General features: G+C 42.2%; 8 protein-coding genes and 2 pseudogenes across 8 annotated transcripts in view; 3 read left to right on the forward strand and 7 right to left on the reverse strand.

The window, feature by feature from the left end:
• LOC139111178 (uncharacterized) overlaps positions 1-1,360 on the forward strand; it is a 5,368-nt gene extending 4,008 nt beyond the window's left edge. Inside the window, exon 1 of the mRNA XM_070671300.1 lies at positions 1-1,360. This exon is cut by the window's left edge and continues 4,008 nt beyond it. Coding sequence (XP_070527401.1) covers positions 1-1,352 — 1,352 coding nt within the window. The 3' untranslated portion in view covers positions 1,353-1,360.
• A 22,115-nt stretch (positions 1,361-23,475) lies between these two features.
• On the reverse strand, positions 23,476-26,048 carry LOC139111179 (uncharacterized). Its single transcript, XM_070671301.1, has 8 exons — positions 25,844-26,048; positions 25,487-25,738; positions 25,347-25,412; positions 25,163-25,276; positions 24,910-25,047; positions 24,582-24,808; positions 24,343-24,502; positions 23,476-24,257 (listed from the first exon to the last, which is right to left on the reverse strand). Exons 1-8 carry the CDS (start codon positions 26,046-26,048, stop codon positions 24,151-24,153), a joined length of 1,269 nt encoding a protein of 422 aa, XP_070527402.1. The 3' UTR covers positions 23,476-24,150.
• A 33-nt stretch (positions 26,049-26,081) lies between these two features.
• Positions 26,082-29,307, reverse strand: LOC139111177 (uncharacterized; annotated as a pseudogene).
• Positions 29,308-39,454: 10,147 nt separating this feature from the next.
• LOC139111183 (odorant receptor 67c-like) lies at positions 39,455-40,098 on the forward strand. Its single transcript, XM_070671303.1, has 3 exons — positions 39,455-39,544; positions 39,671-39,778; positions 39,900-40,098. The coding sequence occupies exons 1-3, from the start codon at positions 39,455-39,457 to the stop codon at positions 40,095-40,097; spliced, it is 396 nt and encodes a 131-aa protein (XP_070527404.1). The 3' UTR covers position 40,098.
• A 642-nt stretch (positions 40,099-40,740) lies between these two features.
• LOC139111180 (uncharacterized) lies at positions 40,741-43,307 on the reverse strand (annotated as a pseudogene).
• Positions 43,308-54,045: 10,738 nt separating this feature from the next.
• LOC139111232 (acidic leucine-rich nuclear phosphoprotein 32 family member E-like) lies at positions 54,046-64,384 on the reverse strand. The gene is made up of 2 exons (XM_070671365.1): positions 62,889-64,384; positions 54,046-55,293 (listed from the first exon to the last, which is right to left on the reverse strand). Exon 2 carries the CDS (start codon positions 55,017-55,019, stop codon positions 54,588-54,590), a length of 432 nt encoding a protein of 143 aa, XP_070527466.1. The 5' UTR covers positions 55,020-55,293; positions 62,889-64,384; the 3' UTR covers positions 54,046-54,587.
• Positions 56,172-63,262, reverse strand: LOC139111365 (uncharacterized). Its single transcript, XM_070671620.1, has 4 exons — positions 63,025-63,262; positions 62,889-62,957; positions 60,160-61,501; positions 56,172-60,048 (listed from the first exon to the last, which is right to left on the reverse strand). Exons 1-4 carry the CDS (start codon positions 63,260-63,262, stop codon positions 56,172-56,174), a joined length of 5,526 nt encoding a protein of 1,841 aa, XP_070527721.1.
• A 2,144-nt stretch (positions 64,385-66,528) lies between the features above and the next one.
• Positions 66,529-71,772, reverse strand: LOC139111366 (uncharacterized). Its single transcript, XM_070671621.1, has one exon. The coding sequence runs from the start codon at positions 71,770-71,772 to the stop codon at positions 66,529-66,531; it is 5,244 nt and encodes a 1,747-aa protein (XP_070527722.1).
• Positions 71,773-77,622: 5,850 nt separating this feature from the next.
• LOC139111367 (uncharacterized) lies at positions 77,623-78,838 on the reverse strand. The gene is made up of 3 exons (XM_070671623.1): positions 78,427-78,838; positions 78,151-78,353; positions 77,623-78,075 (listed from the first exon to the last, which is right to left on the reverse strand). The coding sequence occupies exons 1-3, from the start codon at positions 78,836-78,838 to the stop codon at positions 77,623-77,625; spliced, it is 1,068 nt and encodes a 355-aa protein (XP_070527724.1).
• An 11,243-nt stretch (positions 78,839-90,081) lies between these two features.
• LOC139111368 (uncharacterized) lies at positions 90,082-91,206 on the forward strand. The gene has a single exon (XM_070671624.1). The coding sequence runs from the start codon at positions 90,082-90,084 to the stop codon at positions 91,204-91,206; it is 1,125 nt and encodes a 374-aa protein (XP_070527725.1).
• The last annotated feature ends 22,036 nt before the right edge of the window (positions 91,207-113,242 follow it).

A 113,242-nucleotide genomic window follows, 5' to 3' on the forward strand; every position in this document is an offset into this window, starting at 1 on the left:
ACCAACATCATAAGGTTTTTAGCATAGGGTATTATGTATGCTGTTCATACAATAAGTCGCTATCAATGTATCGGTTTCATCGCGGTAATAACTGTGTTGCATGGTTCGCCGAGGAACTTAAAAATTTAGCGCATAATGTAAAAACAATTTTATCAGCTAATGTACCCATGGCTGATTTTACACGAGACGAGTTGGAAAATTTTAACAAAGCTACACATTGTCACATATGTGAAAAACCATTTGTATCAGATGACATACGAGTCCGCGATCACTGTCACTTAACCGGTCGATATAGAGGACCAGCACATTTAAATTGTAATATAAATTATATGGATTCGAATTGTATTCCCATAGTTTTTCATAATTTATCGGGTTACGATGCACATTTTATTATCAAAGAAATTGCAACTGCCTATGAAGGAACTATAGAACTGCTTCCCATAACGAAAGAGAAATATATATCATTTACAAAAAATGTTAAAAGCACCACCGATAATAGAAATAATTGTATAAAATTAAGGTTTATTGATTCATTTAAATTTCTAAATACAAGTCTTGAGAAGTTAGCATCATTTCTAAGTAAAGATAAATTGCAAGTGTCGCGATATGAATTTTCTAATTTAACTAATGAAAATTTTGATTTATTAACACGTAAAGAAGTCTTTCCATATGAATATGTTGACAGTATTGAAAAATTGGAAGATGTATGTTTGCCTCCACGTGAATCATTTTACAGCTCATTGACTGATGATACAGTATCCGAAAATGATTATGCACACGCTATAGATATCTGGCAACGATTCTCAATTCAAACGCTCGGAGAATACAGTGATCTGTATTTAAAAACTGATGTTTTGTTATTAGCTGACATATTTGAAAACTTTAGAGACAGCTGTATAGCGAGTTACAAACTTGATCCCGCGTATTATTACACTTTACCAGGTTTTACGTGGGACGCGATGTTAAAACACACGGGTGTAAAATTTGAACTTCTTACTGACATTAATATAGTTATGTTTATTGAACGTGGTATACGCGGCGGTTTAAGTCAATGCTCAAGTAGATATGCATGTGCCAATAATAATTATATGCAGTCATACGATTCATCAAAATCATCAACATATTTAATGTATTTTGATGTTAATAATTTGTATGGATGGGCGATGTGTCAACCGCTACCATATGCTAATTTTCAATGGGTTGACAATGTTTTTAATTTCGATGTGATGAGTGTGCCACTAGACTCACCCAATGGTTATATTTTCGAAGTTGATTTAGAGTATTCACAACGTTTACACGATGCACATGCCGACCTACTATTCGACGCTTTCATTACAGTGTATGTAGAATAATGGTTAATATTATGTTTTTTCAAGAGTTTTTGTACGTTTGCGTTGTAAAATTCTTTTCCTTTATCAGTTTGAAGATTATTCGGATATCTTTTATTATTGCGAAAGATCTTTGCAATCGCTGTTGCAACTTCGATACCGCTTTTTGTCTTTAATGGTACAGCCCATGCATGCTTGCTCAGCACATCGATAACAGTGAATATGTAGTGGTAACCTTGGTTGACACGTGTGTATGGGCGCATCTCGACTACATCAGCTTGCCACAAGTCATCATACCCGCGCACTATGACACGCCTTCGAGAAAAATTTCTTCTCGCCGGTGTATGCAATTCGTTTACCAATTGTAGTTTTTCTGAGCTTATTTTCTTTGACATTTTTTAAAGCTATGAGATTTACTGCACTATTAAAAAATTTTTTTTCATAAATATGAACAATAGCAACACCGAAAACGATAACAAAAACGGTATTAACAATAGAAACGGCAATAGAAACGGCAACGGCAACGGCAACGGGAACAGCAAACGGTAACGGCAGCTGTTTAATTCTGTTCACCGCGAATAAATTTATTGCGAAGCGTGTTTACCACAACCTGTAGACTACTCTGTAGTATTTCTATTTTCTTATTCAGTTCATTTAGTTGATCTTTTAAATTCTGCACATTCTGTTGAACATTATTATTATTAAGTTCCACAATTTCATTCTTTAAAATCTGTAAATTTTGTTGAACATATTGTTTATTGACAGCATCATCATCGTCCAAAGGTTCAGCTACATGCTTAATTTTGCGTGATCGCGCGTCGTAATCGGTGGATGTTACACAAAGAGCGTTATCGCGCACGTAATTTCTAACTAACGCATTATATCAATAATGTTGATTAGTATTACTTCCTCCACCATCTTTAAGCAATGTTCCAAACTTGTTAATCGGCATTTCGATATCAAATGATTAAATTGTGTATGCATACTTCAATTTATAATAAGCCCCATTTCGCGAAGTTCCTCAATAATTGATAAAATCTCATTGTCGTGAGCGTTATGACCCGCGTAAAGTGAGGCTTCGAGCAATCGAAGACGATCTACAAGCTCGTTTGGATCATCCCAATGAACATAATCGATTTTATTATTGTTTAATGTTACAGCGTATGGTATACCTTGTCCAATTTTTTTACTCAGCACAGGAGCGATTATATTCTTATATTTGTGACCCTTGTTACTCTTTATTTGATTTTGAGAATTGTAGTCACGTTTATGTGCATTCGTTGCCATGAGTATACTTTTATAATTTTCTTTATCGGTATCAGTATAACTGCTCTCATCGGGAAATCTCATAAAAATCAATTCGTAAAGTTCCACTGTTCCAGGATACTTTTTACCATCTATCAATATATTATCATTTTTATCTAAATCAACACGCTTGTTGCCAATCATCGTTCCATTGTCGTTGAAATAAACTCCGTAAACGCTATCGATGTTAATAGATTTTTTTCCGCTCAAAACAGCGCCTAGATACTTTTGCCCCAACAGTCCATAATGAGTTTGAAGAGTCTTCCAATCTTCTGATGTTTGCAACTTTTGTCGAATAGATGTTACCAGCGGTTCGTCTGCGGTATCGAAAACGTCTTCAATGGAATGAGAGTGTGAACGTTCCCTTGATAAAAAATTTCGCTGTTGCGCGAACTTAGGCGTCTCGTTTAATGTAGACGGTATGGTGTGCGATCGTTTTAGCGCCGATTTAATTGGAGTCGATGCTGTTATCGATGACTTTGCACTTGATCGTTTCCGTTTTGGTGTTAATCTACTTTCATCTTTTTCTTCTCCCAATAAAGATATCAACGATGTATTTATTAATCGATTCTGTTTTGGTGTTGATTTATTTTCTTCTTTTTCTTCAGGTAATGATATTAGAGACGCTGTAATTAATCGTTTTTGTTTTGGTGTTAACACATCTTTTTTTCCTGGAAAATATGATTCGTTCTTTGATATAGTTGATTCAACTTCGCTGTTTCCAACGGTGTTTTCTACAATCTGTTTAAGAGACTCAACGATGGGTTTAAAATGTCGCTCCAACGCAATATCTTCTTCCATTTTTCCCGTCTTCATAGCATGATACTTTTGGCGAATCGAATCACTCGTTTGAGCAATTTTCTTCACAATTATCTCTCGATTTTTAAGTTTACTGCTGTTATTCATATCGAGCTTGACTGTTATCAATCAGTGTATCGACAACGACTGATCACATTAGAATACCACGAAGTCGTTAAATCCCTTTCTATAGCAACCGTTTGAAATAACGCTGTCCTTATCAATTACCACAAATCCATACTTTTGTTGCCAACATATTCGGCACAATTAACCAAAATTTTCGAATGACATATCAGTGTTAACATGATCATTATATAGATGTTTCATATTTGTACCATCCTGTTTATATAGAATTAATAAATTCGTATTCTCACGTATAAGATGCTTTGGTATTTTTGTATACGTTTGACAAAGATAAAAACTGTCAACGTTCGCGTGTCGCCCCATTGCAAAGTATTCTCTTACCACGTCCTGCTTATTACATGCTATGTCATCGAAAATAAATATAGAATTCGGAAGAGCTTCGCTCGGTGGAACAACATCAATATTATTTGAAAATGTGAAATAATTAATTTCTTCTATTGGTGCCAATATCTCTTTCAAATACTGATATTTTGGTTGTTGCAACGATTTCGAGTATACATAAACGTTTTCAAATCGTACGCCATGCGGACTTTCCAACAGACTTATTAATACATTAGTTTTGCCACAATTTGATGGACCACAAATGATAGCGCGAATAGAACTCGGTAACATATTTCCATGTCTACGTAACACACAGTCAGATAATAACTTGTCATCGAAATTCACCATCTTGATTGGTGGCGCTTGCTGTATGAACCGCATTCTACCTTCTAAATGAGATCAATATCATCCATGCTGATATATTTATAGTTGTGTGCACAAAAATTAAACGATCAGTATTCAATATGTTTTTGCTGCTGTCGGACGATTGTAATATTTGCGATTTAACCGCTGAACAACTACAGCATATTCCGAAAATATTCTTATTGCAACGATTTTTGCAACATATTGACTATTTGTGGAATAAGCTTCCTGAACACTTAAAGGCTGATTTAGATGTTCGGCAATACCGTCGATGTTTAAAACATTATAATTTATTGAGTTATGAAACGCATGTTGACGGTTCTGCGCCATTAATAAAAAACTGTGTCGAATGTCTAAGAAAATTGGGCGAGGCTTGTTAAACAGAACGATTAACAAACTTCTGTTTGAATTGCACATACCTGGGTACCAGTTTTGTGGCCCTGGAACTCGATTAAACGAGCGATTTGCCAGAGGAGATCGTGGAATTAATCCGTTGGATGCAGCTTGTTGCGAACACGATATAGCCTACTTACGTAGCAACAATCTCGCAGAGCGCCACGTGGCTGACAATATTCTTGCTAATAAAGCGCTGCAACGTATTAACGCAAAAGATTCAAGTTTTGGTGAAAAAGCCGCAGCCACGACCGTATGGGCAGCTATGTAAGCAAAAACGAAACTTGGTATGGGCTTATGTGTAGCGAGAAAGAATACGCTGAAGAAAACGGTGAAGAAAACGGCGAAGAAACGAACACTTCCGATAGCGAAACGTGGTGGCGTTATACCGCTTCTGCCCTTACTGGGTGCTATCGGTTCGCTAGCCGGTGGAGCCGCAGGAATCGCAAAAGCTGTAAATGATAAAAAAGCCTTACAACGCCAACTTGAAGGAATGAAACGTCACAATTACGCCATGGAAGGTCGCGGTGTTTATCTCGCTCCATACAAACGTGGTGGCAGAGTTCAAAAAAATAATAAAAATAAAAAAGGAAAAAAAAAACGCCGATGAGACGTTAAAACTTCCCAAAGATGCTACTACCGATATACAGTTGCGACAATTAGCGAACACATGCGCATTCCATATTTTAGAGGCGTTTTTATGCGTGATACTTTACCAATTGGGGGAATACATCAAAACGAGAGCGGTATTGTGAATTTAGATAAAGTTGAAGGATTAGGTACCCACTGGGTGGCATATGCGAAAAGAGGAAATCGCGCTATGTATTTTGATAGTTTCGGTAATCTTCGACCGCTACAAGAACTTGCTCGATATCTGGGGAATGACGCAACACGAATTGAATATAATCGCTTACCATATCAACGATATAATCAAAACAACTGTGGGCAATTGTGTCTACAGTTTCTACAGACGATTGATACACAATTTAAGAACAAACATTATGCGCTGTAAACTCAGTATCAAACATGTCGCTGACGCTCACGTTATCAGGCAAAAGTAGTATCCTCGCGGTGAGCTACTTTCCTGCTATAGATTTAAGCGATGGAGAATATGAACTCGAGCTGGCTGATTTTGAAACGTATTTTACAATTCCTAATGTAAACTCATCAAATAATACATTATATTTCGATAATGCTGATGATAATGATGATGGAGAAAGTATTACCATTCCCGACGGCTCGTATGAACTGTGCGATATTGCCGAATATCTAAAACGTACACTCGATGAGCTTCATATCAATGATGTTACAAAGAACATGATTTCACATGGTAATGATGAAGAAGATTATTCTTTAACAATTAGAATTAATAACAATACGATGAAAAGCGAGATTAAGTGTTGTATAAAAATTAAAACTTATAATATGAGTTTTACAAATGAGAATTACAATTAACGCCGCGGAGATGTTACGCGGTCGTGGCCGGTTTAATTAACGCGAAAAGGCGGGTGTAAGTCCTTCGTATTCGAGCACGCGGCGGCACGCGGTGAGCACGTGTTCGCCTTGTAAGATCCGCACTGAATTTAGAATGAGTTTCTGGTGAGTTTTACTATAGGGTGAGGTTTGTCCTTTTGATAGTTATATAGAGTTCGCAATGAGTCTAAACTGCAAGCACAATTATATTAATTATGAGACCAAAACGCTGCGAAGTCTGACGAGTTACTGAGCACGAGGTTCAACACGCCTCGTGCTGCAGGATGATGTATCTTCCAGAAGATTCTTGGCGTGTTGCACACTGAGAAGATGATCTGGATGAGTTGTACTTGAGACAAGGCGATGAGTTGAACAATGAGTAGCACGATGAGTAGCACGATGAGTAAGAATTCTGAGAGAAGCACACTACACGTTGTTGCACACGAGGTGATGCTTGGCACGGCTGAGTGAACACTGATAAGCTTCGAGCCGGCAACGCCTTCGAGAATCGGAGGCAATTATCGAACGACGGATCGATATCGATCCGTCGCCGGCGATCGGCCACGAGGTGCTGCCTCCGCGGCGGTGACATGATTAATTACTAAATTGAAATCTTTTAACAAGTGTATTTATCAAATAAATTTCACCAACCATGCAACATCGGATCGTTGTTAGGATTTTCTTCAGATCGCATACTCGAGCCGTTACGTTGGCATGAATCGGACGCACCGATACAAATTATCAATGTAAATGTTATTCGGATTGAATGCAGTGTAACGGGGGGTGCATACAGTAATGAAAAACGCGTACATACAATACATGAATTTTCACCTAAGGTTCCACCTGTATATAAAATATCTGAAACTCCAACACAGATCATTTACCTTTCAGTCGTTGTGTAACGGTGCACCCAGGAAATGCACCGTCCCGGCCAGAACAACGGCCGGCCGTCGGCAAAACTCCGCTGGCGGGGACCCGGGGCGCGGTGCGCCCCAAACTTATATTATCTATACGTTGAATAGGCGATAGCACGCGCTAAGCTATCGTCTCGCGGCTAAGTCCCCGCACGGGCTTAGCCGAATTCCGCCAAACGCCACCGAACGCGCCAACGACGGCGAGGACCACCGTTTCGCGATCACGCCGTAACAAGATCCTCGGCGCCACGGCAGGATCATCCGTAACCCCGCTGAGCCCCGCAAGCCCGGCGCCCTCGTTTTTTGTATAAAACCGCGATGCCGGAGCTCAGCGGGACCGTCTTCGATCCGCTCGCTTGCGAGCAGCATCTCCGACATCTTAGAGTTGATCCGGGGGTAGAGCGCTCTCTGTCTCCACCAGGTGGTCCTGGGGCTCGTTCCTAACCTTGTGCTCACGACTTCCAACGCACCGGCACGGTCAGCTCGAGGGGTAGAGCGAACTCTGCCTCCTCCGAGTCATCTCGGACCTCGACCACCGGGCGCGTGGAATCGCCGAACACGAATTAACAGTTCCTATCGCACCGTCGCCGACCACGGGGTAGAGAGATCTCTGTCTCGCTCGAGTGCTCTCGAGTACGCGACACCAAGCCGGTGCTTCACCTCCTGTCTCCGCGATACCGCCAAGCGATACCGCGAAAGACCTAAGGGTTTCGGCGAAAATACGCATACATCCGCGATCTATTCCCGCGTCAGCGATACCGCGAAATAGCAAGAGATTTCGGCGAAACACGCGAACACCTGCGATCTATTCCCGCGCCGGCATACCGCATTCGCACGTGCCGCCGAACGGCACGTGGCCGTAGGAACCTTCACGCGTCGCGGACACGCCGACACCGCGTGCTTCGCTCGCTATTGTCGAACCTCGATCACCGCTCGCGCGGCCGTTTCACGCTTCGTGTATATATTGTAAATACGCGTTATGTTCTTATTCAGTTAATAAACCTTTGTTATACATTTAAAATACCAGTCTCGCTGCATTTACGGACCCTATCTATTCGAATCCCGGAATACCGACGAGCGCACGGGCGCGTCCCGCATCGAGCCGACGATTCGGTATACGCGAAAGCAGGGTCGTTACATGGCGCCCGAACAGGGACCTAAGGGTCACTAGACCGAGCCCGATCATGCCGCGAGCCTGGATATATAAGTTATCTAAAGCAGAGTTAATTAGCGAACTGGAGGAATTGCAAATCGACGCGGACGGGAATATAGACGACTTACGACAACGTCTTAGTATCTATGTAAGAGATCATCCGGACACATATTTCTCCCCGCGGCCGAATACACCGACCGAGCCAATGCCTAACCCACTGATCGAGATAACGGCCGCACAGGCCACCTCGCCCGTGACATTAAGCCTCCCGGGTACGTCGCGCACGACCACCGTGTATCCGCTCGAATCCGCGCCGACCGAGGATATTGCGAAAACGATGAATCAAATTCGCAAGTGGGGGTGTCATTTTGACGGGCGAGATCCGGCCGGTTTCCTAGAACGGATCGACGAACTTACCGAGGTTTACGGATTTAGGGCCGAGCACATGTTGCGTGGGCTACCGGAATTGTTACGGGGCGAGGCCTTAGAATGGTTTAGAAATCAACGCGCCGGCTGGGACTCGTGGTCCGATTTCCAGCGAGAATTTCGCGAGCAATTCTTGCCATACCGATATCGTGCGAAATTGAAGCGAGAAATCGACGCGCGAGTTCAAAAGCCGGGCGAACCATACCAGAAATTTGCCACCGAAATTACTACGCTTATGCGCCGGGCAGGGGGCTACACGGAAGAAGAAAAAACCGAGATTCTATTAGAAAATATGGATCCGCGCCTCCGTCCTTTCATAAACGGCGAGAAAATACGTACTCCAGCAGAGCTAGCGCGAAGGGCCGCAGAAATAGAAAAAAGTTTGGACCGCCAACCGCGAATTGTTCCCTCCCGCCCCGCCTCTACCATTGCCGCAGCCTACGATCGGAACGAGTGCTGCTGGCGATGTAAACAGCGCGGCCACACGCGTTTTGATTGCAAACGTATCCCGAGAAAATTCTGTTCGCAATGCGGCCAGGATGGCGTTCTTACACGCGAATGCCATTCCACGGGAAACGCCGCCAGGGCCGGGGAAACAGCGGCCGCGCCCCGGTCCCCAGAATAAAATACCTTCCGCGACCGCACCTGACCGCTAAAATTCACGGATTGGAATTTGAGGCTCTCCTAGACACCGGGTCGGAGGCCTCTTACGTTAACGCGGACACCGCAACACGCCTGAAAACCGCCGGACTCACGAGCCGAGTAACAGCGGGACAGGTGCGACTTGCGGACGGGTCCACCACCGGAGTCACGGAGGAAATAGAAATTTCACTCGAAATTGCGGGACGTTCATTGTCTCATACAGTCCAAGTATTACCGACCATGGAAAGCGCCGTACTTATCGGGGTCGATTTATGGACGCGTGCACGATTCTCCATCCCGCCCCCCGCCGTCACCCCAACAGAAACCGGAACGCGCGCGGCATATACCGGGGCAACCGAAAACACCGATTAACCGGACCATACCACCGCTACCGAAGACGAACGGCTAACCGCGTTTCTAAAACAGGAATTAGAAAAATTTCAAAATATCCAGGGACCGACCGGAAAACTCGAGCATCGGCTTAAACTCACGTCCAACGAACCGATTAAACAATGATACCGACCACGTAATCCCGCGATGCAGGGAATCATTGATAAAGAGGTAGAAAAAATGCTCGCGGACGGAATTATCGAGCCCTCCGACAGCGGGTGGAGTTCGCCGATCGTTTTGGTAAAGAAGAAGGACGGCAAACAGAGGTTCTGCATAGACTTCCGCAGAGTTAACGAAGTCACCGTGCGCGACGCGTATCCCCTGCCGCAGATTAACGCGACACTCGACAAACTGCGGGGCGCTAAATTTCTCTCAACGCTGGACCTTAAAAACGGATACTGGCAGGTGCCCCTGGCCATCGAGAGCCGACCAATTACCGCGTTCACCGTGCCCGGAAGGGGGTTAATGCAATTCAAGGTTATGCCGTTCGGCTTGCATTCCGCGCCGGCAACGTTTCAAAGATTGCTAGACACCGTATTAGGACCCGCGCTCGAACCTAACGTATTCGTGTACTTAGACGATATTATCGTAAGCAACGCGACTTTGGACGAACACTTGAATACGCTCAGCGAAGTTTTTCGGCGATTACGCGAGGCTAAGTTACAACTAAATATCGAGAAATGCAAGTTTTGCGTCAATACGATCAAATACCTGGGCCATATTATAGATCGAGAGGGAATTCGAACGGACCCGGAAAAAACGGCCGCAGTCACAAAATGGCCCGCACCACGAACGGTCCGACAGATTCGGCAATTTCTGGGAATGGCCTCGTGGTACAGGCGTTTCATACAAAATTTCGCGACCGTAGCCGCACCGCTTACCGCTCTAACACGGAAAAACGCAAAGTGGCAGTGGGGAAACGAGGAGCAAGTCTCGTTTGACAAACTTAAAGAAACTCTCACCACCGCGCCGGTTCTGGCCCGCCCCGACTTTTCGTGGAAATTTATTTTACAAACCGACGCTAGTAACACCGGTCTCGGGGCCGTGCTAACACAGCATTTCGAAGAAGGGGAACGGGTGGTAGCGTATGCAAGCCGAACACTTAACCATGCCGAGAGAAATTACAGCGCGACCGAACTCGAATGTTTAGCGGTGGTATGGGGAATCCGGAAAATGCGCGGGTACCTTGAAGGGTATAATTTTCTCGTTATCACGGACCACCAATCCCTTCGCTGGCTTCAAAAGCTTGAATCACCCGCCGGGCGACTAGAACGCTGGGCGTTCGAACTCCAGCAATATTCGTTCGAAATACAATATCGCAAGGGCTCATTAAATCGAGTCGCGGACGCCCTTTCGAGACAGGCACACGTTAATAGTATGACCCGCCCGAAATGCGCATGGCACCGAAAGATGTGGCAAAAAACGCGGGAGGAACCGAAAGAAGTACCGGATTTCCGTATCGAAAACGGGAAGCTATACCGACATGTGCTCCATAAACTCGATTTTAAAGATACACCGGCCGATAGTCAGTGGAAAGAATGCGTACCCACCGACGAACGACTCGCGTTATTAAAACAATACCATGACGAGCCAACCGCCGGGCACCTCGGGATTGCTAAAACGATAACTCGAATCGCACAGCATTTTTATTGGCCGGGAATGTTCAGAGACGTCGCGAATTACGTCCGGAAGTGCGAAAATTGTCTAGCGCATAAAGTGGAACAAGGCAAGCCACCGGGTATACTTCATAGCACCGCGATAGACCGCCCCGGGCAACAAATCGCGATAGATTTAATAGGGCCACTGCCACGCTCGCGGCAAGGGCACGTCTGGTTACTAACCATGCAAGATCGATTTACCAAGTGGATCGAACTGCGGGCATTACGTCGAGCCACCGCGGAAGAAATTAAGCGAGGATTGCGGGAAACGATTATTTTGAGGCACGGATTCCCGGAAGAAATCCTGTCAGACAATGGCACTCAATTTAGAGCCGAAAAAGTAACCGCAATGCTCAAAGAATTAGGCATCAGACACCGACTTACGCCCGCGTATACACCACAGTGTAACCCGGTAGAACGGGCAAATCGTACCGTGAAAACGATGATCTCACAATACGTCGATAAAAAACATCGTACCTGGGACGCGTTCCTACCCGAACTCCAGTTCGCATTTAACACCGCAAGCAGCGAAGCAACCGGGTACACGCCGGCATTTTTAGAACACGGTCGCGAGCTCCGACGTCCAGAAGAACCACCGGGAAAAGCCATACCTCCGAGCGAGCGGAAAAAACAATTAGAGGAGGCTTTCGATTTCGTACGCGTGCAATTAGCGCGAGCGTTCCAGAGACAAGAACGCCACTATAATCTCCGACGCAGGGCATGGAAACCGAAGTTAGGCGACATCGTCTGGAAGCGCGACCACCCGTTATCGAGTAAGGCGACCGCGTTCAATGCAAAACTCGCGCCGAAATTCATCGGACCGCTTGAAGTTCGTCGGATCATCTCGCCAGTAATCGTGGACTTACGAAGCGAACGCGGGAAATGGCATCGGCATATACACGTGAAAGATTTAAAACTCAGCCCAACCGAACCGTTCCCCAGCCTCGACCTCCGGGAGGAATAACAAACGAAACAGAGCAATAATAACCGAACCTCGCAGCTTCACGACGACGACGTTCGTATCAGTCAATCGTAAACCAGCCATGGAGCGAGACATATTAGCCGAAATAAACTTGTTATTAAGCGAAAGTTACGATCCCGCGGAGCCGGCTATCGGGACAGAGTGGCGGACCGTTTATCGAGGAACGGCAGACGGGACCACGGACGCACCGGCCACCCCAGCGGTAGTCCAGGCTGCCACCAGCACCGCAATAAAGCCGCAAGTACTACGCGTGGGAACGCTGATACAAAGATCCGACGCAACCAACGCACGGAAAAGGGCCTGGATGCTGGAGCCGCCGCCGCCGCCGCCGCCGCCGAAACGGGCCATCGTCACGCCAAGCATCGCGCGACCAACACTCGAGCCACTTCGGGTAATGGGTCCAATACCGCCGCCCCCCATCCCGGTCGAGGTGGAGCCGGGCATCGTGGTGGACGTGCCGCATTTTGCCGTCCATGTTTCGCGGCAGTACAAACCGCAACTGGGGAATCGGCGATGGCACCTACGGTTCGACAACGCGGGCCGATTACGGTCGTGTAAAGAAAAGTCACAGCAGAATTAGTGCCTCGAAATTCAGGCACTTCGAGGGGAGGGGGTGATGTAACGGTGCACCCAGGAAATGCACCGTCCCGGCCAGAACAACGGCCGGCCGTCGGCAAAACTCCGCTGGCGGGGACCCGGGGCGCGGTGCGCCCCAAACTTATATTATCTATACGTTGAATAGGCGATAGCACGCGCTAAGCTATCGTCTCGCGGCTAAGTCCCCGCACGGGCCGAATTCCGCCAAACGCCACCGAACGCGCCAACGACGGCGAGGACCACCGTTTCGCGATCACGCCGTAACAAGATCCTCGGCGCCACGGCAGGATCATCCGTAACCCCGCTGAGCCCCGCAAGCCCGGCGCCCTCGTTTTTTGTATAAAACCGCGATGCCGGAGCTCAGCGGGACCGTCTTCGATCCGCTCGCTTGCGAGCAGCATCTCCGACATCTTAGAGTTGATCCGGGGGTAGAGCGCTCTCTGTCTCCACCAGGTGGTCCTGGGGCTCGTTCCTAACCTTGTGCTCACGACTTCCAACGCACCGGCACGGTCAGCTCGAGGGGTAGAGCGAACTCTGCCTCCTCCGAGTCATCTCGGACCTCGACCACCGGGCGCGTGGAATCGCCGAACACGAATTAACAGTTCCTATCGCACCGTCGCCGACCACGGGGTAGAGAGATCTCTGTCTCGCTCGAGTGCTCTCGAGTACGCGACACCAAGCCGGTGCTTCACCTCCTGTCTCCGCGATACCGCCAAGCGATACCGCGAAAGACCTAAGGGTTTCGGCGAAAATACGCATACATCCGCGATCTATTCCCGCGTCAGCGATACCGCGAAATAGCAAGAGATTTCGGCGAAACACGCGAACACCTGCGATCTATTCCCGCGCCGGCATACCGCATTCGCACGTGCCGCCGAACGGCACGTGGCCGTAGGAACCTTCACGCGTCGCGGACACGCCGACACCGCGTGCTTCGCTCGCTATTGTCGAACCTCGATCACCGCTCGCGCGGCCGTTTCACGCTTCGTGTATATATTGTAAATACGCGTTATGTTCTTATTCAGTTAATAAACCTTTGTTATACATTTAAAATACCAGTCTCGCTGCATTTACGGACCCTATCTATTCGAATCCCGGAATACCGACGAGCGCACGGGCGCGTCCCGCATCGAGCCGACGATTCGGTATACGCGAAAGCAGGGTCGTTACAGTTGTACGAAGCGTTACTGATTTGACGGTTCGCATTGTAGATCAGAACGGACGATTGCTTGATTTTCGTGGCAAAGAAATTACCGTGAGACTGCATGTGCGGAGACGACTTTAGTGTGAGATGCTCGTTTTGAATGAAACGTCGAACGTGAGACAAACTAAATACACAGCTTCTAGCAAAGGGGTTCAATTATTGAAGAAAAGACTTACTACGTCAAACGTAGAATTTTTTAAATCGCTGGGTTTTATTGTGTGTACCATCTAAAAATGGCTGATATATTGATTATTGATTGTTACGCCCGGTATGGAGAACGGCGCGAAGCTCGCTGTTTTGGAGCGGCACAAAGCCCGAGCTCGACGACGTTCGGCATGAAGAGTTTCAACATGAACTTTCTGCGAGTTTCAAGTTAGCTGTCACCCGTTGCTAGAGGACAGCTTGTTGTTTAAAAAGAGAATTGTCAGTATTTCCCGTGACGTTGACGGGCGATATATGACGAGAGGTTAATTAATTAAATCCGTTCCTTTTTATAAAGTCTGAGTTTTCTTTACGGTGGGTGTGACGCGGAGTGAGAGAGAGAGAGCGCTGCAGCGGAGAACGAATGTGAGTGAGTGAGAGGCCGCCGCCTGAGTTTCGCCGTCGTGCGTAACAATTTTGGAAGCTCGTCCGGGATATGTCGCAATCGACGAAGAGGAGGCAGTCGCATCAGGGAGGTCCGGTTTCCGCGGAGGAGTGCACGATGAAAACTCTCCTCGGGGAGGTGCGACAGCTGCGGTCAGAGCAGCAGCAGCGGGAAGACGGGCTGCGTGCGGAGATCCGGCTGCGGGACGACGTCATCCACCGGATGCAGCAGCAGTTATCGGAGCTAAGTCCCTCTGTTTTACAAATTCCTCCCGCGGTAGTCAACGCGGAAGCAGGGCCGTGCAGCGTGCCGTCTGTGGGGGTAAAGGAGCCCGCGCGTTCCGGGGCGGGCTTCTCTAGCGTTCCGAACGAGCAGGGGGGCGGGAATATCTTTAGGCGAGGAAATTTTTCTGTAGGGTTCGAGCTGAGATTGAAGCCCGATAATTATGATGGGACAGCTCCGTTGGAAGAATTCCTTGCTCAATTCGAGCTGGTTGCGCGTGCGAATGGCTGGAAAGTGCAGGAACAATTTTTGGCGCTCGCGTCTTGTCTTCGAGGGAAGGCTCGAGCCGTTCTTGAATCGCTCTCGGATTTGACGAACTTTACGTTTGAGGATTTAAAATTTAAATTAGAACTGCGTTTCGGGGAAAGTCGGTTTTCTTTAAATTTTGACTCGGTATTTACGAACCGGAAACAGAAATTCGGGGAGGATTTCGCTTCGTTCGGTTTGGAATTGGAAAAATTGGCGCGGTACGCGTATTCCGAGTGCTCGGAGACGGTTCGAAATAAAATCGCTTGTGCGCAGTTTGTTTCGGCAATTTCGGATGCGCGGATTAAAAGATCGCTTTAAATGGAGGCGGTTAAAGGGTTGAAGGAAGCTATAAGGACAGCAAAGACTCTGAAGGCGATTTTCGATGAAACCTCCGGGGAAAAAGGAGGAAACTTTAATTTTAGGGAATGTTCTTCTCGTAGAGGGTCGTGGGAATCTTTTCCTAAAGAGCGTTTTCCGCGAAGGGAGAACGGTGGTGCGTTTTCCGGGCAGGGAAATTTTTCCAAAAAGAAGGAACAGAATTGGAACGGAATAGAGAAAGGAAAAGGAAATTCTGAAAAAAAAGAGGGAGTGTTGGACGTGCGAAAAGTCCGGGCACTTCTGGAATGAGTGTCCAGCGAAGGGGGGAAACTCGAAGTAGCTGGCCTTAGCGGGAGAAGGCTGGCTGGGTGAAGTTGGACCCCGGGGGCTCGCATTTTGAGGAGAATTGGGCGTCCCTCTCGGAATTTTACTTTTGTGGGGAAACTTAATGGAAAGAAATGTAATTTCAGGTTGGACACGGAGTCTGATGTGTCCATTTTCAATAGGAAATTTTTGGAAAAAGAGGCGGAATTATTTTCGGAAGGGGAAGATCTTTTGAGGTATCCCACCGGGGAAAAAGTAGCTGTCGCAGGGAAAACAAATGCTCGGATAGAATTAGGAACGTTTTCTTTGGAATTTCCGATGTATTCTGCGGTAATTTCGGATGAATGTCTTTTCGGAATAGATTTCCTAGAGAAGGTGAATTTGCTTAGGGTTTTTGATTCGGCATTTGAGGAAAAGGCAATATCTAAGGAAGTAGCTAGGATAGGACGCATTTTTGGAGGAGAATCTTCTTCTTTTGCTCAACAGCTGTTCGAGGAAAGTAGTAGGAACTTAAATGACACTCAAAAAGGGAAGGCTTATCAATTCTTCTCGGAGTTTAGGGAAATATTTTCAGAAGAAGTCGTTGCAGGAAATTGTGAGGCAATTAAACATAAAATTAATGTTTCCAGTGCTACTCCAATTAAGCAGGGGTCTCGTCGTATCTCTTTTCAAATGAGGGAAGAGATAGTTCAAATTTTAGAGGAAATGAAGGAACAGGGAGTGATTGAGGAATCACAAAGTCCCTGGGTTTTGCCTGCGGTTCTGGTCAGAAAAAAAGATGGCTCGATTTGGTTCTGCGTGGATTATAGAAAGCTTAATGCAGTGACGGTAAAAGATTCTTTTCCATTGCCGAGAATTGATGACATTTTGGATCAATTGGCTGGAAATTCTTGGTTCGCGACTTTAGATCTGAAGAGCGGTTACTGGCAGGTGGGAATGGATCCCAAGGATAGAGAGAAAACAGCATTTTCTGTAGGAAGGGGACTATGGCAATTTACTGTCATGCCCTTTGGCTTGATAAATGCTCCCGCCACATTCGAAAGGTTGATGGAGAGAATTTTGAAAGGGTTGTTGTCCAAGATTTGTTTAGTGTATTTTGACGACGTGATTGTCTTTGGAAATAATTTCGAAGAATTAATTGATAATCTGAGGGAGGTGTTTCTTTGATTTCAGCTTTATAATTTGAAAGCGAATCCCAAGAAGTGTGTTTTGTTTGGTAGGGAAGTGAAGTATTTAGGATACGTTATTTCTTCAGAGGGAGTTGCCACCGATCCAGAAAAGATCGTTGCTGTAAGGGATTGGCCGGTTCCTCATACCAAGAAGCAATTAAGAAGTTTTCTTGGTTTTTGTTCTTATTATAGAAGATTAGTAAGAGGATTTTCTTCGATTGCGAAGCCGTTTCATTCTCTGACTGAGAATTCTGTTAAATTTATTTGGTGCGAAAAATGCCAAGAGGCATTTTAAATTTTGAAACGGGTTTTAACTTCTTCTTCTGTTCTCGCTTTTCCTAAGGGGAAAGGACGATTTGTTTTAGATACCGATGCTTCTGGAATCGGCATCGGAGCCGTTTTATCTCAGGAACAGGATGGAAAGGAAAGGGTAATAGTTTATTTTAATAAAGTTTTAACTAAAGCGGAGAGGAATTATTGTGTGACGCGGCGAGAGCTTCTTGCAATTGTAGAGTCGGCAAAGGCATTTCGTCACTTTTTATTAGGAAGGAAGTTTTTAATCCGAACTGGTACATTCAGATAGGTTAGCTCCTTTTATTGAAAGAAGGGATTGAGTAGAGAGGAACGCGAGCCCAAAGGAAATTAGGCAATAAGGAAATTTATTTATTACGGGTTTTTCTGCGTTTAATTTTATCATTTTAAGGAGGATCTGCTGGTCAGGGAAAGAAAGTGAAGAGGAACGACGATCCGGTTCCATCTGAAAACACTTCTGCAGCTCTTCAAATTAACTTAAGACATTACGGATAGAAAGGAAAACTATCTCGCTTGCGGTTTTTGATGAGTGGTTTTCTATGAGACGATGGGCAAATGCCGAGACAGAAACTTGGGGAGTCTTTGAGACAAAAGGGTCCACGCAAGAAATTAGAACAACAATTTCCCCCATGTTTGAAGAATATGAAAAACGTCTCACGGAGCTGCGGATGGAGAAGTTCTCCGGAAGAAAGGGCGAAGAGGAGAGGATAAAGAGAGGTAGATCAGCGAGGAAGAGGGACTTTGTCGTCAAATCTTGAGGAAGGTTCGGCCGGCCTTTTTTTCCGGGAGGAGTAGGGGAAGAGTTCGACCTCGCGAAAAAAAAAGGATACAAGAGGGTGGAGTTCGGTGCTCTAAGCAGCAGCTCGGATTAGAACAGGAACCACCGCAAGAGGAAAGCATTGGCTGTACCCCCATGATTGTCGGGACGACAATCTGAAGTACGAGGGGGGCAGTGTTATGCCCGGTATGGAGAACGGCGCGAAGCTCGCTGTTTTGGAACGGCGCGAAGCCCGAGCTCGGCGACGTTCGGCATGAAAAGTTTCAACATGAACTTTCCGCGAGTTTCAAGTTAGCTGTCACCCGTTGCTAGGAGACAGCTTGTTGTTTAAAAAAAGAATTGTCAGTCTTTCCCGTGACGTTGACTGGCGATGTATGACGAGAGGTTAATTAATTAAATCCGTTCCTTTTTATAAAGTCTGAGTTTTCTTTACGGCGGGAGTGACGCGGAGTGAGAGAGAGAGTGAGAGCGCTGCAGCGGGAAACGAATGTGAGTGAGTGAGAGGCCGCCGCCTGAGTTTCGCCGTCGTGCGTAACATGATGATAAGTCGATCTTTGACAATAGTATTGTCAAAATTGAAACTCATACGTACAACCCATATGCTAACACAACGTTTGGACATAGTGATGAAATACGGATATCAATACAACAACAGGATTTGTATACATTGTTATGTGATAGCTTTCTCTATATTGATGGAAAACTGTCGAAAAAAAACCTGATGATAAGTTGACAGCTGCGCTCGAAATTAATTGCGTAGCGTTTATGTTTGATGAAATCCGTTATGAACTCAATGGTGTGAAAATTGATCGCAGCAGAAACGTTGGAATAACTAGCACTCTCAAAAATTATATATCACTAACGTCTGATAATGCTGCGATGCTGCAAAATGCATAAAATGTATAAATTGTATAAATTGTAAAATGTATAAGCATAAGAGCAACAAGGAAGCTTACACGTGAGTGAGCGCGATAGGCGAATGGCTAGGAATGGCGCCGTCGCTTGTCACGCTCACTCACGTGTAGCTTCCTTGTCGCTCTTACGCCTATACAATTTATACATTTTAATTTTTTTCTTAATAACAGTTGAGAATTTTGCAAAATGGTACAGGACTTTTCTACTTGTCTCAATTAGTTTTATTTATCCTCCCAGTATCCTTCGTTATGTCTAGAACACCCTGTATATGTCAAGGGGTATGAGAAACGTGCGTGGTTGGTTGATATGCTGAACGATGATGTTAGAGAAGATCGCATCATTGAAACCTTAGACGCTGATTATGAAAATGTTCAGTCTTTAAATGTTTTAGACGCTATTAACACTATGCGATGTAACAATCATGTTAAATATTGCGCGTTACAAAATGTTTTAAAAATATATAATTGGTCGATGTTGTATCAAAAAAAAAATTATTAAGATTTTTTTAATAAAAACTATAATCTTTATTAACCATGTTTATTATATAAAAAATATATGTAATTATACAAAAACATATGTATATGTAATTATATAAAAAAAAAATGTGTAATTATATTTTTCTTAATAATTTAATCCCAGATTTTGGGCGCAAATGCTGCGTCGTATTCCAAGCCAAATAGTTCCCTCAACCCGAAGTCGTTGCCGTCGTTGGGTGGGCCCATCCATATATATTTATTATACGCCTGATCTTTTTGGTGCTCTCGCCGTATTGTCCGTCGCTTCCTAACGTTTATAAACCCTTTGATTTTTATTTCTTCAGGGTCTATCAAACTCTGAAAAAATAAAGTGTTATATTTTTTTATTTTATTCAATAAAAAAATTATTATTTTATATATGGGTAACTTACAGGCTGCATGTGAGGTATCTGCAACACTCAACATGTTTTTAATTACCACCTCATATGTGGGCTCACCATCAACAAATATGCGCTGTAAAAAATAACATTTTTTAATTTTTACATTTTTCATTAAATTAGTTTAATTTAATATATTTTATAATTGTACTTACCCCAATAGCTGGGTATGTCACGTTATTATAATTTTTTAAAAAAAGGTTCAAAAAAAGCGCCAAGTATAGGCGAGCGAAAAAAGCGTCCTCGAAAAAGTTTTTAAGCAAAACCAAGACTCCCCCAAAAAAAGACTCCCTTAAAATTATACTCCCCAAAAATAGACCATAAAATGTGTACTTTAATAACAAATACTCTTCATAAAATTAATGAGATCAAATAAATGCGCCAAGAACCTGAAGAAAATAGAAATTACATTTAAACAATATCAAAATTCCCCCCAAAAAAGACTCTCCCAAAATAGAACATAAAATATATACTTTAATAATAAATACTCTTTATAAAACTAATGAGATAATGTAAAGAAAAAAAAAAACTTGGCGCTGCGAAACCAAATCTTTAAAATCTTAAATTATAATTTTGCTTTTTACGATGTGCTTTGCATCAGATTTTTGTAACCACACTGGATGTATATTAAAGAGTATTTTTAAAATATATCTAACAGTCCGCAATCTGTAAAAGTGGGACGGCAAAAATTTTGTTGCATTGCCCATTTTCAATATTTTTGTTATATTATACATATTTTTTAAGTCATCAACATTTTTGTTTTGTCTTCTTAGAATTAGGTTTCTTTTCTTATTTTTTCTTTTATTTTTTTTATTCAATATTTTAATTTTATTTTTTTTATCTTTTATTGTAATTTTAATTTTTTTCTTGTTTTTTTTTTTCGATTTTAAAGATTTGGTTTCGCAGCGCCAAGTTTTTTTTTCTTTGCATTATCTCATTAGTTTTATAAAGAGTATTTATTATTAAAGTATACATTTTATGTTCTATTTTGGGGAAGTCTTTTTTGGGGGAAATTTTGATTTTGTTTAAATATAATTTCTATTTTCTTCAGGTTCTTGGCGCATTTATTTGATCTTATTAATTTTATGAAGAGTATTTGTTATTAAAGTACACATTTTATGGTCTATTTTTGGGGAGTATAATTTTAAGGGAGTCTTTTTTGGGGGAGTCTTGGTTTTGCTTAAAAACTTTTTCGAGGACGCTTTTCTCGCTCGCCTATACTTTGCGCTTTTTTTGAACCTTTTTTTTAAAAAAAGTCAGTTTTTGGGGGGATATCATTCAATTTGTAGTTAAAATCTTTTTGGGGGAAGTCTTGGTTTTGCTTAAAAACTTTTTTAAGAAAGCTTTTCTCGCGCACTTATACTTGGCGCTTTTTTTAAACCTTTTTTTTTAAAAAAAGGTAAGTTTTTGGGGGGAATATCATTTATTGTAGTTATAATATAATCTAGAGACACGTTATTGTTCTGCGTTACGTGCACAAGCAGCGTGATCGAGCGTATCATTACGTGAGATCTTTTATTCTGAGTTATTGAGATGTTTGGATCTCAACAACGGTCTAACCGATCGCTTTCTAAACGTGTTCCTTTATATATAAGTTTGTACATAAAATACACGTTTTTTGTTTTATCTACATATTTTTGATGTACGATTGATACTTTTTAGAAAAATGTTTGATAAAATTGATGCTATAAAAAGTTCGAAGTAAACTTGTGTCACACTTGTACGGTTTGACATGTGTTTGTAATATTATAGAAAATAGAATGGGCCCCATCCGACGCCCAAATTCGTGAGACGCACCAAATTAACTTTTTTCGTCTCTCCGTTGTAGTATTACATTTGACGCCTCATTGACGCTTCATACGTTTTTATATAGGCTTGCAATATTTAGTTTTGTTTATCACTACTCGAGTTTCTCGAGAAAAATCTTTGGCTTCGTTCAGCAGAAAAAACTGCTTTGCAACTATTATAAAAATATTAAAATTGATTAGCGCATTTTTTAATAAAAATTGTAAAGTCTATTTTAAATTTAGATCGTATTAATATTTTTGTAGAGAAGATTTTATTCAAAAAATTATTCGAAGTATCAAGACAAACCTAGGTTCATGCCTGTACGGTTTTACATAAATTTGTAATATTTAATAGATATTTATAACGCGATCATCACTCATCAATAAACACAGTCGATAAATGAAACAGAGTCGATTGTGGGAGCTCAGGGTTTCTAGTTATGACCCAGAGTCCACTTAAGTCAAGGAAAAGTACACTGACTCTATTTAACAATTCAATAAAGTAATTACAACTGAACTGAACAGAAATAATATCAAGTAATGCTGTTGTGTATCTCGTTGCCGTTACCGGCTCTCTGTACCCATATATACAGGGTGTTTGAAATAAGGTTTCCTTCTCGGTAACTGTAGATAAATATCGGGAATACAAATCGAAAAGTCAGATATCATTTAGTGAAATTCGTAACCGTTACCGAGTAAGAAATTACTGAATTTTGACGAATTAGCGCGCAGCACATAATAAGTCGGGCGCGGCAGGTGAGAGCGGGTGGGCCTTAGGGAGAGAACGGGGGTGAAACGCCGCGCGACAATTGTGGGGTGGGGGTGGGAGGAGTCAACGTGTGGTGTGATAGACAATTGTCGCGCGGCGTTTCACCCCCGTTCTCTCCCTAAGGCCCACCCGCTCTTACCTGCCGCGCCCGACTTATTATGTGCTGCGCGCTAATTCGTCAAAATTCAGTAATTTCTTACTCGGTAACGGTTACGAATTTCACTAAATGATATCTGACTTTTCGATTTGTATTCCCGATATCTATCTACAGTTACCGGGAAGAAAACCTTATTTCAAACACCCTGTATATCTGTACGAGCCCGCTGGCCGTAACTCAGCCACGCCGCTATTGGCTGGGAGAAATATCGCAGCGAGGTAGACTCGCAACAATCGATTGCAAACGGGTGAGGATATCGACAGTCCCCACACGATAAATCAATCCATGCCATCTAGCGGCGCGAAAACAAAAAGGACATTTTTGTCGTCGACGACGACGTTAAAATGTGATTTTACTCTTGCAAGCAAACTTTACATCGCGATATCTTCGTTTGTAGAGAACGTAGCAAAAAAATATAAGCACTTTTATGATATAAATCGACCCTAATCTACAAAATAAACCTATGTAGAAAGCGATCGGTTCAGCCATTGTCGAGATCCAAACATGTCCCTAATAGCACATTTGCATACTCAGAATGTTCGAAGAATATCACATAAGTATATTGCGTATATTCTCAGAACATTCGAAATACGTATTTTGATATTCTGAGTACATTATAAGAATGCTTCTATGTCCGCCTATTTTGATTAAAAGAATATACTCAAAATATCCATCAGTATCTTTGTTAAATGTTAATAGATTGTCTATAGTAAATTACGTAGTATATCATGTACGCACACACACATATGCATAACATGGTATATTTATTAAGTTAGGTTTAATTTATTACTAGGTTAGGTTAAATTAAATAAAATTAAATTGAAATTTAATGAATATATTACTTTATTATAAATTTTATATTGCATTTATATTGTTTCTTTTATGTATTAAAATTATAAATAACGAAAAATCCTATTACAATTCTTATGTTACATTTTCATTACAAAATCCTCAAAGAAGAACAAAACAGTCGTTCGTTTTACATTAATACCACCGGTGCGGACTCTGACACTCGAAAGTGACAGTCCCAGCACCCACCGGAGATATTAGTGTAAATCGAAAAACTAATTTATTCCATTTTCAAAACAATGTTTCCAAAACCAATAAAACAGTCGTTCGTTTTACATCAACATTTCTGGTGCGGACTCTGACACTCGAAAGTGACAGTCCCAGCACCCACCGGAGATATTAGTGTGAATCGAAAGACTAATTTATTCCATTTTCAAGATAATGTTTCCAAAACCAACAAAACAGTCGTTCGTTTTACATCAACATTTCTGGTGCGGACTCTGACACTCGAAAGTGACAGTCCCAGCACCCACCGGAGATATTAGTGTGAATCGAAAGACTAATTTATTCCATTTTCAAGATAATGTTTCCAAAACCAACAAAACAGTCGTTTGTTTTACACTAATATCACCGGTGCGGACTCTGCCACTCGAAAGTGACAGTCCCAGCACCCACCGGAGATATTAGTGTAAATCGAAAGACTAATTTATTTCATTTTCTTTCTTTCTCCAGACGTTCTTTGGCATGGGCCAACCATATTTTGATGGGACTTGAAATATCTTCGTCCGTGGCATTATCATGTAGTCTTCTTATTGCACCTACAAAAACACATAATGTTTATTTAAATTCTTATAAATAAATGTTAATCAAAGTACATTGTCAAAGTAAATTAATTTTACTCACACATAATTACTTTACAGATTTGTAATTGCGAGAATTTTTCTTTCTTTTTGGCTCCATACCAGCTGTAATTTGCTGCTAAATAATTTGAAAATACTTTTCTCATCAAATGGATACATGATGTTTTTATGTCGCGACATGTTACGCGAGACAATTGTTTAATCTGTAATATTAAATAATATTAGTACAAAATTTTAACTTTAGATTAAATTGATATTATTAGATAATCGTAATGGACTTACCAGTTGTTTTCTGTAGACTTCATTGTCTTGTAATTTATTTTCCATATCTTGGAGATCGTTTTCATTTTTTAACGGAAAATCGTGTGATACGTCAATATTTTCTTTGTCTTCGTTGTTATTAAATGGAAGTTTTTCCAGAATAAGCTTTTGATGCCTTTCAATAGCATTTATTTTTAATTCAATGGCCACCAATTTTTTTATTACAAATCGTTGAAAATTATCCGTTTCTGGAACACATAAAAGAGAAAAATAATCATAAATAAATCATTTTTAAATTAATATTCACTGAATTTTAAATTAATAAAAAATGTTTAGTTACATTAATTACCTTTGTTGTTAACAGAGACATTTGAAGGCTGCGAAAGAAGAGATTTGCTATTTTGTATTAATACGTTTGGAGTATTTTGTTCATTTACAACAAATGATGCAACACATGTATCCAGGTTTTGTTCATTCAAATACAAATCTGAAAATTAATATTTCAATAAATACAAAGTTAAAGCGTTCTGTTGAATAATCTTTACAATTGTTAATGTATAACAAAATATTCAAATTATTAACTACAATTACGTGTTTTTTACCTTCTTCATTAATTACCAATACATTTGATGTCTCTGTTTCTGAACATATTGGCATATTTAAATAAGAATCGGATGTAGTAGATGTATGTGGCACATTTTCATTTTTGAGTATATCTGTAAATATAAATTTTAGTATTATACTATTTCTAACGCAATAACGTTGTTGAATAAAAATGTGACTTACTAGGCTCATGTATTTGTTTTTCAGGAATTTTTTTGTTTTGTTTTACTCCTTCTGAGAAATGGTGATCTGTAATTCATAAATTAACATTTAATTTTAACAATATTATTACATATGTATAATCTATTATCAATACTTTTTACCTATTTGCAAATTCTTGTTATTTTTGAACGGTGTAAGTCTATTTTCGGCAGTTTTGAAACGTTTGGTAGGAAATTGTGGAATGTCTGTCAATACCAGGTCGTCTGATAATTCGTCGTTACTTGAGTCGTTAAATGTTTTAGCAGCTCTGATTTTTCTTGACTTTTTCAAATTTTCTTGGACCTCACTTCCAGAATTAATATCAGATAATAATTCGGCATCTTTTAACTTTCTTCTTGCCAATTCGTAATTATCTAAAAAACACAATTTATTATATTAATAAAATAAGTAGGTACAATGCAAACAGTAAAAAATAATAAATAAAAAATAATTTTATACTATAGCTGTGTGCTACTTACTGTATGTTCCATAAATTTTTACAATGGGATGTTGCACCCACGTACATTTTGGATCTTCCATCAATTTAACAGCTTTATCGTAACGCTTGTTGTTTAAGGTTGTAAATGTTGGCCAGTAAGCTCCACTTAAGTCTGCATTAAACCATTTACTTGGTATAACTTGTAATCCATCTTCGAATTCTACGATTGCATATTTTTCACCCATTCTGCGTAGATAAATATCAATGTTTATTTGTCATTAAAAGTGTAGTAATGGAAAAACTGCATATGTTGAATTTTCGAGAGAAAACTTGACATATTTTTCAATAACATTTGTTAATGGCCAGCATTTCAAATCAGAGTAAGATTTCACAGAATAAATTCCAAGCAACGAAGATTAGCAAGGAGTAATAAACAAATCTTTTTTATCCAAAAATTGGTATCCGATAATGACAGGAATATTTTGTTTTGTACATTGAGCCACATTTTCAATACATACTATAGCACCACAACTCAAACCACAGCAACTATCAGCAAGTGTTTTAGCTTTAAATGTTAATCCTTTGAATTTAACAACTTTATATTGTGGATTATTGCAATAATGTAAAAGAGGACCATCGGTATGTGATGACAATAAATTGTGTTCTGAATCCAATGAATCAATCGGTGCAGTATTTAAATTAATTTCTTCTTCCATGTATCTTTGTACAATTTGCTCTAAAGGTTTATCCGCTTTTCTCAGATAGTTTTTCAACACTTGCATGTAGTTTTCAAATTTAAAGGCACTAAAGTTGTCAAGAGATCCAAATTGTCTGACATCGTTCACAATATGTATGAGACTGTGAACATTGTGTGACACGTTGTACTTGTTATACAGTTTGACAAATGTTTTAATAAAAAACCGTATCAAATCTTGAACGTAATCTAGATATTCATAACGTATATTGTTTGAACATAAGATTCTTATAATGACGTGTAAAGTCATGAAATGAGTGCACAAGTTTTTTTTTAATATGCCTTTAAAAGCTATTGGTCCTGTATACAACAGTATTAACCTGAATTCTGTGGCTTTCCATAGTTTTACATCTTCTATTCTTCGTGGTTTTCTGGCAAACTCTGTAGGTATCGATGATTTTATTTCAGTTGTTAAACGTGTCGATATTTCTTCAATTGCTCTATGTTGTAATCCACAATATAAATCTCCATCTAACCACATGTATATTAATTTGCGCATTATTCCCAAGCACACTAAGTGCATATAATCAAGCGGAACATTTGAAACAGGCTTGAAATAAGGTATTTGCAGTAAGCTGCATGTTAAGTTAGCTTTGTGAAAGCTATCATCTACTTTTTGAATAAAATCTTCATCCGCTCTTAGTGGCGCATCAATTTCTGGGAAACATAAACGATTTTGTACATATTCTCCTTCTGTACTGCACTTCGTGCAGCTTGAATATCCAGTATGTCCTTTAATACATAAAACAAAAGCTTTTGCTGGTGTATCACAAATTAAAGCTTTTATTCTGCATTGTATATTACGACCTTTAATATCAATTCCATTTGTGCATATTTCAGTTGTCTCTTTTACAAAATCTTTTAAAAAATCATTTACGTCTGCAGGTTTTTCATGACCATAATAAATTCCAATTGCAAATACATCACTGTACGAAAGAATTGAACCAAGTATGGGCCAGAATTGTTGTTTGGATGATTTTGAAATTGGTAATCCATCAATATTTACAGCTATGTTGATACTTCCAACATTTTCCTTGATACCGGTTAATATATTTAATATTCCTTTTTTTAATCCAAAATGACAGTAAGTTCCTGGTGGAACCAAGCGTACTTTTTGATTTCTCAGAGTTTTCAATAGCGAACGTGCATCCGAAGGTAATAATAAAAAACATGAATAATTTTTTATTTTCTGAAGCAATGCTGTTAGAGCCTTATGCGAAATTTGATATTGTACTGCCCAGGTAGCAAGAATTTTTTTTATACCATCTTCTATTACATTTTCATTATCTGATTTTGTGTTAGTTTCTGAATGACAGAAATCGATAACGTTTTCCATCTCGTGAAATAAATCATTTTCTTTTTGTTTTATACTTGAATCTGTACAATTTTCCAGATGTGTTTCCATGTGTAAATCTTCTGTAGATTTACATTGAACATTATTATATAATGTTACACTTGAACTAAATAATGCATTTGAAACATTTTGTGATTCTTGTAGAATTAGTCTGTTCATATGTCGTTTAGACATAAATGCAATGTCTTTTCTTTTCCGTTTTTTATCCATTTTAAATTATCTTATTTCTGTTAACATAATAAACGTAAAAAAAAAAAAAAATATTCATTTACATATGCGCTGTATGTATGAGTATGTATACATTAATAGCCCACAAAAGTATTTAAACATCAACTATAAAACACTTTATTAATTATAATAAAAGTAGGAAAAGCGCCAAAAAAAACAGATTATATGACGAAGTATGGAAGTATATGCCAAAAAAATAGAACAGGTATTATAAAAGATACTAAATGTAAAAAACAAAAGAGGATGTTCAAAAAAGTAAAGAAAAGGAATCATATATTCGATTTGTAACAAAAGCAAAAAGAGCAACGCCAAAAATTTTAAAGAAATAACCCTATTGAATTCGGCATATAAAATATATGCAAGCATCTTTAACGAAAAAAAAGAAGTTATGAAAAAAGTTACACAAAACGTAATTCAGATTCAGAAAAGAGAGAGGAACGATTAATGCAGTATATGTAAGGACACAGTTAACAAAGAAGAAAAAAAAGTTTTTGCATTCGTTGTACATATTAAGGCAGCTTTTGATAGGAAATATAGAAGCAAATTTAATACTATATTGAGAGAAATAAAAATAAGAAATATTTGAAGTAAAAAAGTTATGAAAGTATACAAAGAGACAAGAAATTTAATTAAAATAAGAAAAAAAATCAGAGAAACTTTGGACGAATTTCGGAGTGAGATAAAAATGCCCAAGAACCTGACGCTTTTTAATGTTTACTTCAAGAATCTCAAAAAGAAAATAAAGAGAATACAAACGGGGAAAATAGTAATAAAAAAAGATAAAATATACACAATAACATATGCAAATAATACGATTTAAATAAAGAAAAAAGTAAGAACAAAAACAAAAATAAAAGTACTAAAGTGTCAAAACGTAAAAATGTATATAAAAATGTAAAAAATGTAATCTCTCATGCAAATAAATATCGTACAAATCTGTATTTCGGTTGACAATGTCCGTGGTGCGTGGCAATAAATACAAAATCCAGCTCCAGCTCACGCTGCTCGTGCAGCACGTATGTGTGCTTATTACATGCTCGTTTAACCTGCAACATAAAAAACAAGAATTATTAAGAATTATTGTCACCGTACAAGGCAATGTGTAATCTCTCATGCAAATAAATATCTTACGAACCTGTATTTCTAGCGACAATGTGCGTGGATTGTACTGCAATACCCCCCAGAACCTTACTTAACCTTAGTTTTAGCCGCACGAGCATAACTGCATAACAGAAAAATATCGATATGTGTATAAAAATATAGTATAATATTTATGGTAGAATCAGTGGTTCTCCAAATATTTTTCAACATAAATTTTTATTAATATTAATTTACAACTTTTTAACAATTATTTAGTTTGCAATATTTTAGGCGGCACCCTTTGAGTTGGGCGCCTTTCAAAATGCCGAGGACTTTCTATTTGTCCTGTCGGCGTTCGCGGTAGCTTATGTGAGGTTCAGTTAGTGTGACCAGGATTGACCCCCACTTGTCGTCGCCAGGATATTTCAGTGGGAAGATCTCTGTTTCCTCCGTCTGCGTCGCTTCGTCTATTTTGAAGAACTCTGCCTGGATTCCAGTCTCAGCTGTAGATGGTTCTGCCTGGATTCCGGTCTCAGCTGAAGATGGCTCTGCCTGGATTCCGGTCTCAGCTGTAGATGGCTCTGCCTTGATTCCGGTCTCCTGTTGAGTTCTCTGTTGAGGATCGTCTATCGGGATGAGTTTCCAGGGCAGGAGTTGGATTCCCTCGTCAAGTTTTCTTCTCGGTAGGATTTTTACTCGTCCTTTGAAGTTCTCGATGCTAAGTATCCTCGGAAGATTCTCCTTGTCGCTCTCCGGTGAAGAAGGCAGGAAGGCTGGAGTAATGATCTTCTTGACTCGCTTCCCTCTTCTTACTCTTTTACAAGAGAACTCGTTTATTTGGGGTTAAGACACTTTGCCTCGGGTGCTTCTGTATGTCAGCGCACACCTCAGCGGGTTAAGATACTTTTAGCTTCTGATTACTTTATTAGAGCAGATCATTAGCGACTTTGACTTGACCGACCAACTGGTCCAGTATATGACCAGTTGGCTGACCATTTTTACTACCGAGAATTGAATTTGCCTCCAATCCACCTAGCGGAGTGGAAGCAAACTCCTCTTAATGACAGCTCAAGCTGTCATGGTTGATAGTTTACTAGGTTAACTTACGCTGTAGCAGACGACGCATTATGCTGCGTTTACAAAATGCGTCGACCGCTACAATATTATACAAGATACACTTTAATTTTAATAAAATAAATATTAAAATGTGTTTAAATACAAAGATGTAAAGGATGTTTTAGATTATTACCTGTGAGGTTATGCTCGTAAAGCTCCGATCGGGCCGGCGGAACGGAAGGAAAGACTGTAGAAACAGTAATTCAAAATGGCGTACCAATGAGTATGTTCAGAAGATATAATTAGATGCAACTTATCACGAGCGTTCTTTGAACGTTTTCTAAACATACTTAATATGGCGGTATGTTCTTAGTATATTTTGAGAACATACGAAAAAATACTTTTCAGATGTTATTCGAATATTCTCAGTATATTACTTACATTTAGTGTAGATATTGTGAGTTTATTCTGAGAATATACAACAAAATAACATACTATTAAGATGTTGTACGAATATTCTTTGTATATTACTTACGTTACGTATATTTATAGTAAAAATGTAGAATATTCGAATGATATCATGTGCTATTAGGGGTACGAATTTCTTAAAATGTGTCTCGCGTATAATAGGCACGGTAGTACGCTGCGCCTATACTTGGCGCGAGGCACTATCGTGCCTCGTGATTTTCAACGCGATCTTCGTATAAATTTTGTCTTGACATCTTGGTACGAACGTTCTACAATTTTATATATTATGTATCCTTACAGCCTTGCTGCTTTTATACTCACATCTTTTGCATAATTTGCGTTTTTTAACACGTGTCAATCAAACACTTGTATTCTTTTTTAAGACAATCTTGTTCATGATATCTCTAACTTTGTGATATACATTTAATCTCGTGGCTGGTGATTTTTGTATAATTAGTGTTTTTTGACACGTGTTAATTATACACTTGAGTTGTTTTTATAAATGATGCAATAATCTTGTTATTGATATCTCTAACTTTCATGATATGTATACATTTCAACGCGTAACTGGTGATCACATTGCAAAAATTTTGCATCTTTTTGAATTTTATATGGTTACTTGATAGAAGTTTAAAAAAACATACGGCGAGATGACCATATCACAAGTTCGCATCTTTAATTTTTTAATAATAAAGTATCTCATGACAAAAGATATGTATAACTTTCATAAAAATGCTTGATATACATTTCTACACATGTTTTGTCGATTTAGTCATATTCGCAAGTAATGCATCATTGTGTTAAAAATGCATTCGTTTTCGCATAAACATTTTTATGCATCGTGATTATGCGACGAGCTCGTAGCTGCTAGTTGTGAACAAAACAAGTCGCGCGATGGATAAGTGCAATTCGGTTATCCGTCATATCTTTAATTGTAAAATAGGCGCGAAAAGCGCATTTAGTACGAGTGGTTTTTGGTGCAACGCGCATAAAAAGAACAATATTGCACTGCTAAACGTTCACCAGGGTGACCGTTTGCACGATTACGTGCGAAAAAATATAGACGAGGTGGTGATTGATAGGACCCCGATAGTTGGCGACGACGGGGCCTACATCGTCGACAAACGCCTACATCTGTGCGGTCACACAAGACGTTTCACATTTATTGACGACAACCTGCCATCCGTTAAAAGAAAGCGGCCGAATTAATTGGTAAATAAATTTTTATATGAATTGTAAGTATTAATACAATCATTTATTATTATTTTTTTTTTTTTCCAGCGCATTTTGACAAACCATGAGACGTATGAGATGAATACATCTTACCAAGTTCGGGTTCGAATTTCGAGACATGGAATAGAAGTACGTACTTTTTTATATTTTTAATATTTGCATAACAAAAAAATTTTCTTATAATACCATTTTTTTCTTTTTTAGAGCGCAATCGTATTTGTAATTCCGCATGATGGTTGGGCTGCATACGTGCGGCAAACGAAAAGCAGCCTGGATACACTGATAGTTGCGGCAGCCGTGGATATTGCTGCTATACGCAAGGAAGACGATGGAAGTTTGTAATTTAGTGGTGTGCGTGCGTGCGTGTGTGTGGATTAAATGTTTTTTTTTTTTTTTTAATTTTTGTATGTATGTATGACTTTTATTTTAAGTTTTTAGATTAAAAAAAATTTTTTATTCTAATTTTTTTTTATAAAAACTGTATTATGTATTTTTTTTATTTTAAGTTTTTCTGTTTTTTAATTATACACATATAATTTTTTTTTTTATTTCAATAATGTATGTTCTTTTATTTCAATATGTATGTTTTTTTATTTTAAGTTATGTATGCGTGATTTTCCGTATTAAAAAAATTCTATTAAATAAATTTATTTTTTTTTTCTTTCCGTCTTTACCTCAGAAGAATTCCCTTTCTCACGCTCCTCTCATTATAAGTTAGTGACGATGGTATCGATACCATCAATAAAAACTATATTTTTGCACACCTGCGAGCAATAGTAGGTATATATGTATATAATGTGTAAAAAATGGTTGATATACACGATGCGTAAAGATGGTAGGTATGAGAAATTTTTTGCTGACACGTGAGTTCTAATTCTTGGGGGCAATGAACGAGGTGCAAGGACGGAGGAAGGATCCACGGTGAGAAAACTGCATGGAGAGGGAACTCATTGGCGGGCGACATAAAAGAGAAAAAAGGAGAGGAGTGAATTAATCATATTCGCAATCCCTCGTCTCTACGCTATTGAAATTCCCCCTTCCCGAACTTCTCTCGTCGTAGATTCTTCCCCCGTCCCCGCGCCCCGCTCAATAATCCATGAATTAAAACCCGTGATTATACCCTACTCGCGAGATCTTCAGCGCAAGTGTACAGGTCGGGCTGTCCAGGCCGTGTCGGTCGTAACAATTCATCCGCGGTTGCGAGTCTTCGGCGCAGTGTACAGGAGAGCCGTCCAGGCCGCGTCGGGCGTAACAATGCTTTGCGGCTACGAGTCTTCGGCGAAAGTGTACAGATTGGTCGCGGTGTCCGGAGCCAGGTAAACCCGGTAAAACGAAGGATGCTCGGCAGCGCCCGAGTGTCGGAAGTATTGATATCGAAGGCCGGGTGAGCCCGGTTCAAAAAAAGGCTTGGGAGCGCCCGAGTCTCGGAGGTATCGATGTAGAAGGCCGGGTGCGCTCGGTCGAGGAAAGGCTTGGGAGCGCCCGAGTCTCGGAGATATCGGTGTCGAAGGCCGAGTGAGAAATGTCGAGGAAGGCTTGGGAGCCTCCAAGTCGTGGTGGAACTGCTTCTGGAGTGCTCTCCAGAGCGGAATAAGGTACCGACTCGCGTTCGAGCCGGTTTATATACCCGAGAGCTCGAGAGAGGGGAAACCCTCTCCCAAGCGAACTGTAGCGGTGCGCGGCACGGGCGGCTGGTCGGTCCGTGTTACCGGCTGCGGGCGGTTGATCGGTCCGCGCTACTCGTCACGAAATGGAAACTCGGAACCGCGCACTATTCTAGGCCGTTGGAGCCTAGATCGCAGCGCGGAATTGGTTCTTAATTAAACTTGTTCGTGACCTAAAGCCATACGTTGAAAAAACGAAAAGGATTTGTTGTTCGCATTAAGCGAGCGGATCAATCGGTGCTGATGTGCTCCAACATCGTTTTTTTGTACGGCTAAAAAGGCAATGCCGAAGGTAACTCGGTTAATGGGGCCGTCACCGTAAATTTTTGGCGACGTTAAAACGTTTGGTGTGACACGGGTCGGAAACATGGGGCCTCGGCGATGTCGACGCGTTTGGCAGCGTTCGGCTTCGCTTGGTTAAATCCACGCGTTAGGCCTAGCTGCAGAACGCGGTCGGTGTACCACCGTTCTTTTACCATTGACAGAAGCGTTTAAAAAAGGTTTGGAACGCATTGCACCTCAAGTTCCCGCCGAATGTTTGTTTGTTTCGGTCTGACTGGTGTTCGGCTGGAACAATCCTGGGATGCATCGTTACACGCAGATCAAACGTTAATACTTTTTGTCTTATGGCACGCGTTTTCACACACGCACGCACACATTCACTCATTTTTAGTATTATCATTTTATAATGTCTTTGTCCTTCTTTTCCTCCTCGTCCTGTTCCGATTTCTCCTTTTTTTTTGCCAGGCACTAATGAAAATATAAATTTAAATGGGTGTGAAGAGATGTCAATGTTTGACATTTTATCACACGCATTGATACACGCGCACTCACACTTAATTTGTTTGCCGGAGAATTTTTATTCTTCAACGGCGGTGAAACTACGCATGTAGTTCCCACACACTCATTGCATATATGTAATTTAATGATTGTAATGCGCAATGCGCCAAGCACAGTATTTTTTTGGTTAAATACGTACGTATGCGCGCTAATATAGTGTTACGGCCGGGTTTTTTTTCTAGATATATTAATTATTTATTTATTTCTTTCTTTCTGAGCGGTCTTTAATAAGGTTTTTAAATAAGAGAACATTTAATTTAAATAAACTAATGAAATAATGAATATTTATTTATCTACAGAGAATTATAAAGTTAATAGCCATTGTGACTTTTTATTATAATATATGTGTGACCTTTGCTTAACAACACCTTTTAAATTTTTCTTAGGGGATGGTGGTGATATAATAACAGGTCTGTGAATAGGTGGAGATGTTTTTTTGACAGATTTCTTTGGAAGTGGCTTTATAGTAGTCTTCTTTGGAAGCGTCGGTGTTGGATTTGTTTTCTTTTCCTTGAGTATGATTTTTAACGGAAGAAGCTCGATGCAGAGGATCTTAAGAGTTGGTCTTGCTTTAAAAAGGTTCTCTAAGCCAGCCACCTTTGGGTCGAATGTCCCGGTTGCTTCGAATTGTCTATGTAATTTTCTAAATCCTGCCTCCCTCCCCTTTTACTTCTTCGTGTTCTTTTTTTTTATTTCGCAGCTAGGATTTTTGCTATGCAGGAGTGTTAGTTAATGGAACAAGATTAATATATACAGGGTGTTCCATACCTTATGACCCACCCGGGAGACATGGGTAGTTTTAATTATTTTGAACAAAAAAGTCCCATACCATTTTTTAATTTGTAACGATGCACCCCGACGGTGCATCATTCCCGGCCGACGACCCGCCGATGCCGCCGAACCGACCAGCCGTCCGGCAAAGATTATAGAACGCGGCGCGCCCTAATTGTGTTCAATTGTAACGAACGAGCTGTTCCGCGACTAAGTTCCGCGCGCGGAAAGAATCGAACAAACCCGAGTGAGCCGACGGTACCGCGGCTTCTCGTTCCGAACCACGCCGCGACAAAAAACCTAGCGCCGCGAGCGATAAGCATCCTACCGCGAACCCCCGGCGCCTACCTTTTTTACGTATAAAAAGGCGACGCCGGAGCGGTAGAACACCGTTCCTGTCCGTTCGCTTCCGAGCGAATATCGACTCCGACTCCGAGCAGAAACCGTCACGGGGTAGAGAGCGCTCTGCCTCGACCAGGCACTCCTGGTGCTCACTCCAGTCCGCACCATAGCAACGTATTCTCCGGCTCAAGGGGTAGAGTTCACTCCACCTCCACCGAGTACTCTCGGTCCCAGGAGAAGTCGTACTATCGTGCGGCATCCTCACGATACTTTCGCGCCGTCGAGAACACCGGGGTTGAGATCTCTCTGCCTCGACCGAGCTATCTCGGTGAATCGACGCCTTACAGGCGCTACCCTCCTATCTATCTCTCATTATCTCGCGTGCACGTCCGTCGAAATCTTCCGCGTTCATCACATAATTATTCCGCGACGCCGTTTCAAATTTCGGTTAACGCTCCGCGTATAAACACCGCGCTCCATCTCACTCCCGCCGCTCGCGCCGACGACGCACTCACTCGGCGGGGTGAGCGACCGACCGCGTATTGCCGTGTAAATAAGAAATGTAAACGCGTAGCCGTCAAACGCGTCAGCGATCTTTTGTTAATTATACTCGATCATCGTCACGTAACAATTCTCAACTTGTACATATTTTTATACTTATAATAAACTTAGTTCATTATTCAATTCAATCTCGAGTGTATCTAACGACCCTCTCAACCGAATCCTGCAATCCCGACGAGCGCTCCGGGACCGGCTCGCTAGAGCGATATTCGGTGTCCGCGACCAAAAAAAAAACGGGTCGTTTCAAATTTAAGCGTTTATTTGCGAGAAATCAACGTTTTAAAATTTATTATATTCGACCGAGAGCGAGACGATGCGACAACGCGCGAGCAAGCAATGCGGCGATACGCGAGGCGTGGTTAATGACATCACGCAAGCGAGATGATGTGACGACGTGCGAGCGAGCGGTGCGGCGACGCGCGAGTGACACGATGCGACCAAAACGATACAACGACGTCGCATTGCCTCAGACGCACGTCGTCGTATTGTTTCGTATGGAAACTTCGATGTGTTCTTCCCAATGACGTCTCGTTACTCCGTTCAAATTCTTCTCGATTAAGTGAATAATCAAAGCTCCCCAGGAATCCGTCGGAAGCCCCATGCCTTTCCGTACGCGCAAATGCTTCTGTACGTGGTCGATCAAATCTTGAACCGCGCCGGCCGACTCGCGCTTTACTGATGGCAGCTCAAACACATTGTACGTGTTTCTTTTTTATACCTTGATCGTTATCGTATCGCTTCTTCAGCTGCTCCTACGCAATGTCATAGTTCTCGTCCGAAATCTTAATCGCCTCTATCGTTTTAGCGGCTTGGTTTGTTAATGATCCCATCAAATATTGAAATTTTTGTACTCTTGTTAATTCGTTCTCGTAGATCAGCGTTTTAACCGTGTCGTGGTACCGCTTCCACTTTTCGCTTTGACTGTCGAAGGATGGTAAATTTATAGTCGGTAATTTTACTTGAGCTTCGCGCACAGATAAATTTAACCGCGCTTATTCGTTCAAATAATTGCATCTGTTGCTCTAACACTCGTTCCAACGCACTGCTCTGTTCCTCCGACAGGGCGTTCCATCAATTGCCGTATCATTAAATTTTGTTGATCCAAAACTTGTTTTAAAGTTGCATCGCTGCTCGTACTAGCGGTCGGAGAATCTTGCACTGCCGGTGGTGCGACTTTCTCCGCAAGCTTCATTAAATCTACCTTTATCGCGTAATATCGTTCGTCAAAATCTAATTCTTCTGCCGCGTCTGTCTGCTCGTATTCCTCGTCCGTTGTCACGGCCAACAACTCGCGACAAGTTGCTTGAAATTTTTCATGGATTTTGTCTGCTGCCTTTAATCTCGTTGAAATGTCCGCATGCGAGAGGTGTTCTATGTTCTGTTCGGCTTGTGTAATAAAATTTCAAAGCTTTCCCTTGAATGTGCGATTCGATCTCCGGTGATAATCAGCACTCATTTTCGTAATTGAATTATAACGGGTTTTTTTTTTGTTTTGTTTGACAGCGTCAATTGTCGGCTACTTTATTTAAGAAATGCGTCACGCAGTTACAAAGAATTAATAAATCTGAATTCGCGAAATATATACGACTGTGATGCAAACTCGTTGCGGTATCACAAACGACTCTCTTTTTTACATTTTTTCGCAAGGCACGCTATCGGTTCAGGTAGATCCCGCTCGATCTCCTTATTTGTTTTCACAAGTGTGCTCGTCTATTTCGCTTGTATTTATCAACACGTTTGTACCGTTAATTTTGAACCTATTAGTTCTATATATAAAGCTTAGATTCATGCCGCAATTGCAATCTTAAAAGTTATTTCCTTTCAGAACCTACTGCCAGACATTCGATATTTATTTGAAACATTGCCGGACCCTGAAAGTTTAATGATTTTTTATATCTTGAAAAGTTTCTACGGTTTAGTTTTTCGTTGGACCCTCTACTTATTATTTGTTGCAAGTTTCTCTTTTTTTATGTATACATCTGGCAATACAGGATGTTTCTGGCTGTAAAATTATTTTTCTAGAAGGTTAGAAGTGCTCTCTTTCAATCCCAAATAGATATAGTATACTTCCTCGTATCTATTTTATCAAACATGTGTCGAAAAAAGGAAATGTGAAGTTTAAGAACGTAACAAAGGTGAAGGAGAAAGATTGCTAGAGAAATTGAAGAAGGAAAAAAAAATAAAAGGTAAACGAAGAGTGAGAAAAAAGAAAAGAAAAAGAAGGATATGGAATAAAAACGAAAGAGAAAGAATAGAAAAGTAAAGAAAAAATGTGAATGAAAGATGTTCTATATTAGACCGAGAAGCCGCAGCAAATTTCAACGAGACGGAAAAGAAAATGAGACATTGAGGCTTAATTACGGGAACATTCAAACGTTTAATACAAAGTCAGAAATTATACAAACGAAATGAGAATTAACGCAACTCAGCACGAAGCAACATTTAAAGAAAAAAAATGAGCGCAAAAATAGTACTTAGACCGACACACGTATACGACAGTGTGTACAAGCTCGGTCGTCGACCCATTCAAATTCGCTATGCACAGCGAGTGACAGATAAGTCGCAACTGCCCGCCTTACAAAATTGGGGCTTTTTTATACTCGAGGAACGTTTCCAGAACTGCCGAGAAGAGTCGAGGACCGGAAAGACGTCATACAAGAATATTCTATTGCCTTCTAGAATATTCTTTATACAATAAATAAAATAAGTTGTAACAAGCCGAGATCGTACGCAAAACCCATTATTTTTGAGAGGCGTTGATGTAAACATGACATGAAAACACAGAGAATGAACAGCTGTTCGAAAAATATATAGATTCAGAAACGCGCTATCCTGACCGATACAAGACTTTAATGACACGTTTAATTAGCGTCGGCAATACGCGGTGCATGCGCGTACTTCAAACAAAAGCAAATAAACAATAAGAGTGGAGATAAAGAAATGTTGCATTGCAAAGGCAAGAGGAAGTTCAATAGGGGGAGAGGCAGCTGGGCATGTATGTGGGGTGCGTCAACGCAGGAACCCAGGAGGCGATCCGCGAACACGCACATCCAGTTAGGTTATAAAATAAATATAACATAAATTAAACTAAATTAAGTACGGTAAGAAATTAGAATAAAAGACAGAGAAGCAAAAAGAGCGGTATACAAAAATAAGAAGTTTTGGCAAATGGCATGTAGGTTAAACTAAAGTAAAAAAAATTTATAATTTAAAAGAAAATCAATAAAATATTTCTAATATTATTATTTAATGTAACATACTTTTATTATAACTAATATTTTTTATTTCAGCATAATGATAATGTTGAGGCAACTGTTATCTTTCAATATCAGTTTTACATATATAATAAGCGTTTTTCGATTCTGCTGTATTGCTATCATGATAATTTCAGTGAGTAACAATTTTTAATTAATCTAAAAATATTATACTTATCAAATCTAAAGAAAGCGTAAAGCTACTGCACTTTACCAGTCAGTAATATATTATCAATAAGATCTGTTTCTCGAGAAACTTTAGATACCATCGGTAACTTTGTGGGAGGGATTTCTGCATATTATGTATGCAGTCGGTGGAGTTGTGCAGCTGTATATATTATGTTACTCTGTGCAACAATTATTAAATGCGGTAAACTTTGATTGCAATACGTACCTTTATATGTTCATAATACAAACTCAAAAGGATTAAACTATGAAATATTTATAATTAAGTTAAATAAAACATTCATTACTTTCTATTTTTAATTTAGAGTATTGAAATAACGGATTATGCATTCCATGAGCAATGGTACCAATACAGAGCGTCTATAAAACGTATATTTATGTTTATGATAATGGCGAATAATTTAGAAATTAAGCTTTTCACGTTCGAGAAATATAATTTATCTTTAGCTTCATTTATGGCGGTGAGTTTAACGTACATCCTAAACATTTTATTAATACGTTAAATATCACATTACGTCATTACAAATTTTACGTAACATTTTAGATTTTAAATCAGTCATATTCAATTGCGCTTTTGTTATTAAAAATTAATTAAAATAGGCGTTATTGCACAGAATTTATATAGTAAGTATATTTTTAATTATATATAATTCTGTTGTGTCGTGGGATAACTTGATATACACATTATTATATCAAATGGTTATTATATTTTTATACTACATATTTACTACATTGCTTTCTCTTTCGAGGTTTGCTTACTACCGACTGGCTCCGCCGACAATAACTCTAAATCAGTATCAGTTCTGTACTATCTGAATAAAATAATAAAGACACTCGGGTACTAACTTAAAATACATTGTACAAACAAAATACACAACATAAAATACATAAAAATTAAAATACATTGATATATACCTGTAGAGTTGGATGAATAAATTGGAGCAAAAAAGGGATAATTGTTTGATTTAATATAAAGAATAATTAACAAAGGAGATGCACTGTACTTATACGATGTTCACTGAGTGGCTTTTCCAATGCATCTGAGATGCCCCGATTCATTTAGTGGCCCGCTGGCTCTATCGTTTCTTTGTCTCTAATCTAGGGATACAATTTCTTTCACGCACGTACTTATGATTCATCTGAATTTCTTTCTTTTGTTCTTAAGGTTCATCACACTCTTCTTGGTTATAAAGCACGTTCTATTTACTTAATATTAGATTACCATATAGCACACTCAGTTTGAATAATAATATTTTATAATTAATAAAAAATAATATAAAATTATTTCTCAACAATACCAACTAATTAAAATACATTCATATACAGGGTGTCCCAAAGTCATGTAGACAAACTTTGGAACTAGGTAGATCTCGTTATTTTAAGACGAAAAGTCCTTTACCATTTTTTATTCCGAGTAATATTAAGCGAGATAAAAATTATTGAAAATAGTTAAGAAGGGTAGAAAATGGCGGAGATCGAATTTGGAAGTCTGTTTTTGCTGTGACTGCGTCAGGTAGAGACCCCCCCTGGGGTAAAGCGGTTGCTTTTTTATAAGTAGCGCGAAGAAAGAGTAAGAAATTGGGCGTTGGCGTAAGGTTAAAATTGCTCTTGGGAAAAACAAAGATATAAATATTGAAATAAATATTTATTTTAACATGATATAATTTGGAGCTACAACAATAAGGAAAAATAAAACTACAAGTATTTTAGCCTATTTACAATATTTCTTATTTTAAAGCGGAAAACTCGCAACGTTGTTTTAAATATAAGATTTAGCTATTTGGTCACGTAATCGTAGGAAAGAGAAAAATGTTTATTGATAAATCTACGTTTTAGTAATACGGGGGCGCAGGCTTTCGTTTCGGTTCGAGTCACGACGTCGTAAAATGCTGTGCGACGGATAGCGTTAAAGCGTAGATTTATCGCAGTCGGATTTTCTTCCTCGCTTCGCTTGTTTTCCCTTTGTAATATTAAAGATTTAATAGATTTGAAATTAACTATTAAAGAATTGCTGTAATTTAGCGTGATTCCTACTATCTTGCAGACTTTATGCGTGCGCCCATCCGGTGTACGAACGACATACGCGTAAAATTTTGGACCCCCGGAGACAAACGACGTGATATAGCTCCCGCAACCGTAGCTTTCGAGCTCGTCGGTCATATCGCCTAGAAAATTTCCCGTAGTTGGTTCGTACTCGTTTGGAGCGCCGATACTTAGATATATACAGGAATCGGTGTCGTAATATAATACACGCTGGTCGAGTAGTTCGAGATACTCGTATAATTTGAGTCTCGCTTGGGCTGTTGTGTACGCGGCAATCACCACGTTTGTCATTGGGGAGGCGGCGATTGCCTCTTCCCGTAGCTGCCACGAGACGTAAAGCACTTCATCGTTGACGGGTAGCAACGATGTTACTTCGTGTTCGTTGCTTGCGAGTAAAGACGCGAACTGTTGATAGGTATTTATAATCTCGGTTTTCGGAAGATTGCTTTGCTGCCCGAATTTTCCCCAAAACGAGTTTATGTATAATTTCGCAACCGACCGTAAGCCTGGGTTTCGCGCGATATTATTTTTATCGAGGGTGATACCTTCGGTATTTTCGTACTCGCGTAGATAACGCTCTTTAGACTCGTCATCTACGCATTCGCTTGGCCATCCGCTGGCTTCTTGTTTGAGCTGAAGGAAGCAGTTTATGTAATCGGTGAATAAACCGCCTTGGCGCGTGGTACACAAGGAGGAAATCGAAATGACTCGACAGCAGAACAGTACAATTGGTTAATTCCAATTGTACTGGTGCCTGGAACATTGTACTGCCAAATTTCGCTTACAGCTCTTACAAGATAGCCTTTCTCCCCATGTAGGAAACGCCGATGCTCGAGAAATGGCCCAGCATCGGCCCGAGCGTCGGCTTGCCAGAGTTGGACGCCCGAGACTGGCCCAATATTGGCACAAGCGTCGGCTTGCCAGGACTGGACGCCCAAGACTTGGCACAATGCTGGCTGAGCATCGGCGTGCCAAGGTTGGACGCCCAAGACTGGCCCAATATCGGCACGAGCGTCGGCTTGCCAGGGCTGGACGCTCAAGACAGTGCAATTCTGGCTGAGCATATCGGCTTGATAAAAAGTCTTGTAATAAAGAGTCTCTAACAATAAAAAAAATATATATATAATATAATTAATAAAAAGAGTAAAATTAATATAACGTAATATAATAATCTATAATATAATAATATAATATAATAATATAATAAATAATAACAAAACTGGGCCAATTTTGGCTGAGAAACGGCAACCAAGACTGGCCGTAACTTGGGTGCCCAGGCTTGGGCCGACGCTGGCATTAGTATCGGCCCGATTTTATTCCGTCGTACAAACAAGACTGGGCCAATTTTGGCTGAGAAACGGCAACCAAGACTGGCCGTAACTTGGGTGCCCAGGCTTGGGCCGACGCTGGCATTAGTATCGGCCCGGCGTTATCATTCCGTCGTTCAGCCAAGCCTAGGCCAGTCCTGGCTAACAATCCCCGGCCAAGCTTGGCAGCTTGGGTGACCGGGCTTGGGCCGACGTTGGCCCATTTCACATTTCCTACATGGGTCAATGGCTTTGCGCAATTCACAAGCAACCCAGGTACCCTCGAACTCACGACGCACTACGCTCGTGCGTGTACTCTGTTTCAGCGAATGTTTCGCAACAGCTACGACATAAGGCAAACATGAGTTTACCGTGCACTCGATACGGAAGCACAGAGTGAAAAAGGTCGCGTGGGGGGAGTACTCGGCAGCGAACGAGTTCTTCCACAGCGTCAAAATTATATCGATTGGGTGAGCCAATTAGCTCGATGCATTCCTCGCTGATATATATATCCGGATGACCGATCGGGAAAGCGCCGGTTTTTAATATAAAAGGATAAAGTGAGCATACGTCCACGTAACGAATTTTCTCGTTATTTTTAATTTTACACAGCGTCGATATATTACCCGTACGGCCACCGAAGAATGCATCGCGAGGTTCGAGAGGTGGATGTTTTAACATCGGGTGATTTTTGAAAAATTCCTGCATTTCAGGATTTTCTCGCATCTCGTTGTTAAAAACACATTCCCATTTTTCCTCGACAAAATAACCTAATTTTCGAAGACGGTTTGACCGGGCAATGGTGTGATTGTAGCGGGTTTCGAGAGTACAACCGCTATCGCGGTTTACCAATTTTCGATCCCGATTTTCGCGGTAGCACATCGGGCATCCGTGCCAGAAGCAACCGTGAAATTGCAACACGTGTCGCTTTGTTGTGTTACTCGATTGCGTCTCGTAATACCCGTCAACGAGTACGCCTTCGATCCTATACTCGCGATCGCGACCCGCGTGGATTATGCGTCGACCGAGTTCGCGTTCCCTCCACACCAGCCATTGAAGCGCTTTACGCGAATCAGGGTTTCTGTAGCCCCCGGCCGGTATGATTCCTATTTGGTTTTTGCGTAAGAAATTTTTGTGAAAAACTCGCATGCAAGTGGAGGCGATAGTTGTACACTCCTCGAAGGGACACACGTTACCACGTTCTAAAAATATACGTCTAAACGCCATACATGCGCGTCGGAGGATGTCGACGTCGTTGCGACAATATTTGATTATTTCCTGTTGGAAATTAAATACGGTATTTTTTTCCAGCATTTCAGCGTGCCATGTTAAAAATCGTTTGCGCTCTTCGTCCTTCATTTGATCTGGAGAATAATAGTGCACAGCAGGTAGCGGACCGACGTAGTTTTGGTTTTCTTTCTTGTTAAATAAATGCGGAAAAGTACTTTTGACTACGACCCCCTGCAGTCCGAAAGCTTTAGGCAACTCGGCTAAAGCCATAGGCATGTAATTGACGCTATCAACAAATTTTGTTCGTCCGAGGGTCATTACTATTATTTTCGAACCGTTCAAATTAAATCCGGCTTTTGCCGAGTATCCTGCGTTTCTACAAGGTGTTTCAAAATGAACTGTGCATCGAATGCTTTAGCATTGTGAGCGATGCAGATAAATTTTTTAAAATATTTTGTTTCACGTGTGGCAAAATCGACAAGCTGCTTTACGAGAACTGGCTGTGGCGGTTAAATTTAGTATGGGATTGTAGTGATGCGAATCTTCGTAATACATTATATTTAATTGATGAGCGGGTTTGTGCGCTAAAGAGAGGTGTAACGCGGCACCGTCGTACAGTGGTTTTTTGCCGAGAGCAAACGTGCTAAAATTATATATTCTTATTAGGATATTTTCTTCAAGCAGAACTCGTTGAAGACGCTCAATCTCGCGAATTCCACATTCTTCTGCGGGTATGGCGATACCGGCTTTCCTTGTTAGCTCAAGCGCTAACTCGCGTTGTAGCGAGGAGGTACGGTATCTTACGGAATTCCATCTTTTATGGAGCTCTCCCTCGCGCAGATTTCCTCGCTCGGAATAGATTCGCGCCACTACGAGTGAACGCGGAAGACACAAATTATCTGTATTCGCGAGTTGTAAAATCGAGCGTTTAGCAACCCCCGCGTGTGTTAATTTATTTGACATGCCTCCGCGGCCGACGGGAAGCGCCGCGTTAAAAACTTGAACGTTAAATTTTTCCGCGACATCAATCCCACCGGCGCTTTGTGCTACTGAACTTACGAGATTCCATATATCCTCGTGAGTTAAGTCCTGTACAGGACGGAACGACAGCCCCGCTGAGCCGTGGGTTAGATTCGCGGAGTTAAACGCTAAGCCTACATAATTTTCTGACTCTCTCGAACGCACCGCGTACGCGTGGATTTCGCGGAACGCACTTTCCAGCCAACGGGAAATATCGTGACCATCGGGTGGCTGACGTATTTTAAATGTGGCCTCTCGCCCGAGTAATTTAAAATTTTTTAATTGTCGTGAGTTTTCCGCGTGTAATTCTACATAATTAAATCTATCGCCAACCTCGTTTCGGTGTTCAAACTGGTCACCTTGCTGTTGCTGCTGGTGTTGTGATAGCTGGTGTTCGAGTTGTTCGCTCTCGGCACCGTCGTCGTCGTCGCTGACGATATCGTTAAAAATGCTGTCTTCTTCGGAGTACCAGTTTATTGGCACCGTCGCATCTGAGGAGTTGCGGGAAGTAGACGTCGACGACACGCTATCCCGTCGGATTTCGCCACCACCATGCTGTATTTCTGAAAACGAAAAACTTATTAATCTCGCCTAATTGTTAGATTTGTTATATCCCGAGCCCTTAGCAACAGAGGCTCGGGAATAACGCCGGAATGTCGCACGCGCGCGACCGTTTAGCTTGATCGGCAGAATACCGCCAATCAAGGTAACCCGGCATTTCCGGTCGGGACGCGACGTCCGAGGACAGTCGCGGTTGCCACCCGCGATTCTGCTGATTGCTATGAATTTTGACATAGCAACAGCAGAAGATATATAAGGGCAGCCGCGGCCCGGACGAGCAGTCGCAATTAAGAATTTGTATTACACACGCGTGGCTTTGAAAGCTGTAATTTATCAAAGGGAAAATAAAAGACTACTATAACTTGAACGAGAGATATTTATTCGGCAACTTCCCGTTACACTATCCGGAGAACGGACCCCACAGCACCTTCCCGGTGCAACATCTGGTGGCAACGGTGAGATCCGCCCTCCGGAATCAGGTCGCTGCAAGCTAATCCGCCTTAGTCGGCTTGTAGTGCGGGATCTCTAAAACAAACAAGTGAACAGACGTGAGAACTCATTCATAAAAAGGAAAACAGAAGAATATAAGAAGCAGAGAAGGCCGGACGCGAAACCCGAGCAACCACTGACCAGCGTAACTACGGAGCAGCAGCCACGCAGATAAGCAGCCCAAGCAGACAAACTACGGGACGGAGAAGCGTGTGAGCAGCCAAGCTGAAAACATCGCGACTCATCAGCAACCAAGCAGCATGCTGTTACTGACGCTAATGTAAGTTAGATATATATATGCATGCAAAGCGAAAAAGCGAATAAGAATATATGTACCGCGGCGAATTCCTCTTGCATTGTCACACGTCGCGGCTATCTTGGTTGAACAACATTACCGAGCCCGAAAACCTACAACCGATCTTTAAAAGAATCCCGTATAGATCGACTAATTAAACGCGAAGTTTTATCCGCGAAACAACAGTAGACGACGAAATCTTGGACCGCGATAGCGCAATATACGAATTTACGAACGGAATCTCCCTCCCTGTACCCATGTATTCTGGCAACGCGAGTTTTGTGAATTACCGAGAAGTTAAGGAACCCGGCAATCAAAGTCGCCGATCGTCATTAGGATCGATAGTGAGCGAAATATTTGCGCCCGAAGACCAGCGATTTGTATTCATGATGACCGATAACGGCGAAAGGAACGAGCCCTCGCTTACAGGCAGGGAAGGCGCGAGAGCGCGAACCTCACACGGCGAAAACTCTATCGGCAACACGGAACCCAGCGCAAACACAAATACAACACAGCCGCAGTACCGACACTCCTCACCGATCTCGCGACAAGGCGGCACGACGCGCGACGACGCGATGCTGACAATACTTGACGCGATATCGCTTACCGCAACATGAGTAGAGAAGTTGGAAAACGAATACCTCGCGCAAAGATACGGCAGCAGGCTCAACAAAACGGCGGACTCATTGCAGCATCCCGTGCCACCCCCGCGACGGCCCCAAAGAGATGTCCGACATTCTCTTAATAACCCGCGGCAATATTTAACGTTGCAAAACGCAATTGGTTTTATACCCACGTTTGACGGGAGCGAAAGCAACGTGAAAAAGTTTGTCAAGGCATGCGAGTATGCAGCGCGAAAAGTAGACACGGAAGACGTAGACGAACTACTGGCGGCCATACTTTATACGAAACTCACGGGACGAGCACTCTCGCGATTCGAATCGAAACAAATTTTAAATTTCGCGCAATTTATACGTGAAATCGAAGAAGGCTACGTACAGCGACGAGGTAAAGCACACCTCCAGCTAGAATTTAACCAGTTGCGCTAGCGCACGGGGGAAAGCGCGCAAACGTATGGAACCCGAGCCGACACGTTAGTAACCGAGCTATACGACGCGTTGAGCGAAGACTCCAACTACTCTGCGGACGAAAAACGCGGGATATGGAACTCGCTTCAGAAGCAAGTATTAAACAATTATCAGACGGGTCTGTTGCCGCATTTACAAACAATCGTCCGGTCGCGAAATTACAGGACATTACAAGAAGCGATAGCTGGAGCGGCAGCAGAAGAGAGACAGCGTAGCGCACCCATACGCACATATAACGAGCGAGCGTACATCGAGCGAAACTTTCCGCGCACCCCGGCAAACCGCCCCCCCCCCATGCCAACATGCAATAGATGCGGTAGACATGAGCACCCGGGATTTCTGTGCCGAACCGGCAGATACGCGCCCAGGTACGGCTTGCCCAGGGCCGAAAATACACCGCGAGTTAGCACAACGGATATGTTCTGCAACTATTGCAATAAGCCGTATCATACGCGCGAAGAATGTCGTAGATTAAAAAGAGACAACGAGTCACCGCAAGGAGCACGACACGATAACCGAGTTCCCCCGCGAACACCTCGACGCACGACCACGGTGCATTCAACCGTACCGGAAGAAAGAGCGAGAGCGCCAACGAGACAAACGACACACGACGATACGCGCGGAGATAACGAAACACGCCGTTACGAGACACGGCCCGCGCGGGATTATCAGGTGTCACACATCTCGGACGACAACAAGAATCGTCATTTGGACTTAGTCACCCTGCCCGTATTGCAAGCCACGGGCGGGAAAATGACGTTCTTACTGGACACCGGTGCTGCTATCACCCTCGTCAAGGTGGGGAAGCTGAAGGGCGATACACCGATCTATACCGAATCGATGGCCCTAACTGGCGTGACCGGACATAAGGCGTAAACGATAGGAACGACGCGTGTATTAATTTACTTGCGAGACAGCACGTTCTCGCACACTATGCACGTAGTGCTCGACGAATTTCCCATTGCGTACGACGGGATACTCGGGATGGATTTCTTCAAAGCGCAACGTACCGTATATGACGTTGAAAACGGACTCTTGATAATTAATCGCGCCGCGATCCCCTTACAACCATACGTTCGCACGACGCTACCACCGAGAAGCGAAACGATAGTACAGGCCGTGACCGATAGCAACCAAATCGGAATAATCTATGCCGATGAACTCAAACCCGGTGTGTTCATAGGCAATTGTCTGGTTGCTCCTGAAAATAATACCTGTGCAATAAGCGTACTAAACACACGAGACACAGCCGTGCCATTTCTTACACCCGCCGAACACGTAGAAGCGGAGCCACAATTATGCACAGTCAGCGCGCTCGCGTTACAAGATAAGCCAAATACAGCCGCAGTACAGCAACGAAGAGAACGCGTTAAGAAGCAACTTAGAGTCAACCACTTAAATAAAGAAGAAAAAAGCGAATTAATAAAGATCTGCGAAAGCTTCTGCGATATTTTCCAATTGCAAGGCGATCCACTCTCCTTTACTGAATCCGTCGCGCATGAAATTGTTACGGAAAAGGAAAGTAGGCCAATTAGCTGCCGCCCTTACCGACTGCCCGAGAAACACAAAGCAGAAGTAAAGGAGCAGGTAAAGAAGATGCTCGACGAAGGAATTATAAGAACCAGCGCAAGCCAATGGAACGCACCAATACTAGTTGTCCCCAAAAAAGCCGACGCATCCAGAAAACCGAAACTGAGAATAGTCGTCGATTTCAGGAAATTAAACGATATCACGATAGGCGACTCCTTCCCTATTCCGAACATGAACGATATACTCGATCAGCTCGGACACGCGAAATATTTCACGACCCTGGATTTGGCATCGGGATATCATCAAATCCAGATGAAGGAGGAACATAAGCAAAAAACCGCGTTTTCTACACCCGAGGGACATTATGAATTCAACAGGATGCTTTTCGGTCTTAAAAATGCACCGGCTACATTTCAGCGCATGATAAACTCGGTCTTATCGGGCCTACACGGTATCAAGTGTCTCGTGTATCTAGACGATATAGTCATCTACGGATCGACGCTAAGGGAACATAATAAGAGACTCGAAGCCGTCTTTAAACGTTTGCGAGAATATTACTTAAAACTGCAACCGGACAAATGCGAATTTTTACGAAAGGAAGTATTATATCTCGGACATCTAATAACAGAAAATGGAATTCGACCCGATCCTTCCAAAATTTCCGCGGTAAAAAATTTTCCGGTACCGAAGAAGTTAAAGGACATACAATCGTTTATCGGACTAGCCGAATATTACCGAAAATTTATACAAGATTTTTCAAAAATCGCGAAACCTTTAACAATGCTCACGAAAAAGGACGAAAAATTTCGATGAGAAATAGACCAACAAAACGCGTTCGAAATATTAAAAGAAAACTTAACTACCGCGCCGATACTCAAATACCCCGATCTCTTACGCCCGTTTATTGTTACCACGGACTCCTCGGATCATGCAATCGGAGCCATCTTCTCCCAAGGGGAGATAGGAAGGGATCATCGGATTGCATATGCAAGCCGTATACTAAACAAGGCCGAAAGAAACTATAGCATGACAGAGAAGGAGCTACTCGCGATAGTATGGGCGGTGAAACATTTCCGACCCTATATCTATGGGACAACATTTACAACTGTAACAGACCACAAACCATTGATCTGGCTGTTCAATGTAAATGATCCCGGGTCCCGCCTGATAAGGTAGGGATTAAAACTCGAAGAATATAACTACAAAATAGTTCATAAAAACGGTAAGAAAAACACGAACGCGGACGCGCTTAGCAGAAACCCCCCGCAGCAAGAAGAAAAGCTTCCAGTACACGTACTAAAAGAAGAGAATACATACTCAGCAGAAGAAAAAGCGAAGCTCATACACTAATACCACAACACACCGATAGGCGGACACCAAGGCATCACACGTACACTACATCGCATCAGATTACAGCATGAGTGGCCAGGCATGAGAAGAGACATAGAAGAATACATAAAGAAATGCGAACAGTGCCAGAAAAATAAATTATCAAAGAAGACGAAAATGCCGCTAGTAATTACAGACACGCCGACTAGACCGTTTGAAAAATGCGCCCTAGATATAGTAGGACCGCTACCGATAACGAACAGTAACAATAAATACATTTTAACGTTTCAAGATAATCTCACGAAATTTAGCAAAGCGATTCCTATCCCGAACCAAGAAGCCGCGACCGTAGCAAAAGCGTTTGTGACTCAAATAATTTTCAAACACGGAATACCGGAATACGTCCTTTCCGATCAAAGAACAAATTTCACGAGCAGTATTTTTAAAAATACCTGCAAACTATTACGAATCGAAAAAATTCAAACTACTGCTTATCATTCGCAAACCAACGGCGCACTCGAACGATCGCATAGAACACTGGCCGAGTATCTACGGCACTACATTAACGAAGATCAATCCGATTGGGATGAATGGTTGCCATACGCAATGTTCACATATAATACAACCCCACATACGGCAACTGGGTTAACCCCCTTCGAACTCGTTTACGGACACCGTGCTACATTACCGACAGCACTCAAAACCGCGCCGAAAGAAATATACTCGTACGACGATTACGCGAATGAATTACGCGAACGACTACGAGCCTCCAACTCCCTCGCACACGATTACGCAAAAACCGAGAAAGAAAAAGCAAAAGAAAACTATGATAAAGATTCCCGAAAACGCGAGTTCAAAGTCGGAGATTCCGTTCTACTTTACGACGAAACGGTTCGACGCGGCCGGTCCAAGAAATTAGACGCGCTATGGATAGGACCGTACACAATAATATATAAGCACAGTAATGTTAATTATAGCATAAGAAAAGGTAGAAAGATAATGAGAGTACATACGAATAGATTGAAAGCATTTATAGAACACTAGCAATAAGAATAAGCGTAAGTAAAACAAATTAGACAATAAGCAAAAAAAAAAACTATATTTCTCTCTCTCTCTGTACTCACCTATAAAATTTTCCGGCACCAGCCTAACCTCCCTATATTTGAGGTCCCGGGTAATTCGCATCACAAGCTGTGGCTCCAGCTTGTGCCATAACAATTTTAACTGGTGCCGCGACACCCGCACGGCACACGAGGGGCATATCCCTGGTTTAAACGCCAGGTAGCACTCCCGGCAGACGCTAAAATATTCTTGAGGCTTCACTACACACGAAACAAAAAAGAAAAAAAAACGATAATGAAAAAATCACACAAAATATGTATACGTATAAGAAAAAATACTACGCACTAGTAATGTTTCGGTAATTTAGGTAACAAGGTAACACGCTGGACGACAGACGATTACTGACGGGACGCACAGGAGACTCCAACGCTGAAACCAAGAACAAAAATCTTGATTAATCAAAACTCCGAGAAAGTTATGATAATCCATGCACTGAACATTATACCAAAGATAAAAAACGTACCTTCAGCCAACGTAGCACCTTCATTCCCACGATGAAGACGATCCGCAACACACACATTGCTTACCCTCAAGATAGCAACATATATATACACGCGCATATACTTAACTAATAAACATTTCAGATTAACTTTTGCCATCGCGAAGGGCGCTATCGAAACTTCACCTTACACAATTACACAATTCACTCATGAACCCAAACTATATTATGAGGACCACGGACTTCTTCACATATCCGACACGACGTGGAAGTTAGTTTTAATAATAAACATTGCGGAATTCGAAATTAGATTTAAAAAATTACAACACGAAGTCGATGATGCAGAAAATGTCTGTAATAACTTACATGAAACGTACAATGGCGAATTATTAAAAGACAAGTGTAACTATTTAGCAATGTTGGTTACCATGCAAAACAATAAATTAATTACAGCACTAGATAGATTAACTTTAACCTACGACAGCCGTCACGCGAAAAGAGGACTTATAGATTTAGTAGGAACAGTAGGGAAAACTCTGTTCGGTATAATGGACGCTAACGATGAAAAAATTATACAAGAACAATTACAATTACTAAACGCAAACCAGCAAACGATCCAGCACGTGGCAAAGAACCAGCTAAAAATAATAAACGGCACGCTAAGTTACATACAGGAGTTAGAGATAAAGCTAAAGCAACACGACCGCGTCTTGACGAACGCAACTATCCTCCTAAGTCAGCAGATAGATAGAGTAACGCGGCAAATGGAGTTGACGCAACATCTTAACACATTAAGAATACTCGTGACCGACCTACTGACTGACATACAAGACACCATCGACTTTATCTCTTGGATTAAAAAAGGTATCATTAACACACGACTATTACCAATCGACAAGATCATAACACAACTACTACATGCAACTATTCAACTACCCGAAGGGTCACAATTCCCGTTCGATACCAATCCTAAGAACTGGAATCAAATCGAAAAATATATATCAATTACCGCGCATTATCGCGATCACAATGCTCTCATGATCATTATTAAATTTCCAATCGTCACCGATACGACATACGAATTAAAAGTGGTCATACCGTTTCCCGTGTATGACCACGCTAACATTTTTAAAACAATCAAAACCGCGCACGAATATATCGCGCTAGATAAAGAAAACAACAAATATATAAGCCTAACCCGTGATGAAATTAATAATTGTATCCGCGGAAATAAAAAACTTATATGCGAAAACAATTTTGCGACATCCCATGTATCGGATAACGCACCTTGCGAAGTCGTAGCACTCATCGAACCGGGACATCAACCCGAGAAATGCGAAACCCGCCATATCATATCTAACGTTAGTATATGGACGGCACTAAACGAGCCCCAAGCATGGCTATACTCGACCGCGTCACAGACCATTGAACTGCGATGTAAACATAAGCCAAGTAAAAAAATAAACATAATCAGGTCAGGAAAAATAATACTAAGAGACGCGTGCCAATTAAGTACGAACGACCTCACAATACAATCGAAAACCCTGCTAGGAGAAAGCGACATCAATATGTACATACCAACATATAATATTACTATGATACCAATTAAAGATAGAACCAACATTGCTAAAATTACGTCACAGTTAAAAAACATACAGAGAGAACCAATTGTACGAAACAAAAATGAACTATTGCAACTAAGCCTAGATTTAAACAAATTGCGTTCCGAACTAGATAATAATAATATTGCGTTCAGAACAAAAACGATAATAGTATATTCCGAAGGATTAAGTACAACATTAACCGTACTTACGGTCAGTATTATAACTATTACTGTAATAAGAAAGAAATATTGTAATAAAAATAGACTATAATTAACAGCAAAAAAAAAAAAAGAAAAACGTATCATACACTCAACGTTTTTCTTTTTCTCCCCGAGGGAAAGGGAACCTGTAAAAGAAAAAGGCTTGAACAAATTAAAACACTCAACCCTTTTTCTTTTCCCTAGGGGGGAGGGATGTTATATCCCGAACCCTTAGCAACAGAGGCTCGGGAATAACGCCGGAATGTCGCACGCGCGCGACCGTTTAGCTTGATCGGCAGAATACCGCCGATCAAGGTAACCCGGCATTTCCGGTCGGGACGCGACGTCCGAGGACAGTCGCGGTTGCCACCCGCGATTCTGCTGATTGCTATGAATTTTGACATAGCAACAGCAGAAGATATATAAGGGCAGCCGCGGCCCGGACGAGCAGTCGCAATTAAGAATTTGTATTAGACACACGCGTGGCTTCGAAAGCTGTAATTTATCAAAGGGAAAATAAAAGACTACTATAACTTGAACGAGAGATATTTATTCGGCAACTTCCCGCTACACTATCCGGAGAACGGACCCCACAGCACCTTGACGGTGCAACAGATTAAAATTAATATTTTTCGCGGCGCGTCGACTATATCACACTATATTAAAGCAACTCACCTCCAGTTGCTTTATACACACGCGCGGTAAAATGATCCCCGACTCGCTTTCTTCTTAATATTCAGGCAAGTAAGAAATAGTATCTGACAAAAAAAAATAACGGCGCGGTATTATAACGGAACAAGCACGGTAATAAAAATGTAGGTAAAAAACTATAATTACCTTGAGGATAAGAGTGTACAGCTTCATCGCTCTCCGCTAGCACTATCACGCTTTCCATCGGTTCTTCCTCTTCTTCTTCTCCTTCATCCTCCTCCTCATTCTCTTCCTCGCCTTCTTCCACATTCTCTAGCGTGTTTTCTTCCTCATCTTCTTCTTCACTGACCAAATCATCATCATCATCCGATGACATTTCGCGCATTGTCACGGCCCGTGGTTTTCCCGCGCTGTTATCCTCCTCCTCTTCCTCCTCTTCCTCCTCCTTCTCCTTCTCCTCTTCCATCGTCTCCTCTTCTTCCTCCTCTTCGTTTTCTTCATTGGAATCTAATTCCATTGTTGTCTCACTTTCCACACCTGAAAAAGAAAATATTCTATTAGTAGATATTCAAAATTTTAATACGATTTTTAAATCAATAAACTAACTCTGAGTGAAAATAACCGATTCGACCGAGCTCGGAATCCTCTCACTGGCGAATACCACGGAGTCATCGTCGTCGTTGTCGGAATTTCCCACGGGGACTTTTGTTGATTAAAGCGTATTTTTAATTTATCACGCTGCTTTAGATATCACACGTTTATTGTTAAAAACGATTTAAATTAATATTAACCTGCTGTATTTAAATTAATCGAATTGAACTGTAAAAACTTAAACCAGGTGGCTGAAAATTCTTACAGAAGAAAAATTAGTTTAGAAAAATAAACTAACACAAATAAAAAACTCAAGTTTTGAAAATTAGAAAAAGGAGGATTTAATTGGCATAAAAAACCCTCCCCCAGCATGGGAGGAGGGAAAAAGCCGTAAATGAGAAATACATTTGATACACAAACTCTTAACAAATGCATGCATGCTTACAACCGGAATTAATAAAGAAAATGTTAAATGAGTTACTCACAGATCTGGAGAGAATAATTAAATCTGGATCTTAGAAACGAAATCAAAACCTCTTTGTTTATAACAGAATAAATTATAAATCTGTTCCTTCTTTGTGGGAATATAAATCGGCAGGAGCAGCCTGCTTTTTCAAATGGGATCAGCCCAATTCCTTTTCGGGAGCAGCCCGAGCAAATTACAGGAGCAGCCTGTTTCACAAATGGGAGCAGCCCAAACAATTTACAGGAGCAGCCTGTTTTTATTGTTAAAACTGATAGATAACTTTCTGGGAGCAGCCCGTAATAACACTTAACTTCCCGGGAACAGCCCGTAATACATTGACAACTTTAACATTTATTTCTCTGCTTTATTAACAAATTCTTTAAATTCACAATCATGTGTCTCCGTCAACATCTGTTGTTAGACTGACAAACGAATCCGAACATGTAAATAAAAAACCGAGAAAATCAATATATTTATCGTTGCTAGGGAAAGAATCGAAACGAGTTAATAACATAAACTGAATAAATTCAATATGTGAAAAAAGGCGCGAACATACCGCCCGCCTCGTCATAGACGAAAGTGGCTTCCTTCTAAAAACCTTTTAGCATTTTCCTATTTATCTCTTCTCTGTTCGTTAGAAGATCTTTCTTCCTTATCCTTTTCTTCTTCCTGAAGAATTGGTATTATTCTTGTGATTGATCTTTTTAAAACAGTGGTTGACGTCTTTAAAGTAACCACTCTGACCAATCCATCTGCCCCAGGATGAATCTTTAAAATTCTTCCCATTGACCACTTTGCAGGAGGTAAACCTTCTTCCCTGAGAATCACTAGTTGACCTTCCCTTAAATTTTCTGATTCCCTAAACCATTTGGTTCGCTCCTGCAAATTGGTCAAATATTCTTGTGACCAGCGCTTCCAATAATGCGACCTTATTTTTTGCAGAAGCTGATATCGATTCAATCGATTTTCTGGAATGTCAATTAACTCAGCTTCTGGAATCAAAGTGGAAACTTCTCCTGTGAGGAAATGTGCGGGAGTTAACACATTTAAATCTTCTGGATCATTTGACAAAGGACATAACGGCCTTGAATTCATGCAAGCTTCTATTTGCACTAAAACTGTGCTTAATTCTTCAAAAGTTAACTTGTGATCCCCCATCACTTTTATTAAATGCCGTTTCATAGATTTAATTCCGGCCTCCCATATTCCGCCAAAATGTGGTGTCCTTGGAGGAATAAATTTCCATTCCGTTCCTCGAGAAGCTAATTTCTCCGCTGTATTTCCAAAAAACTCGGAAGATTCTTCAAACATCTTCCTAAGCTCGACATCCGCTCCCTTGAAATTTGTACCGTTGTCTGAATATAGAATACGACATACTCCTCGTCGACCTACAAAACGTCGATATGCTCCAAGAAAAGCTTCTGTACTTAAATCTCCCACCGCTTCTAAATGAACCGCTTTGGTTGCGAGACAAATGAATAAGGCTATGTATCCTTTATTAGCAGAATGTCCACGTCCAGGATTCCGTCGTATCTGCAAAGGTCCCGCATAATCTACCCCCGAAATTGAGAAAGGACGTTCAAAATTTACCCTGTGAAAAGGTAAATCTCCCATCTGTTGCGTTAAAGATGTTGTTTGAAATCTTTTACATTTTGTGCAATTCCGCAAAATTTTCTTGACGAGACTGGAGGCTCCTAAAATCCAAACATGAGTACGGAGAGTGCTTAAAGTTAATGTAACTCCTCCATGCCAGCATTCTTGATGTGCAAAATACACATACATCAAAGATAAATTTGAATGTTTTGGTAAAATGGGTGGAAATTTTGTATTAAATTGCAAAATACTATGACGGAGTCTGCCTTTTACTCTCAAAATCTCTTCTTTATCTAAATAAGGATTTAATTTTTTAAGCTGTGACCTCTTCGACACATTATTTTTGACACGTAAAGTCTCAATATCCTGAAAAAAGACTGATCTCTGAGTGCATTTGATTAAAGCTTTCCGTGACCTTACTAACTCAGAGACACTGAGAAAATTTGGAAAATTTTTCCTTTTATTTCGATAACATTTATCGAAAAATCTAAAACAATAAGCAATAACGCGAGTTGCTCTAAGTAACGATGAAAATCGTGTTATAATTTCATCTTCTTCCTGCCCTTGTTCCGTGACAATAGCAAAAGAAGAAAGTATTTGAGCATCGGCATCCGTTAAAACTTGTCCTTCATCTTGTTTTGACGAAGAATCTTGAAATCGTGATAAACAGGGAGGGCCATGCCACCACAAACTTGAATCTCGCAAATCAGAAGCACTCAAACCTCTTGAAGCCATATCAGCTGGATTCTGTTTGGTAGGAATGTATTTCCAGGATGCTTCCGGTAATTGAGTTTGTATAAAAGAAACTCTATTTGCTATAAATGTTTTCCATTGACTTGGATGCTTCTTTATCCAAGCTAAAGTTACTTGACTGTCCGACCAGGCAATTACATCAAGATCTTTCAAAAAATTTAATTTCCTCACATGGTTAAATAACCGAACTAATAAAGCTGCCCCACACAATTCTAATTTTGGGATACTCACTGTTTTTACAGGAGACACTTTTGCCTTAGAAGCGACCAAAGAAACGTTAATTTTCCCCTCTTCGGAAACTGTGCGAATATAAATTGCCGCCGCATAAGCTCGAGTTGAAGCATCGCAAAATCCATGCAATTCCATCTTTGATTTTGGAGAAGTTTCGAACCAACGGTTAATTTTTAAATTATTCAAATCCTGTAAGGAATTTTGAAACCCCTTCCAAAATTGCTGTTTATTAAAATCAAGTTTCTCATCCCATCCCACTCCTGCAATCCAAAGATCCTGAATAAAAATCTTTCCCGCGATTATCACTGGTGATATCCATCCCAACGGATCATAAAGTTTTGAAAGACAGGAGAGAATATTTCGTTTAGTAAATATATTGATTGAAATTCCTTGAATTTTTACCGAAAATTCAAAAGCATCTAAAAAAGGATCCCATTGTATTCCCAAAGTTTTCACTGTTTCAAAAGTTTCCTTAGGAATTTCTGTATTCGAAATTTCTTGTCTCTTCAAATTCTCTGGCAAAAGTGAATTATGATTTGCCGCCCATTTATCTAACTCTATACCGGCCGTTTTTAAAAGTGAAATTAATTCTTTCCGTTCTCTTTGTGCCTCGTAAAGACAATCTGCTCCCCCGAAAATATCGTCGACATACGTCTGTGATCGAAGACATTGTGCCCCCTGAGGAAAACGATGTCCTTCATCAATAACCAATTGTTGAAGAGTTTTAATCGCAAGATATGGAGCACAAGCGGTTCCATAAGTTACCGTCGTATGACGATATTCCATGGGAGCTTCACTTTCATTTGGTGACCATAAAATACGCAAAAAATCTCTGTCATCTTGATGAATTTTAATCTGTCTAAACATTTTTATAATATCTGCGGTGAAAACAAAACGAAATCTTCGCCAATTTAACAAAACAAGAGTCAAATCATTTTGTAAAGGAGGACCAATCATTAATGCTTTATTGAGACTCTGTTGGTGTGCTGTCTGTCTTGAAGCATCAAAAACCACTCTAATTTTCCATCGAGGTACCTCCGTAATTACCGCATGATGAGGTAAATACCATACTCTAGTACTCTTGATTTCATCGTGAGGAACCCGCTCCATATGTTTCAATTCTTCATATTCTTTTAGAAATTCCTGATATTTTAAATTTAATTTTGCATCCCGAGAAAGTCTCCTTCTCAAAGCTATTAACGAATGTTGAGCAATACGACGAATTTCTTCTACGGCGTCTGGTGGATCTAACTTGAAAGGGAGTCGCACCACATATCGGCCGTCCGTGTCTCGATAATGTGTTGTTTTAAAAAATTCCTCACATTTTTCTTCCTCTGGATTTAATAAATGCGAATTTTCCTTGAACTCTTCTGATTCCCAAAGCCGTTGCAAAGAATTTCGGAGTTCCTCTTCTGCAGCGCATACCATAGAAATTGCCGAATCTTCAATCAAATTCTCCGCCCGCCGTGCAGAATTAAATGGAGGGACTCCAGAAATTATCCATCCAAAAACCGTGTCTTGAGCTATAAGATCCGTTTCCGGCCAACGATATAAGCCTTCCTTAATCAAAACGCTGTATTCTGAAGCTCCTAAAAGAATATCCACCTTTGCCGGCTTGAAAAAATAAGGATCTGCAAGAGGCTTCTTAAAATTTTCCAGAATATCCTTTGCCTTTATTTCCTTTGACGGTAACAAACCTGTCAATTTTGGCAAAATCAAAACCTCTATTTCCAAAGAAAATTCCGAATTTTGAAAAGATCTTAATACTATCGTGGATTTTGAACGAACCGTTCCCGCTTTTAAAGCACCGATGCCTGACAACGAAACATGTACGCGTGAACGAGTTAAACAAAGCGTCTGTGCTAAAGCTTCCGTAATAAAAGATATCTGAGATCCTTGATCTAAAAATGCCCTTGATTTCAAACTAATTTCCTTATTAGAAATTAAAATCTGCGCAGTTGGAAGTAATACTCCTCCTTTATTTGAATCAATATTTGCGGATAAAATGCTGTCATTTAGTCACAAAGAAACTTCTTCCGTAGTTTCTTTAACAATCTCTGGATGCAAAAGTGTGTGGTGTTGTTTCTTGCAAATATTGCAACGTCGTGGCGATTTACAAAATTGCATACGATGATGTCCTAAACAATTAAAACAAAGTCTTAAACGTCGTACATCATCGCGTCGTTCCTTCAAACTTTTCTTCCCGAAATCAGGGCATGAGCTCACAAAATGTTTCTGTGAACATAATGGACATTTCCTTTCTAAATTGTATGGATGTGGCTTATTTTCAGCATGATAAGCCTTCACAAATTTCTCCTTCTGAAATACTTTCTTCGGTTCCTTCTCAAATTTCCTTGTTGCTTTCACAGAATTTAATCCGTCCCTTCGACAATTAAGCCAACGGACTAAATCTGCCATTTTAGGAAAAACCGTTGATTTATCTAATGAATTTCTTGAACCGAAATTATTTTCATCGAGAGAATTATCACGGAAAGCCAAATGTTCCTCCCAAAGCCTATGAGTTTCGGAATCTAAAATTTGAAGAAGTCGATGACACATCATTGCCTCTAAAAGATCCGTATCTGATTTTGTTATCTTTTTCATTGCCAAAAACGTTAAATTCATCGCTTTGACTCGACTATTAATTTCCTCTGCCGACAATGTTTTTATTGGTTGCAAATTTGCTAATTTATCCATTAGCATGTTAAGCTGATGACGTGGTTTGTCAAAAGTATCTTTGAGTTCTTTCCATGCTATATTATAATTATCTCCCTTAAGAGGAAGATGGGCAATCGACTTCTTAACATCATCCGTCAAACTCGCAAGTAAATACCGAAATTTTTCTAAATCCGACAAATTTTCCCTTTCATGAATCGTCGAAATAAAATATGAGCTAAACGTATCCCAATCCTCCGTTTTCCCGGAAAATTTCACCACCGATAATTTTGGCAATTTACTCGTTTCTCCCCTTCCCCCATTTGCCACATTTGTAGCAACCGATTCTACCGAAGATGTTGACGGTTGCGCGACATTTTCTATTTCGGCTAACAAACTATATAATTCGTCTCTAATATTACGATAAGATATTTCTATTTCTTGAATAAAATTTTCCACGATATACGGGTCCTCTTCAGCCCGTTCACTGACGCTAATTTCAAGATCCGTATTATAAATATCCGTCCAATAACCCTTAAGATCATCCAAAGCGTTTTTAACTTGTATCGTTGACAAAGAAGTACGCGGTGTTTGAAGTAACGAAGGGAGAATACGACGCAAAGCGTCCGCTCTCCTCTTCTGCTGTCCTACTAGACGCTTGATCGATATCGGAGCCATTTCGAAGAATTTTAAAATCAATAATTTATTTTCTGAAATGTTTTCCAAAAAAGAATCATTTGAATAATAATTTAAACTTTAATTTATTTAATTTTAGTTTAACTTCCCTTTTTTTTTAAAAGAAAAACGTGCAAATTTATTTAAATTTAAATCTCAAATCAAATTATTTATTGTATTTTAATTTTAATTTTTCTTTTTACCTATTATTTACTTTGAAACTGTATTAGAAATTAATTTTAATTTATTTTATATTCAATTTTAAAGTTTTGTTTTTTTTTTTTTTTGAAAGATTTCTTCGTTCTCAATATAAATCTCAATCAATGTGAATTCATTATTTCACAACAATTCAAATTATTATTCAAAACAAAATCAACACAATGAAATCCCTAAAAGGAAAAATGTAATTTGTGTAACAAATATCCAAGAAAATGCACATAACAACTCTGTTAAAACAATATGTAATAACTCAAATGATTTCAATAAAAGAATTCAATAAACTGAAATAAACTTTCCAAAACTCCTTCGCAAATATTACTCATTATTATTATTTTTTAAAAGAAAACAAACGTCGCCACCTGGTATCCGGCTCGAAGGACCAAAAAATGTATTTAAATTAATCGAATTGAACTGTAAAAACTTAAACCAGGTGGCTGAAAATTCTTACAGAAGAAAAATTAGTTTAGAAAAATAAACTAACACAAATAAAAAACTCAAGTTTTGAAAATTAGAAAAAGGAGGATTTAATTGGCATAAAAAACCCTCCCCCAGCATGGGAGGAGGGAAAAAGCCGTAAATGAGAAATACATTTGATACACAAACTCTTAACAAATGCATGCATGCTTACAACCGGAATTAATAAAGAAAATGTTAAATGAGTTACTCACAGATCTGGAGAGAATAATTAAATCTGGATCTTAGAAACGAAATCAAAACCTCTTTGTTTATAACAGAATAAATTATAAATCTGTTCCTTCTTTGTGGGAATATAAATCGGCAGGAGCAGCCTGCTTTTTCAAATGGGATCAGCCCAATTCCTTTTCGGGAGCAGCCCGAGCAAATTACAGGAGCAGCCTGTTTCACAAATGGGAGCAGCCCAAACAATTTACAGGAGCAGCCTGTTTTTATTGTTAAAACTGATAGATAACTTTCTGGGAGCAGCCCGTAATAACACTTAACTTCCCGGGAACAGCCCGTAATACATTGACAACTTTAACATTTATTTCTCTGCTTTATTAACAAATTCTTTAAATTCACAATCATGTGTCTCCGTCAACATCTGTTGTTAGACTGACAAACGAATCCGAACATGTAAATAAAAAACCGAGAAAATCAATATATTTATCGTTGCTAGGGAAAGAATCGAAACGAGTTAATAACATAAACTGAATAAATTCAATATGTGAAAAAAGGCGCGAACACCTGCAGTTCCAAGAACATCATGAGCGTTCTGTTCATGTTGTGCAACGTCAGGATCGATACGTCTTCTCCCTGTCAAAAATCAATAATTTTAACGTCAATTTAATAAATAAATAATTAAAATAGTGTTCAAACTTACGAAAAGACAGACGTGGTCGCTCTCCATCGTCAACGGGACGTTTGCGTGGTTGTGGCCTTACAAGAGCCACGGGTCTGCCTTCTGCTTCTTCCGAAGTAGTGCTAAATCCGCGTAGAAAATCGGCGATGTATCCGCTCACATCTTTTTCCTCGTGCTCGAAACATACACGCACCTCCACTATTTCGTGTATAATGTTTAACAGATTTTCACACCCCGAGCAATGACCAAGTCCAGCCATTACACATAGCAGCGTGCTTCCATACGCGCTCGCGAAATTCCAAAAAATTTCGTATTTTTTTCATCGTCGTCTGACAAAGCGGATAAATATACGTCCGCTTTTAACTTTGCGTTTAAGTTGCATCCGACAATGAAAAAATTTCTCAAAATTTCACGAAATGACACGACGAAAACGTACGCGTGAAAACGTACGTAGAAGTGATTTTACAAAATCGTCAAAAATGTGATGTTATGTTAATGTGCGAGACTCTGTGCTGTTCGATTGAAGCACTGAAGAAGAACTGAATTTTGTTTACGCTTGTGACGTAACTTATACTTTAAAATATTATTTTCCCTTTCCCAATAATGTAACGTTTAGAACGTGTTACTTGTATTGGCGGTAAAACAGTGAAAACTAGGTTATGAACGTACGTCTTTATTCGTTACTCTCTCGTTTCGACTGACTAGTCCCGCATCGCCACGTTCGCTACTTTATGCCGTCGTTCGGCGGTAGCTCGTCACGTGGGCTACGCATGCGCGCTACAGTTCGGGCATTCTGACATACGTTTGGTCCCTCAAACTTGCGGACTTAATTTCTTGTTTACTAACGCTACAGTTCGGTTATTCGGTGTAACAATCTAAATTAAACAAATGTTTACACTTGATTTTATACAGTAAAATGTAACTTAAAATTAAACATTACTTATTAATTTGCGCATTTAGAAAATAATATGCTAAAGTAAATTATAATAATATGGTAACTATAATATTGATTAACAATAAACTATAATATTTTAAACGCTGTTATATAATTAATCGCTATAAGACTAGATACTCAGATATATTTTGAGTCCTTTACATTTATCCAAGGACGAAGATTAGCTGCGCTCCAAACGCCTGAATAAGGACGTTGGGTGTTCTGTAGGCCCTGTGGGTCTGATACAACATATCGGTCATTTTCTAATACCTTTGAAATTTCATACGTTCCTTTGAATTGAGGGATTATTTTCCGGCTAACCCCAGGAGTACTGTTGTCGAGGCCGTTCTCACTCGTTCGGTTGAACGAGTCTTCCTTCCCTTCCTTGGAGATCTCGTGCGGAATGGTAAAGAATCGGACTCTCGTAAATACAGTCGGTCACAAAATGATTCGGACACTAATAAATTATGACTTTTGATATCTATATCATAAATATATGTACAAGGCACAACAAAAATATATTACATAATGTTATGTTGCGCTACAGAGAAAGTAATAGCACAAACAACTTTTTGTTATTATTTATTGTTTTTACGAAATAAAATAAATACCAAAGAATGACGAAATTTTATGTCACAAAATGATTTGGACACCAGGTATTCCACGACGAATTTTACTTAGTACGTCAAGTACAAATACTGTTTACAAACATTGTTTCTATGCTGAGGTTTATGTGTTGATTTTACGCCAGTCTTGAGTATATACTTGAGCAAAATGGGTCGCAAAAAAAAAGTTCAAGTTTCGAAATACGGCAATTAGTCGTATTTCATTGTGAAAAGAGAAAATCTATACGTGAAATAGCTAAATTATTAAACGTAGCAAAGAGTACGGTTGGAGACATTGTTAAACGCTTTAAATACAAAGATCGAATCGATTTAAAAACCTCCAGTGGCCGCCCACAAAAGCTCAACGATCGTGAAAGACGACATATTGTTCGAATAATTAAAAAGGACCCACAAACAAATGCCCCAAAAATTACCACAATGTTAAAAGAAGAGCGAGATATTAGCGTACATCCAGAAAATGTTCGAAGAGTTTTGAGAACGGAAGGATATCATGGACGAGTAGCCCGAAAAAAACCTTTCATTAGTGCAAAAAATAGAAAGAAAAGACTTGAATTTGCAAAAGCATATCGTTCAAAAGACAGTGAATGGTGGAACGATGTAATTTTTGTAGATGAAAGTAAGTTTAATGTTTTTGGAAGTGACGGAAGAATAAAAATGTGGCGAAAAATAAACGAACATTTAAATCCAAAAAATTTACAAAGAACTGTAAAACATAAAGAAGGTTCCGTGATGGTTTGGGGATGTATTTCCGCTTTTGGTGTAGGAGAATTAGTTTTTATAGAAGGAATTCTTGATAAAAATTAATACTTAGATATTTTAAAAACAATTTAAAAAAGTGCTTTAATTATGGGGATGGCAAATAATTTTAAATTTTACCAGGATAATGATCCAAAGCACAAATCCAGGATAGTACATGAGTATTTGCTATACAACTGTAAAAATGTTTTACTACCACCTCCGCAGTCACCAGATCTAAATTCCATTGAAAATGTTTGGGACACATTGGATCGCAATATTCGAAAAACAAGTATAACATCAACAGAAGAACTAAAAAGACGATTGAAAGAAAAATGGCAAAATATTAGTTCAGATTATTTAAAAAATTTGATTTCTACGGTACCAAAGCGATTACAGCATGTAATTAAACAAAATGGATACCCAACTAAATATTAAATATTTGTTTATTTTAGTTTTTATATTATTATTGTAAGTGTCCGAATCATTTTGTGACATAAAATTTCGTCATTTTTTGGTATTTATTTTATTTCGTAAAAACAATAAATAATAACAAAAAGTTGTTTGTGCTATTACTTTCTCTGTAGCGCAACATAACATTATGTAATATATTTTTGTTGTGCCTTGTACATATATTTATGATATAGATATTAAAAGTCATAATTTATTAGTGTCCGAATCATTTTGTGACCGACTGTATATTTTTGCGATATAATTATATTTACTCCTCTCAAAAAAACGAGAGATTGGTACGAGTCCAGTGTCGGGCAGACAGTCCGAGCCAGACGAGGTTAACAATTTTTTATTTCGTTATAGTTTTTTGTGACGACTGACTTGCGCGTGTTTATGCTCGTCTATTTATTGGCCCCGAAAACAAAGGGCCTTGTCGTCGGTTCGCGTCGAATTACCTTGGGGCGGTCGATAACCCCTCGGTGTGGTATACATCTTCTCGGCCGTTTTTCTATGATCTATATATCGGTCGGTCGTTGGCCTCACGCTGCCTTAACTTATTTATTGTTTTCGTTTTATTATTTTCGCGTCGGTGTTATATACCGGTTTCTACAGCCTTCTTTTCGTTGTCTCGAAATTTTAAATTAATTACAAAAATTGTCGCGATAACATCCCGCCCCCCTTGAAGGGCTGTCCTTCAACGAATATAATTTAGCTTGCAATGCATTTTGTCCTTTGATTATAAGTTGCAGTCAGTTTCGTCAAAGGTTACAATATTCATTACGCTACCGTCTTTACATTTTCGTCCGGATCTAACGGCAATACGGCCAATTTCGTGGACGGCCGGGTGACTTCACCCTTTTTTGTGCGAATCGTCGCCGTCCGCACCACTCCGTCGGGCCCCGGGTGCACCGTCTCGACTCGTCCCAGCAACCACTGCAGAGGGCCCAGTCCCGGCTGTTGCACCACCACCAACTGTCCCACGCCGATGGGTGTCCCCCTGTCCGTCCGCCACTTCGTGCGCTGGATCAGAGTGTGGAGGTATTCTGCACTCCACCGCTTCCAAAAATGCTGGCGCATCTGCTCCACTCGTTGCCATCTAAGCAGCCGACTTTCTGGTACATGTGTAAAATCTGGAAACGATAGGCTACACAGCGCCGCACCAATCAAAAAATGACCCGGCGTGAGGCATTCTAGATCGTTTGGATCCGCACTAATCGGCGCGAGTGGTCTCGAATTTAAAATCGCTTCAATTTCGCATAAAGACGTATACATTTCTTCATATGTTAAATGTGCTTGTCCTACTACTCGATTTAAATGCGTTTTTGTGGACTTTACCGCCGCTTCCCACAATCCGCCGAAGTGAGGCGCGTAGGGTGGCATAAACTTCCAACTTATGCCCCTCTCGCTTAGGAATTCGCGCAACGCGGTGCTCGTCGCCTCGCTACGCACGCAGTCTAACATTTCTCTCAGCTGTTTTTCGGCACCCACAAAAGTCGTGCCGTTGTCCGAATACATGCATTCGGGCCTGCCGCGCCGCGATATGAAACGCTTAAACGCGGCTATAAACGCGCCGGATGTTAGATCGCTCACTATTTCTATGTGCACCGCACGCACGGTGAAACAAACGAAAATCGCGAGATACGCCTTCGTTAATTTTGCGTTTCTCCGTTTATGCTCTTTTAACAGTATCGGGCCCGCGTAATCTACGCCCGTGTGCGTGAACGGTCGCGCCACGTTAACCCGCTTGCCCGGCAGATCTGCCATTTTCGCTTGCGAAAATTTCGGTTTACATTTAAAACATGTTACGCAGTTACGCACTATCTTTCGCACCACGGCACGAGCCGCGATCGGCCAAAATCTTTGCCGAACCATCGCCAAGGTGGTCTGCGCCCCGGCGTGTAACGCATTTACATGCTCCGCCCGTACAATCAAGGTTGTGAGCTCGCTATGTTTCGGCAGCAGCATGGGATGTTTTGCATCGACATTCATTGTTGCGTTCTTTAATCGTCCGCCCACGCGTATTATTCCCGATTCGTCCAAAAACGGAGTCAGCCCGAGGAGGTGACTTCGACTATTCAACTCGCGCCTCTCTTGTAACAATTTATATTCGTGCGGGAAGGCCTCGCGCTGCACTTCCCTCACAACAACCCGTAAGGCCTCGTCGAATTCACGCGGCGAAATTGTGATCCCCGTCGGCCTCTCGTAGCTCGCACATTTAACTCGTCGGCAATAAGCGATTATTCGCACGATTCGGTTAAGGCTAGACTTTCGTATCAAAAGGTCCCGAATAATGCCTCGGCTCTCAACGGCAGCCACCGCGGCGACCGCACGTCGCTGTTCCGGCAATTCGTCTGGTATTTTTATTAAGTTGTTCGGCCACTCGGTTTCCTCTGATCGCAAGAAGGACGGACCGTTCCACCACAGGGACGAGTCTTTTAATTCCCTCCCGCTCACGCCGCGCGATAACATGTCCGCGGGATTGTCCGTGGACGGCACATGCCGCCAGTCGCTCGCTCGCGTAAGACGCTGTATTTCGCCCACTCGATTGGCCACGAAGGCCTTCCATTTTCGGGACGGCGACGCTATCCATTGCAACGTGATGGTCGAGTCCGACCAAAGTATTAATTTTCGTTTTTCGACCTGCCACGATTCGCGAAGCTTTTCTATCAGCCTTGCTAACAGTACCGCCGCGCTGAGTTCCAACCGCGGCAACGACACCGCCCGAACGGGTGCAACGCGTGATTTAGCCGTCAGCAGCGCTGCGTGGTGTTGGCCGAACGCTCCAGTTGTTCGCAGATATATGCAAGCGCCGTATGCGCGCTCGCTCGCGTCACAAAAACCGTGAATTTGCACCTGTTTGCTCGCTTCCGAGCCCACCCAGCGCGGCACCCGAGCACCCTTCAGAATCTGCAATTGCTCGCGAAAACTCGACCATCGATGGTGCAGATCGGGAGACAGCGTCTCGTCCCACTCTACCTGGGCTTGCCAAGTTTCTTGCATGATTAACTTGGCAACTATTATCAGCGGTCCCATTATACCGAGGGGGTCAAATATGCTCGCGATCTCGGTCAAAATTGCACGCTTGGTGATTCGCTCTCCCTGCGGATTTCGGCTTGCTTCGATTATTATTTCGTCCCTGCGCGAATCCCATTGGATCCCTAAAATCTTTTTATCGTTTTCCTCGGCCAGTAGCGCTAACTGGCTCTCGCCTTGTTCGTCGTGTGGTATTAACTCCGCATGATTCGAGAGCCATTTGCTTAACTCGAATTTGCCGCGTCGTAATATTGAAATGATTTGCTCGCGCGCTGTTATTGCATCTGTCACCGTGTCTGCTCCGGTGAGCAGGTCGTCAATATAAAAATCGCGTGCAATACGCTTCGCTCCTATCGGGTACGCCAATTCATTTTTTTTCGCTAAATCTAGTAAGCAACGCGTGGCAAGAAACGGTGCCGCCGTCATGCCATACGTTACCGTGCGCAGCTCGTATGTCCGAACTGCCTCGTTCTCATTTTCGCGCCATAAAATGCGCTGCAACTTCGTCTGAGATTCGTCTATAAGAATCTGCCTGTACATCTTAACGATGTCGGCCGCGAAAACGCAACGCCACGTGCGAAATCTGGTTAGAATAGCCACCAGATCCTGTTGGATCGTGGGGCCCGTCATCAACGCGTCGTTCAACGCGCACCCCCGGCTCGTCTTGCAGGACGCGTCGAACACGACCCTCAGTTTTCCGCTTGCATCGCCTCTCTTAAACACACCGTGGTGCGGCAAGTACAACGCCCCGGGCTCGTCACGCTCCCGAGGCGCAATCAGTCGCATGTGTCCCAACTGCGCGTACTCTCTCATGAAGCGGATATATGCGCCCTTAAATCGCGGATCGCGCCGAAATTTCCCCTCCACGCCGTGTAATCGTTTCAGGGCCACATCCCGCGACTCTCCCAACAGTGCGAGTGCATTCGGCTTCACCGGAAGTTTTACGATGTATCGACCCTCCCGGTTGACGCGTACATTCTCGAGAAAGTGCTCCTCGCACGCGCGCTCGCTCGCGGTCTCACGCGAGGCCCCGGCGATCTTTTCGAGCTCCCAAAATCTGTTCACGCTTTCGTGCAGCTCCGCGTCCGAAATTACCGCATGCAAGGCGCAGGCTCCCGTCGGAGCTCCGCGCGCATCAACCGATCGTCCGGCCAGGACCCATCCCAGGCGCGTCTTCTGAAGCATGGGGTGGTCGCGCGTGGCGCGTATCTGCCCAACGCACACCAGCTCCCAGAACAACTCGGCGCCGATGAGCATATCAACCGCGTCCGCCCGGTAGAACCGGGGGTCCGCCAGTTGAATGCCTGCGGGAATTTTGATCATGCCGCGCCGCAGAGAGACGGCCGGGATCCGGCCCGTGATCCGATCGGCCACCACGCACTCGATCTCGGTCTCGAAAGAACTCGTACGCGAGCGTATCCAAACCCGTGCCACCCGTGTGGAGCGTGACGTCAATCTCCCAACGCCCGAAATTGTGAGATCCACCGAGCGCGAACGCAAATTTAACAATTTCGCGGCCTCCGTCGTTATCATGTTTATTTGCGAGCCGGAATCCAACAATACGCGAATCGCTCGGCGCGAATTTCCTTCATTCCCCGCGTAAAGAATCGCCGTTGACAAAAGCACGCCCGAGTCCTCCCCCCGCGTAACCTCGCGAGCGACCAGAGCCGCGGTCTCCCCGACCGCCGCACCCGAAGCTCTCTCCGCGGATGTCGGCTCCCCCTCGCGACCCCTCGATCCCTCGCTTGCCCCACGGCTTATATGAAGCAAGGAGTTGTGCTTGCTCTTGCACAACCTGCAACTGCCCGATGGGCACTGGGCAGCCCGGTGCGCCGTGGAACGAAGGCAGTTCAAGCATAGGCCCCTTTTTCTTATCTCGGAGATACGCCGCTCGATCGACAGCCCGGCGAACTCGCGGCACGCATACACCGCGTGCTCGCCCTGGCAATACGCACAGCTGATCGCTCCCGCTGCCGCGTGTAACGCCTGTCGTTTGCTGCCGGACCGCGTGATCACGCGCGAATCATCGCGCTTCTGCACCGCGGGTGCTTTTCCCGGAATCGCCTCCAGCACGCGACTGCGGTGCGTCAGAAAATCTTTGAAAGTTTTAAATGTGGGTAATTCCGGTCCCGCGAGCGACGCGTGCCACTCTCTCAAGGTGGTCGGATCGAGCTTGGTACTCAACCAATATACCAGGATGTCGTCCCACCTGTCCGCGTCTCGTTTCAGCGCCTTTAAAGCTAACAAATGTCGCGACACGCTGTCGCACAATCGCCGAATCTCGCCTGCGTCTTCCCTGACTATTGGCGGAAAAAACATTATCGCCTTCAAATGCGCGTACGCAATCGCTCGCTCGTTATTATAACGCTCCCCGATTAAGGCCCACGCCGCGTCGTAATTTGCGTCGGAAATTTCGAGAGCATCTATAATGCCCAGCGCTTCGCCCGATAACGCTCCCTTCAAGTACTGTAGTTTTTGTACTTTAGCGAGCGAAACGTTATTATGTACGACGGTAAGAAACATATCGCGGAACGGAAGCCATTCCTCATACCCCCCGGCGAATACCGGTAGGTTTAGTTTAGGCAGCCTGACATGACCGGCCGTGCCCGCGGCCTCCTGACCATTCGATCCGCCCGCACTCAGCGTCGGTGACGCGCGTATCGGCGTCGCGTCGAGGGCCGCAATTGTCGTACATAATTTATAATACGCCTCCTCAAAGGTTTCGCGGTCTCTACCTTCGGTTTCGTCTATGTCCTCAATTCGGATTTGAATCGCGTTATATTCATCCCAATAGCAATCCAACTTTTTCCGTCGTTCCCGCAATTGAACTAGGACCGCGTCGTTTACCACTGACACGCTGTTTGCATAATTTTCTATGCGTGTGCACGCTGCTTTAATCGTGGCTCGACGTCGCCTTAGCTGCACTAACGCGTTCGCGACCGCCGCCGCCGATGCCGCCTCGCTCGACGACCCGCTAGTCGTCGCCATGTCGCAATATTATCCGCGCTCGTCAATTAAGAAATTTTAACTTTCGCGATGCCTCACGCTTACAAAGCCGAAATATCGAAACAATAAGACTGGTGCAGACTCTGTGCAGCTCACCGCTTTACGGCTCTCCGATTCCGCTCCTCGGCAGCTCTCGTCAAGTCTGTCGTCCACAGTCCGCGCGGTCGTCTCCGGTTGACCCTCCAACGGACTCCTGGATCACCGTTCTCGATCAGGCTCCAACCGTTCTCCCCGTTCGTCCACTGGTCGCCTTGCCGGGCTGGAATCCGGCTCGAAGGACCATGAAACTTGTCGAGGCCGTTCTCACTCGTTCGGTTGAACGAGTCTTCCTTCCCTTCCTTGGAGATCTCGTGCGGAATGGTAAAGAATCGGACTCTCGTAATTATATTTTTGCGATATAATTATATTTACTCCTCTCAAAAAAACGAGAGATTGGTACGAGTCCAGTGTCGGGCAGACAGTCCGAGCCAGACGAGGTTAACAATTTTTTATTTCGTTATAGTTTTTTGTGACGACTGACTTGCGCGTGTTTATGCTCGTCTATTTATTGGCCCCGAAAACAAAGGGCCTTGTCGTCGGTTCGCGTCGAATTACCTTGGGGCGGTCGATAACCCCTCGGTGTGGTATACATCTTCTCGGCCGTTTTTCTATGATCTATATATCGGTCGGTCGTTGGCCTCACGCTGCCTTAACTTATTTATTGTTTTCGTTTTATTATTTTCGCGTCGGTGTTATATACCGGTTTCTACAGCCTTCTTTTCGTTGTCTCGAAATTTTAAATTAATTACAAAAATTGTCGCGATAACAACTGTCGAAATTGCGAATCATGACCAAGTCACCTTGTTTGTATTGTTTAGATGTCTTATGTCGTTTATCATAATAGCTTTTTTGACGCTGCTGATTCTGATCAATTCGCTCGGCAGCCTGTTTCCGTATGTCATACAAGTCTCTGGTTTGTGATTCGCGCAAAGCTTTCAATGTTTCTCTAACATAATCGGTGTGGAAACCTCGCTGGTCTATTCCGAAAACTAATTGACTTGAGGTCTTTCCTGTTGATTGATTAATTGTGTTGTTAATTGAATACTCAATATCTGGTAGAATTTTATACCATTGACGGCCTTCGTTATTGTCTCTTAATTTAGCTAAACATGGTGCTATTACTCTATTTATTCGCTCCGCTTGGCCGTTTGATTGAGGTGATCCTACTGCAACTTTTACATGGTTAATACCTTGTTCCCTTAGAAAGTCTCCAAATTCTTGCGATGTAAACGCAGATCTTTGATCTGATATTATTATATTCGGTTTATTATAACTGTAGAAAAATTGTTGTAAGTGGATAATTGTTTCTTTTGCATTCGTAGTTTTCGTGGCATATAGTCTAATAAACTTAAAAAATCCATCTATCACTAACAAAATATATTTTTTAAACGCAATCTGTTTATCCACTGGCCCAAAATGGTCAATATGAATGGTTTTAAATGGAGTATTTTCTTTGGGAACTGGGTATAATTGTCCCTCTGTTTTACCACTGTTCGGTGAAAATGTTATACATTTTAAACAGTTCTGCACGTGTTTTTCACATTTCTCACGAATATGCGGAAACCAATAGACTCGTCTAATTGAACTCATCATTTTACCCGGCCCGAGATGACCCATTTCATTGCGGTATCTGAACAATACATTTGTTTCCATCTGCTGAGATGCTAAAAATAACAGTTGCTTATTATGTTTCTTATATATTATACCGTTACGTAATTCATAACTAGAGCTATTTGTTTTCTCTAATTTCGCTGCGATTTCTTGAATTAACGGGTCTTTTCTTTGCAAAACAATAAGATTCCATTCAAACGGATTATCTTCCACTATTAATATGCCAAAATTCCTACTCAGTGCATCTACATGAGTCATCTTTGAACCCGGTCTATGTATAATTTTAAAATCAAAATGCTGGAGTTCTAAACTCCATCTCGCTATCCGCATATTTATGTCTCGTTTTTCTATTGTCTGCGTTACTGCATTGCAATCCGATACAATATGGAATGGTATATCTTGTAAATAAATTTGGAATCTTCGTAACGCGTATACTATTGCCAAAGTTTCGAGTTCGAAACTATGGTACTTGGCTTCAGCTTCCGTGGTACGTCGACTAAAATAGAATATCGGATGCATCTTCTCATTGGATTGCTTTTGCATTAACACAGCTCCAAATCCATGCGTGCTTGCATCGCAGTGCAGCTCAGTATGGACTTTTGGGTTGAAAACGGCTAATACAGGTGCTTCTGTTAATTTTCTTTTAAGTGTTATAAATGCTTCTTTCTCGTTATCTCCAAATACAAAAGTAGTTCCCTTTCTTTGTAAACAATACAATGGTCTAGCAATAATGGAAAAGTTTTTTATGAATTTTCTGAAATATGAAACGAGTCCTACAAACGACTGCACCTCCTTAACTGTTTTTGGTTCGGAAAAATTCTGTACTGCCTCAATGCCTCTGTCTGTTGGCTGCATTCCTTTTTGAGATACTTTATAACCTAAATATTCAACCTCCTCATACAGAAATGCACACTTCTCTATTTTTATCTCAAGTTTATTCTCTGCTAACGTCATAAAAACTTCTCTTAAAACGTCCAAGTGCTTTTTAATTGTTTTTGTAGCCACTAATATATCATCCATATAAATTATGACATTACCTGTTCTTATTAATTTAATCATGATTTCATTTAAGAATCTTTGGAACAGCTGAGGTCCAATTTTCAAACCAAATGGTAATTTTAAAAATTCAAACTGACCTAATTGAGTCACAATTGCTGTATACTTCACTGCGTCAGGCGCCATTGGGATGTGATAGAATCCATCTTCTAAATCTAGTAAACTATAAAATCTTTTATCTCGTAACATGTCTAATTGATCGTCAATTATGGGTAATGGGTAATTATCCCGTGCTAAAACTTTATTCAACGCTCGATAGTCAATACACATCCGAATGTCGCCTGTTTTTTTTCGTGTTAATACAATTGGTGATGCATATTCAGATGTACTTCTACGTATAATACCTCTTTCCAGTAAGATATTCAAAATAACTCTAACTTTCTCTTTTTTCACTAAACTTAACCTTCGCGGACGAAATTGTATTAATTTAGGCTCTTTTAACGTTAATGTAGCTTGTATCTGTACTTTAGGCGAGTCTGAGCATTTGTGATTCATATAGCAGTTACTAAAAATGTCTTTTAATAATTCTCGAGTCTCCCGTGGCATTTCAGTATTTACATTAATCTTTTTATCATTTGCTTCGTCGGTAATATGTAAAATCTCGCTTACTATCTTATCAAATTCTACATTCTTAGTTAATCTATATCTAAACAATTTTAACGCATCTCTTCCTATCAATAATGGAATCGACATCGTGGCCTTGGACACTACACCTAAACTTACTGTTTTACAATCATTATGCATAGTAATTTCAATCTCAATAATTCCTTTTACCTCAAGTTTTGAATTATTTATTCCACGATAACGTTTCCATATATTCTTAGGAACTCGCATTTCAAGATCGCCTATTTCATCTTCTCTGATCAATGTCACTGGACACCCAGTGTCAATCCTGGCCATGCAAGACCACGGTTCGCCTCTTTCAGCTTGCAGCTTGACAGTCGTCTGGAATTCGTCTCTAAATTCTTCCTGAGCATCCACCAAATGGACTTCCTCTTCTTTCCCTGACGAATCTTCCTCCTCCGACTCGCTGCTGGCGGGCTTGTCTGCCTGATCCACCAAGCCGACCTGTCGTCGTCTCTTTTCTTCTTTAAGCGTTGTCTTGGACTCAGTTTCCGGCTTCTTCGGTTTCTTTTCCTTTGTCGCCTCCTTACTTGGGCAATTCCTGGCATAGTGTCCTTCCTCATTACATTGATAGCATTTTACCACCGCTTTAACTTGTAGCTTCAAGTTGTCTTTTTGTTCAGTTTTGTAAGAAGTCGTTGTCTTAAAACTCCGTGGTGTTATGTTTTCCCTACGGTCCGTCGACTGGCTTGCCTGATTTATATCGATTCTCCTGAAGGCCTTCGATAATTCCATCACTGTGTTAAAAGTGTGCATCCTAGTCTGATTTCTGAGCATTATTGACGGTATTCCATCTATTATATATTCTATGATCTCTTCATCGTCGATGGGAACCTTGTTTCCCAAGATTACTTTGTCATGACAATAGCCATCAAATGTTTCGCCTTTCCTTCACATCCGTCCCTCAAACAACCGTTTCCTTTTCAGCCGGCTCAGCGATTGGTTGAACATGGCATCCATCCGTTCCATCAGCGTATCCACGTTCATCGATAGATGCTCGACCAATGACGAGTACCACTCGGCCGCTTTTCCCCGTAGCCTTGAACCGACCAATATTTTCGACGCATTTTCGTCGAGTTCATACATGTTTCTTAACAGCGTCACCTGTGCTTTCCACCTTTCGAAATCTTCTCCGTTACCATTGAACTCGGCAAGGAGATCACATACATTTCGAATGCTCAATGTCGTGCGCGACATTGTCGACAAACTACTTCGCGGCGACGTCCTCAGCGCTTCGTTTTCCCTTCGCAGCAGCTCAAGCTCACGTCTCATAAGAGCGTTCTCTCTCTCGTCTAACTTTCTCTGCTGATGGGCAAAACGATCATTATCTCTTCGTAACGTACCGACACGTTCTAACCTCGTAGGCGCCTCCTCCCACCTCTCCGGCTCCTCGGAGTTATCCTCCTGCTGAATACCCTGTGCCGCGTCTGCTGGTGAGATATTCCGGGCCTCTTCTTCCTGAGAATCGTATCGTGCAGCTTCCTTTATCCATGCGCCCGATGGATCGGCCTTTTGCATCCTCGCTATCAACTACTGCCTTCCGTCCAGACAAAGACAATTGTCGGTCCTTTAGTATACTTTTCAATTGTTGTACATTCAATATACTTGGATCCATCGCCTCGACCAATATATTTATATACGTCTATATGGCTCGTGGTGGATCTTACTTCTGAATTGTAATGTTTAGAACGTGTTACTTGTATTGGCGGTAAAACAGTGAAAACTAGGTTATGAACGTACGTCTTTATTCGTTACTCTCTCGTTTCGACTGACTAGTCCCGCATCGCCACGTTCGCTACTCTATGCCGTCGTTCGGCGGTAGCTCGTCACGTGGGCTACGCATGCGCGCTACAATAAGAAAAAAAAATATATACAGGGTGTCTCACCCCATGTGTCGAATATTACGCGAGTAGGTAGGTCTTGGGAAAAGAAATCGAAAAGTCCTATACGGTTTTGCTTAATTTTTATTCGTAAGCGAAATAAAAATTTATGAAATATTCCGCGAGTGGGAGCGTACCTTTAAGGAGGAGTTAACGTTGCGAGTATAAGCCCGACCCAGGCTGTTTGAAAGACAAGAAGAAACGCGCGAGCAACACGAGGCGACGACGCGTAAGGCGGTGACAAGAACGACGCGCGAGCGATACGAGGCGACAATGCGCGCGTGAGGCGAGCCGACAATGTGCGACGAAGCGAGGCGAACGACGACGCGCGAGCAAAACGAGGCGACAACGCGTAAGGCGGCAGCAAGAACGACGCGCGAGCGAGACGAGGCGACAATGCGCGCGTGAGGCGAGCCGACGATGTGTGACGAAGCGAGGCGAACGACGACGCGCGAGCGAGAGAAGATACCAATTTTAACGATATTTATAACGTTACAAATTTAAAATTAAATAATTACACGGAGTAAATATAACTATCTTTTCCTCACCACCTATCGAGGTAGATAGTACGGCGCGTTTTTTTTAGAGTGGTTTCCCGGTAGGCCTAATCCACTGCAACAACTCAATGCAACAATTGTTCGAAGTGCCTTCCTTGTACCTGTAGGCAAAGTTCGGCTCTCCGAACAATTTGTTGCGTTGCACGTTGTGCCATATCGGGCGTCACTGTATCGAAGGCCGCTATAATTGCAGCACGAACCTCCTCCACAGTACCTTCACGCACGGGTTCTACTTGAGCTTTTATATGGCCCCAAACAAAATAATCCAGCACGTTCAGATCCGGTGAACGTGCTGGCCAGGTAATGGGACCACCGCGACCCATCCAACGCCCCGCGAAACGATTATTCAATACCTGTTGTGCGTTGCGCAAAAAATGCGGCGGAGCACCGTCCTGCTGGTAAATTAATCTTAGCCGAACGTTAAGCGGCAGGTTCTCCAAAAGCGGCGGAAGGTCGTTTTCTAAAAAATATGCATACCGCTCTCCATTTAAACGAGGAGGTAAAAAATACGGCCCAATCTAAAAGTAACAAATAACAATATTATAAGATTTAATTGCATATAAATAAATTAAATTTTTTTAAAAACTATTTACAATTTGATTTCCAATTACACCCGCCCACACATGTAGCTGCCACCGATACTGGAAAGCAGTGCGCCTAATTGCATGCGGATTTTCTTCACTCCAAAGGACGAAATTTTTGGAATTAAAAATTCCATTTGGAGTAAATAACGCTTCGTCCGTCCATAATATGAAATTCGGAAATGACTCATTTCGTCTGCATTGAGCCAAAAATCCTACACGTATTTTTAATTATTATTTTACATTATTTGCGTACTTCGAAAATATACGTAACGGAAAAAATAATACCTTGGCAGAATATAGCGCGCTGTTCTTCATCCCGAGGAAGAAGCTGTTGCACCCGTTGGTAATGATACGGGTGCAACCCTTCTTCTCGGACAACGCGGTGTACCAAAGCGTTTGGTAAACCGAGCGCTCGCGCTACACGACGAATACTGCTTCTGGGATCGTCTTCAAATCTGCGAAGTATTTCTTCTTCGTCTTCAACGTTTCGAAGTACGGCACGTTCAACGCTACGTTGTCGAGGAACCACGGATCCCGTGTCTCTTGTTCGTTGCACGCACCTAATAATTGTGCGATACGATGGATGTTCGCGATCCGGATATTTTTCCGCGTAAAGTTCCGCTGCGGCTAATGCACTTTCACCCGCCGCACCATAGCAAATTATCATATCCGTGTATTCACTCGCTGTGTAACTCATGTTGGCACGGTAGATACACAATAAGTATTAACGTTATCGAGGCACATGGCAATCGAGAAAAACAAGTAAAAATTGAAAACATCTTCGGCGTTGCTCTAACAAATTGCCCGACCGATATTTAAATAATAATAAAAATACCGTATATTTTCGAAGTACGCAAATAATGTAAAATAATAATTAAAAATACGTGTAGGATTTTTGGCTCAATGCAGACGAAATGAGTCATTTCCGAATTTCATATTATGGACGGACGAAGCGTTATTTACTCCAAATGGAATTTTTAATTCCAAAAATTTCGTCCTTTGGAGTGAAGAAAATCCGCATGCAATTAGGCGCACTGCTTTCCAGTATCGGTGGCAGCTACATGTGTGGGCGGGTGTAATTGGAAATCAAATTGTAAATAGTTTTAAAAAAAATTTAATTTATTTATATGCAATTAAATCTTATAATATTGTTATTTGTTACTTTTAGATTGGGCCGTATTTTTTACCTCCTCGTTTAAATGGAGAGCGGTATGCATATTTTTTAGAAAACGACCTTCCGCCGCTTTTGGAGAACCTGCCGCTTAACGTTCGGCTAAGATTAATTTACCAGCAGGACGGTGCTCCGCCGCATTTTTTGCGCAACGCACAACAGGTATTGAATAATCGTTTCGCGGGGCGTTGGATGGGTCGCGGTGGTCCCATTACCTGGCCAGCACGTTCACCGGATCTGAACGTGCTGGATTATTTTGTTTGGGGCCATATAAAAGCTCAAGTAGAACCCGTGCGTGAAGGTACTGTGGAGGAGGTTCGTGCTGCAATTATAGCGGCCTTCGATACAGTGACGCCCGATATGGCACAACGTGCAACGCAACAAATTGTTCGGAGAGCCGAACTTTGCCTACAGGTACAAGGAAGGCACTTCGAACAATTGTTGCATTGAGTTGTTGCAGTGGATTAGGCCTACCGGGAAACCACTCTAAAACGCGCCGTACTATCTACCTCGATAGGTGGTGAGGAAAAGATAGTTATATTTACTCCGTGTAATTATTTAATTTTAAATTTGTAACGTTATAAATATCGTTAAAATTGGTATCTTCTCTCGCTCGCGCGTCGTCGTTCGCCTCGCTTCGTCACACATCGTCGGCTCGCCTCACGCGCGCATTGTCGCCTCGTCTCGCTCGCGCGTCGTTCTTGCTGCCGCCTTACGCGTTGTCGCCTCGTTTTGCTCGCGCGTCGTCGTTCGCCTCGCTTCGTCGCACATTGTCGGCTCGCCTCACGCGCGCATTGTCGCCTCGTATCGCTCGCGCGTCGTTCTTGTCACCGCCTTACGCGTCGTCGCCTCGTGTTGCTCGCGCGTTTCTTCTTGTCTTTCAAACAGCCTGGGTCGGGCTTATACTCGCAACGTTAACTCCTCCTTAAAGGTACGCTCCCACTCGCGGAATATTTCATAAATTTTTATTTCGCTTACGAATAAAAATTAAGCAAAACCGTATAGGACTTTTCGATTTCTTTTCCCAAGACCTACCTACTCGCGTAATATTCGACACATGGGGTGAGACACCCTGTATATAGAGAGATATATTGCAGTTTAAATGAAGAATCTTTTGAAGGTTCTTTTCATTACAGTGAGTACGACACGGGTTTGATGTTTATGTGAGTTTTTAAAAAATGGCTTAACTCAGGCCGTAAAAATTTTACATTGTTTAGCTGCTCTCACAAAAGCTTATCGGCGAGATAAGGAAGGTGTTTAAACGCGAGTAGAAAAGTCAGGTTGTAATTGTCCAAGGACTTACTTTTTGTCTGATTTTCACGGTAACAATTGTCAGACTGACGAAACATTTGATTTTTCAACAAGACTAGCCCTTTATTTTATTATAGCAATTTGTCAGTTTACATAATGGAACAAAGCCAAGTCTTAGACGTTCTTATCTTGAAAAATATTACACTCTAAGAATTTTTTTTGTCAGCGTTTTACATTCAGGTAAACTTAGCATTTTTTTAAATATTCTAGAAATATTCTAAAAATATTGTAGAAAAGTTTAGAAATATTTCTCAAAAATATTTATGACACTTTATATTTATGACGCTTTTATATTTTATCTACAACGAAAATGTTTAAACAATATATTTTTTTTTGTTCGATTCTTTCTTTTTTATTGACAAGATTGTTCAATGCGATAAATTAGCTTTGAAATCAGATTTATGACTAAATTTTCCCGTTTTCAACGAAGAGTCATATAACAATAAGTTTAAAACGATATTGTTTAAATTTTCCACTCCCAGATGCATTTTGTGCTAGCACAAAACAATCTTATGCTGGTGGGGGTTGTAAACTAACTATATAAGCATGGTGTTTTGTGGGTGCGAGCTCACAATCTGCAATTTTTACACTTGAGACAGTGGTTTTCTTCCACGCGAATACGACGAGTACGCTGAATATTTCCGTTAAATATTTTTAAAAATACGTTAAATATTACATAGTGCCGGAAAAATGGCAAGTGGCAACGGTGAAAATAATTCTACGAAACGCGTGGGCGAACGAGGTGACTTCGATAAGCGTTTCGGTGGGCACGAGGTGAAAAAATACGATCAATTACATATGCTGCTAGCAACAACGTATGCAATCAACATTTCGCATACAAAAATGATTTACGTGGGCCTGCAAACAACGGATGAAGGAATTTTTACTCCCATGGTGAAATTAACCGGCAATCATTCAGCTGGAATTTATTTTAACGAGGAAACATGGGGGAAATTTCAAGCAAACTTCAAGATTATGAGCGAGTATTTAAATACGAATAAAGGGTTCAAGCCTGATTCTATCGCTTTCGACAATATACTTATCAATTTCACCACCGCATACGGAGCGCGATCGATATTGGTGGCTTATAAGGAAACCGAAGAAGAGCAGATCGGTGATAATTTGGTCGAAAATCCAGGGAAAAAAAGCGTGGATGAAGAAGATACGAGATCACATCAACCGAAGAAACGAAAAAACTACACAGTCGGAGTGGTAATGCAAAAAACCACATACGTGGGACTGGAAAATATTGCAAAATGTGTCGACGCGCGCTTAGAACTTTTACGCTCGCAGGCGACGAGTGTCAACGAGTGCGCTCGTAATTTGACTAAGGAAATAGAATTAAATCTTTCAAAGTCGCAATTGGATTACGAATTTGTAAAATTAACATTAAGAGCGAATTATGACAATATCGCGCGCAATGTACGCAGTCAGTTACGAGATTCGACTTTTCTCGAACTGTACTTCGATATTGTATATTTAGAATTAACTTCGCTGCGCTTAACTGAAATTTTTTATATAATTTCAAAAAATCGTACTATGTAACACAGTAAAATTACACATGTTATATTTTTTGTCAAAAAGAAAATTTTAATAAACTCGTATCTCTAATAACGCTTACATTATTTGGACGAGCCTACAAACCCTTCTCCTATTCTATTTCCCACAACTATTCTATTTCCAACCAGGTAGCCAATCAAAATGCGTAGACTCCTCCCAAAAACGCTCAAAAGTGCTCTTAGTGAGATTTCGTGGTGACTCTCGACAGTAAACCAAGCACATTTTGCATCTGCCACGAGAGAAGCAACTCCCTAAGAAGAAAAATAAGAAAGCAAAAATGGAAAACGTGGTAATAAACATCACGCACCCGGTCAGAGGAGTAAGTATATTTTACACGATTATAAACTCTTAATTATTTTTTTTAAGCATAGATAAAATTAAAACGTTTTATTTTGTTACAGAAAATCGTGGTCGGCGGAATAGAGATGGAGGAAGTGCAGCTTCAGCGCGAGGTGCGGGTCGTCATCCCACCGCAGATAGGTAGTATATGTGTAATATTCACTTTCTCAAACAAAATTTGTAATTAAATATTTATCTTTTTCAGTCTTTCGACATTCGTGAGGCTATCTTCCGAGGAAAAATAATTAACGGATACCGCATGGATCACATGCGGTACGAGAGAAAAATCTTGCGGAGGAATACAGGCGAATTGTGGGAGATGAACGTATTTGACACGTTCGGCCCACGGACTCGAGCCGATGTGGGACGCCTCTGAAGATGATTTTAAGGCTGCGGTCGGGAAAATTATACCAAATTTCGCGCAGGAAGAAGAAGAAGAAGAAGACGATGATAATGAGGGCGAAAAGGAGAACAACGTAAATTAATTAAATGTAAAAATATTAAAGTAATTGTGTGTATGTGTGAGTGTGTGAAAGCGTGTTTGCAAGCGTATGAGAAAAGAAATAATTAAAAATATTATTTTTGTAAAATGTGTAAATAAATTTCTTAATTTAAATTTATAACATTTATATTTCTTATTTCTTTCACCCTTTACGCACATTTTCTTTTTCTAACTTAAAGCTCTACCGTTTATAAGAAAAATTCAAAATAAAAGAAACATTAAAGTAAATAGTAAAAGTAAAAAAGTAAAAAAGTAAAAAAGTAAAAAGTAATAAGTAAAAAGTAAAAAGCAAAAAATAAAAAGTAAAAAGTAATAAGTAAAATGTAAAAAGTAAAAAGTAAAATGTAAAAAATAAGTAATACAATAAAAAATTGAAAATAAAAAAGAAGAAAAGATTTAAAATAAAAAGCTAAAGCAGTAAAATAAAAAGTATTTGGGAAGAAAAGAAAAATATCGAAAGAGGGTACATCTTTGTGTAAAGTTACGCTTCTTTTAACGCGTGAGAGAGGGAGGGGGAGAAAAAAGTTCAGAGAAAGAAACAATACTCTACATGTAAAAAGTCAGCCAATAAAAACAGCGTTAAAATTTACCTGGCTTTTTCGACTCGAGTAATTTCTAGCTCTTACGCAGTATAAAAGGCTGCTGGTCCTGTGTAAAAATATCAGAAAAAACCAAGGAGCGAAAAGTGACGAAATGGATCCCTACAAAAGAGTGGAAATAACTTATCCGTTCGAATTTGTAAGTATAACGTTATATAGTCTAATGTATATAGTGTTTAAATTATTTAGAAATTTCTAATTGTTTACACATTCTGTTTTGCTCCCTAGGAAATTCACTATGAGGACGAAGTATACATAGTCCGACTAGAGCGCAGGGCGCGACTAAATCGTCCTCGTCGCCAAGTGAGTATATAAACACACGAGTAGCTATAGGATAAAATATTACTTATTTCTCGTTACTTTTGTTAATAATAATATTTTCTTTTTAGCGAATCAAAAGAAGGCGGATGCGAGGCGCGTCGAGAAGAGCAAACAGGCCCCAGCCTTCCGACGGAGGGGAAAACGCTCCTAGACAATCGTCGTCGTCGTCGTTGGTGTCGTCGTTGGTGTCGTCGTTGGTGTCGTCGTCGTCGTCGTCGTCGTCGTCATCGTCGTCGTCGTTGACCATACCGTCGTCCTCATCCTCGGCGATGGCGGTGACGTTCGAGAACTTTAAATGGGGGCCTGCATTGCTCGAAGCGGCCGAGGAATTGACGGAGATTTTGCTTGCGGAAGATAATGAGGAGTGAGAGCCGCAAGAAATTTTATGTACATATATATTAATAAGATTTTTGTAAATAGATAAAAATATAAAACGTTAAAATATAATTTTCTTAAAAATTATTTTTATTACGCGAAAAAATCCTTATTCCCTCTCAACACACGTGGAAATAAAAACATCGATTAAAGTAAAATTTAAATATAGAAATTCGATATTACGTGTAAAAATAATTAGAAAATTGAAATAAATTTTTTGTTTATTAAAATACTTTGTATTTGAAAATTGGATACGGCCCGTCGTAGAGCATAAAGGTTATAGTCACGTAATCACGCGGCGTCTCGGCGCAGTGCACGCCAGCTTCTTAGTCGGCGGCACTGTGAATCTCTATGTTTTCTAGCGTTTGTAAAATTAGCTTACTCACGTCGCATCGCAGCGTAGATAAGCTCAACGACACGTGCAATGCTCTCGATTGGCTAGCGTGTGCGGTAGTGCGCTGGTGCGAGCGTGACACCGCTTCCGCCGCCGCCGCCGCCGCCGCCGCCGCCGCCGCCGTCGGTAACGCGCTAGGCCCACCGCTAGGCGACGTGCTTGCTGTAGCGCGGAGAGGGGAGAGCGGGAAATTAAAATGCTATTTTTCTTTTTGAAACCGGAACCGGCATAGGTCCTAATCATTTCACGAAATAGACGTGCGCTGGAAACACCCCTGGACGTCGATCGTATGCGGACCTACCGGTTGCGGAAAAACGGTCTTTGTAAAGACTTTTCTTCGCGGTTTGTCGTGAATGTCCGACGTGCGTTTCGAAAGAGTTTTGTTCTATTACGCGGAGTGGCAAGACGCCTATCGTCAATTGCAATACGACGTAGAGAACGAAGAAGAAGGGGGTCAAAAGGAAGAAAAAAAGCGGGAAAAAACGCTGAACAAAGCGATTGAATTTCGCGAAAGTTTGCCGCAACCGGAGGATTATTTAAACGATCCACACACTCCAAAATTAGTGATAATCGATGATCTTATGAGAGAATCGTCGTTGAGCGATGTAATCGTGGATCTCTTTACGAAAGGCAGTCATCACAAAAATCTCAGTGTAATTCTTATTTTGCAAAATCTTTTTCACCAAGGACGTGGTCAACGCGATATATCTCTCAACGCGAATTACATCGTTGTTTTTAAAAATCCTCGAGATCGCGCACAAATCTGCCATCTGGCGCGTCAAGTCTACCTTGACGATTCAAAATTTCTAGAGGAAGCCTACTACGACGCCACCTCTAAGCCTCACGGCTATTTACTACTCGATTTGAAACAATCGACTCCGGACGAATATCGATTTCGCACCTGCATCCTCCCCAACGATACGGCTCATTACGTCTACGTGCCGCGTAAATTACTTACTAGCGGGTCCTACGTATAAAAACCAAATACTCACGCTCGTCGCGTCAGTCACGGAAAGCAACTTCTCGCGATGAGAAGAACAAAAGATAAGGCAATAACGGATAGAGCGACGAAAATTGCCAGACGCTCGATCGGAGAGAAAAATTTGTGTTTTCTCAAGGCATTGGGTCATCTGAACAAGAACCAGCGAGCGGCATTTCTGCAAAACACCGACGCCGATTTTATTCGTTGTATTCGAGAGTGTGTTTTTAATACACTTCGCGGTAACGTCCCGCTCAGAGCGAGTGAAAAGAAACGCTTGAGCGGTTACAAAACGCTGCTGCGTCGCATCGCCGAAAAATCGGAATGCTGGGAGACTAAAAGAAAATTGCTGGTGCAGAAAGGTGGATTCATATCCTACATTATTGGTCCTATATTATCGTTTCTGCTGTCGCGAATAATCGACGGAGGAAGTTAATTGGAAACTCCTATGCACCTTCCGCTGAGTTATGGAAAGAGCGCGAAAAATGGTCTTGATCTCAACGGACAATCTCCAGAGAATGCAGCAGCAATTACATCACCATCCGACGACATTGTCCTCGACGGCGACGACAAACACTGTCAATTCCGCATCGACTCAAAACTTTGAAAATTCTGAAAACTCTAATACCGTACGTACACCTAACACGACGCTGTCTCGACTCGACGAGGAGATAAGTCAAATTCTTAATTCTCACTATCCTCGTCCCGCAGGGGAATGTTGGAAGCTGTACCGAGAGGTGCTTCAGCGTTATTTTCATTTTATCCGTGTAGCACGAAAACGTAAACACAGCACACAGGCGCGAGACGAAGATACACGACACGAGGAGCAGGACGAAGACGAGGTAGGATATGAGGATGAGGAGGAGACAGAGTCAGCGGCGAAGGAAGACCTCGCGGAAGAAGAAAATGATCCCGATTTTCTTAGCACAACTGCCTCCATTCGCGGAAGCCTCGAGGGGCTCGACACCGAAGAAGAGACACTGAGAGCGGTCGAATCTCAGTTCAAAGCGGGTTGTTCAAGCAGCAGTGGCGGTCGTGGTGTTACGACGAGAAGCGGTTCCGCGAAGATCGTTGGTTTACATCTAAAAAATGTCGAAAAAATACTGCTAAGTGTACCGAAAACCTATCGCCCCAATGCACGCAGCTTGATAATGCAACTGAGTAAAACGAAACGAATCGGGTGGGATGAGGAAGGAGTGGTGACTATAGACGGACGCGTCATTCCCGATTCGAATATCTCTGATCTGATAAACGGTGCGACACGTGAGAGAAAAACTGTGAAAGCCAAGGGTAGAGTTCAGTTTGCGCAATTTCTTAGAGTTTCGAACATCCCCTCCTCAGTGGTGGGAAATAAAGAATTGTTATCTCTAGGCTCTACTAAAAGTCCGCCGAATTTTGATCCTTTGGTTAGTTCAACACCTCATCCAACGGCGACTGCTCCGAAGCAGAGGCGCTTGCTCAATTGGACTTTGCTGAATTAATGGAGCTTGAAAAATTGTACTACGATCCGGGCCACTACGCTGGCTATTCGGCAGTAGATAATCTGTCTCACGCAACTAAACCGTTCAATTTTTCACGCGGTGTTGTCGCGAGATGGCTCGAATCGCAGGACCCGTACACCCTACATCGCCCTATTCGACGAAAATTTCCGCGTCTGTATTACAACGTAACGAACATCGACGATCTATGGGAGGCTGACTTAATCGAACTCTGTAATGTCAAAAGTCACAATGACGGGTATTCATATCTGCTGGTGGTTATCGACGTGCTTAGCAAATACGCGTGGGTCGAACCAATGCGCAACAAGACGAGCGAGAGTGTCGTGGAGGCTTTTTAAAGGGTGTTAACGAAAAGTGCGGAGCGCGTATCCGTGTTTCTACAAACAGACAAGGGTAAAGAATTTATTGCACAAGGAATGCAAAAATCTCTAAAAGAAAACGGCATTCGCTTTCGCGTAGCTCGTAATCCTGATATCAAAGCCGCCATTGTCGAACGCTTCAACAGAACACTGAAAGAGCGTATGTGGCGCTACTTCACGCATAAAAATACACGTCGCTACGTCGACGTTTTGCAAGATATCGTACGAGCCTACAATCTCACTCGGCATTCATCCACTAAAATGCAACCGGCGATCGTCACACGTGAAAATGCTCGTATCGCGCGCGAAAACATATCACGCCGATGGAAACGAGACGAGAGGGAGATACGCGGGGTCCGAAAAAGAGCTAAATATCACGTCGGCGATCTCGTTCGGATTAGTCATGCGAAAGCAGCCTTCGAAAAAGGATACGAATCGCGGTGAAACGTGGAGATTTTTCGAATTCGTCGAGTTCTCGACTGGCGCAAACCACTCGTGTACGAATTGAGTGATTTAGAAGACGAAGTCATCGACGGTATCTTTTACGAACAGAAGCTTACACGAGTCGAGAAAAACCTGCAGAACGAAGAGTTTATTGTCGATCGCGTGCTAAAGAGCAAGGGTCGCGGTAATAATAAACAGCTACTTGTTAGCTGGCGCGGATACCCCGCCAAATTCAATAGTTGGATCGCTGCGTCAGATTTAACCGCTCTTCATCATGAGGGAGGACCAATTTCACGTAGTTCTTCCGAGCAATAGCAGCATGCGACATTACCCGGATAATAAAACTTCAAGCTTCATCACGGAATTACCGCAAACTATAAACCTGCACGGTGAATGGAAAGTAGCGCTTACAGAGATACAATTTCCCTCTACTTTTGTACATTTGAAAAAAGGGGACAATATACTCCACTTCATTGATTTCGTGCCCACTAAGTTCCTACACAGGGGCGAGGCGCTTCCTAAAACAAAAGAATATGAAATACCTTGAGCATGTACAAAGATATCCACGAACTCTGCGACGAGCTGAACAAAGCGTCTAAAGAGGTTAAATCTCATTTTTATTTTGAGGTTGAACCTCGTAACGCTTCGCGCGTTTGTTTCAGTTTAACTTGTCATGAAAACGATACAGAGAAATGTAGACTTTCTCACGGGATAAATATGAGCGATAATCTATATCGAATTCTCGGTATCCCTAGTGCAGCTGGAATACAAAAAGACAGTTCACTTGTCGAACAAATCACACTAATTCATCATAATAAATTACGTCTTTATAAAGAGTATTTTCTCAAATTCGGTCTTCGCGACGAAGAGGGAAAGCGTGCGGTTTCGAGCCTCTGTGCTAACGAGCCTTTCAGCCTAGCGCGTGGAATTCCAAATAAAATGTTTGTTTACTGTGACATTTGTGAGCCTTACGTCGTCGGAGATGTGAGGGCTCCTCTTCTTCGAGTAGTTCCTATCGAGTGCCATGGCAGTGATTACATCTATGGTGCGTCTCAAGTAAAATATTTTTCTCCTCTGCAGTATATTCCGCTGCAACAAACGAATTTTCGCCGAATTGAAATAGATATAAAAGATGAACTCGGAGAAAGAATACCATTTCTTTCCAGGACGCTGATCGTGACGCTGCATTTTAGACGTTACCAGTAAAACTACGATTACTTTGGCAAAGCAATGACGATGAGAGAATACAATTATCACGATACACACTTTAGCCGCGGAGGAGGTATTCCACGTGTTTACGTCGGTGCGACTTATCAGCGTGGGCACGGAATCGGTAGTTTTTTCGGAGGCCTATTCAGAAAGGTTCTTCCTTATCTACATAAAGGCGCACGCGCTGTGAGTAAATAAGCTTTGGGCGCTGGATTAAACGTTATAGACGATGTTGAAAATGATATTCCATTCAAAGAAGCACTCTAGACGAGATTCTGCGAATCGCGTACGAATCTTAAAAGAAAAGCTAAAGAAAAAATAAGCAATCTGATGAGGGGATCGGGGTATAAAGAGGGCCCAAAAATTCCGGCGCTTCAGTTTTCCTTCGACACGCTCAATAGTCACCTCGTGACAAAGAATCAACGGTTGCGTAGACGACGACGACGTCGACGCACGAGTAAAAAGTCTGCAACAAAAAGTTCTACGCGAAGAAAGAAATCGAAGTCAACGATGACGAGGAAAACTAAGAAGAAGAAGAAGACTCGCACAAAGGGTGGAAACAGTAAAAAGTCAAAAATCGCGAGACGAAAACACACTAGTGTCGGAAAGAAACGCAGTGTGTCCGATATATTTTCTTAAGTTTCTAGAACGAACGAAAAATTTATAGAGTGGTGTAAGCAGTATGTCCTTTCTTCACACGCACTCGAACGAGTGTTTAAAACGCAAGCTTGATTTTTTTCTCTTTACCACCCACTCAAACTAGTATCGAAAGCTCACAATGGATTTATTACAAACCGGTAACGTCGCTAGCCGACGACTCACCCATAGACATCGTCATACCCGGACACGGAGAAAACTACCTAGATCTCACACATACCATGTTGAGTCTATGTATAAAGGTAGAAACCACTGCTCTATCAGGTGCCGCAGGAACATCAACAGGCTCTACAGGAGGAAGTACCGTGTACAAAGTAGGCCCCGTAAATCATTTGCTCCATTCCATGTTCAATCAAATCGACGTATATTTCAATCAAAAACTTGTGTCACCGCCAAACAACGCCTACGCTTACCGCGCCTACATTGAGGCGCTATTAAATTATTCTTCAGCCGCAAAAACCTCCCATCTGACATCATGTCTGTGGAACACAGACACCCCTGGTATGATGAACGAGCATACGACTTCGGCTACTCCGAATCCCGCTCTAGTAAGACGCGCAAAGTACATCCTCGATGGGCGCGAGCTAGACCTTCTAGGTCATCTTCACTACGACGTTTTCAACCAAGACAAGTTTTTAATCAACAGAGTAGAGGTCAGATTGGGACTTGTTCGCTCGAAAGACACGTTTTGTCTCATGGAAAACACCACGGAATCGAAAATACGTATTCTCGATGGTAGTCTCCTTGTCAGAAGAGCGAAAATAAGCCTCGCGATGCTACTCTCTCATGCACGAATGCTGAGTAAAGCAACCGCTAAATATCCGCTTACCAAAGTCGAGGTTAAAACGTTCACCATTCACTCTGGCCTCGTGGGCGAGTCGATAGATAATGTGATACTCGGACAACTCCCAAAACGCATCATAGTAGGCTTCGTCGACAACAAGGCGTTTAACGGCGACAGAAAATTAAATCCGTTTAATTTCAAAAATTACAATATAAATTTTTTCTTGCTATACGCAGACGGCATACAAATTCCTAGCAAACCGCTACAGCCGAGCTGTGACAAAGGCAAGACACTTTTCGTCGAGGCTTATCACACTCTCTTCTCTGGCACCGAAATTCACTTTCTGAACGAGGGTAATTCTATAAGCAGAGAAGATTATTCGCAAGGATTCACTCTTTTTGCTTTTGATCTCACACCTGACTTATCCGCCAATTGTGCTGGACATTGGAATCTCGTGAAACATGGGAGTTTACGTCTTGAAGTGCGTTTTGAAAAAGCACTCACTACCACCGTTAACTGCATTGTTAACGCGGAGTTCGAAAACGTTCTGGAAATTGACTAATCTAGACAAATCATTGTCGACTTTTCCGGCTAACTCACACACACACACACACACACACACACGCGCGCGCGCACGCTCGCACGCTCGCACGCACGCACGCACGCAGAGTTTTCTACCTACCTACCCCTTGAACGTCACAGCGAGCAAGTTTTTTTAAAGCAGGGATATAAAGAGCTCAGGATTCAGTTTCGTCTGAGACACGCACAGTGACGCTTCGTTTTTGAAAAATAAACAAACACTGCATAATAATCATGGATATAGTCGTCGACATTCAGGGTTTCCGTGCTATCAACTCGGGCTTCATACCAAAAGAAGTCGCGATTGCTACGATTCATGCGCCGTTCACGGGGCATTGGATTTTGCTACCACGTTATGCGTTTGAAGCTTTGTTTGAAAAAGCAAGAACCGAAAACAACTGGCTTACGCAAAATTATCACGGAATCGAGTGGTTCGACGGAGAAACGGATGAAGAATGTTTCACGGCACAGCTACGAGAAATTACGCGGGTAGTGCGTAATATCTACACTAGAGGGAAAGAAAAAGCGGATTTTTTGCAGCGATTGCTCTCCAGAAACGTATATAATCTCTAAGGTATTTCTCCACGTTTAAAAATTTACCCGAGGACGAAAAAGGCGGAAGACAACGCTGCATTCACCACGGATTTCGTAATTCCCCCGTAATTAAATATCACTGTGTGTTACGCAATGCCTTCTAACTAAAACGCTGGCTGCTTGAGCAAAGCATTAACGCACAGGACAGTGACTCTGGATACGGAGATTTTTCTCACAAAATTCTCACGCCTGATCCAGTAGTCACAGGGGAAATAGAAGAAAAAGAAGAAGAAGAAACATCGGTTCGATCCTTTGATGAGGAGGACAACTGTAATGAGGTGGCTGGATCCTATTATACACCACTCCCAACACATCACTCTTTCGTAACTCGTTCAATGCCTATATTACCACACGTGGACAGCAACGCAAATTCTTCTAAAAAAGAAGTAATACCCGTAATTGAATAGCTAATTCCATTGACGACGAAATCACCTTCGCGTGACGTAAAAAATGAATACACTGGAAATATTACAAGCGCTGCGCCAACTCCATGCCGGACATGTGAGGGTCTATCCAGCCGACAGACTACCGAGGGTGTGGACGAAACCGACTGCCATTATCGCCAACACTGACAACCATGATCGTCCAGGACAGCATTGGGTTGCCTTCTACGTCAGTGAAAAAGGCACGGGAACATACTTCTATAGCTATGGAATGCCTCCATTGGACCAGCGACTCTTTCTACGACTCCGACAAAACTCCTCCGCCACATATCGATGGAATACTACGATGCTACAAGGAATGCAATCTCAAACCTGCGGACAATACTGCTGTGTATTTCTATATTTTATGTGTAGCGGCTATACTCTTTGTCAATTTCTTAGCCTTTTCACCGATAATTGCGACCACAATGATCGATTAATTGTAACGCTGTTTCGTAAAATTTTTCTTTGTAATAAAAACAAAGCGTGTGTAAAACCTTACACATGGTGTCGATACGTTCAATCATGTAGTCTAAAAAAATAATTGTAAACCATATTTTCCTCACCGTTATGTAATCGTAATATTATACTAAATAAAAATATACTTAATCTTATATTCGATATTTTTTCATCTTACCTTTCTCCCTTTTTCCCATCTTTCTACTGTAACTCCAATCGAATTACTAGCGGTAGGATATCTACGAGATAGCTAACCTACCGCTAGCATTCTCCAATTTCATTATTACTCTTTCTTCGCGCTACTTATAAGAAAGCAACCGCTTTACCCCAATCCCCAGGGGGTCTCTAGCAGACAGTCACAGCAAAAACAGACTTCCAAATTCAATCTCCGCCATTTTCTACCCTTCTTAACCCTCCCCTTTTTGAATAAGACCCCAAAATTTTTCGCCAATCACGGAGCGGTCAGTTACGGGGTATCCAATCAAAACCCTACTAACTCGGGGTGGCCACGCCCACCAGACACGCCTCTGACGCCAGTCGGAATGTGTGACGTCACAACTGTCGCCCCGGTGCTGCCCACTTACTACTGAAGTTGAAGGTAATTCGCAGAATAGTGAATTTGACGAGTTATTATCGGAAACAAAGGTAAATGAATTTTCTTCTGGGTGAGGAACAGTAGTTGGTTGGCAGGATATTGAGGTTGGAAAATCTAAATCAGCAAACGGATGATAATTTTCTGATTTTGAAGAAAGTTGAGAATTAGAAGGGAACAAATGCGAATCAATATCGAATGAGGAATAAATTAAACTTCTATTGTTAGGTTAAGAAACCGGAGAAAGGGATTCACAGCGCGATGCCGTTTGAGTGATATCCGGTGTAGTATAAGTAATTGTATTTGTTATTAAACGCGAAGGGGTCAAATTAACTAAATTAAGATGTGGTGGTTTAGTTGAAACAGGTCGCAAATTCTTGGTGGGTTGTTGACACTTTAAATTCATGGCATACGACACTATAATTTTTAGGGTGTTTATTAAATGTGTGATGTCTTTTCTTTTCCTTTAAGAGGGATAATCGAGATTTATGATTTAACTCACTTCTGCTGATAGAGGATTGAACTCGAGCGGCCTTAGTTGATGCTTCCTCAGGGGTGAACGAGATCGGTTGGTCTACGGTTTCATACGTTCGGTTTGAATACGTTGGAGAAGGCGTTGAATCTCTGATCCACAGATGTTGCGTGGAGTTCTTCGATGATATTTCTTTTCCACTGTTCGTTCGCGAGGAAATCGGGCAGAGTAACGATGTTAATACTGTACTTCTAAATTCGGTAGTGCTTTCGGCCTAAAAGCGCGAGACTTATATAGTCGAAAAAATTGAAGAGAAAAGATATTGTCTCATCTTCCAATTTCCGCTTCTGCTCTAATTCTGAGTCATTGTTTGAAATTTATGACACTGGCAGTCGTTGACGCTTTTTAGCTGTTGCTGGGCATCATTTTTTTATTATTTCCGCTGGTGATCGTTGCGCAACATCGGCTTACTTCGGCAATTCTTTGTGTTCTAATTTTAGACGGATTTATCGTATGTCTTCATCTAATTTTATTCCTTTTAAAATTTTCTATGGCAGAGACAAGTTCTTCGTATTCTTTATCCGAGGTAATAAAATCGAGGGGTCACAGCGACCGTACTCTTACTAAACAGGGAGATTTTTCTAATTGTCAGCAGTTACGGGGTCCCTTGTTTCGTTTTACGACTTTTCACTGATTAGCTAAAAGCGTACTGCTCAGGCAGTTAAATGCAGTAAAACTAATTTAAGTTTTACGACCGAATTATTAGTCGAAATGAGTTGTCCACTTACGACTACTGGGCGAGTTATCTCATTGAGTATGGGAAAAGATTTTTTCCCTCCAGATTTTTTAATAATTTTGATTGGTGACGCTTCCGTTTACTGTAGTGTGTTATCTCTATGCTTGTGGATCCTCAGTTTTGTTAAAGTTTTATTAAAATAGTGTTCGCCTAGGAAGCAAGTGTTCAAGAAAAAACGGCTCCAGACGTAACATTATCAAAATTGCAAAATAACTAGGAGGATATACTTTGATGACCTTGAGTAACCTTAAATATCCTTTGTTCTTACAATACTAATAAAAAAGTTTTTTTTTAATAAGAAGGGGTGTTTTTTTATATCATATTCATATTATATATATCTCAAGTTTTAATTTTATATCATATTCATTTTATATATCTTAAGTTTTTTTTATTTATTCTATCAATAATGCTAAGTGAGCTGAATAACTTTGTATCAGAGTATTTTTTTCAAAAAGTTAATCATAATTGGATTGCAAACTGAAATAAGTTAACTGTGTAAAATGCATTATGTTTATCAAGACGTACAGTCTTGTTCGTGGCAAACTACTAACGATAATTATGCTGCTAAAGAATGTCAGCGTCGATTATCTTGGACTTGACATGTTGTTAAAGTCACCCTCCTGAGTGACTTTAAAAAGTTTTAGCCGTCGCCAGTAGACGTATATAGGCCGGTTCTGCATCATTATGTGTTAGTGTGTTCGTGTGACCTAAGGCGAGGAGTAATGACGTCACGCGGGGAGGGTGTTTTTCCAGGAATCACCCCTTTGTCGGCGATTCTCGGAACAGAGTGTTTATAAAAATAACAATAACATAAAAATTATAAAATTTGATATTTTTCGAAATTGATAAGCGCGTTATCGCGCCGCAGTATTTTTATGCGACATCGCGAACTTCAAAGGGTCGTGATTTTTTCAAAGGGGTTAAAGGGAGGGAAGGGATCGCGTGAGCCTTAGTCGCGGCGTCGCGGCGACGGCAGCGGATCGCAAAGTATCGCGCGCCCATCGTTCCCTTTGGCTAGTACCTGTTTGCGCCGCCCATCGTTCTTTCTCGCTCGCTCTCGTTCACGCATTTGTCACCATCGACTACGACTCGCGGTTCTCGTGCGTAGTATCTTGTTTTGAAATATAATATTAAACAAAAAGTTTAGACTATGAGAATGCACAACTGTGGGGCCAGTGCTCGAGTGTTTCTTCCTCTTCTTATTATTCTTACGATAAGAAAAAATTTTAAGAAGTTGCGTTAGAGTTTTGTACCGAGAGGATTAATACGAGTCATGCATTTACACCATTTATTTTTACTTGCATAGTACAGTGTGTTGTAACCCGTTAGCGCACGCCGGTCATTGACCACCGCGTGCGCTACATTTTTTATACAACTCAGCAGATTGCCAAACCGTTGGAATCTGCTGAGTCTAAGAAGCAGTCCTGTCAGCCTTTCGTCATCGCGCGCTATCAACAGAAAGCAGTAGGGCACGCGGCCACTTCCTTCTGCTATTTCACTGACAAGACCGGAATTAATAATATAAAATGCACGAACTCCGAAGCTCGTGCAAGTCAGTTCGAGAGTACGAGGTAGCGACTCGTAACTCTATCGCCAGCACGCAAAGGAAAAATAAAACTCACATATTAAACGATTGAGAGTTATTATTTATTATTACGCCGTCAACCTCTTACACCGATAAGTGTAAACCCAGAGGACGGACCCCGTGCACCGCTCCGGTGCAACAAGTGAGAAGAAAAAATATTTTTTTTTTTTAATGGGGAAAAAAAGAATATCCGAAGGAATAGACGATGTGGTTGAGGATGATTTCAAACCTGTACATGTTCGCTTTTGTGGACGACGACGACGACGACGACGATATGATGTATTTTTTTCTTATATTATCCTAATAATATTTATTTTTCTTTTTGTAGCAAAGCAACAGCTATGCCAAAATTACTAAAAAGGATGCTGCTCAAACAGCTATTGCGCGTTAGTGCACACATATAAATACTGCTTCAATTACCAAAACAAAAAGTGCACAAACGCGGAATGCAAATTTTTGCACGTAACGGGCGTCGAGCAGACTCGTTACGAGTCCACCGGGAAGGCGACGAACAAATTGAGATACGAAGTCGAACGCACCCTGCAAAATTCGAACATCTGCGGGGACTACATGGCGGGCAGGTGCACGAGGGTAAATTGTCAACGTCGGCATATCGGGCACCAAGATAAGTTAGAGTGTATAGTGTGCTGCAAAAACATTGTGGAGGACACATTCGATGCGTCGAGCTGCGGCCACGTTTATTGCTACACGTGTGCATTGAAATGTCAAGGCCCTCCGCGGTAATATCAGCTTTTAACGGTTGTGTGCCCGATATGCCGATCTATTGCTAGTTATAAACAGTTGTATTAAAGCTTGTGTCGTTTTGCTTGTGTCGTTTTTGTTTTGTAGTTGTTTTGGTTTCGTAGTCGTTTTGCTTTTTGTCGTTTTTTATGCTAATACCGTTTTTTATTTTCTTAATCTTTTACATTAATGTAATTTTCTTTTTTTATTTTATATAAATATCACTAGTGTAGTTTTTTTTATTTTTATGTAATATCTATAGTTTAGTTTAAGTCTTAGTATATGAGTTATTAATCTAAGATATAAAAATAAAAAAAAAAATTTTTTAAATATGATTATTAATCTAAGATATAAAATAAAAAAATGAATATGTAAAACATGTTTTATTACTTTTTTGTACATAGAAATCTTTTTAGAAATTAAAAACTAAACTTACAAACTAATTTACATGTGTATACTTTTTTACATAAAAATCTTTTTATAAAATTTAAAAAACTTAAGATATATAAAATGAATATAATATAAAATTGAAACTTGAGATATATATAAAATGAATATGATCAAAAGGCACGGTAGTGCCTCGCGCCAAGTATAAACGCAGCGAGGCACTGCCGTGCCTCTATTACGCAAGACGACGTTTTGAGAAATCCGTAGATTACCGGATCTCAATAACGGCTCAACCAATCGCTTTCTAAATAGGCTTATTGTATAGATTAGGGTCGATTTACATTAAAAGTGCTTTTATTATTTCGCTGCGTTGTCTATAAATAAAGATATCGCGATATTAATTTTGGTTACAAGAGTAAAATTTTTAAGATTCTCCGTCGTCATTTTTACGTTTCAAAAAATGTCCCTTTCGTTTTTGCATCACTAGATGGCGCGGATTGATTTATCGACTGTTTGATAATATTATCGACTCTGTTGATGATTGACGTGTGAGTTTGACGTGTGAGGTTAATGATACGCAGTGATACGTTAATTAAGGCAAGTGTGACCTGTTACTTGTTAAGGTTTCTCTACGCACGCCCTGTTTTTTCTGCGCTATCCGTTCTATCTGTACGCTACGTTTTTTTGCGCTATCCGTTCTTTCCGCATGCCCTGTTTCCTCCGCGCTATCCGATTTTTCCGCACGCCCTGTTTTCTCCGCGCTATCCGTTCTATCCGTACGCTCCGTTTTTTCCACGCTATTTGTTCTCTTTTCTCCGCGCTATTCATTTTATTCGTATTTTTCGTTCTCTCCGCGCTATCCGTTTTTTTTCCGTACGCTTCGTTCTCTCCGCACACTACATTTTTTTTGCACGCTCCGTTCTCTTTGCACGTTCCGTTTGTTTAAAGATGCAGTAGTATATCCGTTGCAAAAAAAAGATTCTTTAATTTAACACTGAAGCGCGTCACCAGGAATAGCGCCAGTCACTTTATTAATTATTTCAAATTACACTCTTGAATTAAATAATTACTAATGATTATTTCGGCGAATATAGAACGAGCGGTTCGCGAGAATTCCACAATTCCTTTTCTTTGTGCGATTCGGCGAATTACCGATGCGACCTTTTCTTTCGCTAGTTTTTCGACGACTGCCTAAAACGGGAGATCCCGCTTGATCTCGCTGTTATTCTATCAACCGAGGACAAGCATGTGTACAAGTTTGAAATAAGACGTTGCTCGCACGTTTACTGTTACATCTATACATACCGCCCACCAATTAATCCTTGATTAATTTAATTTACTTGCCCTCGTCATTTATTGGCAGTTTACATATTTTCGTAATATTTCTCTTTGTAAGTCCAGTTGCCGTTCTAATTGTAACAACACGAACCTTTTGGTCGCTTTCTTCGTGAGTCTCTTCGATTTTTCCTAACAGCCAACGCAAAGGCGGAGCGTTCGCATCATGTATGAGTACAATATCTCCAACCCCCAAATTCGCCTGAGCCGTTTTCCACTTGTTTTTACCCTGTAATGACGTTAAGTATTCCGCGCTCCAGCGCTTCCAAAAGTGCTGCACCACCCGCTGCACTGCCTGCCACCGATCGAGTCGATTCAACGGAATCTCGGTTACATCAGCGTCCGGAAGGGCCGTCAATGCACCGCCCACCAAAAAATGACCCAGAGTCAATGGTTGACAATCTGCAGCGTCGGATGACATCTGGCAAATAGGTCGCTAATTTAGGCATGATTCGATCTGCACCAATACAGTATTTAATTCCTCAAACGTCATCAGGCTTCCCCCCATTACGCGTTTAAGATGGTACTTGCACGATTTTATACCGGCTTCCCACAATCCCCCCATGTGAGGCGATAACGGTGGGATAAATGCCCATTCGATTTCGTTCGGAATAAAGCACTCATTTCTAAAATTTCCCTTTCCGATTTGATCAATTGAATTATTTCGCGCAATTCATTCTTGGCTCCAACGAAATTGGTAGCGTTATCACAATAAATGCGACGCGGATGTCCGCAACGCCCGATAAAACGCCGAAGAGTCGCAATGAACGCCAGTAGGTGTTTCTTTAGCGGTTCTGGATCACTACGTGTTAGTGTATCCGTGTGACCTATGGCGAGGGGTAATGACGTCACGCGGGGAGGGGGGTGTTAATCGTTCCCTCTCGCTCGCACTCGTTCGCGCCGCCCATCATCTCCTCTCGCTCGCACCCGTTGAACGCATGGAGCGGTTCTGGATCACTACGTGTTAGAGTATCCATGTGACCTAGGGCGAGGGGTGATGATGTCACGCGGGGAGAGGGGATGTTAACGGTTCTGGGTCCGTGAGACCTAGGGCAAGGGGTAATGACGTCATGCGGGGAGGGGGTGGGTATTTATAAATCGCCCCTGTGTCGGCGATTCTAGGAACGAATTGTTTAGAAAATAATAACATCATCGAAACTCTGAAATGCAATATTATTTTTAAAAATGATAAGCGTGTCGTCGCGCAGCGGCATGTTTACGCGGCATCGCGACTTTCAAAGGAGTCGCGATTTTTTCAAAGGAGTCGCGATTTTTAAAAAGGGTCGTGTGGCGTCGCGGCGGCAACGGGCGGCGACGGCGGCGGCAAGCGGCGGATCGCAAGGTATCGCGCCCAGCGTCCCCTCTCGCTCGCACTCGTTCGCGCCGCCCATCGTCTCCTCTCGCTCGCACCCGTTGAACGCACAAGTGTCGCGCGCCCAGCGTTTTCTCTCGCTCGCACTCGTTGAACGCAAAGTATGGCGCGCTCATCGTTCCCTCTCGCTCGCACTCGTTAAGCGCCGCCTATCGTTTATCAACGATTCTTTTATGCGCTTATACGATTCGAATGCGGGTGACGCTGTACACACCCCCGGGTAATCGCTCCTCCTTATCTTATTTCTTTCTCTCTCAGATACATACGTTACATACGAACAAGGCGGATTCACGAGGTGGACTTACGCCTCACAATTATAAGAAGATGAAGGATGGAATAGAAATAATTAAAAATGTTACATAAAGACTACAAAGTATATATTTTTCTAAATATGCGATACAATATATTTCATTATACTGTTTTCTTACACATTTATTATAATCGCAAGCATTTCACAATCTATAATTTGTTGTTCGTCGAAGGAATCGCTGCTGCGTACAGCGCTCACCGCTTCGGTACGACTTCTTGATGCGGAAGCGATTTTACAAAATTGCTCGTATTTGTCGTCGATCTTCGGTAGGGCTTTGGTGAGTACGTTGAATTTCAAAGCGACGCAATCATCAAAATCCAACATTCGCGTGAACGTAGCCTCGGTCATAGCCATACGTGCGTCGAGAGATTCAAGTCGCACAAGTTTCATTTCATTCATATAGCATATTCGCACTGTGAGCGAACCTATGTTCAAACAGTCGTATGGTTGCTTCGGTCGATCGCGAAGCATATTCTGAATTGTCCATCGATGCTCGCAGAGTTCCTTCCAGGTGTCAAGCAACATCGACAATTCATCTCCTCGATTATCGCCTACGATGATCTCCACAAAACTACGCGGACCAACGTTCACGCCGATCTCGAGATATTTGTATCCCGTGCGGGTCAGCGGGTATCGCCTGCATAGTAAGCGCGTCACGTATCGTTTCGGTGGATCGCTGGAAATTAAATAAGAACAATCGTGAATATTAATATATTAATTTTAAAGTAAATAATTTTTATAATAAAAAATACTTACTCGTGAGATGAGGAGGGTTCATTACCGCAATCAATTCGACGCACTTTGTAGCAATTTCTCTCGGTGTAATACATTGTCGTATTCGTAATCGTAGACGTTGTCGTAATCGTTGCTGCTGTTGCGGCCAAAGCGAAAAATGTACTGATCGCACGATCAGAGGGTACCTCGAGTCGAGGACGGTTGTAAAAATCCCCTCTTTCATTATTTAAAATTTTGCATAGAGTGGGGTAATATAAAACGCAGTTAGACAAATTATCGGAGAGGGTAATTAAGAGAAAGTGATTGGTAGAAGGTAATTGAGAGAGGGTAATTAGGAGAGGGGTAAAATAATCCAAAGGCGCAGAAGTATAAGTATGAAAAAAAAAGTTTATTCAAAATTATACATTATCATCATTTTGACGGTTACGCCACCAATTGTACAATTTAAATACATTTTGCACGGCGCAATTTTTGGAATGTCTCCTACAGCGGAAAGTATTCGAATCGTTTAAATCGCTAAGTGATTCAACATGTTCGAAATCATCTTCAATATTTCTGACGATCAGATTGTCCGTGTAGAATTTGTGACCATCGTCATAGTCGCCGTAGTAATCCTCTTCAAGCATATCTCGCAGCCAATCGCGTTTCTCGAGTCCTTTGACGTATACGATGGCGTGATCGTAGCAATCTTCCTCGTTTTGTAGGGCCCTGATGATCTGGCGTTTAGCCTGATTGTACGGAACGTCCCCGTCTTCCCACGCTATACCGTGATGATTTCGTACCAACCAGGTAACGAGGCGTCTGTCGTCTCGCGATACAACACCCCATGGCATAGGCTTTGCAAAGACGTAATGCGCAAGAACGGTACCACCTCGCAGCACCGCCGCTTCCTTCACGATGAAACGTCGTCCGATGGGATATCCTTGGAGATCGACGAACGTTGGCGTGGACATGATGATGATGATGATGATAACGATGCGACTCGATCGGAGGAAATTTCGTTACTGAACACGCGCGAGCGTATTCATCAATCTTTTAATTTAATCCCCCTCTTTTCCAAATTGTATTACTTTTTTAAATGCTTCGAGACAAAATCCGTCACGCGTTCCTGAAGTCGTTCGCTTCGCGACTTCTTATCCGTTTGCGTGGCTACGTCAACCACTGTGTTTCCCGTGGATGTCACTCGATACGTCATTCCTCTGTTCAATAAGTGATCCGTCGGTCTAGGATCCGTTTGCGTAGCTTTATCTTCCTTCATGCGACTCGCGTTGTCGCACCAACAAGACGGTTGATACTTTGATGGTTTCATGACGACGATGACAATCTCTCTCTCTATCGACGTTACGCATACGACGGAATGGAAGTGAATACGCAACGTTCGTCGATTCACCGCTTTATATACACACGTCGAAGATCATTTCTACGTGATCTTACGTACAACGTTGGTCAACGGATTGTATTGAACCAAACGATCGTGTATGATGAGACAGTAAGCCGTGGTATTTGGCGCTACATTGTCCTTGCATTCAAACTCTAATCTCACGTCCACGGTAGCGGTTTTAACCGACTCGTTTTGACGCGAGCAGTCGATGATGACGAACGGACCGTTGAGCAGAAACGACGTGACGGTGAGATTCGGTTCGAGATACTCATAGCCGTAATATTCTTTGCAAAAACGCGCGTACGCGTCGTAGAGAATCGCGTATCTACGTTTGCCAAAGTCGAGGTTCATATCGTCGTACGGGTAGCACTCTGAATTGAGATAAAGCTTCACGTTGGTCAGTTTGCAATTGTCGAAACGACTGTTGTCTTCAGACATAACGTTTTTTCGACCCGTCTGCAGAGCAAAGATGATGTATCGAGGTTTCTCGAGTTGCGTGGCGGTCTTGATGGCCCATGAGTGTTTGGTCGTGAGTTGCAGTAGCGGAAACTCGTACAGATCCCATGAGCGAAAACCCATACTGACGAATCGGCCGCTCTCCAAGGTGCGCAACATCGCCAATTTCTTTACTTCGTTCAAAAGTACATGAGGCATACGCCATTGTATCTTCAGCAAGTCAACTTTAGGCTCGAGCGCGGAACTGCCCACTAGACAGTTGTTGTCGTTGCGCGCTCGTATAAGAATCAATTCGTGACGAGCATTGATCACGACGCGCCTATAGTCTTCGCAAAATCCTAGCAGCATGTTGAGCGGTACGCAGAAATTGAAGTAACCGTTCGCATTGATCGTGGGACCGAGCCATCCCGCGTTCCGCAGAATCACGCTCCTGTCGGATGAAACGGTCGCGTAATTTTTCAGCGTGCTGGTTACGCCAACGTTTCTGTTACGATCGATCTCCACACCGTCGAGCTCGTATCGTATCTCATCGAACATGAAGGCGATACAGTTGTCCCCAAGGATCACGTCGGCTCCCGCAACCACCTTGCCCTTCGTTAATTTTCCCTCGATGTAGAGAAAACTCTCGTGCGGCAGCGTGTACAGATCTTGTTGCTGTATCGGTATTCTTATCTCATCGCTGTATCCGAACGTCGTATTGGCAAACGGATTGTATGCGTGAGTCTCAATCTTGACGATTCGATCGTCGAAGACCGGTTCGTCTTGGATATTCAGAATGTCGGCCATCGTTTAGATAAAATTATTTCGCACAGCGAATCCGAGCGATCTCAGAAATTCAACGTTTGTTTCGGTTAGTCTTCTTCTTCTTATCCTTCCAACGCTATTTACAGCGATATGTTGTCGCGGTTCAGGCTGTTGAATCGTACCAGTACCGAAACTGATCGTCGTAACGCGTCTCGTTTCGTTCGGTATTAACATGCCACGTTATCGTTGTCGTTGTCGTTGTAGTCGCACGTGCAATCTGATGGTGATCTCCTCTCCGCGAAAGTCGAGCGGTCGTCCGTTTTGGTTGGTGACGCGTATCGTGAGATCCGTAACGTATCGCACGATGATCGGTAGGTAAATGACCTGTGTGGGCGTTTCCGTGATCTTATATCCCGGTGGCACTTTCGGTGAAAATTCATGAATCGTGTGCACGCGTTCGCCGTTGCAGTATGCGCCCGCGGTTACGTTACATTCGATGCGAATAATATTCAGATTGATTATATTGATCGGTAAGTCGGACTCGTGCCACTTTCGCGGTTGCAGTACGCGATGCGGTGAGAATCCGAGAAGCGGTCCCAACGAGTTTGGTTTTGAAAAGTTCACTACGTACGCGGATTTGATCTCGCTTTTCATAGTGTTGAAGTTGGCGCGAATCGCTATCGAGAAATCATCATTCTTCTCATTCTTCTCATTCTTCTCGCTCTTCTCATTACGATTTCCATCGACGGTGTCGCGTTGTCGCGGCATCGCGTGTTTCAAAAATTTGTCTATGGCCTGTATCTCGTACGATCCCTCGGGAATCGTAATTTCTTTACCGTCCGTGCCATAGTAAAATTTGTTGTTCGTAGAATCGACGTTCGGTATGGTGTTGTAAGTCGCAAAGTCCGTGAGCCCGAGCTCGTAATCACCGTCACTGAGATCCAACGCCGGTGAGTAGCTCGAATGGAGAACACTGCTCCTACCGGTTAACGTGAGCGTGATCGACATGTTTGAAGTGATACTGAGGCAAAGTGCGTCGCGACGTCAGTTTTTAAACGTAATCGCGTCGATTGTACTTAAAAAACGTAGACACAGCTGTCCGCAGATACTCTGATCGTACGTTTGATAAGATCGTCGATTGTACTCTATCGATGAGACGTTGACTCCGAGATATCGCACCAATTCCACAGGCGGTCGGAGATTACCGAAGCCGTCAAAGTACGCGACGCGATCTCCCCTTTTGGCGTACGCTACCCAGTGAGTCCCCGGACCCGTCACGTTATCCAGGTTCACGATACCGCTCTCGTTTGTACGTGCGCCACTCGTAGGTAGGGCGTCGCGCATAAATACACCTCTGAAATAAGGAACGCGCATACGTCTGGCCAGATGATTTAATTGCACGTTCGTAGTAGCACCCGTGGGCATTTTTAACGTCTTCTCGACGTTTTTTTTTCTTCCTCTCTTCGCAACAGTCGTACCTCTGCCGTACCTGTACGGCTTGAGAGAGAGACCCCGTCCACCGTTGTACGGGGCCAGATGTACGCCGGATCCACCGGCTGCTGCGCGCGCAGCTCTTCTCTCATTTACAGCTCTCGCTATACTCGCAGCTCCACCGACAAGCGATCCGACTGCGCCGAGAATCGGAATAATCGGCAGCATGCCGCCGCGCTTTGCTGTTGGAAGCATGCGTTTTTTGCGAATCGTACTTCTCCGCCTCTTCGTAATCGTTCTGTTTCTCACAGTCCTCAACCTCTTCCTAGTTGTAGTAGACATACCCATGCCAATTTTCGTTTTAGCTTTCATCGCAGCCCACACGGCTGCTGCGGCGGCTCTCTCACGTAAGCCTGAATCTCTCGCTATAACGCGTTTTCCCGCTCTCTTGGCGAGTTCTCTGTCCGCTGCGTGTCTGTCCGTGAGATCGTTGCTTCGCGCGTACGCCAAGTCGTGCTCGCGACACGCTTCGTCCAACGGATTGATGCCTCGATCACCTCTCGCTATGCGTTCCTTCAATCGAGTTCCCGGGCCACAAAATTGATAACCGGGGATGTGCAGTTCGAAGGGAAGGGCGTTTATCGCGCGATTCAACAGACCCTTGCCGCAGCACTTTACTTCCGACGAATCGGTAGACGACGTTGACACTCGCCGCACTCTCGGATTAACGGAGCAGGTCCGTCGATGTGCGTTTCTTGCCAGGGTTGATTGTAATGCTCGAGGCACCTGCGGTAGGTTCGAACCTCCGGATCTTCCGTCAAGTGCGCGGGAAGTTTGTCCCACACGTGATGAATGTAATCACCGCAAACGTGCAGTAACACGTCCTTTGGTATGGTGCTCAACTGTTCCGCGGTTAAGTTCAACACGTCAAGAGGATGTTTCAGCGCGAGATACATATCGATTAATGAGCTATTCGCAGGTTCGCGCGACTATAAATAGGCGCGCGAGCGGTTGTCTCCGTACAGCGGGGACAAGATGCGATTCGTGCGACAACCGCAGACGATACGCGTCGCGAATTGTGACGATAGATTACGATTAATGGATAGTCTCGAGGGAGAGAAAATACGCAGGCACGGTGAGATGCTGCCAAACACCGTGCGCGCGATCGTGTGCGGTCCATCAAACTGCGGTAAAACGAACGTTCTGATCAGTCTGTTGGAAAGTCCGCACGGTTTGCGTTTCGAGAACGTGTACGTGTACTTGAAATCGCTGCAACAGCCCAAGTATCAGTACTTGGAACATCTGCTGACACCGATCGACGAGATAGGCTATTTCACGTTTTCCAACAACAGCGACGTCGTTCCACCGAGTGAGGCACTTCCGCATTCGATTTTCATCTTCGACGATATCGCGTGCGACAAGCAAGACGCCGTGAGGAGTACTTCGCGATGGGTCGTCACTCGAACGTAGACTGCTTTTATCTGTGTCAGTCGTACGCGAGGATACCCAAGCATCTAATACGCGATAACGCAAATCTGCTTATTTTGTTCAAACAGGATGGAACAAATCTGAAACACGTGTACAACGATCACGTCAACACCGACATGTCGTACGACGAGTTCAGCGTGTTGTGTCGCGAATGCTGGCAACGCGATCACGGTTTCGCGGTGATCGACAAGGACAGTCCGCTCGACAACGGGCGATACAGGCGAGGATTCGACGTGTTCGCGGTACCGTCGAGTTGATTTAACAGGTTGTCGAAATCGCGCGACATCCAGTCATCGAAGACGCTTTGTCGAGAACAGATCGGAGGGAATACAATCGATTGATCGATATGACGGGGAAAGATGACAACCACGACGTGCGCGAGCGTGAAAAGATTACGCGGGAGATCGAGAAGACGAGCGAGGCGATTCGCAGAAAACATCGAGCCATAAAAACCGACACGATCGACGCCGACATTGCGTCGGAGAAGCGTCTCAAGCCCATCGTCGAACCTCTAAAACGGATGGTTGAGACCGTCGAGGAATCCGGTATCGCGGTACCGAAGATGGAGTTAAAATCGGAGCGTTTGACGCCGAAACTGGAGCGACGATTGTGGTCGACATCAAAACCTGAACGGCGTTTAAACGTCACGTTTGACGATTCGTTGTCATCGGCAACGTTGGGTGATACGATTGTAGCTAATCCGTCATTTGGTGATACGACCGTCGATTCATACGTTACGACCGAAAACGCCGAACCTCCGTCGACGCCACGGCCCCGGACATCAACGCCGCGGTCCGGCATATCGACGCCGCGACCTGGCGTATCGACACCGCGACCCAGCGTATCGCTGGCAACGATGTACCTTGAAGCGGCGAGCGGTGACAGAAGAATAAATATCGACGACGTTTTCGGTATATACTTTGACACAAACAAAGTAATGCTCGGAAACAAACACGTTGAATTCGACCATAAGAACGACGATATAATCATCGCTGGTAAGAGATATCCTGGAACGGAAGGTCTGTATGAGTTGATTTTCAAGAAGGTACCCGACGTAACTGCTTACACCGAGGCGGATAAACGTCACTACAAAAGCATACTCGAATCGACGAACGCGCATAAAAAAATTTCAGCGACGACGGTCGCGTCATGGGTAACAGAGGCTCAAAGTATTTGAAGGTGATCGCACCGCTGATGTCGGGCGATTCGGCCAAGAAATCGAGAAGAAAAAGTTCCGGTAAAGGATTACCTCACCTCATGACGTTGAATGATCACGCGATCGACTACGTGCACTGGGACGATCCCAACGAGCTCGTGGATCGTCTTAGATTGCTGGATGCTTCGCGTCGAGCCGGTCACAACGCTCACGACAATGAAATTCTGTCAATTATCGAGGAACTGCGTGAGGCTGGTTTGATTATAAATTAATCGACTGAAGGAATCAAGCGACAGAATCGGCGTGCTGCGGGACGTGATTGATCATGTCTAAATCACGCAAGTCTAACGACACGGGTCCTGAGAGGAGGCGACTTGTCGACGAGTTACACGCCCCGGCGAGAAGAAACTTTCCGCGAAGACGCGTCGTGGTCAAGGGATACGACGATTTGTGGCAGGCTGATATCGTCGAGATGCAACCGTACGCGCGTTTCAACCGAGGTTACCGTTACATTCTCACCGTCATCGACGTACTCGGCAAGTATGCGTGGGCAATACCGCTGAAGAATAAAGGCGGCAGCGAAACGGCTGACGCTTTAGCGGAGTTGATGCGAAAGAGCGGGCGATGTCCGAAAAATTTACAAACCGATATGGGAAAAGAGTTTTACAACACCGACGTACAACGGCTCTTCACGAAACGCGGTGTCAATCATTACTCAACGTACTCGGTGTTAAAGGCGTCAGTAGTTGAGCGATTCAATCGCACACTCAAAAACATTATGTGGAAGATGTTTACGCTCAACGGCAATTACGAGTGGTGCGACGCGCTACCGCGTCTCGTAGACGAGTATAATAGGCGCAAGCATCGAACGATCGGCATGCGGCCCATCGACGTGACACCTGAGATCGCCAAGAAACTTCTTGACACCGTGTACAGCGCGATAAAGATAGCCGCTCCGGCCAAATTCAGGGTCGGTGATAAAGTACGCGTGAGCAAGTTTAAAATGATTTTCGAAAAGGGATACACTCCAAATTGGACCACCGAGGTTTTCACGATCGTCAAGGTGCAGCAAACCAATCCAGCAACCTATCTGCTCGAGGATTATCGCGGTGAGGCGATAGCCGGAGCGTTCTACGAGCATGAGTTGCACCGCGCGACACATCCGGACGTATATCTGGTGGAGAAGGTTCTGCGTAAGAAGGGTGACAAGGTCTACGTGAAATGGTTGGGATTTGATGGATCACACAATTCATGGATCGACAAAAACAGCATCGTTTAATAAAGTTTTTTTATTTTTTACACATGTATATGCGATTCAATGTATTTAAAAATAAAAACTATATACTGCATAGATGTATATCCTTATTATTTTACACATTTATATGCGATTCGATGTATTTAAAATAATAAAATATAAAACTGCATACTACATACTGCATACTGCATACTGCATACATGTGTACTGCGTACATGTGTACTGCATACTGCGTACATGTGTACTGCATACTGCGTACATGTGTACTGTATACTACATACATGTGTACTGTATACATTAACGCAATCTATAATACATTAACGCAATCTATAATACATTTGATACATCTGTAATACATATATAATTATAGAGGTATGCGATAATGACCCCATGGTAAGGTGTTGGTCGAGTCTGGCACGAGATATCGCTTGTCATCATACGGACTCAAAGCGATCTTTGTCTCGGATATGGTGTACACTTGATGCAATTTCGATCTTACGCACGATTGGTCGCGAGTCATAGCAATCTCATTCTCGAGACACTTGACATAATCGTCAAACGTTATAGTTCGCGCCACGACTCCACTCTTTACACCTTTTGCTTTTTTAGTGTCACTTTTACCGTCCACCTTGATCGCATACATTTTCGCTCTGAGTCCTACAAATTCTGTAACAATCGCACCGTTGCACTCATCCTTCATTAAACCTGGTATTTTTTGTTCGCGAGAGGCATACCGTACGCGTTATCAGGTGGATAGTCGCTCGTGTCGAACCGAGCGATATCACGCTTCATCATCTCGTATACATCGTCACACTGGACGCTGTACACGAGACTATCCGTGTCGGTATACATGACGCTACATTTGTCTCCAAAAGTTGGTAACATGTACTCGTGATGAAACTCGTACAAACACACCTTAGATATGTCAGTATGGACATACCAACGTATATCGGCTTAGCGAATTTTACCTCGAGTTTACGCAATTCCACAGCCACCAAATTTTCCGCGAATACACTTCTACTGTGAAAATTAGGTTTGGCGATCATCGCTTCCACACCGTACCGACCGTCCCACTGCGAGAGCAATCGAACGTCGACGCGATTTCGTACGTTCTCCATCGTTTTACCAAACACCGCATTGTTCATAAGTTTAAACAAATTTTTCTCGAAATCATTGGTCGCGCGAGTTCGATGTCGCGTGTTGAGCTCGATGTAATCGCGCAACCATGCTGACTGAGTGAATCGCAGCGCGCGGTAAACCTTGATGACGCGAAGACCATGACGCGTGCACAGCTGCAGATTGCGATAGTGTATGATGTATCGCTTCTTATCGTACAGCGTAGCCAAAAGTTTTTATCATGTTTTACCCCGGTGGTTTCTCTCGTGTGGGACAGAACGGCAGATCGGAGTGCATGTCGTGCACGCTTGCAGGATACTCGAGATCCACCTCAAGGATATAACCCGTGGGCGAGTCCACGGCGATCGCGTCTACGTCGAGGTTCGCGAGTTCTTGGTCGTTGGCCCATTCAAAATCCGCGTACGGTAACGGCTGACACATAGCCCAACCGTACAAGTTGTTTACATCGTAATACACGATGTACGACGAAGGTTTCAACGAGTCGTACCCCGACCGCATGTATCTGTTATTAGCTCGCGCGTATCTGTTGGAGCATTGACTGAGACCGCCGCGTATACCGCGTTCGACGAACATCACCATATCGATGTCAGTTAATAGTTCAAAATTAATACGCGTATGCTTGAGCATCGCGTCCCACGTGAAACCGGGCAAGGTGTAATAGTGCGCGGGATCGAGTCCGTAACTTTCGACGCATCTATCGCGAAAATTTTCAAATACGTCAGCCAATAACAATACATCGGTTTTGAGGTACAGATCGCTGTACTCGCCTAAAGTTCGAATAGAGAATTGCTGCCATACGGTCTCGGCGTGCGCGTAATCTGTCTCACTCACCGTGTCACCGGTCAGCGAGCTGAAGAACGATTCGCGCGACGGTAGGCTCGACTCATTTAATCTTTCAACGCTGTCGACGTACTCGTACGGAAATATACCTTTTCGTGTCAAGAGATTGAAATTTTCCTCTGAAAGTTTTGCAAATTCACCGCGCAAGATTCGCATTTTATCTTTAATGAGTAAAGACGATAATTTGTCAAGGCTAGCGTTCAAAAATTTGTACGAATCTATAAAGCGCAATTTTATCGCAGTTCGCAAGTCCTGTCCCTTAGCTGTATCGTTTACATGTTTTGTAAAAGAAATGTATTTTTCCTTCGTTATCGGCAACAAATCGACTTTACCCTCATACGCCGTGGTGATTTCCTTTATGACAAAGTGTGCGTCGTAGCCTGACAAATTATGAAACACGACGGGGATGTAACGCGTGTCGCGGTATTGCAAGTTACATTTTGAGTGCGCGGGACCTCTATACCGACCGGTCATATGGCAATGATCGCGCACACGCTTCTCGTCCACCGCAAACGGACTTTCACACACGTGGCATACTGTCGCGTTCTCATGCTCCTCGCGCTGCATATTCGACAAAGTCTCCATCGGGATGGTTTTCAATATTATAATTTTTACGCGATGAGCCAGTTTCACTAACTGCTCAACGAACCACTCGATGCAATCGAGTCCGCGATGATATTCATATCTTGACAGCGACTCGTCGAACGAGCATCGCACGTAGTATCCCACGCTGAATACTTCATGACGTTGGTAGTTAAACGTCGTTTGCTCCGGCGACGATGGTGGATCGATCTTTCGCAACACGCACTCCAGATCGGCGTATACGATGAATGGTACGCGTTCCTTGTTGTAATGATTGGAAAAGCTGAGCCATTTGTCATCCTCGCTAGGTAGTCGTATAGCGCAGTTGTTTAAAGTTCCACAATCCACGATATGAATCTTAAATTTCTCGCTCGAATTAAAGTAATGAAGACACCTAAAATAAAATATTTTTTAATATATTAAAAAAAAAATCAAATGAAATATTCAAAATTATACGTACCGATCACAAATATATTTACGATGCTCGCATCCGCTTAATTGTGAGCTGATGAGACGTGACAGATCACTGATACATGCAAAGTGTCCTACTTCCTGTTTATCGTTGTCGTCGTCGCGTTGTACGTACAATAAATTTACATGTTTCTCTTTCTTCTCGTTAGTGAGGTGTACAGGTAGAACGTTAATTTCTTTTCCACATCTCTCAGTGGCGTACACATTGATCGAGATATCGTTTAATCGTTCGAGTCTCGCAACGTCTTTAAGAGTCGCGGGAAACTGTACACCCTCGACGTTCAACACCGTTGTGTAATGCGGGTACGACGATTCCCGATTCACGTTCTGCTTCGCGGGATACAGAGCCGCCACTACCGACCACGCGAGACACTTATCGTCCATCGACTTTACACATATCACTGCTTTTTTAGCGGCTAACTTCCGTGGCAATGTAACGTAGCATCCCACGCGCATCGGATTGTACTTATTTACGTTGATTATCAAATTCAAAATTCGCGACAACGCCCATCCGCTGTCACGCTCCTGAAACTCCTCGAGAGAAGCCAGCGTGGGTTCGACAACGTGTAGCCGGTACCACTCGCGCACATCCGTTTCTTGAAAAATCTCACAGTTTTTCGTGGTTATACTTTTGTTGGCGCGTTTATCCCCAGCCGTAAACTCACCGTTGAACGCAGTATTCACTTTTACACAATTGTTTTTAAGCACGATGTCTCGTATGCGCTCGTATACCACGTTACCGGCATCCTCCAGGAATCGCAGCGGCTCGATATAGTTTGTGTTTATCACCACACCCGTTGCGATACGACTTTTGAACGCGGTCTCGATCTCACGCCAATCGAGTTCATTAGTCGTTTTGTCACCATCACCGTCGGCAGCACTAGTGCTCGCGTACTCACCACCCTGGTGCACGTAACGTTCGTATAAATGTTTCTTGGCACCCAGGAGTCGCGCGATACTCGCCACCGTGGATTGCGCGCACCCGACGGATACGCGCGCTCGCTTAGCGCGGCTACGTTCCTCGAGCTGATTTACTAGCTCGTCACATCTTTCAGCCCAAGTGAAAAATTCTACCAAGGTAGTCACGGTGTTAGCCTGCAGCAGGAGTTGGCGCTCTTCTTCTTCGAGGAGACTTCGATCCATTTTTATGTTTATCATACGTCTCGCGCACTCAAAAGTTGAAAGACAACAACAGTAGCAATAAGTACGACAAAGACAACGATATTAACGATAAATACGACATTAACAATAAATACAACAAAACAACAACATTAGCGA

This window comes from Cardiocondyla obscurior, linkage group LG23, assembly GCF_019399895.1.
Source record: "Cardiocondyla obscurior isolate alpha-2009 linkage group LG23, Cobs3.1, whole genome shotgun sequence".
Lineage (NCBI taxonomy): Eukaryota > Metazoa > Arthropoda > Insecta > Hymenoptera > Formicidae > Cardiocondyla > Cardiocondyla obscurior.

Excerpts from the sequence above, each read along its gene's own strand:
- LOC139111367 (XM_070671623.1), bottom strand. The coding sequence starts at position 78,838 with ATGAGTTACACAGCGAGTGAATACACGGATATGATAATTTGCTATGGT. Across the intron at positions 78,354-78,426 it reads GCGCGCTATATTCTGCCAAG|GATTTTTGGCTCAATGCAGA; the intron begins GTATTATTTTTT and ends AAATACGTGTAG. Across the intron at positions 78,076-78,150 it reads GTGTAATTGGAAATCAAATT|ATTGGGCCGTATTTTTTACC; the intron begins GTAAATAGTTTT and ends TGTTACTTTTAG.
- LOC139111183 (XM_070671303.1), top strand. The coding sequence starts at position 39,455 with ATGTTGAGGCAACTGTTATCTTTCAATATCAGTTTTACATATATAATA. Across the intron at positions 39,545-39,670 it reads TTGCTATCATGATAATTTCA|ATACCATCGGTAACTTTGTG; the intron begins GTGAGTAACAAT and ends GAGAAACTTTAG. Across the intron at positions 39,779-39,899 it reads TGCAACAATTATTAAATGCG|AGTATTGAAATAACGGATTA; the intron begins GTAAACTTTGAT and ends TTTTTAATTTAG.
- LOC139111179 (XM_070671301.1), bottom strand. The coding sequence starts at position 26,048 with ATGGGTGAAAAATATGCAATCGTAGAATTCGAAGATGGATTACAAGTT. Across the intron at positions 25,413-25,486 it reads TAACAAGAATTTGCAAATAG|ATCACCATTTCTCAGAAGGA; the intron begins GTAAAAAGTATT and ends TATGAATTACAG. Across the intron at positions 24,809-24,909 it reads TGTCTCTGTTAACAACAAAG|AAACGGATAATTTTCAACGA; the intron begins GTAATTAATGTA and ends TATGTGTTCCAG.
- LOC139111232 (XM_070671365.1), bottom strand. The coding sequence starts at position 55,019 with ATGGAATTAGATTCCAATGAAGAAAACGAAGAGGAGGAAGAAGAGGAG.
- LOC139111366 (XM_070671621.1), bottom strand. The coding sequence starts at position 71,772 with ATGGCGACGACTAGCGGGTCGTCGAGCGAGGCGGCATCGGCGGCGGCG.
- LOC139111368 (XM_070671624.1), top strand. The coding sequence starts at position 90,082 with ATGTTGAGTCTATGTATAAAGGTAGAAACCACTGCTCTATCAGGTGCC.
- LOC139111365 (XM_070671620.1), bottom strand. The coding sequence starts at position 63,262 with ATGGCTGGACTTGGTCATTGCTCGGGGTGTGAAAATCTGTTAAACATT. Across the intron at positions 61,502-62,888 it reads TGATGTTCTTGGAACTGCAG|AAAATAAATTATTGATTTTA; the intron begins GTGTTCGCGCCT and ends AAAACATTTCAG. Across the intron at positions 60,049-60,159 it reads ACTACGGAAGAAGTTTCTTT|GGCATTTTTAGATCAAGGAT; the intron begins GTGACTAAATGA and ends TTTGAAATCAAG.